Below are 116,613 nucleotides of genomic sequence, written 5' to 3'. Positions count from 1 at the left end.
CTACCGCAACTACTGATTGGTTGAGGTTGGCAATGAGGTAAACGAGGCATAAAAATGTCTGCTAAAGGGAAGGGTTTATTGGCCATCCTCTCGGGGACGATGTCTAGGGTGGGACTGCGAAGAGTCAGCTGGACTCTGTTATTGTACTGACGGACCAAATTGATTAGAACCCGGAAATGAGTTTAGAAGGGAACTGAAGGAAAGAGGGAAATCCGCGGCACTTTCTTTGCCCTCAAACAAGGTCATTTCCTGGATAGGATCGATAATTTCCTGTTTACTCAACGAAGTCAGCGTGTACCCTGGCTTTCTGGAATACATATGATAATTGAATTCTTATGAGCCTTTGCTGCCATTTAAGTGGGACCAAATTTAAGACTTCCCATTAATTACCTGAAAGAATGAGACAGGAAAGGAAAAACATGGGTTTAACCTTGACTCTAGAAAAGGATAGAGAAACAGACTCTAAGAGAGAAAGCTAAGGATGGACGTGGGATTACAGTATCCAAGCAGGTGGGTTCCTAAGGCAATCATTCATAAAATAATGAAGAGAGTGGGTGGAGATGTAGAGAATTGAAACGATTTGTCTAAAGGAAGAGCATTCAACTATACAGAAACCTTGGGTAGGGAATATATTTTGTTCATCATTGTATCCCTCATACCTGGTGGTGTCGGATACGTGGTCCAAGATCTGAACCAAACAAAATGAAAAGACGTTTTAGAGCATAATGGACAAATTCTAAAGATGCCAGACCTTTAGAATATGTTTTTTTTTACAGTATCTATATCAAAATAGGGGCGTCTGGGTGACTCAGTCCCTTGAGTCTGCATTTGGCTCCTTGAGCCTGCGTTTGGCTCACGACATGATCCCGAGTCCTGGAATGGAGCCTCATCGGGTACTTCCTGCTCAGGGGGGAGCCTGCTTCTCCCTCTCCCTTTGCCCCATCCCTAACCCTCTCTCTCACAATATAAGTAAATAAATCTCTCTCTCAAATAAATATTTTAAAAAATATATCTATACACATATTTTAAAAATAAATTATCTATGTCAATTTTATAATCCTGAAAAAATGTTTCACACTTACCACCTGGGTTAATCCAGCCATAAAATGAAAGGTAGATCTTTCATTTTTCATTCCCAAACCTACCATTTTCCTCTTAACACCCTGGGGCCTTTAAAATTTGCAAGCAGATTGCCCCTTAACCTACATTCCTAGAAAAAAATTGAAAAGATAGATGGAATTAGTAAAAACAAAAATGACCTCTACATCCAATGAATGGAAAATAAGTTGTTTAACCTACAATCTGAGAGTCAAGGGTAGGAAGAACTTACTGAGAGTATTGAGATAACCAGAAATTATGGAATCGCTTGCTTTCCAGCAAGATTATAACAAGATTTCACCCATGCTTTAACATGGTCTAAAAAGGCTCTGAAATTGAGGAAACAGTGCAAAAACTTCCCAAGAGTGTTATAACTATCCCACTGCAGGCAGGACACTGCACAGCCTGTCGGTCAAGATTCAAGTACCTTCTATTTATCCAGACTGCGTCCCTCTTTATAATTTTCTAGAATCTTCTAGGTCAGATAGTTTATGAGAGAGTGTATCATACTGGTTCGTCAGTATGAGAGAGTGTATCATACTGGTTCGTCAGTATAATTTGGACAGCAGTTTGAAATAAGGGGAAGAGCCGGGGGCAGTTCTACTGCAATAATAAAAGTACCATAGGAAAGTTATTTCTAAGCTACAGATAATTTTAGCATAGTAAGGTATACATTGCTTATACGCAAGTAGGTAAGGGAGATACTAAGAAAATTTTCAAAAACGGTATTTATCATTTTTTTCCTGGTAATATTATATGAATATGTGAAGCCATGCAAAATGATTTTGGGGTCAATAATTCATACAGGGAGAGCACTGCACCTTTCCTTTTGATGATATCCAATAAATCAGAGTGGAAATTGTCTCTAAGGAGAAATAGAACCTACCACTAAGTCTAAGGAAGAAAAAAACTGGCATTATTCCTAAACAAAGATCCAAGCCCTCTAGCATGTAAAGATAAACCAGTGGCATCTTGATTGGTAAGAACATAAGACATTGAGTCAGAAAGAATCTTAGGCCCTAGGAAAATCTTCAACTTCCTCCAGCCTAACAGCTGCCCCACCTCCCCAAACCTCTGCTCTGTGAAACACAGTAATCTTTTTTTCTTTCCTCTGGAGGCCCAGCAACAGCTAGAAGGCCTCTAAAGACCAAGGATGAAAGCACCAATTTATGCTGCACTTGGAATTTATGGAAAGAAGAGGAAAAGGGAAGGCAGGGGTTTGGAGGGGCTGGTAGAAGTAGAGAAGGGACAAAGTACTATTGCTCAGTTGTGATCTGGTTGTCTACAGGAAGCAGAAACCACTTTATTTTAAGCAGAAAAGGCCTTAATACAGGGACATGGGTACTTACAAACTTGTTGGAAGGACTTAGGAGGATATCTGCTATATCCCAGATATGGCTTCAAAAACAAGACTACTAAATTCACCCACCAGGGGAAGCTGCAGAAAGGGGAGGAATCAAGACTGTTCCTCTAACTGTTGAGTGGGAGAACATGGTGCCTTCCCTAAGATCCAGGCATCAGGAAGCTACCGTTGCTAACACTGACTGTCTCAGCAGCTTTCAGTGGCCATGAAGCTTGTACACGGTTGCTGGAACACTACAGAAACCCCACCCCACCCCACCCCCAAATCCCATGACCATGCCAGCCAGCAGCAACTACCAAAGTAGCCAGGAGATGGTCCCTGCCTCACTTTGACTTTTCAAGTCTCTTGGATGTGCAAATTTTTCATAGATAAAACTCACAACTAGAATCCTAGCTGCAAGAAAATCTAGGAAATTGAGGTTTTGGTTTTTCAGCCTCTGTAAGTAGAGGAAAGTATATAAAAAGGAGGGAGGGGGACCTGGGTGGCTCAGTGGGTTAAGTGGCTGCCTTTGGCTTGGGTCATGACCCCTGGGGTCCTGGAATCAAGTGTTGTGTCAGGTTCCCTGTTCAGAGGGGAGCCTGCTTCTCCCTCCACATCTGCCCTTCCCTCACTTCGTGCTCTTCATCCCACCCCAGGACTCATTCTGTGGAGCAGACTCTTAATCACAGAGTTGTGAGTTCAAGCCCCACACTGGGTATAGAGATTACTTAAAAATAAAGTCTTTATTTTTATTTGTTCAAAGATTTTATTTATTTATTTGACACAGAGAGAGCGCTAGTGAAAGAGGGAACACAAGCAGGGAGAGTGGGAGAGGGAGAAGCAGGCTTCCCACTGATGAGCAGGGAGCTCAATCCCAGAACTCTAGTCATGACCTGAGCCAAAGCCAGACGCTTAACCGACTGAGACACCCAGGCGCCTTGGAATTTAACATTTTTAACACCAAAAAGATGGGAAGATTATACTCTCATAATTTAAGAATTGGATACATATCACTTCAAAAAAAAAAAATACTGCCTTGTTTTTTCCCTTCCAAGGAAACACTTTATTCCAGCATGACATCGTTATGAATCTATTGATGTAGTGTAAGGTGACCGCCGTAGCAGGAAAGAAAGTCAGCTTCTTTTTTTTTTTTTAATTTTTTATTTTTTATAAACATATATTTTTATCCCCAGGGGTACAGGTCTGTGAATCACCAGGTTTACACACTTCACAGCACTCACCAAAGCACATACCCTCCCCAATGTTCATAATCCCACCCCCTTCTCCCAACCCCCCTCCCCCCAGCAACCCTCAGTTTGTTTTGTGAGATTAAGAGTCACTTATGGTTTGTCTTTTTTTTTTTTTTTTAAGATTCTATTTATTTGACAGAGAAAGATCACAAGTAGGCAGAGAGGCAGGCAGAGAGAGAGAGAGGGAAGCAGGCTCCCCGCCGAGTGGAGAGCCCGATGCAGTACTCGATCCCAGGACCCTGAGATCATGACCCAAGCCGAAGGCAGTGGCCCAACCCACTGAGCCACCCAGGTGCCCCAAAACTCAGCTTCTTGTTCAGTCTGTTTCAGACTTGCCAAATAGCCCTGGACAGGTCATTTTACCACTGGGCCTTCATTTACTGCTTCATTTAATTTATTAAAATTAGTATTCCAAAAAACTATTAACATTTAAGAAAAGAGAATAGAAGCTTTGGAAGAAACAGTTTCTAAAAGGAACATAGACTAGAAAAAGAAAACCTGTTATTCAAAAACTTAAAAAGGCATTTTTAAAAAGGCATTCTCTTACAATTCTAAAAGTCTATTATTCATTTTTTTTTCTGGACTCCTAATAACCTCTCGACCTGGACTTTGGCTTGTAGAGTCTACTTATGTCAAATAATCCCCTTCAGTGGCCCAGATTTAATAAAGTACAGATTTTTTTTTATGTCACTCTTTTTGTTCAAGAGCATTCCATGGCAACCAATTGTCAATAAAACATAATCCAGACTATTCAGTTTGGCATTCAAGGCCCTTCTGAAGCTTATCCTAATCCCTACCTGATCTGCAATTCCCTGCCCTTCAAAAACCAACTGGTATCACCTGATAGGGAGCCTTTATTTGTTACCATTTTCCCCCCATTTTATTTCAACAAATATTGAGCTTATTGAGCATCTTCTATGTGCCAGACTCTGTTAGAAACTTCAGGTTCAAAGATGAATCGGGGGCACCTCGGTGGTTCAGTCAATTAAGCATTCAACTCTTTTTAAATTTTTTTTAAGATTTTATTTATTTGACAGAGTGAGAGAACACAGGCGGGGGAGCCTTCGAGGGGGAGGGAGAAGCAGCAAGGTCCCTGCCACGCAGGGAACCAGAGGCAGGGCTCTATCCCAAGATCCTGGAATCATGACCTGAATGGAAGGCAGACGCTTAAGGACTGAGCCACCCGGTGCCCTAACATTCGCCTCTTGACTTTGGCTCAGGTCATGATCTCAGGGTCATGAAATCAAGCCCTGGTGGGGCTCCAAGCTCAATGGGGAATTTGCTTGAGGATTCTCTTTCTCCTCCCTCTGCTCCTTCCCACTTCTCAAGAAACAAAACAAAATAAGGGCAGGGAAGCCTGGGTGGTTCAGTCAGTTGAGCATCTGCCTTGGGCTCAGGTCATGATCCCAGGGTCCTGGTATAGAGCCCCACATTGGGCTCTCAGCTCCGTGGGAAGCCTACTTCTCCCTCTCTCCACTATTTCTACTTGTGTTCCCTCTCTCACTGTATCTCTCTCTGTCAAATAAATAAAATCTTTTTAAAAAAATAAAAGAAAGTAAGAAGAGGAAGAAACAAAATAAAAAATGGAAACAAAGATGAATCAGGCTCAGCCCCAGTTAGAGTGACTACCCATCCCAGGTTGACCATGGCTATCCTGGGGAAACCCCTTAGTCCTGGGATAACTGAGACAGTTGATCACCCTAGCGCCTATTCACAAGAAATTATAGGATCTTAAGATCCCTCTAACTCAGGTGCCTGGGTGGCTCAGTGGATTAAAGCCTCTGCCTTCGACTCAGGTCATGATCTCAGGGTACTGGGATAGAGCCCCACATCACACTCTCTGGTCAGTGGGGAGCCTGCTTCCCCTTCTCTCTCTGCCTGCCTCTCCGTCAAATAAATAAAATCTTAGGGGCACCTGGGTGGCTCAGTGGGTTAAAAACCTCTGCCTTCAGCTGGGTCATGATCTCAGGGTACTGGGATCAAACCCTTCATAGGGCTCTCTGCTCAGCCGGGAGCCTGCTTCCTCCTCCCTCTCTGCCTGCTTCTCTGCCTACTTGTGATCTCTGTCTGTCAAATAAATAAATACAATCTTTTTTTAAAATAAATAAATAAATAAAATCTAAAAAAAAAAAAAAAATCCCTCTAACCCAGAAACTCTGCCTAGATGCATATACTTTTCTCCAACTTTCTTCCAAAGTATTTTAATAGGATTTCCCTAACAATTAGCACATAATCAAAGACTATTCCCAGCAATGACTTGCTTATACCACTGCCAAGATTATGAAATACTGGAAGGCAGACACATCTTTCCAGGACTCCACAGTGCCTACTAGAGCCTTATAATGATCATAAAAGCGATGCAGGTTGAATTGAGCAGAGAAGTTGGACAAATTAATATGTCAGGCTTTTTTTTTTTCTTTAAGATTATTTGTAAGAGAGAGAGAGTGAGAGCGAGCACAGGCAGACAGAGTGGAAGGCAGAGTCAGAGGGAGAAGCAGGCTCCCTGTGGAGCAAGGAGCCCGATGTGGGACTCGATCCCAGGACGCTGGGATCATGACCTGAGCTGAAGGCAGCTCCTTAACCAACTGAGCCACCCAGGCGTCCCTGTCAGGCTTTTTTGTTCTGAAAACTTTTTAAGGTAAAACATACCAGGAAAATGTTTTATTGGATATTGGGGTTTTTTTCTTTTTGTTAAAGATTTTATTTATTTATTTGACAGACAGCAAGAGAGAGGGCACACAAGCAGGGGTAGTGGGAGAGGGAGAAGCAGGCTTCCTGCTGAGCGGGAAGCCCCATTCGGTTCTCCATCCCAGGACTCTGGGATCATAACCTGAAGGGAAGGCAGATGCTGAATGGCCACCCAGGCGCCCTTGGATGGTTATTTTTATAAAGTTAACAGCACCCAGACCAAGTGACTAACAGACCCCAAAAGCCGTGCTGTCCTTTCTAGTCACAATCCCCTGAAAGGTAACCACAGTCTGGACTTATGACACCATATGCGAGTTTTGACCTTTATATAAATAGAATCTTTTAATATATTCTCTCTCTCTCTCTCTTTTTTAAAGAGTTTATTTGACAGACAAAGATCACAAGTAGGCAGAGAGTGGGGGGGGAAGCAGGCTCTCCGCTGAGAGTGGGGGGCTCCATCACAGGACCCCAGGGTCATGACCCAAGCCGAAGGCAGAGGCCTCAACCCACCGAGCCACCAGGCACCCCAACATATTCTCTTTTGCACCCCGGTTTCTTTCACTAAACTTTATGAGATTTATCCATATCGTTGCCATAATACATCACCATAATACATTTGCTCTAATTGCTGTATCCTATGTCGTTGGGTGAATATACTCACCGCGTATTTATCCATTCTTCTCTCAATGGACATTTGGATTATTTCCAGTTTTGGAGCTATTATGAATACTGCAGAGATGGACATTCTAGTATCCATGTTTTGGTGAGCATGTATATGAATTTCTGTTGAAATCCGTTGGAATGAAATTGTTGGGTCACAGGGTAGGCCTATGTTCTGTTTCAATAAATATCGCTAGTTTCCCCCAATTGCACCAATTGATTGCACCAATTTATCAATGTATATCCCCAATTAACAGTGTATGAGAGTTCTGGGTACCCCATATCCCCTCCCACGTTTTGTATTCCTTCTTCCTTTCCTTTTCCTCCTTCATTTTAACCATTCTGGGGGGCGTGCAGTGGAATCTCATGTAGTTTTAATTTGGAGTTTCCTGAAGACCAATTCAACTGCATACCTTCTCGTGTGTTTATTGTTCACTGGGACAATCTCTTTGGAGAAGTTCAGTGTAGAGCCTCAAAACAAACAACAACAATAACAAAAACCATCCCTAGTGCCTCGCCGCTTTATTAAAGGCCAAGCCATCTGGTGAGGCTCCAAATAATTCCAAGTTCGGTTTGGGGAAAAGCAGTCTCCCCCAAACACTTTTGTGTTCTCCTGGGCCCTCCCCTCTCCTGGAGAGCACCTACAGGGCAGCAGGGGACGACTTCTATTGGAAACTGGAAAGAGTCCTTTCTGGGAGGTGGAAAGAAAGACAGTTGGGCTTTTCATCAGAAAATAGCCACCGAGGCCAGAAGAACTACCAGGAATTGTTGCCCCCCTCCCTCCTCGCCCCCTCCGCCTCCTCGGCACCCACTCCGGCCCGCCCCGCGGGGCTATCTGGGGGCACCTTCGCGCGGGCGAGGGGGCGGTGAGGGGGACGGGTATCTCTTAAAGCAGAAATGTTAACACCCTCCTAACGGCGACTTTAAGGATGGTGGGGCCCAGCACAGTTTCCCCGTAAAGGGTTCCCAGCCGCCTCGGTCTGAAGACGCCGGATGGGTCGTGCGCCGGCCGCCGGTGCTGGTCCGTTTGGTGCGAAGGTGAGAAGGAGGGTCGCGGAGGCCGCGGTGGCGGGGACTCGCGAGCGGGATCCCCGGCGCAGCCCGCGGGTGGGAGGGCGCGTCCTCCTTCCGCAGGGAGCCGGATAAACGGGTCACGTTTTACTACCGCATCAACGGATCCGTCAGAAAAGAATCCTTGACATTTGGCAGCAGCGCGGGGGGCCTAACGGCTGCTCAGCGAGTCCGGCGGAAGCGCAGTGGCGCCGTCACTGCCAGTCCCGGGCGCAGCGGCCTGGGACCAGCGGAAAAGCCTGGGGGGCCCCCGGAGATGCGCGGTTGAGCGGAGCCGCAGGGCCCAACTGGAGTTGCAGGGCCCGGGTGGTGGGCGCGCTGCGCTGTCCCAGTGGCCGGCAGGTGGGAGGACCAGCCCGCGAGCGGGGTTCGGGTAAAAGTGGGTGGTGACCCAGAATTGGGTTGCGCCGAGGAAGGATGGGTCCCGCGGCTCTGGAGAAGCCAGCACGTAGCCTCTGAGTCTTGGAGAGAATATTGGTTATTTCCTGAGCACCTGTTGTGTCTCAGCCCCTGCTTGAAATGCTGGGGGTTGCACTGTGTACCAGGTAGACAATGGCCCTGCCCTTTGGGAGCTTATATTCTAGCGAAGAGACAGACAAGAAAATCACATAGATACACAAAATGCCAGACGGCGATAAATCTTATGGAGATAATACACAATAAAAGATGGGAAGGGGACTGGTGTATTAACCTGGGCGAGGGAGAAGGGATGGTATATTAAAGCCGGGGTCGGGGGGTGGGGGGTGGTGAAGGGAAAGGGGATGAGGTGAGTCTGAGAAGTCCTTTCTGAGGAGGTGTCTTTTGACCCCGAGACCTGAAGGAAGTGAGGAAGGGTCGAAGAATGGTCCAGGCCATGGAACTTGAAAGATGTCTACCAGGAGTTTAACTGCTACTCAGATGGGATTGGTTTTGTAGGTTTTTGCAAGATGAAAACTGGAATTTTCTTAGAAAATTATGTGGGGCGCCTGGGTGGCTCAGTGGGTTAAAGCCTCTGCTTTCGGCTCAGGTCATGATCCCAGGGTCCTGGGATCAAGCCCCACATCGGGTTCTCTGCTCAGCAGGGAGCCTGCTTCCTCCTCTTCTCTGTCTGCCTCTCTGCCTACTTGTGATCTCTGTCTGTCAAATAAATAAATAAATCTTAAAAAAAAAAAAAAGAAAATTTTGGATCATCCATTCATTAAGTGAAGCGTAAGAGAAGGGGAATAAGGCCCTTCAACAAGGCCCAACAATTTTATTGTTGTTAATTTTATCCCAGTTTAATACATAGATTAAATTTAGGATTTCCATTTGTTTTCAAGAATTTATCTGAATTAACTCCATAAATAGCCAAATAGCATCTCCCTTTTTAAGAAAAGTATATTTACTCAAGTTTAAAGAGTTATGGGCTGTTGTTGTTGTTATTGTTGTTTCTAGTTTTGTCCCCTCCCCCCATCCCCCACCCCTCCCTCCCAAATGAAGATGACATAGAAGACAAGAAGCAGTAGACAGGAAAGGAGAGAGAGGAGACTGGGGTGAGAAGTTTGAAGAGAGAAATGGAAAGAAGTATCAAGGAGGCTGTGGAATAGTCAGAGGAATGGTCTGTCCGAATTCTCTGCCTCCTCCTGAGAAACTCAGAAATTAATAGTTGTTCCTTGAACATACAACATCCCAGCCAATCCCCACAACCATGCATCCACTTCAGGAGAAGAGGGAACAGACTCAGGACTTGATAACTGATTAAGCAGAATCATGATTTCTGACTCCACTTTCAGCTCACTTTAGGCCACAGGTAGCTTATTTCCAAGATTTTAAATTTTATGTGGCAAAATAAGCCACATTAAGTCCCAGAATTTTGTAACAGCAAGATTTTCTAACCCCCTGCTTATTTCGCTAATGGGGAAACCACTAGTTGATGACAGAGCAAGGACTCAAAATACAGAGGTTCCATTTTCACCATATCCAGCTCTGTCCCTCTTCTCGCCCCAGACCCCTTAACTTGATAAAATTCTTCCCACTGGCTACTGAACAAGTGGAAGGAGCTTTGATGAAGACCCCATAGAATTGAGTTAATCTAAGACATCATTAGATTTCTGTGAAGGTTTCACATCCTTCCACAAGTATTTCTTGGTGTCCCCAATGGTGGGCTAAGTCATATGTAAGCTCTCAAGGAGTTCAAGTAGATAGAACGAATAAATAACTAGCCAATTACAATTTACAGGAAGCAGTACCTTGAAAAGGAGTTGGAGGGAGAGTGAATTCTTAAAACAGAGACATGGAGAGCAACAAACAGGATGTGAGTATTAAGAATTTATGTCAGATTAGTATCAAACTGTTTTGTTGTGGCTGTGTTAATTGTAATATCTTTCATGTTCCTGACCTTTTGTTGGCTTAATCATGTATGACATTCATAAGTGGTGGTGGGAGAGACTATTACAGTCAATAGACTTGGTACATTTCTACATTCTCTCTTTTTAAATTAAATAGTATTTGCCCCTTGTGGTGTTTGTGCTGTAATATCAAGAGTAATAAGAATGTTCAGCATTGTAATTGCAAACAAGTCTTGGTAAAATTATGACATAACTGGTTTTGGGGGAACATTCTGGAAAAGAAGCATGGCTGTGTAGGTGTGAAGAGTAATACAGAGGAATATATGAATGCATGATAGTAAGAACTCTTATTATAGAGCAGGCTCTAGAGTGTAACTGAGTCTCTATTACTTGTGAAGCCTTGTGATAAGAATCTCCGGAAAGGTGTTAAAACTTTGGAATGAGGTGGGGTGGGGTAGACATCATGGGGTGGCTAAAATCACATATTGCTCCAAGTCAGTGGTTTACCATGTGTGATCACATCTAGAAAGACTTTAAATAAGGCTGTTTCTGGAGTTTCATTGGTATCTTGAATGGCTGGCATCTCAGACTCCCTGATTTTTTCCTGAACTTTTTAATAGTCCTACTAAGGAAAGAAAAGCTGGGAGAGCAATTGCTTTTCCTTAGCATGTCTTCCTAAAGATGTACATTTTGGAAAAATTTAAAAGTCAACACATTTTAAAAGATGATACATTTATATGACAGTGGTTAAGACTCTTTTGGAAAGACGTTAGAGGAAGCACTCTAAGAGCAAGATATGAAATTCAGATATTCAAGTGATTATTTTTTAAAAATGTATTCACTTCTCTGCCAATTGAGAGCAAAGCCACTGTGCCCTTGCCATCCCAGACCTCTATCTAGTCCCTGCTGCTGCATATATATTTAATAATTAGACTAGACCCTTCACTTTGTTTTCCATTCAAAAATCACAGAATTGTCTACCTCTGTTATTTGTGGGCTTCTAATTGTGCCTTATCAATATTAAGATATCATATATCGTTGTTGTTTTATTTTAAAAGAAGTCCATATCTATGATACATCTTGATAATACAGAAACTAAAGGACAAAGTCTTCTGAATCGTGGTGGTAATTAAGGATAAATAAACATTGAAGATGGTTGTTGCTGTTGTTACCAACATTAAAAAGTTATTCTACTTTTGACAAGGTCATTTTGACATAGCCAGATGCAAATGACTGTGAAAGTTTGTTCTATTTCATATCTATTAGCCACACTATAATTAGCTCTTTGCATGACATTTCTCTTTGCCAGTTATTGTAACAATTAAATTGGATTGTATATTCTAAGCATTTTGCAACCTATTTGGCTATGTAGGGAAAAATCCAGTGATGTTTCCTACAGTGACTCTTTCCTTTGGGTCTCGTTTACAACTCACACAAAACACTTCAGTTCTGGTCACCAAATTTTGGAGGTTTTTCCTCACACCAAGCAATTTAATTGTCTTGCAATTTAATTCAATTCGGACACCATCTACCTAGAAATAGTATCAGATTCCACAGGTTAGGGGCCCAGTCCTACTAGACTGACCCTCCCTCCAGCACTCACACAACTCAGACACCAGTTGCAAGCCCTGGTTCTACCTGCACTCCTGATCAGCTGGCTGTAGATCAGAGGTTCCAGCAACTCCCTCTTTGGGTTTGCTGGAGTGGCTCCCAGAACTCAGGAACACTTACCTGTATTTACCAGTTTATTATATGATAAAGGGTACAGATGAAGTCAGATGAAAAGACACATATGGGAAGTCTGGGGAGCTTCCCAAGTGCAGGAACTTCTATCCTCCTGGACTTGGGGTGAGGCACCCTCCCGTGTGCACATGTTCACCAGCCTAAAAGCTCTCTGAAACCCTACGACTGGGATTTTATGGAGTTTCCTCAGATCGGTGGGATCAATTATTAACTCCCTTTTTAGCCCCTCACCCTGTGCTGGAGGATAAGGGGGTAGGGCTGAAAATTCCAACGTTCTAACCATGGGTTGGTCTTCCCAGTGACCAGCACCCATCCAGGAGTCCTCTCATTAATGTAATGAGTCACCTCATTAGAACGAAAGATGCTCCTAGTGCCCTCATCACTTAGGAATTTATAAGGGTCTTAGGATCTCTGTGTCAGGGATGGGGTCAAAGACAAATATTAGAACAAGAGTTGCTCCTAGTGTTTTTGTCACTTAGGAAATCACAAGCATTTTAGGAGCTTTGTGCCAGAAGCTAGGCATATAGAAAATATTAAATAATTGGAAACTTCCAATTATTTACATGCATTGATTTGTGAGGCAGATGTTATTATCTGAATTCAAGGTTTAAGATCTTGAGATAAATTTTCAAGGTCACACAACTACAGCATGCTAGAGCTGGCCTGTGGTCAATGTCTTTATAGTGAAGCCCTCTTTCTTTTCTTTTGTTTAACATTGTTCTTTTAGTAGACAGATGAAGAGGTTCAGAATTCAAAAACAATTGGGAGAAAGCAATCACGGGTAAATAAGATAACCTACATTATTATTCACCTATTAGGTTCAAGAGGAGATCAGGAAGGAATATAGAGTTAGAAAACTAAATCTAAGGGCACCTGGGTGGCTCAGTCGGTTGAGCATCTGTCTTAGGCTCAGGTCATGATCCCAGGGTCTTGGGAATCGAACAGCATCGGAATTCTCTGCTCAGTGGGGAGCCTGCTTCTCCCTCTGTCTGCTGCTCCCCTTATTTATGCTATCACTCTCTGACAAATAAACAAATAAAATCTTAAAAAAAAAAAAAAAAAAAAAAAAGAGGGACACCTGGGTGGCTCAGTGGGTTGGACCTCTCTGCCTTTGGCTCAAGTCATGATCTCAGGGTCCTGGGGTCAAGCCCTGCATCGGGCTCTCTGCTCAGCAGGGAGCCTGCTTCTCCCTCTCTCTGCTTGCCTCTCTGCCTACTTGTGATCTCTATCTGTCAAATAAATAAATAAAATCTTAAAAAATAAAATAAAAAGGAAAGAAAAAGAAAAAGAAATCCAAAGACATCCAGACATCCTTGTCCTCTAGTCCTCTGTAACTCCTTAGCTTGCTCTGTTAGGGAATCTCATAGAGGTACAATGACACATAAACATCACTTACACAAATTATAATGGGAATCAGATATATAGTTCTTTTATTCAAGCATTGCTCCCCTAATAAAATAATTTATGGAGTTAACAGTAGGATTATTTTTCTAAAAAATGGGATAGTTCTCTATGATTCATTTTTCATTCAAATATATATTAAGATTTTTTATAAAGATTTTATTTATTTATTTGACAGAGAGAGATCACAAGTAGATGGAGAGGCAGGCAGAGAGAGAGAGATAGAGGGAAGCAGGCTCCCTGCCGAGCAGAGAGCCCGATGCGGGACTTGATCCCAGGACCCTGAGATCATGACCTGAGCCGAAGGCAGTGGCTTAACCCACTGAGCCACCCATGCGCCCCATATATTAAGATTTTGTTTATTTGTCAGAGAGAGCACAAGCAGGGTGAGCTGTAGGCAGAGCAGGCAAAGGGAGAAGCAGACTCCTAGCTGATCAGGGAGCCCAATGCGGGACTTGATTCCAGGACCCAGGGATCATGACCTGAGCCAAAGGCAGACACTTAACCACCCAGGCGTCCCCAAATATTTCAAATAGTACCTGTAGTAGGTACTCTTGGTGCAAAGGACTACCCTCATATAGCTTATATTCTCCGAAAGGAAGTGATACATTCAAATGAAGAAAAATAAAGCAAGGTAAAGGCATAAATGTTGGGATAGGAAAGTAGGGTTACATAAATAATGTAGTCAGAGAAGGCCTATCCAGCATGAATTTGAGCAAGAACATTTGTGACAATAAGGAACCAGCCATGAGAAGATCTGAAGAAAGTGCTTCAGAGGGAAGAATAGATGTAGAGGTGCTAGAGTAGAAAGGCTTAGCAGATTAGAGCAGAGAGTCCACAAAGTTTTCTATAAAGACCCAGATAGTGTTTTAGGCTTTGTAGGTTCTGTGTCTCTGTTAACAATTTTCAACTCTGCTGTCATATGTTGAAGCAGCTACAAACATGTAAACAAATGGGCATGGGTGTGTTATAATGAAACTTTATTTATAAACACAGGAAGAGGCTTGACATCAAAAGTATAAACCATAAAGAAAAAAAAAAGATAAATTGGGCCTCACCAAAATTAAAAGCTTTTGCACTGTAAAGACCCAGTGAAGATGGTGAAGAGACAGGCTACAGAGGAAATATTTACAAACCACATATTGACAAAAAGCCCTCTCAAAACTCAGCAGTAACTGTAGTCAAAACAGTGTGGTATTATCATAAGGTTAGACATACAGATCAATAAAATAGAATTTATAGTCCTGAAATAAACTCTCAGATGCCTGTGTTCAACTTTCAAAAAGGTGCCAGGACCATTCAGTGAGGGAAAAAATAGTCTTTTCAACAAATTGTGCAAGGACAACTGGATAGCCCACAAGCAAAGGAGTGACATTAGACCCTTACCTCACAAACAAAAATTAACTCAAAATGGATCACAGACTTAAAACCATAAATTTTTTTTTTAAAGATTTTATTTATTTATTTGACAGACAGAGATCCAAGTAGGCAGAGAGGCAGGCAGAGAGAGAGAGAGGGGAGGAAGCAGGCTCCCTGCCGAGCAGAGAGCCCGACACGGGGCTAGATCCCAGGACCCTGGGATCATGACCTGAGCCGAAGGCAGAGGCTTTAACCCACTGAGCCACCCAAGCACCCCAAACCATAAAATTTTTTTAAAAGATTTATTTATTTGAAAGAGAGAGATAGAGGTGGGGGAAGGAGGAGATGAAGAGGGAGAGAGATTTCCTCAAGCAAATTCCCAGCTGAAGGCAGATCAAGAGTGACACCTGGACCTGAGCCAAAATCAAGAGTTGGCTGCTCAATGGACTGAGCCACCCAGGCGCCCAAACCAACATTTTTAGAAGGAAACATATATGTAAACCTTTGTGATCTTGCATTATGCAATGGTTTCTTGGATGAGATACCAAAATCATGAATAACAAAGGAAAAAATAGATATATCAGACATAATCAGGGTTAAACACTTGTGCTTCAAAGACACCATCAAGAGAGTGAAAAGACAACCCACAGAATGGGAGATAATATTTGCAAATCATGTGTATGGTAAAGGGACTTATATCTAGATTATATAAAGACTAATTATAATTCCATAATAAAAAGACAAATAAACCAATTAAAAAGTGATCAATGATCTGTGTGGACATTTCTCAGAAGATAAACAAATGACTAATAAGCACATGAAAAGTTGCTCAATATCATTAGCCCTTCAGGAGATGCAAATCACAACCATAGCGAGATGGTATTTGACGCTCACCAGTTGTCTATAATTGAAAATACAGACACTGAAAAGTGTTGGCAAGGCTATGAAGAAGTTGAACCCCTTTATACATTGCTGGTAGGAATATAAAATGAGAAAACTGCTTCGGAAAATAGGCTAGCAGTTCCTGAAAACATTAAACATAGGGGCACCTGGGTGGCTCAGTGGGTTAAAGCCTCTGCTTTCGGCTCAGGTCATGATCCCGAGGTCCTGGGATCAAGGCCTGCATCGGGCTCCCAGCTCAGTGGGGAGCCTGCTTCCATCTTTCTCTCTGCCTGCCTCTCTGCCTACTTGTGATCTCTTTCTCTCAATCTGTCAAATAAGTAAATAAATAATCTTAAAAAAAATTTAAACATAGAATTACCATATTGGCCCAACAATGCCGCTCCTAGATTTATACCCAAGAGAAATGAAAACATATGCTTAAACAAAAACTTACACTTGAGTGCTTATAGTAGCATTATGCATGATAATGGAAACAACCCATATGTCCATCAACTGATGGCCAGATAAATAAAATGTGTTAAAACCATAAAATGGAATATTATTTAACAGTAAAAGGAGACAGAGTGCTGATAACGTGCTACAGTATGGATGAATCTTGAAAACATTGTACCGAGTTCATGAAGCCAGTGACCAAAGTCCACATATTATATAATTCCATTTATACGAAATGTCCAGAATAGGCAAATCTATGAAGGCAGAAAGCAGATTAGTGGTTGCCTAGGGCTTGGAATTTGGGGGAAATTGGAGAGTGACTGCAAATAGGTATGGAGTTTCTTTTTGGGTGATGAAGATGTTCCAAAATTGATTGTGGTGGTGGTTGCACAATTCTGCAAATATCCTAGAAACCACTGAATTATACACTTTGATGGTGAATTGTATAGTTTGTGACTTTTATCTCAATAAAACTATTATTTAAAAAACCTCAACACTTTTTTAAAGAATGAGCAAAAGGGGGACCTGGCTGGCTCAGTTGATAGAGCATATAACTCTCGATCTCGGGGTTGTGAGTTTGAGCCCAATGTTGGGCACATAAGAGATTACTTAAAAAAAAAAAAAAAAGACAAATTATTGCTTGGATGTGTCTCAAGGGAATTTTACTGAGTGAAAGGAGACAATTTCAAAAGATGACTTATTATATGATCTTATTATGGACTGAATGTTTGTATCCCCCCCCAAATTCATTATATTTTAGAAATCTAATCCCCAGTGTGATGGTACTTGGATGTGGGGCATATGTGAGGCTCTTGGGTTATTAGAGTGGAGCCCTCAAGACTGGGATTAATACCTTTATAAGGAGAGGCCAGAGAGATATTTTGTGTGTTCTCTCTCTGCCATGTGAGGATATGAGGAGAAGGCTGCTGTCTAGAAACCACGAAGAAGACCTTCACCAGAGCCCTGCCATGCTGGCACCCTAATCTCGGACTTTCAGCCTTCAGAACTGAGAAATAAACTGTTTAAGGCACCCAGTCTATGGTACTCTGTTAGAGCAGCCCAAACTAAAATAGGTCCCATTTATATAACATTTTTTAAATGATAAAAATATAGAGATGGAGGAGAGACTAATGGTTGCTACTGATTGGCATCAGGAGAGAGCTAACTGGCTATAGGGTAAATAGATAAATTAACATCAGTTCCCTGGTGATATTGAACAGTGTTATGCAGGATATTGCCTACAGGGGAAACTGAATAAAGAGTATATTTAGTATATTTAATACACAGAGACCTGTGTATTATTTCTTACAACTAGATGTGAATCTATAATTACCTCAAAAAGGCAATAAAACAGGGGACTCCTGGGTGGCTCAGTCGTTAGGTGTCTGCCTTCAGCTCAGGCCATGATCCCAGGGTCCTGGTGTCAACCCTGCATGGGGCTCCCTGCTCAGCGGGAAGCCTGCTTCTCCCTCTCCCACTCTCCCTGCTTGTGTTCCCTCTCTTGCTTTGTCTCTCTCTATCAAATAAATAAATAAAATAAAATTTAAAAAGGCAATAAAACAAACAAACTACAAAAAACAACAACAAAAAAAAACAGATGATAGGCTACATTTGGCCCAAAGACCATTACAAGAACAGCAAGGGAGGTGGGTAGCACATCAAGAAGAATAAGAAATGAGATTGGGGAGGCAGGGCTGAATCACCTAGGGCCTGGCAGACCATGATGAGATGTTTAATTTTTTTTTTAATTTGATATCATGCCATTGGAAGGGTTTTGAACAGGGGAGAAATAAGAGTAGATTTATGTTTTTAAGAGGTCACTAAACCTGTCGGTTGGAGAATAAACTATGGGGGCAAGTATAGAAGCAGGTAGGTCAGTAATTAGCATATTGGTAGAGATCATGTTGGGTTGGGTAAAAGTAGTAATAATAGGTAAGAAAAGTAGGGGTAGGAAAAGCAGTCAGTTCAGCAGGCAGGACCTGCTAATGAATCGGGCAGAGGGTGTGAATGTAGTACAGAACTTAATAGTAGTTCCTTTTTTTTTTTTAAAGCTTAAGCAGTTGAGGTAGGAAAATTGGAGGAAGCACAAGTTAGGGGAGGAACGGACAGGAGCCTGGAGCACTCCTGGGTTTGAGATTTCCATGTAGCCCTCCTTGTAGAGACATCCAGTTTTGTAGCTTAAGAGACCGGGTCCAAACTGGAGACTGAGATTCAATATAAATTGTGTTTAAAGCCATGGGTCTAAGGGTGCCTGGATGGCTCAGTGGGTTAGAGCCTCTGCCTTCGGCTCAGGTCATGATCCCAGGGTCCTGGGATCGAGCCCCATGTCGGGCTCTCTGCTCAGCAGGGAGCCTGCTTCCTCCTCTCTCTCACCTGCGTCTTTTGTCTACTTGTGATCTCTCTGTGTCAAATAAATAAATAAAATCCTAAAAAAAAAAAAAAAAAAAAAAAAAAGCCAGGGGTCTAGAGGTGACAAGCCAGGGTATGACTATATGTGGAAAAGGGTTTTAAGGATTAAACACTGGAGACAATCCAATGTTTAAAAATGGTGAACGGGGTGCCTAGGTGGCTCAGTGGGTTAAAGCCTCTGCCTTCAGCTCAGGTCATGATCTCAGGGTCCTGGGATCGAGCCCCACATTGGGCTCTCTGCTCAGTGGGGATCCTGCTTCCCCTTCTCTCTCTGCCTGCCTCTCTGTCTACTTGCAGTCTCTCTGTCAAATAAATAAATAAAATGTTTAAAAAAAAAAAAGGAATGGTGAGAAAAGGCAGGAACTGGAAACCAAGACAGACTGATGTATCAAAAGCCAAGGGAGGAAATTTATTTGAGTGATTAATTTTGTCAGAGATTTTTGAGTGGTTGGGTGGGAAAGATAGAGAATTGGCCGTTGGATTTGGTAAGATGGAGTTTGTTGATGACCTTGACAGAGTAGTTCAGATACAGCAGAGGGACAAAAGCCTACTGGAGCAGGTTTAATAAAGAGTGGTTTAAGGAATGGGAAGAATTTTACTTTATTTATTTATTTTTTTTTAATATTTTATTTATTTATTTGACAGACAGGAATCACAAGTAGGCAGAGAGGCAGGCAGAGAGAGAGAGGAAGGGAAGCAGGCTCCCTGCTGAGCAGAGAGCCCGACATGGGGCTCGATCCCAGGACTCTGGGATCATGACCCGAGCCGAAGGCAGAGGCTTTAACCCGCTGAGCCACCCAGGCGCCCCAAGAATTTTACTTTAAAGGGAGCCCAGATATGGGGTGCTCCTCTTGAGAGGGACTTATTTCCTTCCTAAAGAGAGAGAATAATTATTTCCTTTCTATAAAGGAATATATGTGTTATAAGAATTTTTTATGGATGGGGTATCTGGGTGGCTCAGTTATTAAATGTCTGCTGTCAGCTCAGGTCATGATCCCAAGGTCCTGGGATCAAGCCCTGCATTGGGCTTCTTGCTCAGGGAGGCCTGCTTCTCCCTCTCTCAATCCCTCTGCTTGTGCTCCCTCTCTCTCTATCTCTTTATCAAATACCTAAATAAAATCTTAAAAAAAAAAAAAGAATTTTTTATGGCAAAAAATATATATATTTAGAATTAGCCAGCTGGACTCAGTTTAGATGATCCCAGTTTCTTTGGTAACATCCAAAGCATCCTAGTCAGGAGTCAGTTGAACATGGACCTTCTCTCCATCAGGCCTAATGTTGACTTTGACTATGTCAATGTCACAGAGCTTCCTCATACCCGTTTGGTCTGGTGCTTGTAGACTTTGACATCCACAGTGACTGGAAGAATGTTGTGGTCTTCCTTCTTCATGGCTGAGTCACTGGTCAGGGGAAATTGATGAAGACATAATGTTCAAGCTTGTCTCTCCTGGGGGTGCTCTTCTGAGGATGTTTGGGCTGCCTATGGAGCCGTAATGCGTGGACACCTTTTAGCACTGCTTTTTTGGCCTTTAAATCCTTTGTTTTTCACTTTGGGAGGATCAGCGGCTTTCTTCTTCATTTTCAGCATCATCTTTATTAAAAAGGCAAGAATTTTTTAAATGAACATCTTACACCCATCTCCCTGCTTAAGAATTAGAGTCTTATAGATAGTGTTATGATTCCCCTCTAGCTTCTCACCATACCTGAAGTCTCCACTTTTCTGAATTTTGTCTTTATCTATAAGGGAAAGCCTTGTTATGGGGCGCCTGTATGGCTCAGTGGGTTAAACATTTGCCTTCAGCTCAAGTCATGGTCAGGGTCCTGGAATCAAGCCCTGCGTTATCGGGCTCCCTGCTTAGTGGGGAGTATGCTTCTCTGACCCTTTCAGAAAGGGTCTCCCTCTGACCTTTCCCCCTGTTTGTGCTCTCGCTTATATGCTCTCTCTCTCTCTCTCTCAAATGAATAAATAAAAAAATCTTTAAAAAGAATTCTTGAGTAAGACAAGAAGGAAAGAGATCCAGTTTTCTAGTGGAGAGGCTGGCCTTACCAGATGGGAGCAAGAGCTACATCACCCATTTTAACAGGAGGGAAGCTGAGTGTGTGGATACTGACATCGTCAAAGTAGGAGATTTGGTAGTGAAGTAACATAATGAGGAAATTCTCTTATCTAGGTTTATAATGAAATTAGAAATGAGATTATCAATTGAGAGTGAAAAAGGAAGAAGAGATCTTAGAAATTTCAAGAGCAAGGAAAAGGTATGAAATTGTTTTTTTGAAGAATAGAGAGTTAATTGATTTTGGAAAATAAAGCTTTGCAGAGCAGTGCTGAGAGCACTTGAGATTATCATCTAAATTTAGTGTGGGACCAGTTAGCAGGGTTGTGGATTTCTTTCCTCACCTAAGTTTGCTTAGTTAGAGCAAGCAAGCAGAGTTAAGTAGGGTTGAAATTAACCAAGGGTTGGGATTTTAGTGAGGAATACAACAGGAAGGGAGGAAGTGCCAGGGAGTTCCAAGTTTGTGCAGAAGAATGTGTAGAGAGTGATGACTGCAACAATTTAAGGCGGGTGATGTGGGAAGAAGAACCAGAAGAAGAGTGATGGGCAATGAAAACTTGATAGGGCTGCTGGCTTAGAGATCTCATGTCTTAAGAAACTGTTGCAGAGGAGGTGAGGGTCAGTGTGAGATGTGAGAAACAGGTTTTGGAAGGAATGTATTTATTATTAATGACCTGGACAGGGGGGTCACCATGGGAGTAAGCGACTGAGGTGGGCTGGAAAACAAGATGACTGGAAATGAGTGGACAAGGAGTTGAGAGGCCAGCACACTATTTCCATGGATGACAAAGTCACTAGGAATGATGATGGTAGGAGTGGTGTAAGCGAAGGAATGAATCAGGTCTTCAAATTTCCAGGGAAAGAGGGGAAGTAACCCAGGATTGTCAGCAGATGATTACAGTACCCTGATGGCATGTACCTCAAAGGATCTGAGGTTTTGAGAAATAGTTTGGAAGAGGCAAAGTGGAGCTCCGTAAAAATTACTAGGGAGATCCCAAATCAGTCGGTGGAACTCGAACGGGAGTGAGATACTCCTAATTCGGAAGCTCAGAAAAGAGATCATGGAAAAGTGGCATTTACTCTGGAGTTGGGAAGGTGAGAGAGTTTTGAGAGAAATTTTTGGAAAGATCCTTCCAGGCAGAGAAAATGTTGTGACGAAAGGAGAGGGGGTTCTCGCTGTCTGTTGCGCCCACGACTGGTGCTTCTGCGCCTCCGACGTCAGCCTGGTTGCTATGCTGTTACTAGCGTCCTGGGGTCGCCAGCGCTCTTTCACAGTAGGTCGCCAGGTGGCAGTGTAGATCCTCGAGACGCCCTCCCTAGTCCCGCGGCTCCTTGAGCCCCGGAAACGAAAATGGATCGCAGGTCTAGCGGAGGTGAGGCAAGCGACAAGTGACAAGTGACGTGGGGCCTGGTGTATTTAGTAAGGCTAAAGATGTCACGGTTCCTAACGATGAAGGGGCGAAGCTCTCAAGAGAAGAGAATAAACCTGAGAACATTTAGGCAAGAGATTAAGAAGAAGATGAAAGGAAGCTGTCTCAACATAAGGGTATGGTGCATGTGCTGCAGAAGTAAATGCCACCCTTTCTTACGCCTCACACAAACACGATGGATCGAAGTCCTGCATGTGAGACTTGAAGCCGTAACACTCCTGGAGGACAGCATAGGCAGTAATCTCTCTCACATCAGCCTTTGCCACATTTTCCTAGGCCAGGGAAACAAAAGCAAAAATAAACGATTGGGACTATATCAAAATAAAGAGATAGGCACAGAGAAGAAAATCATCCACAAAACAAGAAAGCAACCTACCGAATGGGAAAAGATATTTGCAAATGAAGATGTGTCTATATTATGAAATATTTGCAATAAAAAAGGATAAAATCTTGCCATTTGTGACAATGTGGAGGGAACTGGAGGGTATTATAGTAGGTGAAATAAGTCAGACAGGGAAGGGCAAATACTGAATGATTTCACTTGTTTATGGAATCTACCGCACAAATGAACACACACACAAACCAAAACCAAAACAAAACAGAAACGGACTCAGAAATGTAGAGAACACGCTTCTTCTTCTTTTTTTTTTTGCCAGAATGGAAGAAAATATGAGGATGGGCAGAATAGGTGAGGGAGAGTGGGAGATACAGGCTTCCAGGCATGGAATGAATAAGTCTGGGGATAGGGAATATACAGCATAGGGAATATAGCTGATGGTGTTCTAATAATATTGTATGGTGACAGATGGTAACCAGAGCTACTGTGAATGTAGCATGCCATACAGACTGTGGAATCACATGCTGTACACCTGAAACTAATGTTACATTGTGCTCCAAGTATACTTTTTTTTTAAGATTTTTTTTTTTAATTGATTATTTGACAGAGAAAGATCACAAGTAGGCAGAGAGGCAGGCCAGCGTGGGGGGAGGGCAGGCTCCCTGTGGAGCAGAAAGCCCATTGTGGGGCTCCATCCCAGGATCCTGAGACCATGACCCAAGCTGAAGGCAGAGGCTTAACCCACTGAGTCACCCAGGAGCCCCAAGTATACTTAAGAAGAAGTAAAGGCCAAAAGAAGGAACCGCAGAGAAAGGAAGAGACTTGCAGACCTGCGGTATTACAGTGGGAAGTGGGCACCAGAGCAATACTGAAAGGACAGAAGCAGTGATCTTCTTCATTTCTTCTTCTTTTTTATTTACTCACAATTTTGAAAAACTATATACCTCCTCACACATTTTTAAGTTAGCATCTAAAATAAAATTTTTAATGTCTAAATAGCTCACAGGGATTAATTTTCTGCACTCTGGTATGTGATGTATGTGCTTTGAGGGCCACTGCTAGACTTCCCGGTGCCTCTGCGCACATTTGGAAAAGATGTCCCCCAGGGAAAAAGCAGAATGAACAGGTTTTCCAGAGATGGTGCCCTTGTGCAAAGAAAAAGATGTCCCTCCTTTTGGCAGAAGAGCAGGGCCTGTCCGGTGGACTGCGACTGTTTCAGCTCCTGCCCTCCCTGGGAAGCTGCACAACCAGGTTTCAGCCTCCACTTCCCCCCCTCAACCGCACAGACATACCCATAGGCCTTGTACATTTTTGTGTCTGGAAACCTTTAGATAGAGACATAGTTCATTGAGTTTGTAGAAATAAAAACCAAATGGCAAACAAGTAAGCCCATTTACACTTTCTGTCAAAAAAAGTCTAAGGTTTTTTTATTTCAAGTAAAAATGTTAATGTATAGGGGTGCCTGGGTGGCCTAGTGGGTTAAGCCTCTGCCTTCAGCTCAGGTCATGATCTCAGGGTTTTGGTATCGAGCTCCACATCTGACTCTCTGCTTGGTGGGGAGCCTGCTTCCTCCTCTCTCCCTGCCTGCCTCTCTGCCTCCTTGTGATCTCTCTGTCAAATAAATAAATAAAATCTTTTTTAAAATGTTAATTTATATCCCTGTGTCAACCATCTTCCTTCTTAATTCTAAGACAGACAAAAGCTATGGAACTTTGTAGAGGGCTTCTTTACCAGTTGATGCTTCTAAAACTTTAGCACACTGGGGCACCTGGGTGGCTCAGTTGAGTGTCTGCCTTCGGCCTGGGTCATGATCCCAGTGTCCTGGGTCTGCTTCTCCCTCTCCCTGCTCTTCTCCACCCTGCTCATGTGCTCTCTCTCTCTCTCTCTCTCAAATAAATATATAAAATATATTTTTTTAAAAATCGTATTTATAGGGACGCCTGGGTGGCTCCGTTGGTTGGGCAGCTGCCTTCAGCTCAGGTCATAATCCCAGCATTCTGGGGCTCCTTGCTCAGCGGGGAGCCTGCTTCTCCCTCTGCCTCTGCCTGCCACTCTGTCTGCCTGTGCTTGCTCTCTCCCCCTCTCTCTCTCTGATAAATAAATAAAATCTTTAAAAAAAAATCGTATTTATAAATAAATAAAATCTTAGCAGCACATGTAAGAGGCACTTGTAAGTCTTGTTAATACAGATTTCTTGGTCCCACCCTGCAGGCATTCTGACTCTGCAGGCCCAGGGTGGAGCTGAAAATTTGCTTGTCTTCTGAGCTCCCAGGGGATGCTGATGTTGTCTCATTCACTGATGATCACACTTTGAGTAACACTGATTGAACTAAGGCATTGCCTGCTTTAATATTTCCCATCAATGCCATAATGAGTGCCATAGCTCTGTCCCTCAGGAGCTATGCACTCTCAGATTTTGCCTATCATACCACAGTAAAAATTTTTTAAAATTTTTTTAATATATTTTTTTAAAGATTTTATTTATTTATTTGACAGAGATCACAAGTAGGCAGAGGCAGGCAGAGAGAGAGGAGGAAGCAGGCTCCCTGCTGAGCAGAGAGCCCGATGCAGGGCTCAATCCCAGGACCCTGAGATCATGACCTGAGCAGAGTCTTTAACCCACTGAGCCACCCAGGTGCCCCGCCCACAGTAAATATTTAAGATGGGTTAGAGATATGTGTTTCTTTTGCAAAGGAGGATAAAGCAGTGAAAAGTGGGAAAGAAAAAAGAGCAAACCAGGCGCATTCTTAAGAAAAGCTATTTCATGAAAGTTGAAGATCTGGAAAATTATTTCATTACATGTGGGTTGGAGGAGAAAGAAGGGATGAGTAAGTGGAGCATAGAGGATGTTTTAGGCAGTGAAACTACTCTGTATGATACTGTAATGGTAGATACAAGTCATTATACGTCTGTCCGGACACATGGAAGGTACAACACCAAGAGTAAACCCTAATGTTAACTATGCATGTTGAGTGATAATGATATGCAACAAATGTAATGTTCTGGGGAGGGATGTTGACAATGGCTCTTCAAGCAAAACAAAACCCAGAAGCCCTGTCATCAGAAAATAGGAACTGCAACTGGCATGAAACTGCAATTGACATAACCGAGGAGGAGGTAAAGATGGGGTGTCCATTGTGGGGAGTGGGAGTTAAGGAGTTACCCCAGGAAGCGATGTAGTCATTTTGCCGTGCAAATAACAGTCTGATTTCCTAAGCTACATATGAAGAGAAATGCCTCTGAGGTATGACCGCCTATGGGATGGGCTATCTCCTGACCTCTGGTTCAAGGAATCCTCACTTCCAGTGCTTGGTGGGACTCAGTGCCAAGAGCTCAGAGCTTTGCTATTTCCAAAGAACTTTTGTATTTTTTACTCAGTCCTCCCATAATTCAATGTTAGCACTGATGCTGCAGAGCTAAACCTCAAAGCAGAACTCAGCCAAAGTATGGCGTTTGTAACACTTTACACTTATACTGTAAGTTCTTTCTAACAGCTGAACTGCGTAGTGTAAAAGTGATTGTGCTAATGGAAACTGTTGTATGCTTACACGGCAATATTTATGACCACCATCTCATAGCAGATTTCCTTTCATTTATTTATTTTTAAAGATTGTATTTATTTGAGAGAGAGACAGAGACACACACAAGCAGAGAGGAGAGGCAGAGGGAGAGGGAGAAGCAGGCTCCCTGCTCAATGTTAGGCATGATCCCAGGACCTGAGCCAAAAGCAGGTGCTTAAACAACTGAGCCACCCAGGCGCCCCTCAGATTTCCTTTTATAATTGTGCTTCACTTAATACTAAGTATTTTTCATGTTTCATTTCTGTAGATGGGACAGATGGATTGGGGGGGGGGCAGAAATGCACCAGAAGTATGCTGGGTGACTAGGACAATCTACACATGAATAATTGAAAATTATTAGTATCATATTCCTCAGCCTAAGGAGAGGCCAGAAGAACTTTTGTTTACTAGTATGTATTAGGTACTTTGCCACTTTATCTGATATAATCCTCCTGACAACCTATGAGATGGAACTTTAGCTACCTGGTTCAGGTTGCCAGATAAACTAGTTTTTGGTATCAGTATGTCTCAAACATTTCATGGGTGTATTAATAGTATGAAAAGTATTCATTGGGGGGTGCCTGGACGGCTCAGTGGATTAAAGTCTCTGCCTTCAGCTCAGGTCATGATCTTAGGGACCTGGAATTGAGCCCCGCATCGGGCTCTCTGTTCAGCAGGGAGCCTGCTTCCCTTCCTCTCTCTCTGCCTACTTGTGGTCTCTTTCTGTCAAATAAATAAATAAAATCTTTAAAAAAAAAATGTATTCATTAGGGCACCTGGGTAGCTCAGTTAGTTAAACAACTGCCTTCAGCTCAGATCATGATCCTGGAGTCCTGGGATCGAGTCCCTCATCAGACTTCCTGCTCAGCCAGGAGTCTGCTTCTCCCTCTGACCTCTCCCCTCTCATGCTCTCTCATTTTCTCTCTCTCTCTCTCTCTCTCTAATAAATAAATAAATAAAATTTTAAGTATTCATTATTCATTTGAAATTCAATTTTAATGGCATTGTTTGGTTTTTTTTTGCTAAACCTGTTTCTTTCATCCCTCCTGTTAAGAATGAATTGCTTTTCTTCAAAACATATTGCACTCCTTAAACAGATGGCCTAGGTAATACAGATATAGCTCAGAGATATTGCAGATTCAGTTCCAGACCAGCACAATAAAATATATCACAATAAAGCAAATCAAATGAATTTTATGGCTTCCCTGGGAGTATAGAAGTTATGTGTACACTTTACCATAGTCTACTACATGTATACTAGCATCACACTAAATTTAAGAATAACGTACATATCTTTTTTTTTTATATAAGGTTTTATTTATCTGTCAGACAGAACACAACACAAGCAGGGGGAGCAGCAGGCAGAGAGAGAAGCAGATTCCCCGCTGAGCAAGGAGCCTGATATGGAACTTGATCCCAGGACTCTGAGACCATGATCTGAGCCAAAGGCAGTTGCTTAACCCACTGAGTCACCCAGGTGTCCACAATGGACATATCTTAATATAAAAATGCTTTATTGCTTAAAAATGCTAACCATCCTCTGAGCTCTCAATGAGCTCTTTTTGCTGGTGGAGAGTCTCATCTTGATGTTCATGGCTGATGACTGATGAGGGTGGTGGTGGCAATTTCTTTCTATCTTTATTGCTTTCTTTTTCTTTCATAAGCTCTAGGATCAACATGGGGCTTGAACCCAAGGCCCCAGATCAAGAGTCACATGCTCTACCAACTCTGTCCCCATGGCAATCTCTTAAAAATAAGAAAACAGTGAAGTACCCCCCCCCACCCCTTGATTGACTCTTCCATTCACAAACTATTTCTCTGTAGTGTGTGATGCTGTTTGATAGCATTTCACTCACAGAAGAACTTCTTTCAAAATTGGAGTCAATCCTCTCAATTATCAGCTAAGATTATGTAATATTCTAAGTACTTTGTTGTCATTTCAACAGGAGTAGATTCCACCTCAAGAAACCACTTTCTTTGCTCATCCATAAGAAGCAAGTCCTCATCTGTTCAAGTTTGATCATGTGATTGGAGCAGTTCAGTCACATCTTCAGGTTCTGCTTGACTGTAGATCTCTTGATGTTTCCACCCTATCTGTGGTTCCTTCTCCACGGAGATTGTGAACTTCTCAAAGTCATCAGTGAGAGCTGGAATCCCCTTCTTCCAAACTCTGGTCCATGTTGATACTGTGACCTCGTCCCATGAATCACAAATGTTCTTTTTTTTTTTTTAAGACTTTGTTTTTTTGACAGAGATCGAGCACAAACAGGGGAGAGGCAGGCAGAGGGAGAAGGAAAAGCAAGCTCCCTGCTGAGTACAGAGCTGCACTGGATCCCGGGACCCTGGGATCACAACCTGAGCCGAAGGTAGACACTTAACCAACTGAGCCACCAAGGTGCCCCAAATTACAAATGTTCTTAATGACATCTAAAATGGTGATCCCTGGGGTGTCTGTGTGGCACAGTTGGTTAACTGTCTGCCTTCGGCTCAGGTGGTGATCCCAGGGTCCTGGGATCAAGCCCCGCACTGGGCTCTGTGTTCAGCAAGGGTCTGCTTAAGGATTCTCTCCCTCTCCTTTTGCCCCTCCCCCTGCTTGCACACGCTTATAGTCTCTCTTTCTCCCCCCCCAAAATAAATAAATAAATCTTAAATGGCAAATCCCTTCCAGAAGGTTTTTTATTTGCTTTGCCCAGATCCATCAGAAGAATCATTATCTGTATTAGCTATAGCTATTTTGGCCTCACAAAATGTATTTCTTTTTTTTTTTTTAAGATTTTATTTATTTATTTGACAGAGAGAAATCACAAGTAGATGGAGAGGCAGGCAGAGAGAGAGAGAGGGAAGTAGGCTCCCTGCTGAGCAAAGAGCCTGATGCGGGACTCGATCCCAGGACCCTGAGATCATGACCTGAGCCGAAGGCAGGCGCTAAACCCACTAAGCCACCCAGGCACCCCACAAAATGTATTTCTTAAATAATAAGACTTGAGGGGCAAATGGGTGGCTTAGCTGGCTAAGCGTGCAACTCTGGAATTTGGCTCAGTTTATGACCTCTGGGTCCTGGGATTAAGCCCCACATCAAGCTCTGTGCTCAGCAGGGAGTCTGCTTGAGCTTCTCTTTTGCTCTACCTCTAGCCCTTCCCCCCCCACACACACTTTCTCTCTAATAAATAAATATTTTAAAATAATAATAATAGTAAGACTTAAAGTAGACTTATTCTTTGATCCATGGCCTACACAATGGATGTTGTCTTAGGCATGAAAACAATGTGACTCTCAGTGGGCATCTCCATCAGAACTCTTGGGTGACCAAGTGCAGTGTCAGTGAGCAGTCATATTTGAAAGGAATCTTTTCTTCTAAGTAGTAGGTCTCAACAGTGGGCTTAACATACTCAGCAAACCAGATGCACTGTCATCCAGGCTTTGCTATTCTAAATTAGAGAGCACAGGCAGATTGTTGCTCTAAATTAGAGAGCACAGGCAGAGTAGACTTCGCATAACTCTTGAGGACCCTAGGATTTTCAAATGGTGAATGAGACTGGTTTCAGCTTATTCACCAGCTGCATTAGCCCCTAGAAAAGAGTCAGCCTGTCCTCTGAAACTTTGAAGCCAGGCACTGACTTCTCCTTTCCAGCCATGAAAGTCCTAGATGACACCTTCTTTCAATAGAAGGCTGTCTGCATATATTGAATATCTGTCACTGAGTGTGGCCACCTTCATTAATGATCTGAGCTAGATCTTCTGGAAACTTCTTGTAGCTTCTCCATCAGCATTTGCTGGTTCACCTTGTACTTTGTTGTTATGGAGATGGCTTCTTTCCTTGAAACCCATGAACCAATATCCATTAGCTTTAAACTTCTCTCCTGCTACTCCTTACCTCTCGCAGCCTTCCTAGAATTAAAGAGACTTAGGCCCTGGTCTATATTAGGCTGTGGCTCAAGGGAAATGTTGTAACTGGTTTGATTTTCTATTCAGATCACTAAAACTTTTTCTGTGTCAGCCATGAGGATTTTGCATTTCCTTATCATTACCATGTTCACTGGAATAACACTTTCCACTTTCTCCAAGAACTTTACCTTTGTATTTACAACTTGGTTAACTGATGCAAGAGGCCTATCTCAGCTTTCAACATTACTTGCTCACTAAGCTAAATCATTTCTAGCTTTGATTTAAAGTGAGAGACTTATAATTCTTCTTTCACTTTAACACTTAGAGACTGTCATAGGGTTTCATTCATTCATAATTTCAATATTGTTGTGTCTCAAGAAGTAGGGAGACCCAAGGGGAGGGAGAGAGGGGAATGGCCAACCAGTGGAGCAGTCAGGACACACACAACATTTATCCATTAAGTTCATCACCTCACATGGGCACATTCGGGAGCACCCCAAAACAATTACAACAGTAACAACAAAGATCACTGATCATAGATCGTCTTAACAAATATAATAATAGTGAAAAATTTTGAAATATTGTGAGAATCACCAAATGTGACAGAGACCAAGTGAGAAAATGCTGTTGGAAGAACATTGCTGGTAGACTTGCTCAACACAGGGTTGCCACAAACCTTAAATTTATACAAAATGCAAAAGCACAGGAAATTTATACAAATACAAATTGATACAAATTTATACAAAATGCAAAGCACAGGAAAGCAGAGTGCAATAAAACAAGGTATGCCTGTAATTTTGTCTCACTGGTGACTGGATCATAAGAAGAGCCAAAAGTTAGAGGCAAAAGGTTGCAATGTTTTGGATGAATTTTATAGGAATCTACTGAAGGAACTGTAGGAAATCCCAGAAATTTAACTCCTATTATTCCCAGATTTTTCTGAATCTCAAGTCCTCAATCCTAATTTCAGTGAAGAATGATTTATTTCTCTTTACCTATCAACCTTATGAATAGACATGTTGGTGAAATCTTACAATGACAATTGTAAAACTTTTAAACGGGAAGAGACTTTAGAGATTGTCTAATTTTTTGAGTTTCCAGAACCTGACTCTGACTCATAAGCAATGAGTCACCATTTCTCCAGGATTTTGCAAATGGAGATTCCCCTACCTACTGCCAGGGGGTGTCAGCGTACCTCATCTTTCCCCTTTTCCTGCCTAGGCCCCCTCCCACACACCTCTCCCTGTCTGAGTACCCAACATTCCAAATAGTTTTTGTCCTTAGGTTATGAAGTGTTATCTATGGCTCCAAAGTGGCGGTGATAAAAGCCAAGCAGGAGAAAGAAAGTGATATGGAACAATTGGAGATGAAAATAAACATGCCCCAGACATGGGGAAATTGAAAGTGTGGCGTGTCTGAGGAAGAATAGCTCTTTCCAACATGGGAGAGAGAGATAGGGAGAGGTCAATCTGCACAGGCTCCTTGTAGAGGATAAATGAGAGGTTATTCTTCCCAAACCAATAGAATTCAAGGTCATGAATGCTAAAGGGGAGTAAAAGCCAAGTTAGTCAGCACCTGATCTTCTAATGAATATGTAATCTTGCCTTTGTTCTAGAGAAACAAACTGAGATTAGCTGAAATTTTTTCTAAAAGACTTTCTTCTACGAGGAGGGCCACCAGCTCTCAGAAAGGCTCTTCTCCATGATCTGCTAGCACATATCTAGAACCTTACCAGTGGCTTTAAGTCATAAAAATATATGTCTATGGGTACACAGAGAATTGTCCCAAAGACTCAATATATAATAGTTGATCAGTAAATGTTGATTGAATGAATACCCCCAGGTCAGGTTCTTTTGTTGTTGTTGTTGTTGTTGTTATTTAAAATCTTGTTTATTTATCTGACAGAGAGGGAACACAAGCAGGGAGTGTGGGAGACAGAGAAGCAGGCTTCGCAGGGAGCCTGATGTGGGGCTCAATCCCTGGACCATAGGACCATGACCTGAGCTGAAAGCGGAGGCTTTAACCCACTGAGCCACCCAGGCGCCCCAAGTGGTTCTGTTATTTTCCTTGCTTTGTCACAACTATGCCTATATCTTATTTTGCCATCTGAAGTTTAAGAAAAACCAAATCAAACAAGAAATCATAAGACTTGCCTCTCAAGGAAATTTACTTGAAAACAAAGGTTTGCCTGAGGTTTGTGTTTTAAGCCCTTTCTATAGCTGGTGTTCTGAGCTCACCTGCCAGGATCTCAGTTCAAGTCATTGTCATCTGAAAAGCCCCTGAAGAGTTTTAGTAATCTTTGTCTGTAATCTTTCTAAATTTCATGCTCGTATTATTAATGTGCTAAACCTGCTAGCTCTCTGTGGTACTCAGAATAAAGTCCAAACTCCTTAACCTAGCTTATTAGGCCGTTTGTGATTATGATCCCTTCTTGCTTCCCAGCCTCTTCTCATCCCTTGGCCCTCTGCACTTCTATGCAGAAATTTTTTGCAGGATCACAAATATACCATACTCTGTCCTTCAAGCTCCTTCTCATATTGTACGCTCAACCCAGAACACTATTTTCTCTTCTCTCCTCCTTCCTATATTGGCGGGTCAACAAGCAGCAAGTCTTCAGGTCTTTCTCAACTTACCTTCTCAAAGAGGAAGCCATCCCGGACACTGCCACACCCTTCCTTCTGCCAGAATTTTTTATCTGTCCCCCAAGTCCCCTCTGCGAGACCAGAAGTCATGCACTGCTGGGGTGCGGGGAGAGGAGTCACATAAACTCCGATAGGCCTGGTAATCTGGGGGGTGCAGACAATCTGTGGAGTCTTCTGTGGGGTCACTATGGGAGTTTATGGGTCTCATATGTCTCCCTATGCTTCTGTCTCTCATAAGACTGCGAATTCTGCGGTGATGTGGCCCATTGCCATTCTGCCCCACATAACTGCTCCTTTATAATTCTAGGCCCTGTACTGAGTGCAGGGAGACAACGAAGGAAAACTAAAGAAATTAATGTGTGCATTCAACTTTAATACCTAACAAGGTCATGGATAGTTCTATGATAGAACTTTAAAAAAAAAAAAGAAAAGGTACTGTTATGTTAATTATGCTCCAGAGAGCATAATTAATTGTTTTTAAGTTTTGGAAAGAGCACAAGTGGAGGGACATTTGAGCTGGGCCTTAACGGTATGGCAATTGGCAGAAACATTAAATAACTATATTTCAAAGAGAGAAAATATAACACCAAGAGTACAGAGATGCGATGCCCGACTCTTGACTTTGACTCAGGACATGATCTCCGGGTCCTGGGATCGAGCCTCGCATGAGACTCCCCACTTGGCAGGAGTCTCTTCTACCTCTCCTTCCACCTCTCCCCCCCAAAATAAATAAATAAATAAACTTAAAAAAAAATAGTACAGAGGTAGTCTGTGTGACCAGATTAAGGAGTGAATTGGGAGGGTGGAAATCAAGGTCAGTTGTGTAAGGTTTTGAGTGCTTAGCACTTTCATCAATAAGAATTTTGCATTGCAGGCAACAATCATTGAAGAATTTTGAGCACAAGAGTGATATAATTAGATCAATGTTTAGAAATATTTTTCACTATATTTACTATAAAACAAAGCATACTTCTTTTTTTCCCCCCTTCTTCACTTATTCCAGAGAAATATATGTCGGATAAAGTGCTAAAAGTTCTTTATAATCCTACTCACTAGAATTAATCATTTAGTATAATGCTCCATATTTTTCCTGTGCACATGTATATGTGTGCAGTGTATTTATATATGACTCATTCATTTCATAACAATGAGATCATTCTAACCATACTTTGCCTTTTTTGAAGTAATAGTATCTTCTCTTTTTTTTTTTAAGATTTTCTTTGAGAGAGAGAGGACACTCCCACATGTACGAGCAGGCACTGAGGGGGCATGGAGGGGCGCCTGGGTGGCTCAGTGGGTTAAAGCCTCTGCCTTCAGCTTGGGTCATGATCCCAGCATCCTGGGATGGAGCCCTGCATCGGGCTCTGCTCAGCGGGGAGCCTGCTTCCTCCTCTCTCTCTGCCTCTCTGCCTACTTGTGATCGCTCTGTCAAATAAATAAATAAAATCTTTTAAAAAGGGGGGTGCGCGCCTGGGTGGCTCGGTGGGTTGAGCCGCTGCCTTCGGCTCAGGTCATGATCTCAGGGTCCTGGGATCAAGTCCCGCATCGGGCTCTCTGCTCAGCGGGGAGCCTGCTTCCCTCTCTCTCTCTCTGTCTGCCTCTCTGTCTACTTGTGATCTCTCTCTATCAAATAAATAAATAAAATCTTTTAAATAAATAAATAAATGAATAAATAAATAAAAAGGGGGGGCAGGGAGAAGCAGACACCGTCTGAGCAAGGAGCCAGACCTAGGGATGGATGTGGATCTCCACATGGGGCTCCATCCCAGGACCCTGAGATCATGACCTGAGCCGAAGGCAGAGGCTTAACCCACTGAGCCACCCAGGTGCCCATCTTTTTACTTTACATATTTATGTACTTCTTCTCTCTTTTTTTTTTTTATAGTGAATATATATTATTTTTAAAATACACAGTGAAGAGAGGCACATGACTGTCTCAGTCAGTGGAGCATGACGCTCTTGATCTCGGGGTTGTGAGTTCAAGCCCCACAATGGGCAAAGAGCTTACTTGAAAAAAAAGAGTAAAATAGACAGTGAATAAACATATACTCAGACAAGTTTTCAAGTCAATATATATAGTTATATTTTATTCTTTTTAAGAATGACATTGTATTTTATTGATAGCTATACCATTTATTCATTCTCCAGTTACGGAGAGCCCACTCTACAGCAGATATCAAGCTGGGGATTGAAGGAAGCAACAAGCACTTTATTATTTTTTTTTTAAGATTTTATTTATTTATTTGACAGAGAGAGATCACAAGTAGACAGAGAGGCAGGCAGAGAGAGAGAGGGAAGCAGGCTCCCTGCAGAGCAGAGAGCCTGATGCGGGACTCGATTCCAGGACCCTGGATCATGACCTGAGCTGAAGGCAGAGGCTTAACCCACTGAGCCACCCAGGTGCCCCAGCAATAAGCGCTTAAACAGAAATTAGCAGAGAAGGATCTTCTTTAGAAGATTGAGCAGGGAAGGCCTTTCTTAGTAGTGACAGTGAAGCTGGGACCTAAAAGAATATGATAACTTTGGAAGAAAAGAGCATTCTTGGCAGAGGGAACATATTTACAGGGCCCTAACCAAAAGAGCTTAGATATTTCCTGGGAAATTGAAAAAAATATCAATGTTGTAACTGCTAAGTCAGGGGGAGTAATAGTGCAAGGTGAGATAATAGGCAACATTTTTTAAAAAACAAATTTCCTTAGACATTGGTCTTGTGTCCAGACTTCCTTTAAGTCCATGCTACAGTGATCATCTTTGTACTTGAATCTGTATATACTGTGGCAGTATTTTATAGGATCTCTGCACAGCAGAAATCATGGATCAAAACGTATGAATATTCAAATTTTGGTAGATAGGGTTAAGCTGCTGTCTAAAAAAGTTTATAAATTTTACATTTATTCCGAGTGTCTATTTTCTAAAACTTGAGCCAGGCTTCAGTATTGTCAGTCGTCATAATTTTTACCAACCCCTACAGGGGACATAAAATAAACAAAAACAAAACCCTTTTCATTTTCATTTGTTTTGTTACTAAATTTGGATGTCTTTTTGTTTTGGCCATTACTGATTTTTCCCATTCAAAAGCTAGTTCCTGTGCCTATTATTGTCTTTTGTTGTTTCCTTCTTTTTATTGCTCTGAAAGATCTCTTTGTATATTACGAAAATCAAGCCTTTGTCGTTTAATTGCATGCTTCCTTGCCAACTTTTTTTAATTGGACGGTGTTTTATAACAATAGAAAGTGTTAACTTTATGTGGTCGCATTTGTAAGGTCTATCCTTTATAATTTGCATGTTACATGTTTTGCTTAGAACAGATTTGTGTTTTATTTTTTGTAAGATTTTATTTATTTATTTATTTGACAGACAGAGATCACAAGTAGGCAGAGAGAGAGGAAGAAGCAGGCTCCCTGCTGAGCAGGGAGCCCAATGCGGGGCTCGATCCCAGGACCCTGGGATCATGACCTGAGCTGAAGGCAGAGACTTTAACAAACTGAGCCACCCAGGCACCTCCAGATTTGTATTTTAAAAAGCAACTATAGGCGCACCTGGGCGGCTCAGTGTGTTAAGTGGCTGACTCATGATCTCAGGGTCATGGGATCAAGCCCTGAATCGGGTTCTGCACTTGGCTCAGTCTGCTTGTTCCTCTCCCTCTGCTCCTTGCCCTACCCCCCAAGCTTACTGGCTCTCAAATAAATAAATAGTAAAATATTTTTTAAAAGGCAACTATAGTGTTGTGAGGTTTATGATTATGCCTGGGGAAATTGAAGAAAATGAGACAAGTTAGTATTGACTGCAAATTAAGGCAGTGACTATGAGCATGAGGAATAGAGCTCACCTATGTAAAGTGTTCAAGGGTTTTCAGTACATTTGCAGAAATTTGCAACCATGAATCAGTTTTTATCACCCCAGAATTAGCCCCATGATCATTAGCAGTCTTTCTGCATTCCTCCTTAACCTCTCCCAGCCCTTGGCAACTGCTAAACTACTTTCTGTTCCTATGGGTTTGCCTATTATGGACATTTCATGAAGGGAATCATAAAATACATAACCTTTTGTGACTGGCCTCTTTTACTTAGCATGATGTTTCAAGGTTCATCCATATTGTAACATGTACTTCATTCCTTTCTATGAATAAATAATACTTAGTTATATGATGATTATATGGCATTTATTTACCCATTGATCACTAAATGAACATTTGGGTTTCTTCCATTTTTTAAAATTTTTAAAAATCTTTTAAAGATTTTTATTTACTTATTTGACAGACAGAGATCACAAGTAGGCAGAGACAGAGGGAAAAGCAGACTCCCCGCTGAGCAGAGAGTCCAATGCGGGGCTCCATCCCAGGACCCTGGGATCATGACCCAAGCCAAAGGCAGAGAGGCTTTAACCCACTGAGCCACCCAGGCGCCCCGGGTTTCTTCCATTTTTGACTATAATGAATAATGATGTTATGAACATTCTTATCCATTTTTTTTGAAGATTTTATTTATTTAACAAAGAAAGATCACAAGTAGGCAGAGAGAGGGGGAAGCAGGCTCCCCGTTGAGCAGAGAGCCCGAGGCAGAGCTCGATCCCAGGACCCTGATATCATGACCTGGCCGAAGGCAGAGGCTTAACCCACTGAGCCACCCAGGCACCCCTCTTATCCATGTGTTTATGTGGACATAGGTTTTCAAGTCCCTTACACATACATTGGAGTGAAATTGCCAGGTCATATAGTAACTCTGTATTTAACTATTTTCCAAAGCACCACACCATTTTACATACCCACCAGTACTTGTGAAGGTTCTCATTTATCCATATCCTTGGAACAACAATTGTTATTTTCTTTTTTATTATAGCTATTTTGGTGTTTGTAAATTGGAATCTCAGTATGAATTCAATTTGCATTTCCTCAAAGACTAAAGATGTTCTTTGCTTATTGGCCATTTGTGTATCTTCTTTGGAGACATGTATGTTCAAGTCCTTTGCCCATTTTTATTGGATTATCATTTTGTTAAGTTATAATTTTTTATTTCCTTTGGTGGGGCTCAAACTTACCACCCCAAGATCACAAGTCACATGCTCTACTGACTGAGCCAGCCAGGTGCCCCAAGTTGTAAATTCTGTTGTTTGTTTGTTTGTTTGTTTTTTAATTAGGCTCCATGCCCAACATGGGGCTTTGAACTCACAAACCTGAGCAGAGGTCAAGAGTCAGACACTCAACCAACTGAGCCACCCAGGTGCCCCCCAAGTTGTAAATTCTTATATATTCTAGATACATTCCTTATCAGATATATGAGTTATATTTTCTCAGACTACATGGGTTGTTCTTTTGCTTTCTTGATGGTATTCTTTGAAACACAAAAGTTTTATGTTGATGAAGTCCAATTTCTCTCATTTTTCTTTCGTTACTTGTACTTTTGATATTATATTGAAAGACCCGCGGATCCCCTTACCCAAGAATCCAACACTGCCACTGGATGCAATCAGCAAGAGGTTCTTTATTGTTACGCAGGCGCCTGCGGGTGGTCAGCGCGCGCCTGCGGGTGGTCAGCAGCTCCTGCTAGCTGAGCACACCCGGCTGGGGTGGTGCCGGGTTTTTATAAACAGGTACAAACAAGTTTTGGGTGGGGCGCAACTGATTGGTTGACAGTTAGAACTTTTGAAAAAGGCATACGTGGAGTTTGCTGATTGGCTCTAAGGACCCACGCGCGGGAAGAGAGAGGCGGGAAGGGGGAACAAGCTGATTGGTTCTGAGGGCCCGCGCGGGAGGAGAGAGGCGGGAAAGGGGAACAAGAAGGGGGAAGGTAGGAATGCCATCATGGCGTCTCTATTATTTCTATAAGCCAAGCGGTTACAGAAGGGCAAAAGAGCGATTAATAAGCAACTAATAACCTAATTAATAACCTGGTCTATACCTCAAAGCCAGCGGTTTACAGAAAAGCAAACAAGCGGTTAGTTATCCTATCTATCTTCTAGGGGAGGAGTCTTTCAATATCACAAAAAGCTTCATCTGACCCAGGTCAAGAAGGTCTACATTTAGATCTGTGAACGATTTTGAGTTAATTTTTATAGTATGAAGAAGAGGAAGAGGTCCAACTTCATTCTTATGTTCATGGATATCCAGTTATAAACAGTACTGTTTTCAAAATAAAATTTGATCTTTTCAATAACTAGTTCAATATTAAGGGACATTTTCTGAAAACAGTTTTGAAAGTACTCGATGGCTTAAAAATGAAGGAGATAGAAGCATCAGAAATTTTAGTTCAGGAACTAGATAATTATTAATGCCATTAACCCAAGTGGGGAAATCAGGGGAGAAAAAGCACAAGCAGATTTGGAAGATCAGTTTTGAGCATGTTGAGCTTGAGGTACTTATAGGATATCCAGGTGGAGATTCATAGCAGGCAATTATAAATTTGGTCTGAATTCAAAAGTGTGTTTGTTGAGTGACTCAGTGGGTTAAGCATCTACCTTTGGCTCAGGTCGTGATCCCGAAATCTCAGGATCAAGCAGACCAGCATGGGGCTCCCTGCACAGTGGGGAATCTGCTTATCCCTCTGACCCTCTATCTCAAATAAATAAATAAAATCTTAAAAAAGAATAGAGTGAAAACCCAATATTGAAGTCTCTTCTGTGAGAGAGGTTGAGAACATGAGAAGTTGTTCAAAGATGAACCTGATGTTTAAGAGTCATTGAGGAGGAAGAAGTAAGGGGTGGAAAGTAGAACTAAGAATTAGAAAAAGTTGAGGACTACCTAGAACTAACTTAGTGTGGGAACTAAGAGAAATTGGGGGGCTCACTAACAATTTAAATGATGAAAATAGGTTCCATTGGGCAATAGTTTTACAATTAGGTTATTCAATGTCTTTTGCAACCGGACCTTCAGTAGAGAGGCTGCAATGGAATGTGGGGAAGAGTGCTTGAACCTTCAAACAAAAACACTTTTTCTATGGAAATTATTGCTAAAGACTGTACCTGCCCTCTTGGTAGCCTCAAGGAAGGAGCACAAGAGGACAGAGTGCTTTTCATTTCCTCTAATTCTGTCTCTCCACTCCAACTTAATACAACTGAGATAAGCCTGGAATGTTGTAGCAAGACTTTCCAAAGACTAGGAGATAAAAGAAGAGAAAAAAAAAATACAAAAGTTACAATTAATAGATACTTGTCTTTCAGTGAAGTGGTTCACAGAAGACCTATCTTGCCAAGAAGCTCCTGGCCTAGCTCCATTTATCAGAGGCCAACCTTGTACTTCTTAGGAGAGTCTTCAAACACATCAAACTGAAAGTCTAAGGGAACAAGGTCTGGTTTCCTTATACATATGTGTAAGAGTTCTGGTTTCCTTTTTATGGACCTCCCTCTATTCTCCAGATGAAAGAATGTCTCCCTTTTCTGAGGGAAACCATACCTTCTCAGAAGCTTGTAGCCATAGGCATAGGTGATAGCCTTATTTCATAAAATAAATAAAATTCTAGTCGTACCAAAGATATTGCTAGTGGCAGGTCTGTAATTTCATATAGAGGTCTGAATTTCTGTGCAGACCATTAGCTATTCTGGAATATGTTGATGCTGAATAGGAAGGAAAGAAATAGAAGCAGGGAGTATAAATCGCTCTTTGGGAGAATTCAAAGGTGAAGAGTACCTTGACAGAATACTTCAGAGCAGTTGAGGTATGGGAAGAATGAGAGAATTTCAGGATGGAGATACTTTAGGATTTCATTGGCAGCAGGAAAGGATAAGCAGAAAGTGAGAGATGGGAATAATAGATGGAACAGTGTCCTGGACCATTGATAGGATAAGATATGGAAAATAAAAATTTCTAAAATCGGCAGGGTTTTAGAATGAATGGAATAAGGGTGAGGTGAGGGTAAGGAATGAAAATTAACAAAATCCGTTTTCTAAAAAAGCATGGGGTCTGGTGATCTGGGTAAATGAGGCAAACAGGGATGAGATTGGCGTCTGAAAAAGCTGGCAAAGGGTTGTTTCTCGGAAGTGTTTTCTCTGTACCTTAAAATCTTGAGCAAAATACTCCTGTAGAGAGAAGTCATTTCCTGTACTTAACCCTCTGCGCATAACTACTTGGTTGTCTGAATCTTTTTTCTGTCCCTCTATTATATTAATTTCATTTCTGCCACAGGGCCTGCCTGGAGATGTCCTCTTCAAATGCCAGTTTCCTGAGTCGCTTGCCCAGAGTTGTATCTCACCCACCTGGAAACCCCTCAGGATTGGTTTAGGCTTCTTTGATACTACTCCGAGGATGCTGAAAAGAGAAAGAGTGAATAGAACTATAGAGAGGATTGCTACTGTTGTAAATACATAGTCCTCGGGGCACTGAGTGGCTCAGTTGGTTAAGCATCCAACTCTTGATTTCGGCTCAGGTTGTGATATCATGGTCATGGGATGAAGCCCCACATCAGGTTCTGTGCTCTGTGCAGAGTCCACTTGAGATTCTGTCGCTCTCTCTCACTCCCCCATTGCTCGCATTCTGTCTTTCTCAAATAAATAAATAAAATCGTTAAAAAAAATTTTTTTTAAAGGGTTCCTGGGTGGCTCAGTCCGTTGGGCATCTGCCTTAGGCTCAGGTCATGGTCCTAGAGTCCCAGGATTGAGCCCTGCATTGGACTCCCTGCTCAGTGGGGAGCCTGCTGCTCCCCTTGCCCCTTACCCTACTCATGCTCTCTCTCTCTCTCACTCTTGCTCTTCCCTTCTCTCTCAAATAAATAAATAAGTAAAATCTTTTAAAATTTTTTAAAATAAATAATAAAATAGTAAAAAAATAAATTCGTAGTCATCTGTCTCACTGAGTTATAATGCTCAGCAATCTGTAATTATCTAGTCCAATTTCCTACCAAATGTAAGAAATTAATTCAGTTCATCTATATAATTATTTGATTATCCATTTATTCAACAAATAATGGGACGCCTGGGTGGCTCAGTTGGTTGAGCAGCTGCCTTCGGCTCAGGTCGTGATCCCGGCGTCCTGGGATCGAGTCCCGCATCGGGCTCCTTGCTCGGCGGGGAGCCTGCTTCTCCCTCTGCCTCTGCCTGCCATTCTGTCTGCCTGTGCTTGCTCTCTCCCCCCCTCTCTCTCTGATAAATAAATAAAATCTTTAAAAAAAAAACTGTTTAAACAAATATTAATTGAGCATCTAGTATGTATCTAGTTCCTTCTAGACATTAAGAGTATGGGTCAAATAATGTTGATAGACAAGGTCCCTGTTGAAATGGGGACAGACAATAAACAAAGAATTTCAGATAATGATAAGAGCTATGAGAAAAATTAAAACAGGGAGGTATGATAAATGATGGGTGGGTAGAAGGGCAACATAGCCTGCTGGAAGAAGGCCTCTCTGAATAGCAGGCTTTGAGCTCAGACCTGAATAACAAGAAGGAATCTGAGCATTTGAAGACATTTCCAGGCAGGCCCTGCAGCAGAAATGAAATTAATATAATAGAGGGAGAGAAAAAGACCTGATATGGCTGGAGCTTAGTGAATCTGGGGAATAGTGGTAGAAATAAAGCAGGAAAGAGGGAATCATAGGGGTCAGATATAGTTCTGATACCTTTGTGAAGAATGAATTATAGATTAAGAATGAGTCATTAAGACTGATTAAAAGACTCATTGCTAGAGTGCGCAGCTGGCTCAGTCAGTAAAGCATGTATGTGACTCGTGATCTCGGGATTGTGAGTTCGAACCCCATGTTGGGTGAAGAGATCACTTTAAAAAAGTAAATAAGGGGCGCCTGGGTGGCTCAGTGGGCTAAGCCTCTGCCTTCAGCTCAGGTCATGATCTCAGGGTCCTGGAATCGAGCTCTACATCAGGCTCTCTGCTCAGCAGGGAGCCTGTTTCCCCCTGCCTCTCTGCCTGCTTGTGATCTCTCTCTCAGTCTCAAACAAATAAATAAAATCTAGGGGCGCCTGGGTGGCTCAGTGGGTTAAAGCCTTCGCCTTTGGTTCAGATCATGTTCCCAGGGTCCTGGGATAGAGCCCCGCATTGGGCTCTCTGCTCCTCGGGGAGCCTGCTTCCTCCTTTCTCTCTGCCTGCCTCTGCCTACTTGTGATCTCTGTCAAATAATAAAGTCTTTAAAAAATAAAATCTAAAAAATAAATAAAAAAATAAAATCTTTATAAAAAGAGAGACTTATTGCAATAGATAAAGTGATAAATTATGATGGTTTTGACAAGGGTGAGGCAGTAGAGAGTGGAAGAAATCTGGGTATATTTTGGAGGTAAAGCTGACAATACTTGCTATTGTGTTAAATGTGGAAGGTACAGGAAAGAGAGAACCTCTGAAGAGCTGCTAGCATGTTGGCTTTTGCAAAAGGGTGAATAGTGATAATGTTTGCGAAGATGGAAAAGACCATATGTGAGATGCCTTTTACCCACTGAAGGAGAGAGAGCAGGCAGGCAATGGATTTGTGACTCTGGAAATCAGGTCAGCAGTGGAAAACTTATTACCTTACAAGGCAGCCCTTTATATTTTGGATAGCTTTAATTACTAGAAACTTCTTTCCATGACGTTGAGATTATTAAAAATGTAATAGAAGTGTGATGCCTACTTCCATTTGGGATTACTGAAAAATAGATATTTTGGGAAGCACAACAAATATTTGAAGAAAGTTATCGTGTTGTCCACCATCCTCTTATTCTCTAAGCTAAATAATCCTAGTTCCCTCAGCTGCTCTTGACTACCTTTTTTTTTTTTTAAGATTTTATTTATTTATTTGACACAGAGAGAAAGATCACAAGTAGGCAGAGCAGCAGGCAGAGAGGGAGGGGGAAGCAGGCTTACTGGTGAGCAGAGAGCCCGATGCGGGGCTCGACCCCAGGACCCTGAGATCATAACCTGAGCCGAAGGCAGAGGCTTAACCCTCTGAGCCACCCAGGCACCCTTGCTCTTCATTACCTTGTTTCAAGATATTTCAGCCTCCTAGTCATATTTTTTGGAGAGTAGGATGCCAAGGACTAAAGTGATATGGATAATATAGCCCAAACATAGGACTAATATCCTTCTGATTTGTTATTCGTTCAAAAATATGTTTGTTTACTTTTTTTTAAAAGATGTCATTATTAGAGAGAGACAGAAAGTGGGAATGGGGGGTGGTGGGCAGAAGGAGAGGGAAAAGCAGATGCCCCGCTGAGCAGGAAGCCCATAATGAAGCTATAAGATCATGACCTTAGCCGAAGGCAGATGCTTAACCCACTGAGCCACCCAGGTGCCCCTATGTTTGTTCACTTTTTATAATTTGTCAGTTTCCTTTCTTGATGTCATTAGTGTGTTAGGGCTCCCACATGTGACATTGGACAGCTCTTCTAATTGTCTTGCTGATTTAGAAATCAGATAACAAATTTATGCTCTGTAAGAATTTTTAACATTTTGTATTGTATGTTGGGAATATTTTATAGTAATTTAGAAAGAGAGGAAGAACATGGTTTCTGAGAGGGACCATCAGAGCTCTCCTATGAAGAAGGCTTTGCACTCTTGTGAAAAAAATCTTTTTTCCTTTGTAACTTACATTCAAAATAAGTTAGTTTGGGATGCCTGGGTGGCTCAGATGGTTAAGCATCTGCCTTGGGCTCAGGTCATGATCCCAGGGACCTGGGATCAAGTCCCCATCAGGCTTCTTGCTCAGCAGGGAGCCTGCTTCTCTCTCTCTCTCTCTCCTGCTTTGCACTGGCCCACACATGCTCTCTATCTCTCTGATAGATAGATAGATAGATAAAATCTTCTTTTTTTAAAAGATTTTATTTATTTATTTGACAGAGAGAGAGACAGCGACAGAGAGAACACAAGCAGTGGGAGAGAGAGAAGCAGGCTTCCCGCTGAGCAGGGAGCCTGATGAGGGGCTCCATCCCAGGACCCTGGGATCATGGTCATGAGCCGAAGGCAGATTGCTTAACAACTGAGCCACCCAGGTGCCATAAATAAAATCTTTAAAAACAAATACAAAAGAAGTCAGTTTCCCAAATAGTTGAGTTCCAGATAGGTGAGGTATTGCACTCTTTTACCCAAGGATTTCCTAAGGGAATGCTTCTCACTCAGCAGTGATGTTGCTCCCCAGGGACATTTGGCATTTTCTGCAGAAGTATTTGGTTGCTGTGACTGTGGCAAAGAGAAGGCTACTGGCATCTAGTGGGTGGAGAACATCTTACAAGACACGGGACTAGCCCCAGTAACAGAGAATTATCTGGCCCAGGGTAGTATCTAGGTTTTAAAACCCTGCTCTGTGGTATTTTGCTGCTTTTGAGGAGTGAGGGGGTCTAACCTTTTGAAAAAAAGCTAAGTGAAACCTTAGGTGAAAAGCTGACATGATGTAAACTTAATGAGTTAATTATGCATCCAATTAATCCCCCCTCTTTCCTTTTATTGCATGCCAACCATCTGTTAGTAATCTTTCCAGAATTTAATGGGAAATTAATGAACCACTGATTCTCACTTAGAAAAATTTTCATAGCTCCCAGGTTTTTTGTTTGTTTGTTTTGCTTTGCTTTTTGAGTTTACTTATTTGTCTTTTTAGTAATCTCTGCACTCAGTGTGGAGCTCAAACTCAGGACCGGAAGACCAAGAGTGGTATCCTCTTCCAAGTGATCTAGCCAGGCATCCCTACAATCTTTTGTCTCCCAATCTCCATAATTTTTAGAATATTTACAATTGTAATAAAAAAAATAACTAGTGTTCAATGATCAAATTTGGGCATTTTTATATGCTTTTTATCTGAAGGAAAATTACACTCTCCCCTTTCTCATTGCCCTTCCTGGCCTTTAGTTTCTCTTCCCCATATTTCATTTATTTTTTTCCAGTAGAAGGGTCACGTTTGAGGCACCGGGGTGGCTCAGTTGTTAAGCCTCTGCCTTTGGCTTGGGTCATGATGCCAGGGTCCTGGGATCGAGCCCTGCATCTGGCCTGCTTCTCCTTCTCCCACTCCCCCTGCTTGTGTTCCCTCTCTTACTGTGTCTTTCTCTGTCAAATAAATAAAATCTTTTTTTTTTTTTTAAAAAAAAAGGTCATATTTCTTGAAAAGGGGATAATCCTACTTTTCTTCCATCATCTTTTTTTTTTTTTTAAGATTTTATTTATTCATTTGACAGACAGAGATCACAAGTAGGCAGAGGCAGGCAGAGAGAGAGGAAGGGAAGCAGGCTCCCTGCTGAGCAGAGATCCCAATTCAGGGCTCCATCCCAGGACCTTGGGATCATAACCCGAGCCGAAGGCAGAGGCTTTAACCCACTGAGCCACCCAGGTGCCCCCCATCATCTCTTAATATTAGATAAATACGATACAACTTCAACTGAAGGCTTTGTTCTCCTTATCTTTCAGGGGCTCCAGTGAGGCATGCAGCTATTTTGGAATGTGGCTATCCTCATAAAACCCTCTAGTGTGTTACTAGTGAGACAGGCAGGGGCAGAAGTCCCTGTCCTGTCATTGTTTGCACTTAGAGGTAGAGGTGTGGGAGACAAAAGAATGCTGTTCACTGCACGTCCTCCACGGTGGGAACATGCTGGTCTTTTCCTGGGGCTGTTTCATTTCTTGGTATTGACTGCAGGTGTCAAGATCAAAGAGGAAATAATGAGACAGGAATAAAGAGCTTCATTCTCCGAGTACCTGAAAGGAGTGAGGGCAGATGGAAACTTAAAAGTAAAAGGGAAGAAATAAATTCCTTCCTCAGCCATTCCTGAAAAGAACAACCAGGTAGCTCTTTTCAGATGCTTCTGCGTTTTCAATACAACTGTGTTACCACTCAGGATCTGGTGGCAAAAATAATCCTTCCCCTATGTTTAGAGCTGGAAATTCACCCATTCATTGTTTCTTTCATTCAGATACTTGTTGAATGTGTCTATATATTCCAGGCACATAAATGAACCAGGAAAGCTTCTGAAAACCTGGAAATTTCAAATGTTTATTTGAAAGAGGAATGATGAGTGAATGCCTAGTTAATAGTTAAAGTATTTGTATAATTTATTACCTTTCTTCCTTGGGGTAATGAATCACTAAGCATTTATGTAGGTGATATATTTGTGGAATTCTTGAGATTGCAGAGAATAAAACAACTAGGTCCTTCTCCTTCAGCCTTAAGACCACCTTTTAGAGATACCTGGACGGCTTAATCAAGTAAGTGTCTTGTCTTTGGCTTAGGTCATGATCTCAGGATTCTGGGATTGAGTCCTACATCAGGCTCCTTGCTCAGCAGGGAGTTTGCTTCTCCCTCTCCCTCTGTCCATCTCCCCACTCATGCTCTCTCTCTCTTTCTCTGACAAGTAAATAAATAAAATCTTTTTAAAAAAATTATTTTTAAAGACCACCTTTTAGAATGAGCAGAGTGAAACAAGGCTGAATGACTTCACTAATCACTAGCTAGTGTGTAGCACAGCAGCCCAGGACCATAGTCTGAACTGCTACCTGGGTTTTCTAATTTTCAACCTTGTCTTTGTTCTAAAAATAGAAGTGAGAGAAGATGCTTTGCAGAAAGGCCTCTCCACCACCACCGCAACCAGGTTTGTTTCTATCCAGAAAGCCTTCTGACTGAAACAATAGACACGATCCTGAAATGAAACAAGAGTTTTGGGTTTAGGAGCAGGGTTGAGAGAATCAATGGAAAGAAGGAGATTAGAAAAAGCTCTGAACAAAGAGAGAACATATTTTAGTTGGGGCAAAGGATATAAGATGAAAGTGACATGTCTGGGATCCCTGGAGGACAAATAGTCCTATAAATAAAGGAAAAAATGCAGTAAGATTTGACTCCATTCCCCACCTAAGGGCATAGAGTCGAAGTAGCCTGTCTGGTATTCAAAGACCCCAGCAGCATAGCCTGAACCTGCTTTTCCAGCATTGTCTCTTAGTAGACTCCTCGAGGCACCCTGCTCTTCAGCTAAATTGGTCAAAGCCCTATTTCCCAACCTTCTGCCCAAGCTTCCTACAATCATACCATTGCCAAGGCCATTCCATTTTCCTGAAATGCCCTTCTGTAATCTCTGCCTCTCTCCTCTCTTCTCTCACTCATCTTCCAAGACCTATTCCAAATTCTAACTTCATGAAGTCTTTCTGGATTCTTTCCACATGAGCGGAATCTCTTAACACTTTGGCTTCCTTCAGAAATTTTTTATCTTGTTCCCTCCGTGGCCAGATTATAACCAACTTGAGGGGAGGGACTTGGGGTCTTCTGCATCATTCATTAGAGGGCTGTGTATTTTCATAGGCTCTCTGGATACATACTTATGTATATATCTTCATTTTTCTCAATGTTACCTTTTAGAAAACTCATAAAAATTTTTCTGTATTTAGAAAAACATTGTTTCTTATTTTTATTTTATTTTGTTTACTTATTTTTTTAAAGATTTTATTTATTTATTTGACAGAGAGGCAGGCAGAGAGAGAGGGAAGCAGGCTCCCTGCTGAGCAGAGAGCCCGCATCGGGACTCAGTCCCAGGATCCTGAGACCACAACCTAAGCCGAAGGCAGAGGCTTAATCCAGGCGCCCCTGTTTCTTATTTTTTATTAGCTGTTATCTTATCCAAAGATGAAGAGGTCCAAGTAAGAATGCAGCAAATATGTGAAAACAGAGGATGGAACTGAAAGAAGCCAAATTTCTGGCTAGGGTATGGAGACAAACCTAACTTTAGGAAAAGGGAGATACTGGAAAAGAGAATGGGATAGATAAAAGGAGCATTAAGACGGTGGCTTGTAGCCTGGGAGGTATGGGGAAAATAGAAGAGAAAGAAAGAGAAGGAGCTGTAGAAGTTCGGAGTTACAAATATTGAAAAGATGGAAAGAGGAATAATCAAGAGACCAGAGGTTTAGGTGTAAAGGAAAGATTTTAGCCTTTGGTTGTCTTTGGGAGGTGGCTCTCAGAAGTCCACAAACAAGAAAAGGAAGTGAAAAACCATACAGAAGGTTATCCTTTGTATAACCTCCCACTGATCCCTTCCTTGGAAATAAAAATGACTCAGGAAGGCATATGAGAGTAAACACTTCCATGAAACTGCTGCTATTCTCAGCAGGGTTCTGTGTGAAGTTGTTTTCACCAGAATCCTGTATGATCTGGTTCATCCTCTGACTGTGTCTCCCCTCCTGTGTCTCTACATATATTTCAGGTCCCTGGGTTTGCTTATGTCTCTTGCCTTAGAACAAACTATACTCTGGACCTCTTAACTGTGGGCAGTATGTTCCCATCCATTTCTATAAGTAAGTTGCTGATGGCATCTTTTTTTTTTTTTTTTTAAGATTTTAATTTATTTGACAGAGATCACAAGTAGGCAAAGAGGCAGGCAGAGAGAGGAGGAAGCAGGCTCCTTGCTGAGAGAGACTGATGAGGGGCTCGCAGGACCCTGGGATCATGACCTGAGCCGAAGGCAGAGGCTTTAACTCACTGAGCTGCCCAGGTGCCCCATCTTTTCTTTTTTTTTTTAGATTTTATTTATTTATTTGACACAGAGAGAGAGATCCCAAGTAGGCAGAGAGGCAGGCGGGGCGGGCAGTGGGGGCGGTGCACCAGTGCAGGGCTGGATCCTAGGACCCTGAGATCATGACCTGAGCCAAACGCAGAGGCGCAACCACTGAGCCACCCAGGTGCCCCTTTTGATGGCATTTTATTGCCATCAACTTGACTGACTATATCACTCCACTGTATCAAGTCTCATCTGTGTCTGTGTCTTTTTCTTTTGTCTTAGTCTTGTATTCTTGTCTCTGCCCTCTCTCCCATTCTGCTTCTGTCATAGTTTTTCTTACCAGCTGGCTTACTATGATTTCATCTCCATAGCAACCCCTCCCTAGGGAAGAATGAGGGGAGAGGGAAGGAAGAGAGAGCCTAGAATAGATGGACACTGAGAGACCGGATTGGGGTTGGGATAACCTTCTGTCCTGGAACAGAGTAGAAACAAACTATGTGGGTGAATTCCTGCGAAGTCACACAAAGTCTAAGAGAACAAAAATTTGGGGGCCCGAACCCAGCCCCTTCTAGCATACTCACTCAGAAATTCTTTTCTATTTATGCTTAGCTGTTGTCTCTTTATCCCTACCCTGTGATCCAAATTAACTAGTCTGTCTTTCTCTGTTTCTTGCCTTCATAATTCTTATACATGTATAGTTTCTGATAATGTTAAACTTGAAAAGGGATTTTCTTGAAGATTCATGAATATTCACATTAGAACCATAGGTTTTTATATATTTCTTATTTTATTTTTATTTTGTAAAGATTTTACTGAGGAGCACCTGTGTCTTTCAGTCAGTTAAGCATCTGCCTTTGGTTTCGGTCATGATCTGAGGGTCATGGGATCCATCCCCGTATTAAGTTCCTGCTCAGCAGTGATCTTGCTTCTCCCTCTCCCTCTGCCACTCCCCCTGCTTGTGCTCTCTTATTCTTTCTCTGTCAAATAAATAAAATCTTAAAAAAAAAAAAAAAAGATAAAATGTATTTATCTGAGAAAGAGAGCAGAAGCAGGGGGTAGTGGTAGAGAGAGAAGCAGACTTCCCACTGAGCAGGGAGCCCAATACCGACTCAATCCCAGGATCTTGGGATCATGACCTGAGCCACCCAGGCACCCACAAGGTCTCTCTTTAAATGTGCTTTAGTTTTTCACTAGGATTCATTATAGACATTAAGTGATCATTAAGTGATAATGAAGAACACTTGGAATGGCCTCAGAAAAGGATAAGAAAAGCGGGGGTGGGGAGGAGGAATGCCTGGGTAGTTGAGTTGGTTAAGCATCTGCCCTGGGCTCAAGTCATGATCCCAAGGTCCTAGGATTAAGTCCGGCATAGGGTTCCCTGCTCAGCGGGATCCTGCTTCTCCCTTCCCCTCTTCCCCTATCCCTTATCCTCTGCTCAAGTGCACACGTGCCGTCTCTCAAATAAATAAAATCTTTTTTTTAAAAAGGATAAAAAAAAATTAATGATACTGTGCACTCTCATGTAGGACCAGAATGTTAGATATGAGATTTAATAAGCAAGAAAGAAAGGTTTTACAGGGGTGCTTGTGTAGCTTGGTCGGTTAAGCATCCTACTGGTGATTTCAGCTCAGGTCTTGGTCTTTTGGTCTCGGGATCCAGGGATTGAGCCCCATGTCCAGCTCCACACTCATTGGGGAGTCTGATTGAGATTCTTTCTCTCGCCATCTTCCTCTGACCTTCTCCACTCTGTCTGCCTCTCAAGTGGATAAATGGATCTTTAAGAAAAACAAAAACTTTTTTTTTTTTTTTTTAAGATTTTATTTATTTAGTTGAGAGGGAGTGAGAGAGCACAAGCGGGGCGGGGGGCAGGGAGGCAGAGGGAGAAGGAGAAGCGGGCTTCCCATTGAACAGGGAACCTGACGTGGAACTGGATCCCAGGACCCTGAGATCATGACCCGAGCCGAAGGCAGATGCCCAACCACCTGAGCCACCCAGGCGCCCCAAAAACAACAACAACAAAACTTTAAAGAAAGAAGGTTTTACAAACAATGGGATTTGTTTTACTGAGGAATGTGAGATAGTGGAATCATTCTGCCCAGAGATCTTTAAAACCCAGGTAGGTATCTGTATATCTTTAAAGGAAAGATCGGTTCTTCTCTAGCTTTTAAGCTCCCTTTTCCCACAACTTCCCTTGACCTTAACCCAGAGAGCTTGTTAAACACAAATTCCTGAGCCCTACCCTTAGAGACTGAGATAGTCCTACGGTTGGGAGGAGGGGGTGGAAGGTAAGAATCTGTATTTCTTTTCTTTTCTTTTTTTTTTCAAAGATTTTATTTATTTATTTGACAGGCAGAGATCACAAGCAGGCAGAGATGCAGGTGGGGGGGGTGGGGGGGAGTAGGCTTCCTGCTGAGCAGAAAGCCCGACGTGGGGCTCCATCCCAGGACCTCGGGACCAGAACCTGAGCGAAGGCAGAGACTTTAACCCACTGAGCCACCCAAGCACCCCTGAATCTGTATTTCTAAGAGGCTCCCTGGAGATGCTGCTGCTGATCCTGTGGACCACATTTCAGTAGTCCTAGTCTAGACGATTTCCAAAGTCAAGGAATACAGTTGACATACAAAACACATAAATATGTGGGTATTGCATTACTTTTAGATTAAAAATATCTTTTCTTTGGGAATGGAAGAGGACAAATGAGCTGACTCAAACAGGTTTTGTGTTTTCCTTTGCAAGCTGCGATACCCACTTGACAACTTTCTTTATCCTATAGAGTTACCAACCATCCCCATGTGCCCGGGTGCTTTCGGAGCTAAAACTGGGATAGTCCAGGGCAGAGTGGGCATTTGGGTGACCTCTCCATTCACATGAGGCCAGTGAAATAAGAGGAATAGAAAAAGAAAAATGAATTTGACTAGGAATCAGAAACTATGGTGTCTAGTCCTAAATCATAATGTGTTAATTTTATGACTTTAAATGGGACATTTAAATTGTTCACATTTGGGGTGCCTGGGTGGCTCAGTGGATTAAGCCACTGCCTTCAGCTCTGGTCATGATCCCAGGGTCCTGGGATCGAGTCCTGCATCGGGCTCTCTGTTCAGCGGGGCGCCTGCTTCCCCCTCTCCCCGCCCCCCCCGACTCTCTGCCTACTGGTCATCTTTCTCTCTCTGTCAAATAAATAAAATCTTAAAAAAAAAAAAATGTTCACATTTCAGTTTCTGTACCTGTAAAATGAAGATGGTATTACCTATTCCACCTCATAAAAATGTTTTGATGATCAATTGAAGCAATGTTCATAAAATTTTTCAATAAAATACCATACTCATATTAAGACACAGATGTAGCTCACTTTTTTTAAGGATTTACTAATTTTTTTATTTGATAGAGAGGACACAGGCAGGGGGAATGGGAGAAGCAGACTCCCTGCTGAGCAGAGAGCCCGATGTGGGGCTCCATCCCTAGGACCCTGGGATCATGACCTGCGCTGAAGGCAGACGCTTAATGACTGAGCCACGCAGGCACCCCATCACTTGTTTTTATTTAGAATTGATTACTTATTGACAAAAAATAGCAACCCAGCAATCCTGTTCCTAAGTATATAAGCAAGAGAAAAGAATTCATACATATGGCAAATGCCAAGAATGTTTATGATAGCTCAAAACTAGAAACAGTAATGTGTTTGTCAAAAGAAGAATGGATAAATATTGGCATATCCACAAATGGAATACTACACAGCAATAGCAAGGAATGAACTACTGATACATACTATATAAAACAGACTATGTTGAGTGAAAAAAAATCCTAGCACAAAAGAGTACATACTATATGACTCCCTTTATATAGAGAGCAAGCACCTCAAAATTCATAGATGATGATAGAAGTATTGTGGTTACCTCTGGGAAGGGAAGCTATATACTGGAATAGACATGAGGAAACTTCCTGGGGGGGTAGAAGTGTTCTAGAAGCTATATCTTGATCTGGGTAGTGATTATATAGGTGAATATAGACGTAGGTCTTCACCTTCGTGCATTTTTACCTGCTTTATTATATAGCAAAAAGAAAAAAAGGCATAAAGAAAGAACTTACCCTAAATCCCAAGCCCACTAGAAGACACATTCCTTTTGTTGAAATGTTTCTAACAACATATCAAACCGGCTTGGTTTTGTGACTTGAACATCTCATATGTAGATCTAGAGGTCATCCCCTCGTTCTGCTGTCTTGGTTTCTAGACTTGAGTAATTTGTGACAGTAAAGGGAAGTGGAAACCCTGTGTCACTGGTAAGGAAGGGGACCAGGTTTACATCAGCATTGCGACAAGTCTTTGTTTTTATTTGTTCTTTTTCTTATTTTTTATCTTGGTGCTCATAAGCCTACTTTTTTTAGATTGATTTTTCACCCCCCATACATTATATCCTTTGGGGGGATGGCCTTCTCATTTTCTTTATGTCTTGTTAGTGACCTACTTTGCCATCATTTCTAATATGAGTCATTAAACTCAGTTGTCAGTGCTCATATTTTCTTTTATGAGTCCATTCCTGGGATTCACTTCTGGTCCCCCTGCCAAGAAGCCTTCCGGTCTTTGCAAACAGCGCTGTATTTCCAAACAGTGCCTGGGATATTCCCACTACCTCTAGGGCATGCCCCCTTCTCACCCCTTGGGGTTCTCCCCAATGTTGTAGGTTCTCACCCTGCTTTCTACTCAGCAACGATTATGTGTCTGTTGTGTTGCATTCACCCTCAGCCTTCCTTGGGTAAAAAAGAAAACCAAGGAAAAGAGAAATGTCTTTTTCAGGAAGGTTTAGTCAGGTGACCAAGATGTCAGGGGGTCTAAAAAGGAGAGATTATCAGAAATATATACAGTTGGATTGAATGTGCTACCTACCCCTTTTAAACTGTGCTGTGCTAGTTTCTTATTTATTTCTGCAACATCAGTGTTTGTTTCATAGAAGATACTTAATAAATATAAATACAAATACAAATATAAATATAAGGTGCCACTGAAGAAGGACGGGGTAACTGCAGCCAAGGATCAGGGTGTCCTGAGAACTTTCTGAGATGAACATCTACAAGGCTTCAGTGTTTGCCTGGGTGTGTGGCTCTGTCAGAAGTCATGATCATGCACCTAAAATGTATGCGTTGTATCTATCTTATACACGAAATTGACTTTTAAAAACAGAATCAAGGTGCCGCAGGGGCATAAAGAAGATTTTTGTCAAGATCCAGGGCAAGGTGACATGTGAAATGTGGATGTGCAAAGAAAAAGAGAAGAGGGAGGGGATAAGAGGTGAGAAAATAACAGAAGAAAAAAGGAAAGACCAGACCTGACGGGAGAGCACACAGGCATGGTTGTCGGAGCAAAATGGAGAAGTAGGGGGCTTGCAGACTGACGCGAATGAGCGATGCTAAAAGTGATGTTTGGGGATTAGTTGTGCAGAACAAAAACATCTGCCCTTGAGGTAAAACCTTTGTATAGCCTTTTGCATCTCTCTAAAGGTGCCTCTGGTTCCTGGAAATTTTAACTTTCTCTGGCCAATGGGGTGGCGGTTCCTGCAAGCCTCTCGGTCGCGGAGCGGAAGGGCGGGCGAGCGGGGTGGCTGGGTGGCCGGCTCAGAGCTCAGCGTCACCTTCCCGTCACAGCCTTCCCGTCACCGCTGGGACGTGCCGGGTGGCACGGCGGCGCCCGTGTCGCGCAGGCATCCTGTCCCCCCTCCCCTCACTGGGAATCCCGGTGGAGGGGCAGAGCCCCACAGAGTACCCCGCACGCTTTTTCTCCGTGCCTGCTCCTGGGCCAGTTTTGGCCCCGAGGGTCTGCGCTGAAAAGAACAAAAGTGGGAAGGGGAATGGAGAGCTTCGGAGAAAAAACTGAGCAGAGTGCAAGGCTGGGGAAAGAGGGGACGGGCAAACTGGGTAGCAGAATGTGTGAGAAGGAGGGAGACAGCGCAGTTAGGGAAAAGGTGGACTGAACTGGCAGAGAAGAGACAGAAAAGCAACGATTTTGAATTATCAGGATGCAGAGCAACGTGAGGCAAGGTTGGGAATGGAGAAGCAGTAAGGATGGAGGCATCAAAGAGGAGAATGAACTTGTGTAGGGAAATGGAGGAAAAGCTTGTTCCAGGTGTAGGGGCCAAGGGCAGGCTGCCCCCAAAGGTGCCCCTTTGGGATACTGATCAATTTAAATAAAAGTTAGGGTGTTTTTTTTTAAGATTTTATTTATTCACTTGAGACAGAGGGATGGGGGGAGAGGGAGAAGCAGACTCCCTACTGAAATGGGAGCCCAATGTGGGGTTCCATCCTAGGACCCCAGGATCATGACCTGAGCAAAAGGCAGTCTCTTAGCCATCTGAGCCACCCAGATGCCCCTAAATAAAAGTTACTTAGGAGGGGCACCTGGGTGTCCCAGTTGGTTAAGCCTCTACAACGGGGTTTCCAGGATCTCAGGATTCTGGGATAGAGTGTCCCCACCCCCCCATAGGACCCCGCTCAGTGGGGAGTCTGCTTTTCTGCCCTTCCCCCTGCTCCTGTCCATGTGCACATGTGTTCTCTCTCTGAAATAAATCTTTTTTAAAAGTTACTTAAGGGGTGCCTGGGTGGCTCAGTGGGTTAAAGCCTCTGCTTTCGGCTCAGGTCATGATCCCAGGGTCCTGGGATAGAGCCTCGAGCCTCGAGCCTGGCATTGGGCTCTCTGCTCAGCAGGGAGCCTGCTTCCTCCTCTCTCTCTGCCTGCCTCTAGGCCTACTTGTGATCTCTGTCTGTCAAATAAATTAAAAAAAAAAAAAAGTTACTTAAGAGACAGCCTGTGCAATAGGAACACCCAGACATTCCTCTGACCCCTGCGAGCAAAAAATAAATCTCCCCTGTGAAAGGTAGCCTCCCTGTACCAGGAGGTGAGGAGACATCCTTATCACCAGAGATAGGAAATGTAAAGCCCACAAGGCTGTAGAAATAACCTTTGTTACTTTGTACTAGTTTACCACCCAAGCCCAAATTCTGCTTAAAATTCCTAACTGATTGAAGCTCCCAAAGTTAAGTTTTCTTTGTATTGACAATTCCTCAGACGTATTGTCTCTGTCTAAACAGGATAAAAGCTCCCTACCTTGGTTATTTCTTTAATTCTCAACTTCATTATTGGGCCTCTTTCTGCACATAATAAAACTTTGGGATTTGTTTTGTCCTGTTAATCTATTTTTTTTTGTTGTTTTTTTTAAGGATTTCATTTATTTATTTGACAGAGAGAGAGATCACAAGTAGGCAGAGAGGTAGGCGGAGGGAGAGGGGGAAGCAGGCTGGACCCCGAGACCATGACCTGAGCCAATAGGCTTAATCCACTGGACCCAGGCACCCCTGTTAATCTGTCTTGTGTAAAATTTTTTTAAAATCTCTATCTATTTGTCAAAGAGAGAGTGCACAAGCAAGGGGAGCAGCAGGCTGAGCAGGGAGCTGTTTTAGGGACTTGATCCCAGGACCCTGGGATCATGACCTGAGCTGAAGGCTGGTGCTTAACTGACTGAGCCACCCAGGTTGCCCCATACCTACTTCATGTAAATTTAATTCTTAGTCCAGCTGAAAGACCTTGAAAGATACAGGAAGAGGGGCGCCTTCGGCTCAGGTCAGGATCTCAGGGTCCTGGGATCTAGCCCCACAAAGGCTCTCTGCTTAGCAGGGAGCCTGCTTCCCCCTCTCTCTCTGCCTGCCTCTCTGCCTACTTGTGATCTCTCTCTGTCAAATAAATAAGTAAAATCTTAAAAAAAAAAAAAAAGAAAGAAAGAAAGATACAGGAAGAATCTTTCCTACCATTCACAGGCAAATGTGTTTGCACACTGCTCACCATGGCCCAAGAGAGTGCCTGAGAGGAGAACTAGTAGCAACCAGTAAAGGGGGAAAAGTCTAAATGAAGAACTCCCCTTTTCTTTCCTCGGTTCCCTTACTGATGAGGTGTAAATTCCCCTGTTGGTGTGTATCTTTCTTTCTCTTCTTGTACTATGGAGAAAAATACACACCGTGTTTTAAAAATGAGGCAAATTATGTATCATGACATTCTATTTGTATAGTACTTTTAGTTATACAGTTGGTAGTATCCCTTCGCACCAGTTAATGTCAATTTTTACAACTTTGGGTAGATGTATTCAGCATATATGTGTCTTCAAAACTGTACCTGTCATATTGCAGAAAATTAATCATTAGAAAATTCAGTTATGTTCTTTAAACACACCAACTGTGCCACATTAAAATCATAATTTGCAGAGAAATAAATTAGAAGTCATTTATATTACAGAATTATGCAGGGCTTCAAAAATTAGTAGTTTTCCTTTTTTTTAAATAACAGGCTCCCATAATATATTTTGAAATATGACTCAGCGGGGCCCCTGGGGTGCTCACTTGGTTAGGTGTTTGCCTTCGGCTCGGGTCATGCGCCTGGGTTCCCAGATTGAGTCCTGCGTCCGGCTCCCAGCTCAGTGGGGAGCCGGCTTCTCCCTCTCCCTCTGCTGCTCGCAGCCCCTCTCTCCTCTTGTGCTCTCTCTTGCTCACTCTCTCAAATAAATAAATAAAATCCTTAAAAAAAAAAAAAATGACTCCGCATCTAGCAGTGACAGCAACCAGTAAGAGTAGGACCAACAAATTAATTATCTGTATTTAACAATGGCTTATATTTATCATGATTCATTCAGAGACCTAATTCCACTAAAGTGCTTATTTCTCTGCTATTCTCCACACCCCATTTCTCACCCCATTTCTCACTTCATTAGGTAAATTGGGCATGGGTGGTAACATTCTGGCTCCAGTTTCCATCCCCAGCTTTTGCCACTTGCACTTCACTGGAAAAATGGGAAATTCCCGGCAACAGTCTAACTCTCAACCTGGGGTCCTGGGATCAAGTCCTGCATTGGACTCCCTGCTCAACAGGGAGCCTGCTTCTCCTTCTGCCTGCTTCCCCGCTTGTGCTCTCTCGCTCTCTGACATATAATTACATACATACATTCAAACATACATAGATCAGTCTTTAACAAACATGCAATGTGTCTGCTACCTTTTGGGGTTCACAGAAAATGACCGTGGAGCTAAGAAAGACAGGAAGTCTGTACTTGCAGATTAGCCACCAACCCATCTTTCATTAGCCACTTCTCTTTTTTTTTTCTTTTTTTTAAGATTTTATTTATTTGACGGGGTGAGTGGGGAGGAGAGCGCAAGTGCTTACACAAGGAGGGGGAGCAGCAGCAGAGGGAGAGGGAGAAGCTTGAACTCACAACCCTGAGATCAAGAGTCGCAAGCTCCACTGACTGAGCCAGTCAGGCACCCCGGAATTTCATATAATTTTTACAAGTCACAAAATACTATTTCCTTACATTTGTTCTCAACCATTTAAAAATGTAAAAACTATTCTTACTTTATGGATGGTACAAAAACAGGCTCTTCAAATCCATTATTCCTGAAGTTAAGTGCACCTTTTTCCCCTTTGGTGTGTTTTGCTGGCAGAGACAATGCTGAGAGGAGCCAGAGCTTTCTATCCCTCACACAGCCTCCTTGCCTGCTCTCTTCATCTCCCCTCCACCTATGAGGATCTCCTCACCAAAGTCTGAAATAAGGGTCTTCACTGACGCAGTAGGGAAGAATGGCTCCCTTTCCCACAACTCGTGAATGGCCGCGTATCATCAGCCTCCACATTATTGCTCCACAACCATGCTTCCTGTTTATGACCAGTGGCTTAAGAAGGGAGCAAAAAAGAGCTCCATTTCCAGGAGGAAAGCGGTGGGGGTGGGGATGGGGAAACCCTGGCTATCCCAGATACTTTTTTCTAAACCGACATTGACTGTATCTTTCTTGGAATATACAGCAATATCACATAGACGTTCATTCGGACAACTAGTTCTGCCCCAACCTTTGTTCCTTAAGCAGATTACTTACAGGCTTCTCATGGGAAATTGGAACAGTAATATTAAATTTAAAGTACTGTTGTAGATCGTAAATGAGGTGACATGATAAAAACCTGGCACTTAACAAATACAGCTTCACTTGCTACAGAGAATATTTACTGGAGGGCACCTGGGTGGCTCATTTGTTAGGTGGCTGCCTTCTGCTCAGGTCATGATCCCAGGGTCATGGTATCGAGCCTGCTGGGCTCTCTGCTCAGCGGGGAGCCTGCTCCCCTCCCCACCGCACCGCACCCCTACTTGTGATCTCTCTGTCAAATAAAGAAATAAAATCTTAAAAAAAATGTATTTACTTGAGTTTCTCACATGCAATTGGAGGATCTCTGGCAAGTCTTTAGGTTCTTAAAAAGAATGAGGATCTAGAGTTACAAAAAAAAAAAAGATTGTATTTATTTACTTGGAAGAGTGCCTGCAAACACAGCTGCCTGGAAGCCACAGAGGGAAAAGCAGACTCCCTGCTGAGTGGGGAGCCCAGGAGCCTGGCTCAGTTGGGGGGGAGGGGCGCACTCAGACCCAGGACCCTGAGATCATAACCCCAGCTGAAGTCAGATGCTTAACCCACTCAGCCACCCAGGCACCCCGTGGATCTAGACTTTAACCCAAGACCTACAGTAATTTATCTCTGAGCATATACATTCAACTTTGAAATTAAGTAGGTATGTCTGCCTCTTTTTTCTTTTCTTTTTAGACAAACACTTATAAGACAATAAATACTGGGAACTGTTCTAAGTGCTTTATACATACTAACTGATTTAATTTAATCCTCATAACAAATCTTACAAAGTAGACTCTATTATTACCTTCATTTTAGATAGGAGGAAACAGAAACACAGTGAAGCTAAATTACTTTCCCAAGATCACACAGTGTAAGTGGCAAGCAGAGCTAGGATTCAAACCCAGGATGTCTGGCTCCAGAATCTGTGGTCTCAGCCTCACTTGCATTAAAATAATTTTTAGGGGCATCTGGTTGACTCAGTTGGTGGAGCATGGGACTCTTGATCTCAGGGTTGTGGGTTGAAGCCCCATGTTGGGTGTAGAGATTACTTAAGAATAACAAAAATTTTTTTAAGATTTTATTTATTTGACAGAGATCACAAGTAGGCAGAGTGGCAGGCAGAGAGGGAGAAGCAGGCTCCCCGCTGAGCAGACAGTCCAATGCTGGGCTCGATCCCAGGACCCTGAGATCATGACCTGAGCCGAAAGCAGAGGCTATAACCCACTGAGCCACCCAGGTGCCCCAGGATAAAATATTTTAAAAAGTAAGAAAGAAAATACTATTTTAAAGCATAGAAATAGGGGCGCCTGGGTGGCTCAGTGGGTTAAGCCGCTGCCTTCAGCTCGGGTCATGGTCTCAGGGTTCTGGGATCGAGTCCCGCATTGGGCTGTCTGCTCAGCAGGGAGCCTGCTTCCCTCTCTCTCTCTCTGCCTGTCTCTCCATCTACTTGTGATTTCTCTCTGTCAAATAAATAAATAAAATCTTAAAAAAAAAAAAAAGCATAGAAATAAAAAGTAAAACTATGTGCATAACCCTGATACACTTGAATTTAAGCTCCTCGCAAGGAGAAAATGGAGTTCTCCTATCACCTTCACCACAGTACCCCAATATCCAAAACTTAGCCTGGCAACACAGTAGATTTGTATGAATGAATAAATGAATTAGTCCAGACCAATATCCCACTGTAGATTTTCCAGGCCATTTGTCTTTCTTCTTCACTCTTACTGCCAGTGTGTTTATCTGTTGTTGCTTATTAATAGTATTAGGAGGGTGAGAGCCAGGGATTATCAAATTAAGGCCCAAAAGCCCTTAAAGGGCTGCAAGTCAAGAGTATGAGATTTAATGGACTGCCCCCTTTCCTTTAATTTTGTAAAAATGTGTAAACTTGTTTATTTCCAATTATCTTAAAATAGCCATCTACATGTAACTGGAATGAAATAGGATTAAAAAGCCCCCCTAGAGCCTGATATTTAGATTGCAGTTTTAATCAGAGTAACTCTTCCCACATTTGAACACGAACAGTATGGGATTACAGGGACAGACAATTAAAGTGTACATTCCTTCCACACATTTTTAAAAATAGGTACATATTCATTCAGTAAATCTGCATCCAATCATTCAAGAAGAACTCAGGGTTTTACACACCCATGAGATCGTACAAACTCATGTCAAACAGAGGAGAACCAGAGAGGAGAGGAAAAACAGGACAGTAAGGGAGATACAGATATTGCCTGCATCCCTGGGTAATATCAGCGTGAAAATAAATTCCGCGGGAGGAGGGGAGAAGAGAAGAGTACAAAAGAGACAGGGACCTCTCTTTAGTCAGCCTTGAGTGATGGAACTAGTCACCTAGATTTGGCAGACGGTCTGCAAAGCACGTCTGCAAGGGCTGACGTAGCTGCCTAAAAATGCAGGCAGGCGGGGCTTAACATACTGGGTAGCACAGAAGAGAGGAGATTCTTGGGTTTCTGGGCCCGCCTCATCCAAATATTACAGTGACTTCCTAATTCAATTTGAGGCTGAAAACAGGAAGGTCAGTGGCCTCAATTGTTTGTTTAAAATTAAAAAAAAAAAAAGAGAGAGAGATGTGTAAACTAGGGAAGCTGATTTTTCACTTTACAGAAAGATTACAGTGCACATGCAAATGAAGCCTGTACCAGAGACATCAAATGATTGCATGTACAGTGGCCAGAAGACTGTATAGCACATACTAGACACTAGATAGAATTTGTTGAGTGCACATATTATGGACAGTTTTGATAAGGAGACTATATGGCTCTGTTTAGCTCCAGAGAACTTTACCGGTGCTGCTGCACATCTCTTCCTTTTTGAGTTGCTAATGGCAAAAGCTAAAATATCACAGTGGCCGTTTGGATGAGTTAAGGCGAAGATTTCTTAGTCTCCTCCAACTTATTCTGTGATGAGGGTCAGCTGTACTTCTCACTAAAGTCCCCAAATAATAAGCAGCTCTGTGACTGCTTCTTCTTAACCTCCCTCCCGCTGGGAGGGTATTAGGCTCTGGTTTGAAAAGGGCTGGTTCTTTGTGATGCCACCTGGAGCTCAGACCCTTTCTAAGAGTGGGCGGAGAACGAGCTTGAAAGCAGACAATGCCTGCAGTTTCCCTACTGTAATTCCACTGGGGACCCAAGAGAGGTCAGATTCTCCCCCTGCACCTTTTCCTACCACACCCAAGGTTTGGCAGCTCCTTTGGCTGTTTTCTGGCTCTTGTGCTCCTTTCTGAGACGGTGATAAGAGCTTGGGGTCCCCCTGGCCCCTCAGAATAGTACACTGAAATACAACATTTGCATTCATTTTCAGGGCATTTGTGTGCTGCTGTCTAGTCTGTCTTCGAACTCCAGATTAATAAACACCAACCCACAGCTTCAACAGCCTTTTCTTAGAGAACTTGATGGATTTTTTTTTTTTTTCTGAGAACTTGGCTTGTTTTGGGCAGGAGGGTCACCAAAGTTGGGGAAGTGCCCTACTAAAAGAATGAAAACCTCTTAATTGTGACACATTGTATTGAACAGTAGTGGCAGTGAGCCTTCCATCATCCACAGATTGGCACTTGCTTACAGTTTTTGAAAGAGTGGATATGAGTCAGTTTGGTTATCGGTATTAAGTAGCTGTCTTCCTGTAAGTGAGCCAGGCAGGGGTATCCTGGTGATAGTGTCAGACTAATAGCCACAAAGAGAATTAAGGACATTTATGGTCTTAGAGCACTGCCAGAGTAAACTTGAGGAACTTAAAAAAAACTCTGTGCCTTTTGCAAGCAAGAGTCTATGGTCTCTATCAACAATGGATTAGAAGTTGACATTTAAGAAGATTGTTTATGATCCAGCAGTGACACTCCTTGTTATTTACCTAAATGAATTGAAAATTGACATCCACAGACACACCTGTGTGTGAATGTTCATCATGGCTTTATTGGAAATTGCCCAAACTTGGAAGCAACCAAGATGTCCTTCAGTAGGTAAATAGATAAGGAGATGGTACGTCCCATGGAATATTATACAGTGCTTTAAAAAAAACGAGCTATTAAAAAGAAAAGAAAAAGAAATGAGCTATCAAGCCACGAAAAGACACAGAGGAACTTTAAGTGCATATTACTAAGTGAAAGAAGTCAGTCTGAAAAGGCTGCAAACTATACAATTCCAACTGCAGGTATACTTTATTTTATTGCTCTTCACGAACACTGCATTTTTTTCTTTCTTTCTTTTTTTTTTTTTCAAATTGTAGCATTCCTGGGTCAGTCAAATCTACTGGCAGCCATTCGCTCATGTGGTGTCTCTGTGTCACATTTCAGTAATTCTCACAGTTTTTCAAACTTACTCATTGTTACAGGGATTGGTGATCAGTGATCTTTGCTGTTACTATTCTCTTCTTTTTCTTTTTATTACTCTCGTTATTTTAGAGAGAGAACACACAAGTGGGGGTGGGACCAGGCAGAGTGAGAGGGAGAAGCTTAAGCAGGCTCCACGCCTCCACACCCGGCACAGAGCCTGATGTGGGGCTTGATCTTGTGACCCTGAGATTATGACCTGAGCCGAAATGAAGAGCTGGACAGTTAGCCAGCTGAGGCACCCAGCTGCCCACTCCATTGATATTACTAATGTAATTGTTTTCAGGTGCCACAAACCACACCAGATGTGGTTTTTACCAGATGGCAAACTTGATAAATGTTGTGTGTGTTCTGATGGCTCTACCAGTCAGCCATTCACTCTGCTTGCCCTCTCTTCAGACATCTCTTTTCCAGGAGACCAACAACTTTGAAATTAGGCCAGTTAATAACTCTGCAATGGCCTCTAAATGTTCAAGTGAAAGGAAGAGTGGTATGTCCCTCATGTTAAACTGAAAGCTAGAAATGAATATGTTTAGTGAGGAAGGCATGTTGAAAACCAAGCTAGTCTGAAAGCCAGGTTTCTTGCATCAGACAGCTTAATTATGAGCACAAAGGAAAAGTTCTGGAAGGAAATGCAAGTATTATTCCAGTGAAAACGGAAATGATATGAATGTGAAACAGGACTCCTGGGGGGCTCAGATGGTTCAGTGTCTGTCTTCAGCTCAGGTCAGTGATCCCAGGGTCCTGGGATGGAGCCCCACATCTCTGGGTTTCCTGCTCAGCAGGGACTCTGCTTCTCCCTCTCCCACTCCCCTGCTTGTGCACTCGCTCAATTTCTCTCCCAAATGAATCAATAAAATCTTTAAAAAAGAAAAAGAGGAGAGAAAGAAAGTGAAACAGCCTTATTACTGATAGGGAAAAAGTTTCATTGATCTGGATAAAAGATAAACCAGGTACAACATTCCCTTGAGCCAAAGCCTAATCCAGAACAAGACCACAACTCTTCTTAATTCTATGGAGACTGAGAGGCAAGAAGGCTGCAGAAGAAATGTTTAAAGTTAATGGATGTTGGTTCACAGGGTTCAAGGAAAGAAGCCATCTCCATAACAACAAAGTGCAATGTGAACCAGCAAGTGTTGATGGAGAAGCTACAAGAAGTTTCCAGATCTAGCTCAGATCATTAATGAAGGTGGCCATACTCAATGACAGATATTCAATATATGCAGACAGCCTTCTACTGAAGAAGATGTCATCTAGGACTTTCATAGCTGGAAAGGAGAAGTCAGTGCCTGGCTTTAAAGTTTCAGAGGACAGGCGACTCTTTTCTAGGGGCTAATGCAGCTAGTGAATAAGCTGAAGCCAGTGTTCATTCACCATTTGAAAATCGTAGGGCCCTCAAGAGTTATGCTAAGTCTACTCTGCCTGTGCTCTCTAATTTAGAATAGCAAAGCCTGAAAGGCAGTGCATCTGTTTACAACATGGTTTACTGAGTATGTTAAGCCCACTGTTGAGACCTACTGCTTAGAAGAAAAGATTCCTTTCAAATATGACTGCTCATTGACACTGCACCTGGTCACCCAAGAGTTCTGATGGAAATGCCCATTGAGATTCACATTGTTTTCATGCCTGCTAATAATACACCATCCATTCTGTAGCCTCTGGCTTGAAGAATAAGTCTACTTCAAGCTTTATTATTTAAGAAATACATTTCATGCAGCTATAGCTAACATAGATAGTGATTTGTCTGATGAGTCTGGGCAAAAAACCTTCTGGAAGGGATTCACCATTTTAGATGCCATTAAGAACATTTGTGATTCATGGGAAGAGGTCACAGTATCAACATGAACCAGAGTTTGGAAGAAGGGGATTCCAGCTCTCACTGATGACTTTTGAGAAGTTCACGATCTCCGTGGAAAAGGAACCACAGATAGGGTGGAAACATCAAGAGATCTACAGTCAAGCAGAACCTGAGGATGTGACTGAACTGCTCCAATCACATGATCAAACTTGAACAGATGAGGACTTGCTTTTTACGGATGAGCAAAGAAAGTGGTTTCTTGAGGTGGAATCTACTCCTGTTGAAATGACAACAAAGGACTTAGAATATTACATAATCTTAGCTGATAATTGAGAGGATTGACTCCAATTTTGAAAGAAGTTCTTCTGTGAGTGAAATGCTATCAAACAGCATTACACACTAGAGAGCAATTGTTTGTATATGGAAGAGTCAATCAAGGGGTGTGGGGGACTTCACTGTTTTTTAATTTTTAAGAGATTGCCATAGGGACAGAGTTGGTAGAGCATGCGACTCTTGATCTGGGGCCTTGGGTTCAAGCCCCATGTTGTGCCTAGAGTTTATGAAAGAAAGAGAAAGCCAAGAAAGCAATAAAGATAGAAAGAAAGAAATTGCCACAACCACCCCAGTCTTTAGCAACCACCACCCTCATCAGTCATCAGCCATGAACATCAAGGCAACACCCCCCACCAGCAAAAAGATTACCACTCACCGAAAGCTCAGACAATGGTTAGCATTTCTTTTTTTTAAGATTTATTTATTTGACAGACAGAGATCACAAGTAGGCAGAGAGGCAGGCAGAGAGAGAAAGAGGAGGAAGCAGGCTCCCTGCTGAGCAGAGAGCCTGATGTGGGGCTCAATCCCAGGACCCTGGGATCATGACCTGAGCTGAAGGCAGAGGCTTTAACCCACTGAGCCACCCAGGTGCCCCTGGTTAGCATTTTTAAGCAATATTTTTAAAATTAAGGGATGTACATTTTTTTGATACAGTGTTATTGTACAATTAAAGATTTATTTATTTTAAAACTTTTTTTTTTTTAAGATTTTATTTATTTATTTGACAGACAGAGATCACAAGTAGGCAGAGAGGCAGGCTGAAAGAGAGAGAGGAAGAAGCAGGCTCCCTGCCGAGCAGAGAGCCCGATGTGTGGGACTCGATCCCAGGACCCTGGGATCATGACCCGAGCCGAAGGCAGAGGCTTAACCCACTGAGCCACCCAGGCGCCCCAAGATTTATTTATTTTAGAAAGAGAGTGCAAGTGGGAGGAAGTGCAGTGAGGGAGAAAGAGGGAGAGGGAAAGAATCTCAAGTAGACTCCATGCTGAGCATGGAGCTGGACAGGGGACTTGATCCCAGGACTCTGAAATCATGACCTGAGCCAAAATCAAGAGTCTAACGCTTAATGGACTGAGCCACACAGGCGCCCCTATTGAACATTTAATAGATTATAGTATAGTGTACACATAACTTTATGTGTACTAGGAAACCAGAAAGATTCATTTGAGTTGATTTATTATGATATTTGCTTTATTGCAGTGGTCTGGAACCAAACCTGCAATATCACCGAAGTATGCCTATGTACACGGCATTCTGCAAAAGTCAAAACTAAGGAAACGATAAAAACGCTGGTTGCCAGGGGTTGGGGTGTCGAGGGGTGGATAGATGAATAGGCAGAGCACAGAGGTTTTTAAACAGGACAGTGAAATTATTCATGACGATCCTGTAATGATAAATATATGTCATTATACGTTTGCCCAAACCCATAAAATTTACAAGCCCACGAGTGAACCCTAATGTAAAGTGTGGACTTTGAATGACTCTGATATGTCAGTATAGGTTTTATCAGTTGTACAAATATACTACACTCATGCAAAATGTTAATAATAGGAAAGCTGCAGTGGTATATGGGAACTCTATGTACTTTTTTTTTCTCTCAAAGTATTTATTTATTTATTTGAGAGACAGAGACAGAGAGCATGGGCAGCAGGGAGGTGGGAGGGGCAGAGGGAGAAGCAGGCTCCCCACTGAGCTGGGAGCCCAATGCAGGGCTCAATCCCAGGACCACGGGATCGTGACCCGAACTGAAGGCAGACACTTAACTGGCTGAGCCACCACACATCACTGTAGATTCTTTCTTCTCTGTTTATCTGTAAATTTAAAATTGTTCTCCCTAAAATAAAGTCTATTAATAATAACATTAATAATAAAACCCTATAACACTGGTTTGTATGTTTCTCTCTATCCCCTTCCGTGGGAACTTAAAGACAAAAACCATATCTTGCCTGGGTGGTTCAGTCAGTTAGGCATCTGCCTTTGGCTCAGCTTGTGATCCTGGGGTTCTGGGATCAAGCCCTGCATTGGGCTCCTTGCTCAGCGGGGAGCCTGCTTCTCCCTCTGCCTGTGGCTCCCCCTTCATGTGCACTCTCTCTCTCTTTGACAAATAAATAAAATCTTTTTTTTTTTTTAATATTTTATTTATTTATTTGTCAGAGAGAGAGGGAGAGAGAGCGAGCACAGGCGGACAGAATGGCAGACAGAGGCAGAGGGAGAAGCAGGCTCCCTGCCAAGCAAGGAGCCCGATGTGGGACTCGATCCCAGGACGCTGGGATCATGACCTGAGCCGAAGGCAGCGGCTTAACCCACTGAGCCACCCAGGCGTCCCGACAAATAAATAAAATCTTAAAAAAAAAAACAAACACACAACATCTCAGACGTAACATGTCTAAAACAAACATGTCTTGGGTGCCTGGGTGGCTCATTGGTTAGGCTGCTGTCTTCGGCTCAGGTCGTGATCTTAGGGTCCTGGGATCGAGTCCCACATTGGGCTCTCTGCTCGGCGGGGAGCCTGCTTCCTCCTCTCTCTCTCTGCCTGCCTCTCTGCCGACTTGTAATCTCTGTCTGTCAAATAAAGAAATAAAATCTTTAAAAATAAAAAAAAATAAATAATAAAATAAATAAAATAAAACAAACATGTCTTGATTTGACTCCTCAAACATGCTCCCCTCTCTGCCTTCCTAAATGAATAAATGGCAACCCCAGTTCTCCAATTGATCGGGCCCAAACCCTGAAGATCATTTTTTAACTTTTTTTTTTCTTCTCTCATACCCAGCATGTAGACTATCAGGTAACCCTGTTGGTTCTAGCTTTTTTATTTTTATTTTTTTTTAAGATTTTTATTTATTTATTTGTTTGAAGGAGTGAGAGAGAGAGAGGAATAGAGAGTGCATGAGTGGAGTCGGGTCAGAGACGAGCAGACTCCCCACCGAGCACAGAGCCCACTGCTGGGCTCTGACACCAGGCTCGATTCCAGGACCCTGAGATCATGACCTGAGCCAAAGCCATATGCTTAACCAACTGAGCCACCGAGGTACCCTCTTGTTAGCCCTATCTTGAAAATATCTTTCAATTCCAACAAGTTACTGCTTCCACTACTACTACTACTGCTACTGCTACCACCACCCTCTTTCAAGTCCTACCAACTTCAAGTCCTTATCATTTCTCACTGGCCCAGTAGCATCCTAATGGGTTTCCACTCTTGTTCTCTGCCAGCATCTTCTCTATTCAACAGCAAATACCTTTTTGAAAACATAAATACATTCGTCCTAAGGCAGAATTTCTCTCCAGATATGAACCTGTGAAATCAAAAAAGTTATGTGCTTCCAAAATACAATAGTGGGACAGGCATAAGACAGATACCCTCTTTCCAAAAGGGAGAAATTGGAAAGAAGAAAGGGATGATGAGTACCAAACAAGTCTAAAATGTAGCAAAGTAAATCCCATTAGTTTTTTCTCACTTTCTTATTGTGGTTTATAGCACATAACATAAGATTTACTATCTTAACCATTTTTTAAAATATTTTATTTATTTATTTGAAAGAGAGAGCACAAGAAGGGAGAGGGCCAGAGGGAGAAGCAGACTCCCTGCTGAGCAGGGAGCCTGACGCAGGAAAACAAAATGAAGGAAGACTTAAGTCCACTAGGATTCTCCGGGTTGGGACAATAGATCTATTAACATTACCTATCTTTCAATAAAAGGTAAGATTGTTACTGAAGTTGATTCAGAGATTAGCAGGGTTGCTACTCCCATCACAGGCCCAGAGCACAAGGGCCCTCACGGTCAGGCCTTCTCCTCCTCAGTTTCAGTGGGCCAGACTGGCCCCCACAACTGAAGGGACAACACTGTCACACCTCAGTGGGGCTCAAGGGCAGAGCGGTGAGCCACTGAGGGTTATCTTGAGACTTAAATCTAATGAAACATAGATTTGACACCAAAACACAGGCAACAAAAGCAAAAACAGACAAATGAGACTACATTAAACTTACAAACTTTTGTTCATCAAAGGATATAATCAACAATGTGAAAAGACAGCTTATGAAATGGAAGAAATCATGTATCTGATAAGGGGTTAATATTCAGAATATATTAAGAGCTCAACAACAGAATAACTCAACCTGATTAAAAATGGGAAAAGGATGGGGCGCCTGGGTGGCTCAGTGGGTTAAAGCCTCTGCCTTCGGCTCGGGACGTGATCCCAGGATCCTGGGATCAAGCCTGGCATGGGGCTCTCTGCTCAGCAGGGAGCCTGCTTCCTCCTCTCTCTCTCTGCCTGCCTCTCTGCCTACTTATGATCTCTCTCTGTCAAATAAATAAATAAACAAAATCTTTAAAAAAAAATGGGCAAAGGATTTGAACAGAAATTTCTCCAAATATGATACACATGGACAACATCTGAGCATATGATCCCCAACATCATTGATCATTAATACATTCAAATCAAAACTAGAAGGGAGATTTCTGGATCATAGGGTAGTTCTATTTTTACTTTTTTGAAGAACTACCATACTGTTCTCCATGACAATTGCACTCCTTAACAGTACCACCAACAGTATATAAGAGTATCAATGTCTTCATATCCTCTCCAACATTTGTTATTTTCTCTTGTTGCTTTTGATAGTGGCCATTATAATGGGTGTGAAGAGATTTCTCACTGTAGCTTTGATGTGAATATCTTAATGATCAGTGATGTTGCCAGGCCTAAATTTAGAGTTTATTGGGCTTTTTCTTTTTTTTTCCCTTCCTTCCTTCCTTTCTCTCTCTCTTTCTTCTTTCTCTCTCTCTGTTTCTTCTTTCTTTCCTTCCTTCCTTCCGTCTTTCCCTCCTTTCTTTCTTCCTTTTTTCGCATTATCTCATTTCTCCCAGTAATTCCATGAACTGAGTGGCCTCCAACTAAATATTGAAGTTGAGACATAGAAAAGTTAAGTGACCTATCCAAATGTCTCAATTCTAGTTCCTGTTCCAGAGCCGGGACTCAGATTCTGTTCTTTTGATTTCCAATCCTCTGCTTAGGCAATTACACTAGACTGTAATTATTCTCTCTCTCCTACCCCTTCTTCCTAGTGTTAATAGGAGGAAGTAGGCAATGTAATGAAGCCACGTCTCTGCTGGGTGTTGAGAAGGGTGTATAATGAGTGAGAAAGATGTTTATGCCCCACCCAAGGCAGCTGTAATCAGTGAGGGGAGGTGTCGGAGAAGGAGCTCTAGCATTCAGAGTAGATGATCATTTCAGGGAAGCACTGAGATGCTCTGTAATAAGAGAGTGTCACTTGTTCTCTAATCCTGAAAGACCAGTTAGGAAAACACTAGGCAGTGTCAATAAATATAAACCCAGATTTTTTTTTCTGTGTTGCTTATCTTTCAGAATTAGGTTGGCATATGGGGGAGGGGAGAGTATGGGGCTAGTTGTGGGCAGCTATTGTATAAGGTAGTGGTATTTTCTCGTTTGAATTGTGTCATAGATACTCACTTCCTTCTCTTAGTAACCTGGTTCTTTTTTCTTCAGATCTTCCTTTTTTCAACTATAGTGACCTACTTATCTATCTAGATACTGGTTTTTTTTTGTTTTTTTGTTTTTTTTTTAAGATTTTATTTATTTATTTGACAGACAGAGGTCACAGGCACAGAGGCAGGCAGAGAGAGAGGAGGAAGCAGGCTCTCTTCCTGCTGAGCCAAGAGCCGAAGCGGGGCTGGATCCCAGGACTCTGGGATGGAGACCTGAGCCAAAGGCAGAGGCTTTTAACCCACTGAGCCACCCAGGCACCCCTCTAGATACTGTTTTGAGCATACTCTATCAATATTATTATTGATTATTAATAATTAGTATAATATACATGATGTCTTGGCATGGTAAAATCAACTTAATCTCTGCTGAGTATTAAAAAATACTTGATTCAAAAAAATAATAGGGCGCCTGGGTGGCTCAGTGGGTTAAGCCGCTGTCTTTGGCTCAGGTCGTGATCTCAGGGTCCTGGGATAGAGTCCCGCATCCAGCTCTCTGCTCAGCGGGGAGCCTGCTTCCTCCTCTCTCTCTCTGCCTGCCTCTCTGCCTACTTGTGATCTCTCTCTGGCAAATAAATAAATAAAATCTTTAAAAATAATAATAATAATAATAATAATAATAATTACTTGGTATTGCCAAGTGAACTTAAAAGCGTGAAGTGAGGGACGCCTGGGTGGCTCAGTTGGTTAAGCTGCTGCCTTTGGCTCCAGTCATGGTCCTGGGGTCCTGGGATCGAATCCCGCATCGGGCTCCTTGTTCGGCAGGGAGCCTGCTTCTCTCGCAGCCTCTGCCTGCCTCTCTGCCTGCTTGTGTGTACTCTCTCTGTCTCTGGCAAATAAATAAAATCTTAAAAAAAAAAAAAAAGAAAGCGTGAAGTGAAGTTTTTAAGGAAATGAGTACCAAATAAAAGTTTATATTCAAACAAGTTTAGAGGTATGGTGTTTACTGTTCTTTTCATAGGACATTCTTATCAACTGATTAATTGATCAATAGAAATTAATAATTTGATGGGTGCCTTGGTGGCTTCTCCTTTGAGCTTCTGCCTCTTGGTTTCAGTTCAGGTCATGATTTCAGGGTGGTGAGATCAAGTCCTGAGTCAGGCTCCACGCCGGGATGCCGCCTGCTTAAGCCTCTTTATCCCATCCCACTCAACCCACTGCCCCACCAGGATCTCTCTAAAATGAATAAATAAATGGTTCCTTTTTTTTTTTTCATCTTGAAAAGAGAAATTAATCACTTGATTTCATTAAAGAGGTAACAAGGGACAAGCCTAGTTGACTGATTAGACAGGGCTTAAAGGCAAGTTGTGCTACTGAAACTGAAAAGAGGTTATAATATTTTAATTGGCATTCTGGTTTACCAATAAGAGTGAAGCGTTTATGTCCAGTCAATATATTCTCTCCCATAGAAAACTGTCTGGCTCCAAAATGAAACTATTTAACCCCCCCCCAATACTTATCAAATATCTACTGTACCAAAGTATTGACATAGTGATGGAAATGATGTTGGAGGAAAAGACACAGAAATGAAATGAACGCAGCCTCTGCTTTTTTAAGATAAGATTGAATAGGAAATTGGTCTTTTTCTTTTTTTAGATTTATTTGTTTTAGAACAGTTTGGGTTGTTTTAATTTTCATTTTTTCTTATGACCTTTAATGTGGAGGATCTTTTCTTTTTGTTTTTTGTTTTTTTTTTAAAGATTTTTTATTTATTTGACACACAGAGAGAGAAATCACAGGTAGGCAGAGAGGCAGGCAGAGAGAGAGGAAGAAGCAGGCTCCCCGCTGAGCAGAGAGCCCGATGCGGGACTCGATCCCAGGACCTTGAGATCATGACCTGAGCCGAAGGCAGAGGATTAACCCACTGAGCCACCCAGGCACCCTGGAGGATCTTTTCATATGCTTATTTGCCATTTGTATATCTTGTGGGGCAATGTTTCTCCCCTGAGGTCCTTGGCCTATTTTTTTAGTCAGGTTACTCTTTTCTTTTATTGTTGAATTTTAACTGCTCTTTCTATATTTTGGATAATAGCCCTTTATTAGATGTGTCTTTTGCAAATATTTTATTCCAGCCTGTGGTTTGTCGTCTTATTCTCTTGAAAATGTCTTTTCCAGAGCAGAAATTTTAATTTTAATAAAGTCCAACTTACCAAATATTGTTTTCATGGGTGGTGCCTTTGGAGTTCTAACTAAAGAAGGCATTGCCATACCCAAGGTCATCTAAGTTTTTCTTCAATGTTATCTTCTGGGAGTTATTATCTTTGGTTTCATATTTAGATCTATGATCCATTTTGAGTTCATTTTTGTGAAAGGTATAAGATCCGTTATTGGATTCTTTTTCTTTCTTTCTTTCTTTTTTCTTTTTTTGTCTGCATGCAGACATCATGTTGTCCCAGCACCATTTGTTGAGAAGGAGATTATCTCTGCTCCACGGTGTTGCCTTTGTTTCTTTGTAAAAAAGCAGTCAACTGTATTCATGTGGGTCTTGATTCTGTTCCATTGATCTATTTGTCTATTGTTTTCATAATACCACAATGTTTTGATTACTGAGACTTTATGGTAAGTCTCAAAGTCAGGTAGGTAATACCAGTTCTACAAATGTGTTGTTGTCCTCCAATATTGTGTTGGCTATTCTGGGTCTTATGTCACTTCATATAAACTTTAGAATCAGTATTTTATATCCACAAAGTAACTTACTGGGACATTGATTCGGATTGCATTGAATCTATATTTCAAGTTGGGAAGACTAACATCTTGACAATATTGAGTCTTCCTATCCATAAGTATAGACTAATTCTCCATTTATTTACTTCTATCTAAATTAGTTCATCAGAATTCTTATTTATTTATTTATTTATTTATTTTTAAGATTTGACAGACAGAGATCACAAGTAGGCAGAGAGGCAGGCAGAGAGAGAGGGAAAGAGAAGCAGGCTTCCCGCTGAGTGGAGAGCCGGATGTGGGGCTTGATCCCAGGACCCTGGAATCTTGACCTGATCCGAAGGCAGAGGCTTAACCCACTGAGCCACCCAGGCGCCCCAGCTCTTGTACATATTTTGTTAGATTTATATCTAAATATTTCACTTTACGGATGTTAATATAAGTGGTATTGTGTTTTTAATGTCAAGTTCTACCTTTTTTCCTGGTATATAGAACTATGATTTACTTTTATATATTAACCTTGATCTTGCAACCTTGCCATAATAATTTATTACTTTCAGGAATTCTGTAATTTAATTTAATTTAATTCTGGATTTTATTTTTATAGACAATCCTGTCATGTTCAAACAGTTTTATTTCTTCCTAATCTGTATACCTTTTATTTCCTTTTCCTGTCTTATTACATTAGCTAGTACTTTTTTTTTTTTAAGATTTCATTTATTTATTTCACAGAGAGAGAGATCACAAGTAGACAGAGAGGCAGGCAGAGAGAGGGAGGGGAAACAGGCTCCCCTCTAAGCAGGGAGCCCAATGTGGGGCTCGATCCCAGGACCCTGAGACCATGACCTGAGCTGAAGGCAGAGGCTTAACCCACTGAGCCACCCAGGCACCCACATTAGCTAGCACTTTTATCTAATGTCAAAAAGAAGTAGTGAGAGAGAACATTTCTACCTTGTACCTGATCTTAGTTTGAAAATTTTGGCTTTTTCACTATTTCAGTATGTTGTTAGTTACAGGTTTGCTTTTTTATCAAGGAAGTTCCTTTATATTCCTGGTTTACTGAGAGTTTTTAATTATGAAAAAGTGTTGGATTTTGTCAAATTTTACATTTATTGACACAACTGTGTGAGGTTTTTTTTTAACTTGCTAATATGATGGATTACATTTATTGATTTTCAAATATTAAACAGGCCTTGCATACCTGTAATAAATCCCAATTGGTGATGATGTATAATAATTATTTTTATTTATTGTTGTATTATATTTACTAATATGTTCTTAAGGTCTTTTGCATCTATGTTCATGAGAGATATTGGTCTATAGTTGTAATGTCTGTCTGGTTTTGGTATTAGGGTAATGTACTTACAGAGTGAGTTAAGAGGGAATTAGTCATCCTAATGGTAGATAATGTTAAATATTAACCATCAAATGAGTATTTTTGTTTAAGAAATAGAGACCACTGGGGTGCCTGGGTGGGTAGGTTGGTTGAGCATCCGAGTCTTGGCTTCTGCTTGAGTAGTGATCTCAGAGTGGTGAGGTGGAACCCTCCAGTTGGGCTCTGTGCTCAGCAAGGAGTCTGCTTATCCCTCCCCTTCCCCCCACCACCTCTCCCCCCGACTTGTGTACTCTCTCTCCCCCTAGGATGGATTAATAAATAAATGTTTTTAAAGATGGTTTTTATTTATTTGCCAGAGAGAGAGAGCGTGCACAATCAGGGGAAGCGGCAGGCACAGGGAGAAGCAGTTTCCACTGAGCAAGCAGTCTGCGGCAGGATATAATCCCAGGACTGTGGGATCATTGACCTGAGCCAAAGGAAGATGCTTAACCAACTGAGCCACCCAGGTGTCCCAATAAATTTTTTTTTAAATGTTTAAAGAAGGGGAGAAAAAAAAAGAAATACAGACTAGTGGGGCACCTGAGTAGCTCAGTTAATTAAGCCTCTACTCTTTTTTTCTTTAACTTTTTTTTTTTAAGATTTTATTTATTTATTTGACAGACAGAGATCACAAGTAGGCAGAGAGAGAGGGAGGAAGCAGGCTCTCTGCTGAGCAGAGAGCCCAACGCGGGGCTCGATCCCAGGACCCCAGGATCATGACCGGAGCCGAAGGCAGAGGCTTAACCCACTGAGCCACCCAGGCACCCCAAGCCTCTACTCTTGATACCAGCTCAGGTCTTGACCTCAGGGTTGTGAGTTCAAGCTCCATATTGGGCTCCATGCTTGGCATGGAGCCTACTTAAAAAAAGCAAAGAAATGAAATGAAATACATGCCACTATTCTTTTCTTTGTTAACACGTTCTTTTTAGAGGAGTGCCTGGGTGGCTCAGTAAGGGTCAGACTCTTGATTTTGGCTCAGGTCATAATCTCAGGATTCTGAGATCAATCCCTGTGTTGGGCTCCATGCTAGACAGAGAACCTGCTTAAGATTCTCTCTCCCTCTTCCCTGTACCCCCCATTTAAAAAAAAAAATCTTTTTAGAGACAGACAGGATATAAATACAATTAAAACTATGTTCAAGGGAGGGTGCCTGGGTGGCTCAGTGGGTTAAGCCTCTGCCTTCAGCTCAGGTTGTGATCTCAGGGTCCTGGGATTGAGTCCCACATTGAACTCTCTGCTTGGCGGGGAGCCTGCTTCCTCCTCTCTCTTTCTCTCTCTCTGCCTGCATCTCTGCCTACTTGTGATCTCTGCCTGTCAAATAAATAAATAAAATCTTTGAAAAAAACAAAAACAAAAACTATATTCAAGGGGCATCTGGGTGGCTCAGTCGTTAGGTGTCTGCCTTTGGCTGGGGTCATGATCCCAGAATCCTGGGATCGAGCCCCACATCAGGCTGCCTGCTCAGCAGGGAGCCTGCTTCTCCCTCTCCCACTCCCCCTGCTTGTGTTCCCTCTCTCGCTGTATCTCTCTCTATCAAATAAATAAATAAAATCTTAAAAACAAAACAAAACAAAAAAACTATGTTCATGGGTGTCTGGCAGATTCAGTCAGTAGAGGTTGTGACTCGATCTTGAGGTTTTGAGTTTGAGCCCCACGTTGGTTATAGAGATTACTTAAAAATGAAATCTTAAAAAAAAAAAGTACTATGTTCAGTTCTATATGAATCCTGATATTGGTCACCATTCATTTTTTCACTTCTTCAACGAACATTTGTTCATTAACTTACAGTGTATCAGATATTCAGAATATTGAAACAAATAAGGCATAGTCACTGTTTTTAGGAAGCTCACAGTGTATTTGGGGAAATAAATTTTTTTTGTTTTTTGGTTTTTTTAAAGATTTTATTTATTTATTTGTCACAGAGAGAGAAGCCAGAGCAAGCACAGGCAGACAGAGTGGCAGGCAGAGGCAGAGGGAGAAGCAGGCTCCCCACCAAGCAAGGAGCCCGATGTGGGACTCGATCCCAGGATGCTGGGATCATGACCTGAGCCGAAGGCAGCCGCTTAACCAACTGAGCCACCCAGGTGTCCCTGGGGGAATAAATTTGTAAACTAGTAATAGCAAAGCATTTTTTAAGTAATACAATAACATGGCATGGTAATAGATTTGTCTATGCTAAGCACATTTCAAAAGTGTCCACTTGGAAACTGACAACAGACCCAAACATAAACTTCAATATTCTAACAGATAAGATAGTGACCATTTCAAGATGCCTATTTAGATTAGGAGTATAGGGCTCTCTGTTCATTGGGGAGCCTGCTTCTCCCTCTCCTCCCCACTTTTGCTGTCACTATCTCAGATGCCTCTCTGAAATAAATAAAATCTTTAAAAAAAGAATAGATTAGGAGTATAGCATATAACCTTAAAGGGTAAGAATAACAAGTCCTATACAGTATGTGCTTACAAATTAACTGATGATAGCCTAGACTAGTACTAGAGGTGTTCTGTTTTGTTCTGTTTTAATGTCAAACTGAAGGCTTCGCTGATGATTAGCAGAGCTTCAGAGATGAGTGGTGCCAATGAAACAGACACAAGGCTGATTGTACATTTCTTTAAATTGGCTGTATGTTTTACTGATGACAAATAAAACTTCAGAAATGCTAGTATACTTGTAATCTTTGAATACATTAAGGACTGGTTCTTGGGAAATAAAGCAAATTGTATCACCTTCATCAAGTTATCAAGCCACATCCATGTATATCCCTAAAAGAAGTTTATTTTTTAACGGTTTATTCTCTAAATTTTTTCAGACATCTGTGAATCACTACCTTTATTAACAAATCATTTCTATAATCATATTGTACAATTTACTAATTAGGAAGGCGCCTGGTTGGCTCAGTCAATGGAACACAAAATTCTTGATCTCAAGGTTGTCAGTTTGAGCCCCATGTTGGGTGTAGAGATTCCTTAAAAAAAAAAAAGAAGAAGAAGAAGAAGCAACACCTGGGTGGCTCATTCGGTTAAGTGTCTGCCTTGGGCTCGGGTGGTGATCCCAGGGTCCTATTATCAAGTCCCATATGGGGCTCCTTGCTCAGTGGGGAGCCTGCTTCTCCCTCTGCGTGCTGCTTCCCCTGCTTGTGTTCTCTCTCTGACAAATAAATAAACAAAATATTAAAAAAGCAAACAAAAAAAAACTTTAAAAAATTACTAATCAGGTTCTAGATTGTTTAGATATTCAACAGCCCTAAGGATAGACTTTGGACATGTTTTATTCAGCTAATTTATCAAACATTTTTTTTGTTCACCTATTTGTTGGGCACTGTGGACATAATAAAATGTCTGTCCTCAGAGTACTCACAATTTAGAAAAGTAAGCAAATATGTTAACAAATAATTGCTATGGGATATAGTAAGTCCTATAATATAGATATATTTGGGATAGGTTGTTGCCCAAAGGAAACCCTATCATCTTAGGTTTGTCTGGGAATGTTTCACAAAGGGGAGAAGATAACTGGTTATTGTACGTATGACTAGGAGTTAGTTGGGAAGGATATTCAAGATGAAAAAGTACAAAAGAGTGAGTCTTTTTTCTTTTTGATAAGCTTTTATTTATTTATTTGACAGATCACAAGTAGGCAGAGAGGCAGGCCAGAGAGGGGGAAGCAGGCTTCCTGTTGATCAGAGAGTGAGATGCCTGGCTTGATTCCAGCACCCTGAGATCATGACCTGAGCCGAAGGCAGAGGCTTAACCCATTGAGCCACCCAGGCGCCCCAAGAGTGAGTCTCTAATGATATGGTATGATGGGCTGACTTGTGTTCCCCCAAAACTCGTATGGTAGGCATAATCCCCAGTACCTCAGAATGTGATTGTATTAGGAGACACGCCTTTAAAGAAGTGATTAAGTTAAAATGAGGCCTTTAGATGGGCCTAATCCAATCCTACTGATGTCCCTATAAGAACAGGAAATGTAGATGTTCAAGTCACCAGGGATGCAGGCACACAGAGAAAAAGACCATGTACAAATCAAGGAGAAAACCCTGATGAGAGACCAAACCTGCCAACACCTTGATCTTGGACCCCAGACTCCAGAACTGTTAAGAAAATAAGTTTCTGTTGTTTAAGCCATCCGGTCTGTGGTGTTTTGTTATGGCAGTCTGGTGTGTGTTTTTTCACACCACCAAGCAATTCCTCAGTTCTCAGCCATGATAACAGAATACCCTCCCATTTCAACCCAATTCTATCTACCATGAGATAGCATCAGGTGTCACAGGGTAAGGGCCCAGCCCCCAAGACTGTCTCCCTCTCCCTCCACTTAAGATGCTAGTGGCAAGTCCAGGTTATCAACTACTGGAGATCAGAGGTTCCAACAACCCCCTCTTGGATTTCATTAATTTGCTAGAGCAAAACAGAACTCAACAGGACTGAAAGAACTCTAAGAAACATTTCCTCACATTTATGAGTTTATTATAAAGGCTGTAATAAAGGATACAGATGAAGAGGTATATAGGGCTGTTGGAGCACTGTGTTTGAACACTGACAGTTGGTTCAGTTTGGCTTGGGTAAAGGAGAGATATACCTAAAATGTGACTAGTGTGACTGAGGAGTTTACTTATTAACTGCATCCCATTTTAATTCATTGAGTTTATATTTAAAAATTGAAGCAGTGTTGGGGCACCTGGCTGGCTCAGTCGTTAGAGCACACAACTCTTGATCTTGTGGTGTTAAGTGTGAGTCCCATGTTGGGCATAGAGATAACATAAAAAAGAAGGAAGGAAGGAAGGAAGGAAGGAAGGAAGAAAGAAAGGAAGGAAGGAAGGAAGGAGGAAAGAAAGAAAGAAAGAAGGAAGAGAGAAGGAAGGAGAGAGAGGGGAGAAGGAAGGGGAGGGAAAGAAGGAGGAACAGAGGAAAGGAAAGAAAGAAAGAAAAGGAAGGAAGAAAAGAAAGAAAAAGTCAGGAAAGAGAAAGAAAGAAAATGACAGAAACAAAAAAAAATTGAAGAGTGTAAAAAAATTAGAAGTACCATAAAGTGTTTTTGTTAAACACAATTCATTGTTTTGATCAGACAATCATTTAATCATTTCACCTTAATTGTTGAAAATTTAGTGTCCCAATTAAGGTGTGCTGTAAGTATAAAAAAGACTGAATTTTTAAGATCTAGTACCAAAAAAAAGAGAGAGATAGAAATATCTCATTAATAATTTCTTTATTATCTATAGGTTAAAATTACAATATTTGGTATATATTAGGTTAGATAAAATACAATATTGAAATACACTATTTCTTTTCACTCTTTTTAAATGTGACTACTGGAAAATTTTAAATTTTTTATATAGTTCACATTGTTTCTGTTGGACAGTACTGATCCAGACTTTATTCTGTAACACTGAAGACATTTGAATAGGAGAATGATATGATAATGATTTTGATTTAGTGCAATTCATCTAGCACTGGTACAGGATAGATTGATTTTTGAAGGAAACTGGAGGAGGAGAGATCCCCTTAGAAAGTGGTAAGGGTCTGAGAGCTTGGATTAGGTGCTTCAGGGTCAACTGGAGTGACAAATGGCTTCCCAGTGTAGACAGGAAAATCAACATTTCTCAAATTTTTTCTTTCTTTACCCTGTTGTTTTCACATTCAAAATGAATTTTGACTACACTTAGCCTATTAGAGGAAGATTAGTAAATAACATGCAAAAAAAGTTGTTCTTTAGGGGGAAATTACAAATGTAAGTTGTAAGCAAAGAATAGAATTAACTCTGGCAATCTTTAGGCATTAGCTCCCCCCCACACAACCCCCACTCCCCCACTCCCCACCCCCTTGAAATGCCAGTATGCTATTCTATGAAAGAGGTGGCTTTCTCTGTCTTTAACTCTCTGTGTTTAAAGTCCTGGATTCCTTGACTTAAGGATTTTTTTTTATTTGTTTTCCTCCTCGATTATCACAGTAGCAGATATCCTCCCGCAGAGCAGCAAGAAGCTAGGATTCAGATGTATGGTCTGCTGATACCTGTGTTTGGACCTAAGAGATTTCAAAGCATTTTCATTCATTACTTTTCTTCTTAGCAGACCTACATTAAACTATTAGGTGGGAATTTCATAACGTTTCTTCCCAGTCTATTCCATTTTTAAATGTTTCACCACATTTCTTACGTTGTTTTCAGTAAAGAAGGAAGAACACCTCACAGGAATCAAATGATCCCAAGATACATTTTAGGACATTTACCTTGCTGGCCTGAACCTAGCATAATTACCAGATTAATCGCCAGAGCTGTAACTCCTGACTGATTGGAGCTGGGATTCTAAGTGCATCGAAGACCCCAATCAAACAGCCGATCTCCCCAAAACATCAACACACAGTTGCATTGTTATCTGTTGCCCAGGAGGAGGATTGCTTAACTGGGGCGTCTCTGGGGCTAAGCTGGTTTCTGGTCAGCAGTTTCTTAGATTCCCTCTTACTCAAGAAGCATTTATCTTAATACATTCAGCACGCTTTTAGATGGTTGAGATTCCGTTGAATTCCAGTTGAAACTTTTAAAAGTACATATATTGCTAGAAGAATGCTCTCTGTCCCTATTAACTTGCTTTATTTTCTTAAAGGTAATTTTCTAAGACTGAGTTAGCCAGACAAAATATATTTCAGATCTGTCTCCCTTTCACCCTCACTGCTTTTCACCAAGAAGAAAATATTGTACAGAATTCACACATCTAAAACTTAACCTTCAGTATTGTCTTTCTCCGTAGCAGTTTTACACAAATTAATTTGGGACACATAAATTCTGTGCCTTCACAATTCCATGTATTCTTTTGTTAACCATTGGGCAAATAATTACTGGGGCAAACACAGTGCTCTGGAATTACCTTGGAGCCTGCTTTGAGCAAATGGGAGGAGGGAACACAGACCGACTTTGTACTTTTACCCATGCAGTTTGCTTTTGCGAAACATTATTTAAGACTAATTATACAAAGCTTAGGAAGAGGGAGGAAAAAAAGATAAATGATTTAGAGCCAAGAATGACACTGTGACACGAATAATAAATAAAAGCCAAGATAAGAAAAAAGTAGAAAAGACCAGAGGAAAACAGAGCATAATCGTCCTCTTACTCTAAGCTGCAAGGTTCAGCCGTGAGCCTCTTGGGTCTACTGAGTACTTACATGGGACTAGTCCAACTGAGAAACTGAATTGTTGATTTTTATTAATTTAATATTGGAGCGATTTAAAATATTTTCCCATTAAACACAGCTTTGTTGTTTTGATAGAAGCTGTATTTAATTGTAGAAAACTTAAGAGTCTAAAATGGAGATGTGTTATAAACATGAAATATACACTGAATTTCAAAGACATAGTTGGGGGGTAGTAAACTACCTTAGTAATAATTGTTATACTGATATCATACTAAAATGATATTATTTGGGTTATAGTGGGTCAAATAAAATAGTTACTTAAATAAACCTCTTGTTTCTTTTAAAATTTTTAATGTGACTACTAGCAAATTTTATATTACATAAATAGCTTGGATTATATTTCTACTGGACCTCACTGCCATACAGGATATTCTTTGTCCTTTGGCTGCTAAATTCAGTTGCTGTGGTAACTTAAGGGGCCTCTAGGCTCAGTGTTTCCTGGAAGGACAGGAATGAGGCGGGGGAGGGGAGGTGTGACCTCCGGGAAGGTTTTCTTGGATGTCACGTTTCACTTATACTTGGTTCTCTCAGCTTACAATTTAGAATTTTTTTTTTTTTAGCGAGAGAGAGAAAACATAATCTGGTTTGTTTCAGGTCCTGTAGCATCAGTTTGAATTCTAGGCCCTCAACCAAAACCTAAACACCAGTTTACCAACTAGGAAAATTGGGTCCAATTACTGTGCTCTGTCCTTGGTCACCCTCTTCCACATAGTGAGGTTGTTGCTAGGCTACAAATTAACCGGCATTAGGAAATTGACCATTGATATTCCCACGCCCCACCCCTCCCAAGAGCCTTCATTCCCCATCCTACCCCCCCACCCCGCCCCTCCACGCCCCTCCTTCAAAGCCTTGATACTATCTCTCACCCAAATCTTTAATCAGAACTAAATTGTTTTCTTTATTTACTCACACCCTGGGCCTCCTCCCTCTCTCCTTTCATTATCCTTCATTTTCCTCTGTTCACATTTTCCCTATTTTTTCTACTCATCTTGCTCAATTTTCTTGTATGACTGAGTAATCAAATACTTATCTCACACTTCTTTCAAGAAATTCGCAGTCCGTAATCAACAGGCTATTGATTATTCTCTCTAGTTGTGTAAAAATCAGGTGGGCTTGTCCCTTTTTTATTTTGTTAAATAGAAGTGAGTTAGAGGATTTCTGTCGCCTTAGTGCCTGAGGTCCTTGGTCATGCTGTTTCAAAGATGAAGACCCGTGGGTAGCAAAGCAAGAGAAAGAGCATATAAAGCTCTGGGGAGGGGGACGCCTGGGGTGGGTTGTCCCTGGACTTTCAAAATTTAGGGGGTTTTGTGAGCTCTTTTGTGGAATTATCTTAAACAATCAGGGTGTGCTGAGTCCTGCGGATTAGGGCTTTGGTTATGTATCTGTCTACCTCTTAGGTTAATGTCTCTATGCTATTGGTCTTTTTGCATACGTCTGGGGGCTTATGTCTTCGCCACCCCTTTCCTGTTTTAGAGACCAGTGCTTTGTGATTAATTGTCTTATTTTAGGATGTTTTGCACATTGGGAGATGGAGAGGAGAAGTGAGATGGGGAAAATCGGAGGGGGAGATGAAGCATGAGAAACTGGACTATGAGACACAAACTGAGTGAATGAGCCTGGTGGTGGGTATTATGGAGGGCAGGAGGGCACGTATTGTGTGGAGCACTGGGTGTGGTGCATAAACAATGAATTTTGGAACACTGGAAATAAATAAAATAAAATGGAAAAAAAAAAGAGTAAGTTAAAAAAATGAAGAAGTCATCTCTGCAAATGCTGCAAAGCAAAATAGTGTACTCCTGTCCAAGCTGCAGAATAAGATGTCACTTCATTTGAACTGCCCTGACTCTGTATTTTCTTGTTGGGGACCCTGACCCTGACTACCTAGCTGTCCAACTAACTCCTTACAGAATACGAAGGGAGGGACGCCTGGGTGGCTCAGTTGGTTAAGCAGCTGCCTTCAGCTCAGGTCATGATCCCAGCGTCCTGGGATCGAGTCCCGCATCGGGCTCCTTGCTCGGCAGGGAGCCTGCTTCTCCCTCTGCCTCTGCCTGCCATTCTGTCTGCCTGTGCTTGCTCTCGTCCTCTCTCTCTCTGATAAATAAATAAAAAATCTAAAAAAAAAAAAAATACGAAGGGAAATACTATAAATTCCTTAAAAGCTAGGACCTGGGGCGCCTGGGTGGCTCAGTGGGTTAAAGCCTCTGCCTTCAGCTCAGGTCATGATCTCAGGGTCCTGGGATCGAGCCCCGCATCAGGCTCTCTGCTTAGTGGGGAGCCTGCTTCCTCCTCTCTCTCTGCCTGCCTCTCTGCCTACTTGTGATCTGTCTGTCAAATAAATAAATAAAATCTTTAAAAAAAATAAATGAATGAATGAATAAATAAATAAATAAATAAAAAGCTAGGACCCTTTTTGTCCTACATACTGACGAACCCTCAAGCTTTTGGAGAGTACCTGACGTGCAGTGTGCACACAACAAGCACCTGTGTCGCTGAATGTGGTCATCGTTGCATCTCTAGATGCTAGAAACCTGAGGCTAGAGGTACAACATCTCAGAATGGGAAGGATTTATAGTAAGCGGTAGGGTAAATGCCATCTTAAGGAGTTTGAATGGTATCCCATAAGCAGTTGATTCTCTTGTTCCTTCAACCCAGGAGAGGTGGTCTGGCTCCCGGATACTCAGGTTTTCTTCCTCCCTGAGAGATTGTGCTAATCAGAAGACAAAGAGAGCCAAAACCTAGCCCAGTTCTTCCCTTGCTAGCTTTTCTTCTCCAGGCTGCTCTTTCTTCCCCTTTAAGATGGCAGACCGAGCCTATAATCAAAAAGGAGCTGATAAATTCAAAGCATGGTGAATCTATCTGCTTACACTCCAAACAACCTGAACTCTCAGACAGTAGCCCCCAGTCAACTTTATCTTGTATAAGTAGCATTTTGTTTCATCTCTTTAGATTGACTTTATTCCCAGCAGATGTGAGAGCAAAAATTGAAGTGAATTTGCCCTCCCTTCAGGCTTTTCTGGTAGCATTTTGTCTTTGAAACTAAGAGATTATCGCTATTAGAAGAGGGAAGGAGGACGAGTCTTAAAAAAAAAACAAACCAAAAAACCCTGGCACGGGGCGGGTGTCGGCTGTGGTTTTAAAACCGGGTGGGGAGGGAGGGAGCCCTTGCCTAGGGCGGGGGCAGAGTTTGAGGTCACAAAATTCCGCTAGGTCACGGGGTCTGTAGCGGGGGTGGAGAGAAGGGGGGCTTGTCTTCTTTGCAGGCTCCACCCTTTGCGGAGATTATAAATCCGTCCCTGGCCCGCTGTAACGGTGAGAGTAAGGGTGGGATCGCGCATCGCTGTGAGGCTGAGAGGAGAGCTTGCTGCCGGGGGCATTCTGGAGGTTTTATTGATTGGAAGACGGATCTCTGGGGTCCCGCTCCTAGATCTTTGTTGAAGATTGGAAAAGAATTAAATTAAGGCCATGGGGACCCAGAAGGTAAGATTAATATAATTACCAGTTATCTTTGCTTGTGTTCGGGGGTAAACTCAGAAAAGCCGGCTTTAACGGAGATGGCTGTGCTCTGTTTTATTACGAGTCATGTAGCCATCTAGCCATCTTCAGGCCTTTTCATTTTTTCTCCAGCCTGTGATGCTGTGGTTCTGTCTGTTCTCTTTGGATGTCACAGCGTCTAAAGGACTTAATCCCAGTCCCACTGACCTTCCTGTGGCAGGGAGAGTCACCTGGAGAAGTTGTGTGTTTCTCAGGGGTTTTGTTGCTTTGGCTTGGTTTTAGCATAATCACATGATATTAAGGATGTGGGGGTGAGATGGTTGAGTGTTCCAGGATGCTTGGCTGTGTTGATTACAAGTGTGGGTCTCAGTGAGGCAGCAGGAAGATTGCTCTGGAAGCCTTAAACTTGAAAGGACCTGGGATTCGTTTGAGGGCTTGGGTCAAGTGTCCAGCCATCTATTTTGTTGTTTAGTCCACGGATACTAAGGAGGGAGAATTCTAGTTGTCCTTATTGGTGTTGTGATTGTGAGTGCACAGCACATTAATGTGTTATTGTGTGTTACGTATGTAGTATATGTGCTGGGAGAAAAATCACTGTCGCCAAGGTGAGCTTATTTGAAAATAAGGGGAGATAAGAAAAGGGGTGGAGAAAAAGGTCCTCAAGAATAGTAAGTGATGGGCGCCTGGGTGGCTCAGTGGGTTAAGCCGCTGCCTTCAGCTCAGGTCATGATCTCAGGGTCCTGGGATCGAGTCCCGCATCGGGCTCTCTGCTCAGCAGGGAGCCTGCTTCCTCCTCTCTCTCTCTGCCTGCCTCTGATCTCTCTCTGTCAAATAAATAAATAAAATCTTTAAAAAAAAAAATTAAAAAAAAAAAGAATAGTAAGTGATGAAGCAAAGCAGAAAGGAAGAGGTCAGTATTGATGAGAAATGGATTAAGCAGAAAGAACTGTGTGCGTGCGAGGGCGTCTTGGGTACTTAATGCCTGGCTGTCTGGGGTGCAAGGTCAACTTGAGGAACTGAAACTTCTGGCTGGCCACTCTGTCTAACATAAAGAGGGGGTGGTTAAGTAAGGAAGGATTTGGTGGGGGGGATGCAGCAGAAGATGTACTCAGCCATAAAAATCGAGTTGGAAATCTAAGATAAACACATGATTGAATTACTCCCAGCAAGGTGAGAGAGGACTCCCCCTCCCCAGCCCTACTCTGGTCGGTTAGTTTGGGAGTGAGCTTGTGCTCTCCCCCTACTGGGTGGGGGTAGTAGTACTAAACGAAGTGAACAGGAAGAATTTCAAATGGGATCAGGATACCGCAGGTAGATTTTGTCGATTCCACTATCCAGAGCGAAAAGAACAGCCCAGTGGCAAAAGGTACCACCACCACTCCGGGCTTCAGTGGGATCTTGGGTCCAGAAGCAGACAGCACTGGATGTAGCTGTTTCCGAAAGAATCCCATTTCTAGGAATCCCAAGGCTCGCTCTCTTCCTGCAGTTCTAAGCTTGTTTTTATATGGAGTGGGTCTTTTTTAATAGTTTGAAACCTGTTAACCCAGTTCCTCTTAACTTCCCAGTTTTTCTTGCCACTTTTCCCGAGTTTTTGTGGTTGTCTATATCTCCGGAGAAGTTCTCAAGTATAACCTGTGCTTTTGTGTTCCCCCATTCATTACCTAAATTTCGTTAAGTTTTTGCTCTTTCCATACCACTCCTAGGCCAAGTGCTCCTAATCGATCTCCTGAATTACTCAGAGACAGTCATCAGCGGAGAGCTTTAAGGACTGTTTCTTCCCTTTCTCCCCCCACCCCAGGTCACCGCGCCTCTGATCTTTGCCATCTCCATTGCTACAATAGGCTCTTTCCAGTTCGGCTACAACACTGGAGTCATCAATGCTCCTGAGATGGTGAGTGCCAAGCGACTAGAGTTAGACTTTGCAATAGGGAAATTATTCCTTTAAGTAGTAGGGTTTTGAGAATGAAGAATTTCAGACAAACTTGGTATCTAGCTTGGTGAAGGCTGAAGAGGCAAAATAAATACTGGTGGGGAAGTATAACTGAATCCTTAGTCAAAGGAAAAAGCGCAGTTGCTCCCCATACCCTTGACTGGAATCCATTCCTCCTCTCACCCTGTCTTGATAAACTTCCTTTATTATCCCTCAGGGCTTAGTTACAGGAGGGTGGGAGGGTCTTAGGGGAGGACTGGGGTAGTCGCTGAACATCGTGCTGCTCCCTACTGGGATTTTCAGGACAAATCAAAATTGTTTTCAGAGCTACCGTGAACAAATGTCTGGATCTCTTCCATCCCCGCCCATTTACTTGATTCTCTACCAGTGATTGTAATGCTGGTTTTTAGGGAGGGGGAAATGCCCAGTATTTGCTCCTTCTCATTCAGCCGTAACAACCTATCTGTCCAATCATTTTAATTGGCAGATCATAAAGGACTTCATCAATTACACCTTGGAGGAGAAGTTGGAAGACCCTCCCACTGAGGTGTTACTCACTTCCCTCTGGTCCTTGTCTGTGGCCATCTTTTCCGTTGGTGGTATGATTGGCTCCTTCTCCGTTGGACTCTTTGTTAACCGCTTTGGCAGGTACTGACCAGAAACTGGGTAAGGAAGGGGGCTCTTCCGGTTGCATTGAGAACAGTTATTGAGAATTAGGATGGGGAGGTGATGATGCATTTGAATGCGAGCATCCCAGATTCCCATGGAGGCAAATAAAGGATAGGCCTGCTGGCACTGAGTAGGACTGCTTGCAGCTCTGCTGCCCATCAAGAGATTAGCCTTTGCAATCCAGCTGAAGCTAATTCAGTACTCTCTAATAAAGTACACTGTGAATTTCCCAGAAACCTACTTGATTTAAAAGATCAGAAGTTGTTTGCTTTTCTTAGAAAATTTGGGATTTCATGCAGGTGTTTACAAAGCAGGATTGGGAGGAAACATTTTATAATCCTTGGCCTGTGGCAGATGTGGATAATGGCCAAATAACTGACATTTTTTTCCCCCAAAAAGAAAATTGAATCTCCTCATTCTCTGCTGACTTAGTAAAATGTCTTAGCGGAACACTTTCAATAATGATTGGTGAAGAAACCATTTCATTTGCTAATTAGACGTTCCTGGAAACATAGAATTCAATGTCTAAAAAAGCTTAAAGCAGTCCATTTTATTTGATAACACTTGGGGTTTGTTGTGTTTGTATTTTTGAGGCCACCATGTGATTACTAAAGGCATTGAAATTTTAATGTGGCTCTCCCATAACTCAGTGATATTTTCCTATCATTATTAGCAAAAGAACCTAATAAAGGAAGTAAGGAAACTGGGAAAGGAATGCAGAGAAAGGTAAAAGTGAGGATGAGGGATAAAACTTTTCTCTTAACAGTAGGTTCTCTCCTTTGGCCGCACATTTAGGATCTCCCAGGGAGCTTTTAAAAGTACCAGTGTTTGAGAACTCCCGGGTAATTCCAACAGGCCACCCAAGGGCAGAATCCCTGAAGTCTCTTCAAGCATCTGCAATAATTTTCAGCGTTAAGCTCTTACTTCTGACTTTCTCTAGTTGTTTCAGTGGTTTGACCTCCCACACCTAACACAGATGCAGTAATTTATTATTTTATACTGGCTATCAGTACTTACTGTAAATGGCCTCACCATAGACTAGCCGAGAACCAGAGAGCTGAAGCGGTCTGCTTTCTGTGCATGGACAAACTTGTCGAAAGTCTGTCTCTATTAGTGTGTTGATGGCACCTAAGCAGCTATTTTGTTAGCAGCTAACAAAATCGAGTAAGAAGCATAACAAGAGCACACTGGTCCAGAAATTGCACGAGTGTGTTTGTGGACCAGCTGCATCAGAATTGCCCAGGGCAGTGTTTCTCAGACCTTTGCCAGACTCAACACCTGGATGACTTCTGGGAACAAGGTTGCTGGGCTCAGTTCCAAAGTCAGACCTAATGATGTAGTAAATTGAGGTGGGGTGGGACAGTTTTAATTTCTTGCAGATTCCTAGCTGATGCAGTTAGTTTGTGGGCAACTTTGAGAACTACTGGCCTTTGTGCTTGCTAGAATCCTGGCTGCCACTGGGGATTAAAACAATCTGAAACAAGTTCTCTAGGTGAGTTTTTCTGTGGACCAAGGTGTAAGAACCATTGATCTTATCTCAACTAGAATGTTTGATAACAGACTGGAGGAGGGTAGAGAGATGAGGAAAGAGAAGATCCCGCTGGGCCTATTTTGCTGACTTCTCTTGTCTTCTCTGGTTAACCTTTCAGGCGCAATTCAATGCTGATTGTCAACCTCCTGGCCGTTGCTGGTGGCTGCCTTATGGGGTTCTGCAAAATTGCCAAGTCGGTTGAAATGCTGATCCTGGGCCGGTTAGTTATTGGCCTCTTCTGTGGACTCTGCACAGGTTTTGTGCCCATGTACATTGGTGAGGTCTCTCCGACTGCCCTTCGGGGGGCTTTCGGTACTCTCAACCAGCTGGGCATTGTCATCGGAATCCTGGTGGCTCAGGTACTCCAGAACTCCTACTTAATACGTGTTAGTTTCTTGGCTCATAAAATGAGTTAACATAGATAAAGCTCTCAGGAATCTCTGGCATATGTAAGTTTCAGGTGTTCCTATTACTGTAACTCACAGATAGCTAAAGAAGCAGGCAGCATAGAGAAAGAAGAAACAGAATTTATCTTTTCCTTTGGTAAGAGAATGGATGATTTTCTGAAATTTTTTAAAGTTTATCTTTTTTAAGATTCAGTTTTTGAGAGGGGGAGAGCGAGCATGACCGCTCACAAGAGCCGGGGAGGAAGACTAGAGGTGGAGGGAGAAGCACACTTAACCCACTCGAATGCAGGACTCGATCCCATGACCCTGGGATCATGACCTGAACCAACTAGCAGATAACGTAACTTGACTGAGCCACCCAGGCGCCCTGAATTATTAAGTATCATCTGTATCTGTTTTCTAGATCTTTGGTCTGAAAGTCATCATGGGGACGGAAGAACTTTGGCCCCTGCTTTTGGGCTTCACCATCATTCCAGCTGTCCTGCAAAGTGCAGCCCTTCCGTTTTGCCCCGAGAGTCCTAGATTTCTGCTCATCAACAGAAGGGAAGAGGAGAGTGCTAAGGAGAGTGAGTATCCTTCACAGCTTTGCTGTAGGAATTTTGGGGTTGTGGTTTTATTTTAGGATGAGGGTCTTGGATCTGTGTTTTGTCCACTCCTTTTCCTTGCTCCTCTGGACCCAAGTGGAGACTTTCCTGATTGCTCTGGAGTCAGAAACTTTGTACCCCTTAAAGAGTGAAGTGAGAAGGAGGTTAGGGTTAGGGCACAGATGCTAATAGATGAGCCATTATCTGGGGCTCATTCCAGTGTGACTTCTTCCCAGCTGAGTTACTGGGGAAATGAAGTCGAGATGGCACCTTATCTTTATCCTTTGTCTGTCTGACCAGTCCTCCAACGATTGTGGGGCACCCAGGACGTGAGTCAGGACATCCAGGAGATGAAAGATGAGAGCGCGAGGATGGCACAAGAGAAGCAACCCACGGTGTTAGAGCTTTTCCGATCGCGCAGCTACCAGCAGCCCATCATGATTTCCATCATGCTCCAGCTGTCCCAGCAGCTATCTGGAATCAATGCTGTGAGTAGCTGCTCTGTCCCTGGCTGTCCCACACATGCTTCCACTTGCTGGAGGGGCCAAGCGAGGGTGGCTGCTCATCTCCTTACTACCTACAGAGTCCCCACAATTCTTACATACAGCAGCCATTTACAAAAATGTTGGTTATCCAGGTTTTGACTTGTTTTATTTTTTCCTTTTTTTTTTTTATAAGTTTATTTACATAATCTCTATACCCACCCTGGGGCTAGAACTCAGGGCCCCGAGATCAAGAGTCATATGCCTTACCGAGGGTACTAGTCAGGCGCCCCTGTTTTTATTTCTTTAAAATTTTATCTGCAGTACATGTTTTCCATGTGGGGAAATAAGAAAATAAATAATAAAACAAAAAATTCATCACCTTTAGTCTTGGAACTTGTCGTTAATACTCTTAATTCTCTTTCAAACTTTGTTGAAATATTTACCTACTTTTAATTAATCCTCTTTTCCGACCATTTATTCTTTATTTCTAGTTGTCTTTTACTCTGATCAATCCTGTTTGATGTCATCAATGATAAGGCAGGCCATGCAACTGGAGCAGCTGTAAGAATATACACTCTGTGGCTTTTCTCCAGGACTTTACAGTCTTAAAAAAAAATCACTCTAAAGCCCTGGGGAAGAAGTAGGAAATAAATACAAAAGATCTGGGGGCACACTAGGAACTGAGAGCTGACCTTACTATTCTCTCTGAATATAGTGACTCAGTTCAAAGTGGGGAGCAAAATGGAAGCTAGTATTTGGCAGGTATCTTGAATTCTGCAGATAACTAACGACCTTCTATTAGAACTAGAAGGTTCTAATAGTGGTAAGAGGATACTCCCATACCTTCTATCTATTCATTCGCAGATAGTTTTTGGATATGAAGCACAGCCTTGTTCTGATTCTGCCCAGAGGGTTTCTCATCACGTAATTCTTGAATCAATACCATTAGATCATTCTGTAGCAAAGCATTTTGCAAAACACACTTACTTGATACTCAAAATAGCAAGTTGGTCCTTGGCCTTTTTTCTCCCTCACATACAAGAAGATTACTTGTATTTGAAATAGCAGTGCTTTTCATGAAGGATTAGAGGCGGTTACATCAGAAACTAGGAGAAAAAGTAGTTTTAAAAAAAACCTCTGAGATGATTTGATGGATCCCAGTTTCAAAGTTTGTCATTTTTAAAAATCACTATGATCAGGGCGCCTGGGTGGCTCAGTGGGTTAAGCCTCTGACATTGGCTCAGGTCATGATTTCAGGGTCCTGGAATGGAGCCCTGCTTCTGGCTCTCGGCTCAACGGGGAGCCTGCTTCCCCCCCTCTCTGCCTGCTTATTTGCCTACTTATGATCTCTTCTCTCTGTCAAATAAATAAAATCTTAATAAAAAATAAATAAAGGGGGACGCCTGGGTGGCTCGGTTGGGAGGCTGCCTTCGGCTCAGGTCATGATCCCAGCATCCTGGGATCGAGTCCCTCCTTGCTCGGCAGGGAGCCTGCTTCTCCCTCTGCCTCTGCCTGCCTCTCTGTCTGCCTTTGCTCATTCGCTCTCTCTCCCTCTATCCCTGACAAATAAATAAATAATTAAATAAATCTAAATAAATAAATAAAGGGACTCCTGGGTGGCTCAGTTGGTTGGACGACTGCCTTCGGCTCAGGTCATGATCCCGGAGTCCCGGGATCGAGTCCCGCATCGGGTTCCCAGCTCCACGGGGAGTCTGCTTCTCTCTCTAACCTTCTCCTTACTCATGTTCTCTCCCACTGACTGTCAAATAAATAAATATAATCTTTTTTAAAATAAATAAATAAAATAAATAAAAATAAAAATCACTGTGGGGGTGCCTGGCTGACTCACTCGATACAGTGTGTGACTCTTGATATCGGGGCATTGGGTGTAGGGGTTACTTTAAAAATCTTATTTTTTTAAGATTTTAATTTTGATTTTTTTTCATTTGACACAACACGAATAGGGAGTATTCCCTCTTTTACTGTGTTTTTGTCAAGTAAATAAATCTTTAAAAAAACAATTAAACAGTTTCTATCCAAGGTTGTAGGTGTTTGAAGAGTTCTTGAGAAGGTAAGTCCCAGTGTAAACACATATATTCATCACAAAGTCTGATGACAATACGGGTATAAGGGGCAAACACTCCAGATGAAAGTAAACTCCTGACCCAAACCTGAAGGACTGAACCTTAGCCGATCTAGATCTGTTCCCGTGTTCCCTGGAGGTCTGAGTTCAGTATTTGGACATCTCAAATTTTAACTATGGTAGCTGTAGTAACCCTACATTTCAGCAGGCTGACCAGCAAATAATAAACAGTATAAACTGTAGCTTACTTAATACTAAGTAAATGTTAAATTAAAATGATAGTTGGTGTCATTTCTTCAAACACTTGGAAAGGACCTACGGTTAGGGGTCAGCTGAGGTTCTGTTCCTATTTTCACGAGCAGGCTGAGGTTACTCCCAGTTGCTTCGCTGTCAGAATAGGTATCTGTTCAAGGGTTAGAGGAATTGTCTGTTGAAGAAGCTAAATTGAGGAATTTGCTGCTGGCTGGCTTTGTTGGAAGATCATGCTACTTTGGTCTTGGGGTCTTGAGTTCCAATGCCATGTTGGGTGTAGAGGTTATTTAAAAAAAAAAAACAAAACAAAAAAGCCTTTAAAGCAAACCAAAAAAGCTTAACCAATAGTTGTTAAGGAGGAGACTTCAGTGAGCAGGAGGAGTAAACATTGAAGAAGAAAATGGAAACAAGTAGCTAGAATTGAGAACCAAGAAGAGAAGAGAGATAAGATATAGAAGACGATTTCTTTGTAGAAAAGACACTGAGTGAACCAAAAAGCCCAGAAAGGACTCCTTAACCTCCTGGGACTTGGGAGTTTATTTTTCTGAGGATTTTCTTAACTGCTGTGCACAGCTGTGGTTTCACAGTTTTATCTTTTGTTTTCTATCAGGTCTTCTATTATTCAACAGGAATCTTTGAGGACGCAGGTGTTAAGGAGCCCATCTATGCCACCATTGGCGCGGGTGTAGTTAATACCATCTTCACCGTTGTCTCTGTAAGTTGGTTGGTGTGAAAGTTTGGGGGTGGGGGAGGAGCGTTCTTACGATACATGTTCAAAGCTGGGTTTCTTGTCTTGCCATCTCCCTCCTCCCTACCATCATTTAAACAATAAACCTTTGTGTTACTTCGTTCTTCTCTGGGGAAGAAGAGCTGTTGAATGATGGGTATAAAAGTCTACTCACTTCAAGCAAATAAGAAGTAGGTGAGAAAGAGGGAGGTATTAAAGGGATTCTGTAGGATGCTTTAAACTCAGAACTAAAACGGGAAGTGTGGGGTTGCCTTCATGGCTCCGTTGGTTAAGTGACTGCCTTTGGCTCAGGTCATGATCCCGGAGTCCTGGGATCGAGTTCCGCATGGGGTGCGTAACTCAGCAGGGAACCTGCTTCTCCCTCTCTTCCTTTCTGGTCTCATGCTGTTTCTCTCCCTCTCTCTTTCTCAAATAAATAAATAAAATCTTAAGTAAATAAACAGGGAAGTATGACTATAACAAATATCCTGCTATTGGTAAGGCAGATTCAGGTAGTTGGTAACAGTGTTTTCCTGAAAGGGAAAGCAGAAATTTTACGTTCTGTTCTTCTCTTAGCTGTTTCTGGTGGAAAGGGCAGGGAGGAGGACTCTGCATATGATTGGCCTCGGAGGGATGGCTGTTTGTTCCATCTTTATGACCATCTCCTTGTTGTTGAAGGTGAGTACTCTTTGAGTGAAGGAGAGGGAGGGGATGGGAAGAGAAGGTTATAGATGACTCTGACAACGGGGAGGAAGGGGAGGTCGGAGATCCATAAAGTCACGTGTTTTACAAAAAGTGAATCATCAGAGATGGGTAGTGAAACTGCTACGATTCTGTATATACATTCTACATAACACAGGCTTGTAATTTAATTCTTCATGTAATGTTGAGGTAATTTTTCCCATTTTACGGGTGATGAGATGATCTTAGTGCAGAATAAGACATGTGAGCACAAGGCTAGGATTCAGAAACCCAGCCTTTTGAGCCTTAAGTCAAATAACTCCATTGTACCCCAGGACAGAGGGAGCTTTTCATTATCAGTCAGTCCTCATCTCTGGGAGGCTAGATCCTATCCAGGCTGAGCTGTCTTTACTACTAACTTTCTTTGTTCCTTCCTCATTTAGGATGACTATAATTGGATGAGCTTTGTTTGTATCGGGGCTATCTTGGTCTTTGTGGCCTTCTTTGAAATTGGCCCGGGCCCCATTCCCTGGTTTATCGTGGCCGAACTCTTCAGCCAAGGACCCCGCCCAGCTGCAATGGCAGTGGCTGGTTGTTCCAACTGGACCTCCAACTTTCTCGTTGGGCTACTCTTCCCTTCAGCTGCAGTAAGTAAATTACAAACAAACTCAACCAAGCCCATCTCGAAATCAGCTCACTAAAGCCAACACATTTAAAATCTGGCAACTGATGCCACAGAGGATTAGATCCTGAATGTTTCGTGTTTTGGTGTTTTGTTTTGTTTTATTTGTCAGAGTAACAGGCAGAGGGAGGAGCAGGCTCCCTGTGGGACTCGATCCCAGGACTGGGGGATCATAACCTGAACTGAAGGCAGACGCTTAACCAACTGAGCCACCCAGGTGTCCCTAGATTTTATTTAGAGAGTGAGATTGTGGGAAGGGGAGGAGCAGAGGAAGAGGGAGAGAATGAATCTCAAGCAGACACTGCACACTAATAAGCTTTGTGCCTGACCTGGGGCTTGATTTCCTGACCCTGAGATCAGGACCTGAGCAAATAATAGAGTTGGGACACTCAACCAACTAAACCACCCAGGCGCCCCAGATGAGTGTTTTAAGCCAGATTTTCTTCTCATTTTCAAGAGCATATAGAAAAAGAAGGAATGGGGGCACCTGGGTGGCAGGAGGGAAAACTGGAAAACTGGGGACCTCTGTGTTTTAAAGTGAACTCTACCCCCCCATCATGGGGCTCAAATTCAAGACATGGAAATCAAGTCACATGTTCTACTGACTGAGCCAGCCAGGTGCCCCCAAACCAGACACTTTTATTTATTTTAATTTAAAAAATCTCTACACCCGGCTTGGGGCTCGAACTCAATATGAGCCCAAGATCCAGTCGCGCACTCCACGAACTGAGGCAGTCGGGTGTCCCAGTACTGGGAAATTTAAAAAGACCACTGGTCTGGGGTGATTACAGGAATAGTTCTGTCTAGATACAGTGATCATGATCAGTCTCAAAGGATTCCAGAACAACACTTAAATACACAGTTTGAATTAGCTGGCATTAATGACTTTATGACCTTACAGACTCATTAATAATCATAGGATATTAATGAATGAGATCCTATTACAAAAATGACCTGGAGCTGATTCCTTAAATAAATGTACTTGCAGTGGACATCTAGAGTACATTTCCTGTATTTGTGAGTCTTTCAGAAACCAGATTTTTTTTTTTTTTTAATTTTTTTTTTGAAACCCGGATTTTTAAAATAATCAGAAGTCCTAGGGCCCCTGGGTGGGGCTCAAGTCAGTTAAGCATCTGCCTTCAATTCAGGCCATGATCCCAGAGCTGGGATCTAACCCTATATCAGGCTCCTTGGTCAGTGGGGAGCCGCCGCCTCTTCCTACCTGCTGTTCTCCCCTGCCTGTGCAGACACTCTGTTTCTCTCTCTTCTCTTTCTGACAAATAAAACATTTTTTTAAAAATGTCCTGGAATACTCAATAGGTATTTGGGAGCAGATCGGGATCTTTAATGAATGGGAAAAGGAATGACACAGGATTAGAGATACAGTAAGTGAGAAGTGGCATTTAAAGACACAAAGAAGACTCCATGTTCTTGTTAAATGCAGAAGGCTTGTGCCTTGAAGCCTCCTAGAAATGGATGGGAAGGAGAGGTTGGGCAATGACCAGAATTTACACTGACACTCTTTTTTCGGTATCTTTTCACTAGTTCTATCTAGGAGCCTATGTTTTTATCATCTTCACTGGCTTCCTCATTATCTTCTTGGTCTTCACCTTCTTCAAAGTCCCTGAGACCCGTGGCAGGACTTTTGAGGAAATCACACGAGCCTTCGAAGGGCAGGCACGGGAGGCTAACAGAGCTGAGAAGGGCCCCATCGTGGAGATGAACAGCATCCAGCCCGTGAAGGAGACTGCCACCGTCTAAGCCATGCCTCCTTCCCGCCTCCCTCCCAACACAGAAAAGCCACCTCTCCCCCAGATGAGGGAGAGACCGCATCAGGTTGTAACCCAGGACTGTTTCTGAATGCTGCTACTTGATTCCTTTCTCTTCCCACACACTCCATGAGCACTCAGAGGAACCCAGTGCTGGAGCTAGTATCTTCAGTGGCTTTTGAAACATTTCATTTCTTGGACATTCTCTTCTGTTGAGGAGAGACCAAGTGAACCTACCTTCATTTCAGGAGGAACTGGCCGCTTGCCATATGACAACATTGCCAGCTCTTCCTCCCTTGGGTTCTAATAGGGCCTCGCGAGGGCCAGTAGGGGAGTAAGAGTGAGGTGCAGTTTCCCTGACCCCAGACTTTCAGGAAGCAGATGTACATGAGTGTGGAGGGCAGAAAGGGATTAAATAAGAGCACCTTCCTTGCTTCCATACAGCTCTGCAGAGCAAATTAACTTGAGTTTATTTATTTAATCTTCTGGTTTTATTGCATAAATATTTATTTTTTTAAGTGTAAAATAATTTTACCAAATAATGAAAACATAAGGAAATAGAGGATAGAGGGAGGCGCTTGAGGAGAGGTTATAGGGTAGAAGATGTGATGCTGGCGAGAGAGGTCGAGGTGCAATAAGGGCAGATTCAGGGAGAAGCATAACGTGTTCTCAGAGGGTACGTGATGGGGTGTGTGAAGTCTGCACGTTGCCTCTTAACCTTCAGGTGGAAACTCTAAAGTTTAATTTCTCAGAAAAGTCATGTGCCTGTATTAAGAAGCTAGTGGTTACCTTTTGAACTTCTTTCTTTGTTTAAAATTATATGTAGTATTACTTGAAACCTAGGGTTATTATTAAGATGGGCATTATAGCTAATGGTGGTGGGTGGGTTCTAACTTTTCTTGGAGTCCAGAGAAGGGAAGGTTATTTCTAGAAATCTTTCTCTCTTCACTGGACAAAACTACTTCCCCTTGTTGCAGACTGATGGGGGTGGGGGGTGTTTTAAGTATTCCTAACACCCGCCTGGTAGGAGAACCTTCCAAATGAAAAGCCCAAAATAGTGGATCTTGGTGGAGGTTCTGTATTTCTCCATTTTGTTCTTTAGGAGGTTTTAGTTGTTGATTTTTAATTATATTTAAGCCATAGCTTTAAAAGAATTCAGAGGAGAATGTTCATAAACTAACTTGGAACTTGTAACCTCAGCTCTGGGAGAGGATTTTTCCTGAACAATAATTACCTAGTTGAAGTATATTGCTTTAGGGTCGTCGCATGCTTATTCTGTTACCATATTTGCATAGTGTGACGGCAAGTGCCCGCAGGGGACCATACATTTGGGGTAGTATGAGTAAATGTGCAGCGTAGCCCACACTTGAGAGAGTATGAATGTATGTGCACTGTCACTTTGCTCTGGGTGGGAGTAGATGACTGGTAACTTGTGTCCTCTGTTCCTACAGCCCCCCTTTGAATAAAAGGTGTTCAAACTCATCTCCATATACATATATATATTATATATAAATAACACTGCCTTTGCTGGGTAGAATTTGTATCTACAGTTTTCTTCCAGACTTCAGAGTTCAGGCTCATCTGGCTAATTTTCCTTGTCGGGCAGTTGGGGGAGAACTCCTTAAATGTTGAGATGGAGGGTGGAGGAGGACTCTGCCTCCCTCTCTACCCAGACAGTGGCAGTAGGAAAGGAAAGTGTGCGATCAGAACATATGACCTCTTGGAGGGGAGTGGGAGGAGAGAGGGAGCCTTTCTTTTAAGGGGGAAAGAAAGTGAAGACTTCTAACTGTGGAGCATTTTAGAGTCAGACAAGGTGGAGGGAGGGATGTACGCTTGCCACAGGTCATGGACACCTCTACAAATCATCTCGTTCCCCAGTATTTTTATAAATGGAGATTGGGCCCCATGACACCTTACTCTGTCTTCCCTCTTTCATATGTTGCTTGATCACCCTTCTCTCCTTGGTGCTTAAAATATTTCAGACCCTTTAGCCAAACCCTTGCCTTCGACAGTATTTTAGTCACCAGTTCTCACTGTTACCCCTGGTCACAGCCTATGGAAAAGAAACTCACAGAGCTTATATGGAATGGGGCGTGGTTGACCAGGTGACTTTAACCGCCCCTCTGCTTCTGAATACTCAAAAAACAGTGGGTTGGCAGTAACGCTGTGTGGAAGTTTTCTCATTTCTCGGTGACGGGATTGTGAATATTTCCAAATGGATTTTCTATTATTAATGTTACTGTGGTTCTTTGTTTTGAAATAAAAACTCTGAATGTACATATGACATCACATGCTTTTTTTATTCTGCTTTGGTTTCAATAAAATCAGCTTTAGTTTACATTTCTTAACTTCCATTTATTTATTTATAAAGATTTTGTTTATTTATTTGACAGATCACAAGTAGGCAGAGAGGCAGGCAGAGAGCCGGATGCGGGGCTCGATCCCAGGACCCTGGGATCATGACCTGAGCCAAAGGCAGAGGCTTTAATCCACTGAGCCACCCATGTGCCCCTTAACTTTAGACAAGAAAACACACCCACTTGCACTTACTAACACCTTCATGCCTTCATTTATGGACTGACATTCTGACATTCCCTTCCCTACATTCCCTATCCTTACTAAAGTTACCTGAATGGCTACTTTTTTACTTCTGTTTGGCCCAGGCATGAGCTCTGTCAAGCCTTCCTACTGGCAACGGTAATCATGACACTGGTATTCTGTTAGGAGGAAGGAGAATGAAACCCTGAATGTCCTGAAAGAGCTTGGGGATTGCACCATATTCTCCATAATTGTGGGACTATCAGGTCCCTTTTTCCATTTTTGTGCGCTCTCAATCCATTTTCCAATAACCAGAGTAACCAAAAAGATTGTGTCACTCCTCTGCTTAAAGCCTGATTACATCTTGTCACAAAGTGGCATCCAGACTCCCTTACTATGAATTTGGTGAATTTGGTGACCATACGTCCTAGCTGACTCCTGATACCCTGGAGTAATACTTAGAGTATATACTGCTTTCATTCATTATCAAAACCCCCCTAAAAATATCTTAGGGTTACTCTACCTAAAACGTTTCCTTAACTTCATCTCTTGTTTCTCTGCTTACAGAAGTCTAGCCCCGCTGAGCCTTCTAATTCTCAAATACTTCAAGTTCATTTTTAGTAGGTGCTTTGCACTTGTACCCCTGTGCTTAGAATAGTCTGCCTCAGGGCCGCCTAAGTGGTTCAGTGGGTTAAGACTCTGCCTTTGGCTCGGTTCATGATCTCAGGGTCTTGGGATTGAGTCCTATATTGGGCTCTCTGCTCAGCGGGGAACCTGCTTCCCCCACCCCCTTCTCTCTCTCTGCCTGCCTCTGCCTACTTGTGATCTGTGTCAGATAAAATCTTTTAAAAATATATATATATATTCTGCCTCAGAATTTTGTATGGCTCAGTCTGTCTGGTGATTTAGGTCTTAGTAAACAACCTCTGTAGAATATAAGCTCAAAAGCAAGTAACTTGTCTGTCTCGTTCCTGCCTGGAACACTGCTGGACATCAACTGATAAGTGTTATCGAACAGGTTGGCTCCTATCAGAAGACAAACTACACAATGGTTTAATCAGAGAAAGTGGAATATAAAGAATGTCAAGCTGGGCCACCTGGCTGGCTTAGTCAGAAGAGCTTGTGGCTCTTGATCTCACGGTTGTGAGTTTAAGCCCCACATTGGATGTAGAGATTACTTAAAAAAAAGTCAAGGTGTAATAAGTAAAAAATAGCAGGGGTACCTGGCTGGCTCTGTCAGTGGAGCAAGCGACTCTTGATCTTGGGGTTGTGATTTCAAGCCCTACATTGGGCATGGAGCCTACTTTAAAAAATTTTTTTTAATTAAAAAAAAAAAAGGAAAATAATAGGAGAACTAAATATGGTATTCTAGAGCTGAGGAAGAGTATCCAGGGAGAGACACCCTTGGAAGATGGGCCACCTCCCCAAAGCTGAGGCTCAGTTCTTTTTTTCTTTTTTTCCCAAGATTTTATTTGAGAGAGGGAAAGATAGGGTATGATGGGGGGGCAGGAAGCAGCAGGAAAGGGAGAGGAAGGCTCCCCCTGAGCAGGGAGCCCAAAGCAGGGTTCAATCCAAGGACCCCAGGATCATGACCCCAGCCAAAGGCAGGCGCTTTACCGACTGAGCCACCCCAGGCGCCCCTAAGGCTCAGATCTTCTTTGAAAATGCAGTTGGGGCGCCTGGGTGGCTCAGTGGGTTAAAGCCTCTGCCTTTGGCTCAGGTCATAATCTCAGGGTATGGGGATGCCCCCGCATCAGGCTCTCTGCTCAGTGGGGAGCCTGCTTCTCCTCTCTGTGCCTGCCTCTCTGCCTACTTGTGATCTGTCAAATAACTAAATAAAATCTTAAAAAAGAAAAAGAAAATGCAGAGTTGGTCTACTGGATAGAGAAATTTGCTGGATTGCACAGGCCAGAGCTAGTGTGGCCTGAGAAGCAGGGAGACAACTGCAGGTGAGCCACAGCTGGTGGCCAGACATGTTGAGTGTACAGAGGGGGTCAGGGCACCAATGGGGGCAGGGGGGCGGTCCTTGGAGCCTTGTGGGAAATGATTGCCAGACATGGGCTGGGGCTGTGAGGTGACTGATGGAGCTTGTATTCTGGGTGCATGACTGGGGCAGGGTGCCACCAAACGTTTTGTCATCTATGGTATGGCCACTGGAAAAAGTAGGAAAAGCCCCATTCTTCCTAGAGTATCCTAACAGCACCATCTACTGAGAAAACTTCACTGTGCTTAACACTCTCAAGAGGAAATGATCTAAAGGCCTTCCATCCATTACCGAAAGGATGAATTTGGAGCGGAGAGGCAAAAAATCAGTAACTAGCAGAATAAATGTTGGATGGCTGGCTGAAGTGGTCCTGGGCTGAGAGAATGACTCTTTCCACACCTCCCAGTCTACCTGTGCTTTTGATAAAATTCAAGCTAAAACGTACCACCCTTTTTTTTCTTTCTTTTTTAGCCTATTGGTCAAGGTTCCAACTGGATGGCTGCAGGGGAAGTTGGGCTGGTGGCCGCAGCCCAGGGTTGAGAAAGGGAGATGGGGAGAGGCAGGCGTGCCCCTGGGCCTGGAGCCTGGCGCTGTGAGATGCTGGGGAGTGGCCACAGGTGAGCCACTCCCCTCACCAGACCACAGGTGAGCCCCAGTCCTCCAGCTATGGCTCCACCTTCCCGGGGCTTCCCTATGCCATCCTATCACCGGGGAGAACTACTTGAGTGTCGATTCCCAAAGTGACCCCAACGAATCACCTAGTGTCAAATCTGTGTCCTGGATCCGGGCCCTGGTCGCGCCGAGCGCCGACCTTGCCTCGAGTCGCCGCGGGGCTCGCTCTGGGACCGCTGCCGGAAGCCGGCTTCTAGAGCGCGCAGGTTTCCGGCTCGAGTCTCTCCAGCCCCGGGCGTGGCCCTGCGGCGGGCATCGCCCACTTCTTCCTCCGCCCTCTCCCCGCCCTACCCCGCGGCGCCGCAGCAGGCCCGCCTGGCGCCAGGGAAGCCGCAGACCCTGCGGGAAGCGGGGCTTCAGCCGCCTCTTCACTGCGCAGGCGTGAACGGCCGCAAACCTCTACTCAGTATCCCGTTTGGTTCAAGATCCTTGAAACCATTTCTGGTTCTAGTCTAGGTCGTATCCCAGAAAACCTTCCAAAGCAGGTATTTCTTACCTGTCTTATTATGAAGTGAATTTAACTACCCTTCCTAGATTGCTCTAGGCTTAGTGACTTAATTGATAAGGCTGAATCACGTGAGTTACATTAGATTTCAGAAATTAAATCCAAATCTCATTTTTTTTTTAAATGAGGAAATTGAGAGCAATGAATGAATTGGCAAAAGTACCTCTGTCTCTTGATTAAATGCTCAGGGGCGGGAATAAAGGTAAGTAGCCAATAAGGTATAAGGGTGCCAGTTTCTACATATATTTACCTAAATATTATAAAAGTGTTTAATTTTTTTAAGGTTTTATTTATTTATTTGAGAGAGAGCGCATAGGCGGGGAGAGGGACGTAGGGAGAAGGACAAGCAGGCTCTTCCCTGGTGGGGGGTGTTCTGGAGCGGAGGGATAGGGCTGGGTCCAGGGCTGCCTGCCTCTCCATCTGCGCGCGCTCTCTCTCTCTGACAAATTAAAAAAAAAAAAAAAAAAAGAAAGAAACTCTTTAAATATATATATGTATATATTTTTTATATATACACATGCATAAATATGTACATATATACGTATGTATACATATATAAATATTTATAAATATAAATGAATTTATAAATAGAAATTATTATTTATAAATATATGTTTATATACGTGTGTGTATGTATATATATACATATATATATACATATATATATATATATAGCAAAACTGAAAAATTACCAAATCAACCATAACGGAGAAATCAACCTATCAATTTCAATTAACCATAGGCTAAGCAGATTAAAAACTTGCAATAGTCGAATTCTTTCCCATGGACTCTCCTCCTCTGTATATGAAAGAAATTAACATTTCGTTTGCCATTTATTTTGCAGTTTTTTTCCCCTACAGAATTAAAAAAAATTTTTTTTAAGATTTTATCTGTGAGATCACAAGTAGGCAGAGAGGCAGGTAGAGAGACGGGGAAGCAGGCTCCCCGAGTTAGGAAGAGCCTGATGTGGGTCTCTATCCCAGGACCCTGGGATCATGACCTGAGCCGAAGGCAGAGGCTTTTAATCCACTGAGCCACCCAGATGCCCCTTAAAAATTTTTATTAATCAAATTTAACAATCTTTTCTTTTATAACTTTGTGTATTAATTCCTTCTTAAAAAAACGTTTTCATTCCACTGAGCCACCCAGGTGCCCCTTAAAAATTTTTATTAATCAAATTTAACAATCTTTTCTTTTATAACTTTGTGTATTAATTCCTTCTTAAAAAAACGTTTTCATCCCAGTATAAGTATTAAATATTAAACATTAATGTTTCTTCTAGTAATTTTATAGCTTTCATTTATGTTCAAATTCTTGATTTCTATGGGATTTATTTGTGGGTATGCTGTGAAATAAGGATTCATCTTTGTGTTTTTTTCCTCAATACCTAGACTCAAAAATCCATCTTTTCTTCTTTGATTTAAAATACCAACTTTGCTGTACATTAAATTTTCATATGTACTTGGGGCTATTTGAGGCCATCTTTTTCCCATTGATCTGTTTTTCTGTAGAACCAAATTGTTTACATATTTCAAAAATATCTGCTGGGCTAGTCCCTCCTCACTTTCCTTTTTTGGAATTTTCCAGATTAATTTTTTCAATTTCCAAAAAGAAACCTGTCCTAATATTTTCATTGGGATGACATTGAATAGAAATTCATTCGAGAAGCACTAACATTTTTATGATATTAAGTGTTCCGATCTGTATATTCCTCAAAAGAGTTTTGGGTTTTGCTTTTTTATTAAGATTTTTTTTTTTTTCTTAAGATTTTATGTATTTGAGAGAAAGAGTGTGAGCAAGGGAAGGGGTGGCCGGGGAGAGAGAATCTGAAGCAGATTCTACATGGAGCAAGGAGTGTGGAGCCCCACTTGGAGCTCCATCCCAGGACTCTTGAGATAATGACCTAAGCAGAAATTAGGAGCTGGCTGCTTAACTGACTGAGCCACCCAGGCAGCCCCCTCAGAAGAGTTTTATAGTTTTATTCATAGAACTTCTCAAATAAGATACTTAGAAGATATTTTATATCATTTTATTTTATAGGTGCTTATTGCAAATAGCAACTTTAGTATTGAAAAATAGGTTTAATAGAACCTAGAAAATAGGGGCTCCTGGGTGGCTCAGTGGGTTAAAGCCTCTGCCTTCGGCTCAGGTCATGATCCCAGGGTCCTGGGATCAAGCCCCGCATCGGTCTCTCTACGCATTGGGGAGCCTGCTTCCTCCTCTCTATCTCTCTGCCTGCCTCTCTGCCTACTTGTGATCTCTGTCTCGCAAGTAAAAAAATAAAATCTCTTAAAAAAATAAAATAAAGGGGCACCTGGGTAGCTCAGTGGGTTAAGCCTCTGCCTTCAGCTCAGGTCATGATCCCAGGTTCCTGGGATCGAGCCCCGCATCAGGCTCTCTGCTTGGCAGGGAGCCTGTTTCCTCCTCCTCTCTCTCTCTGCCTGCCTCTCTGCCTACTTGTGATCTCTGTCTGTCAAATAAATAAATAAAATCTTTTAAAAAATAAATAAATAAAATTTTAAAAAGTACTATTTTGGTCTACTAGTGCATCCAATCAATGTGGGTGGAAGGGTGGATTTGTATGCCTTCTGTTTTACAACGCTAAATAGGGGAAGCATTTCCCAGTCAGGCACAATATTTATTCCTATAAATATATTAAGGTAAAGGAGACACACCATTTCACATAAAGCCTCTTCAAACATACTGATTTCTATCCAGATTTTCACCTTAATCTCATCCCTTGAATTCTTACATCCTCCCAAGTGAACTGTAGCCCCCATTAGGACTTCACCAGCAGATTATAGAACCACAGAGCCTGGGGCTACTGTGTCAAGGATCCTACAAATGTCATTTCTTCACCCAATGACTATTTTACCTACTCATGTGCATACGGCTCTTGGTTCCCAACTGGGGTCAGGCCAAATAACTTAGGCCCTCTCATCATTTATTTTGATTAATTGCAAGAACATCACCCCAGGTAACTAGAGGTCAAGTTTCTTGAATTCTTCCAAACTAGGACAAATAAAGCAGGTTTTTTAGGGCCCCTCAATTTTGAAGGACCAATAGTAGTCTCATATATTGTTCTTACAGTCCAGATCCTTCCAGTAATATGCCAGTTTTCTGTAGAAAAAGACCATAGAAACAAATTAGAAAGAAAACACTGTAATTTATGAGAATTATAATGTAGAAAGTAAGCAAAATGCTCACAAGACACGATCAAAGTACCAGCACCCCAGGCTTTAAAATGAAAATTGTAGGGTCTCCTTTTATATGTTAATATACCAAAGACCCACTCCCAGGATTTGCTGGGGCTAAGTAGAGAAGGAAGGGCTTCATGACACCTGTATGGAAGATTCAACTTTTGACACTTAGCAGGTAAGGAACAGGTGGACTGGACTATAAATTAGCAATCTCCAAGAAGGTTACTGAAAAGGCATGCTGATAACGGACACGTGAAAGAGATACTGATTAAGTATCTTTGAAAACAAAAAGATAACACTGTTTAGAATAACAAAAAGAATATAATACTTAATTTCTCTAAATGTGCTATGATGTTTGTCCAAGGGAGTTAAACATTTACCATCTTTTCTATTAATTGAATGCTTATCTTAATAGGTGACTTGGTTATTTTTTATTAGGGAAAGGCTGATTTCCTCCTTATATTCTAGTTAAGACAAGGGCTGAGAATTGCCATTGTGTTTAGCAATATGGAGATAAGTGATTTTTTAATTTTATTTATTTATTTGACAGAGATCACAAGTAGGCAGAGAGGCAGGCAGAGAGAGAGGGGGAAGCAGGCTCCCTGCCGAGCAGAGAGCCCGATGCGGGGCTTGATCCCAGGGCCCTGGAATCATGACCGGAGCTGAAGGCAGAGGAGCCTTCAGGCACTGAGCCACCCAGGCACCCCCAAGATAAGAGAGTATTAAAGAATAATAGAGGGGCACCTGGATGGCTCAGTCGGTTGAGTGGCTGGTTGCCTTTGGTTTGGTCATGATACCTGGGTCTTGGGATCCAGCCCTGCATCCGGCTTCCTGCTCAGCAGGGAGTCTGCTTCTCTCTTGCTCCCTCCCTCTGCCCCGCACCACTGCTTCTCTCTCTCTCTCAAATAAATAAATAAAATCTTTAAAAGAAAAAGAATAACAGGATGATAAATGATTTTTAAGAAACAACAAAATAAATCAATATATCAGGAAGGCCTGGGGCACCTGGGTTGCTCAGTGGGTTAAAGCCTCTGCCTTTGGCTCAGGTTGTGATCTCAGGGTCCTGGGATCAAGCCCTGAGTCCAGCTCTCTGCTCAGCAGGGAGTCTGCTTTTCCCTCTCTCTCTGCCTGCCTCTCTGCCTACCTGTGATCTCTGTCAAATAATTAAAAATAAAATAAAATAAAATATCAGGAAGGCCTAATGCCTTAGTCTTGGATCAAAAATTATTTAAGAATACATAAAATAAAAATGGACAGAACTAAAGAGAGAAATAAACAAATAAAAAATATTGGAGGGGCACCTAGCTGGCTCAGTCCATGGGGCATGTGACTCTTGATCTCAGGGTGGTGAATTCGAGCCCCATGTTGGGTGTGGAGCCTAATTCAAGAAAGAAAAGAAAAAACATATATAGGGTGCCTGGGTGGCTCAGTAGCTTAAGCCTCTTACCTTCAGCTCAGGTCATGGTCTCCAGGTACTGGGATCGAGCCCTGCATCGGGCTTTCTGCTCAGCCAGGAGCCTGCTTCTCCCTCTGCCTGCCACTCCCCCTGCTTGTGCTCTCTCTCCCTCTCTCTGACATAAATAAAATATTTTAAAATTTTATTATTTATATATTTGAGAGAGAGAAATAAGATAGTGAGAAGAGCACATGAGTGGGGAAGAGAGGGTGAAGCAGGCTCCTGCTGAGCAGGGAGGCTGGTGTGGGCTCATCCCAGGACCCTGGGATCAGGACCGGAGCCGAAGGCAGACACTTAAATGACTGAGCCACCCAGGTGCCCCCAAACTGGCTTATTTTTCTTTATTTTTTTGGAAAATGCCAGTGGCATAAGGAAAGACACAGTGCAGAGCCACTGATGGGAGTTAATAATCATCTCTCTCTTATCCTGATGAAGACTGCAGAGTGTAGAGTCTGAACAGATAAAAAAGAACCCTTGGCACTCCTGGGTGTCTCAGTCCCTTAAGCACCTGCCTTCAACTCAGGTCATGGTCCCAGGGTTGTGGGATTGAGTCCCACATCAGGCTCCTTGCTCAGTGGGGAGCCTGCTTGTATTCTTGCTCTCTCTCTGGCAAATAAAATCTTAAAAAAAAAAAAAAAAAAAGAACCCTTTTTCTTGACGTAATAAATAATAAGAATTGATCAAAGAACCAGTGGAAATTAGCTTATTTGTGCTTAAGGGTTCCTTGGGCAGCACCCAAAAGACCAGCAAAACCTACACAGTTTGGGGAATGTTAAGTATGACGGTAGGATTAAGTGGCTGAGGAAGGGTTTGAGATTTAGGAAATGAGATCTGGCATGTAGAGAAGGCTGAGAATCAAGGAAGATCTAAGGTTGCAAAAAGGACAGGAACTGTGTGGCTAATCTGGTTTAATGTGCACTTACCATATTGTTTGTTCACTTCAACCGTGGGAAACAATTGGAATGTATGTAACACAGGAAGCACATTAATTAGAGGTAAGTCAGGGGGCCTCCGAGGTTCAGTGGGTACAGCATGTGACTCTTGATCTCGCGGTTCTGAGTTCACCCTGCATTGGTAGCGGAGAGGACTTAAAAAAAAATCTCTAGGGGTGCCTGGGTGGCTTAGTGGGTTAAAACCTCTGCCTTCAGCTCAGGTCATGATCCCAGGGTCCTGGGATCAAGCCCCACATCGGGCTCTCTGCTCAGCGGGAAGCCTGCATCCTCCTCTGTCTGGCTGCCTCTGTGATCTCTGTCAAATAAATAAAATCTTTTAAAAGAAATCTTAAAAAAAAATTATAGATCAATTAGTAACCAGTAAGACAGATTAGATTTAGGTACAGAGTACGGGTGCAGAGAGCCCAGAAAGAAATGGAAAGAGGCACCTAATACTCTTATTTAGCTTAACCCTGAATACTCTTACACAGCTCTAACTATGAACTTAACATGGCCACCCATCATTGAGCTCCCAATCCAGCCCCCCAAGTACTCTGCTCAGGTAGTGAAAATAAGTTCCATAGCTGTTCATCAAGCTAAGGAGAGCTACGAGAGCTGGCTGCCGTGTTTGCGAAAGAGGAAGCCCGTGGGACTGTATCCAGGTATCTTCCTTCAGCAGAAGCCTGGCCCACCAATATCAAGTTCTCATCCTCCGCCCTTGCCCCGAGTCATGCACCAGAGACCTGTCCTGGGAACATCACTTGCACCAGTCCTGAGCGCGTGTATTGCATATGCCCATACCCCGTGCCCTGAGAATTTGAGGAGATGAATTGAAGACCAATCTAGCATCTTCATTTGATCCGCGAGCTTCTCTGATGCCTTGCAGACTCCTGCACGGGGAGGTAGCGCTACCGCTGTATTCCAGTCCTTTCTTACTTTAACCTTTCAAAATCCCTGAGAACGCTTTCTTCTTAGGAGCACAGAGTGGTCCATCAACCACCCAGAAACTAGGACTCTTTTAAGGAGAGCCCCGGCCACCAGCTGCTGCTGTTGCTTTTCAGTGGGGTTTCACTTCAACCCCACACAGAGGCGCCTATTCAAATGCCTACCTTCCAGCATCCTTAATCGAACTAACTTCCTGCACCTTAAGCTTTTGTCTGCCCCAACTGGCTTCTTTATTTAACAAATTCCCTTTATCTCTCGCTTGAGGCGAAGCTCACTGGGCCCCAGGAGGCAAGCAATATTTACTAAAGTTCCTCCCCCACTTTCCTGCCCCTGTCTGGCGGGTGTCTGCCTTTACCTTCAGGTTTGCTGTCCTGGCCTGTTTATTTTCCTGTAGACACGAAGTTTTCTGAATAGGATTATTCAGAACAGAATGAAGCATGTCCTTTACGGGGAGAACCAGGTGCTTGAAATTCAGTAAGCAAGGCTTCTAATCCTCCCACTCGAGAGCTTTGAAGCCAGACTGTGAAATTCAGGAGAGCCAGGCAGATCGACCCAAGGGTGCTTTTCCCTTTCAGGTAGAAACTGAGAGGGAAATGCAAGCCGAACATGAAGAAAACGTAAGTTTTAAAAACTAAAACATGGTAAAGCAAATAAAATAGGACACTGGAAGTAACAACCATGTCTTTTTGGAAGATGGGGAGAGCAAGATTTTCCAAAAGAAAAGGAAGTGAAAAGGTGGAGGGGGTGGCAGGTGAATTTATAAGTAATTTCACCTTTGTGCCTTATCTCTATTTTGCTAGTATATATTCTGGGTGAGTCTGTGACCAAAAGGATAAATTCAACGGCTTTAAATTGAGTTTGCAACCTCTCCTAATTCTTCTTGGCAACTTCTTCAAGCTTTTATGTGGCTTACTTATGAAGACAGTGAATTTTTTTTTTTTTTTTGCTTTTATTAACTTTATTCTCAAACAGCAATCTTCTACCTTCCTAGGTATTTATTATATAATACATATATGTATGTTATACATATTTCTGTTTATATTGTTATATATATTTTATATGTTATATATGTTTATATATATATTTTTTAAAGAACTGGATTTTTAATTTTATTTATTTATTTTTTTCCTTTTTAATCAGAGAGAGAGTGAGCACAAGCAGGGGGGAGAGGCAGGCAGAGGGAGAAGCAGACTCCTTGCTGAGCAAGGAGCCCCATGCCGGACTCCATTCCAGGACCCTGGCATCATGACCTGAGCCAAAGGCAGCTGCTTAACCGGTTGAGCCATCCAGGTATCCCTATATATAGTTATATATATTTTTGTTTTTTACATATATATGTATATATTTTACATATATATAAAATATGTATTTATTTTATATATATAACAAATATAATATGTTAATAGCAACATAGTTTATAGTGGCAAATAACCAAAAGGGAAGCAATTTTAAATAAGTTGTAGTGCATCTGTAATAGGTAATATTATACAACAGTTGAGCCAGATCTTAATTTACTCACGTGGAAAAATCTCTATGATACATTCTTTGAAAACAAAAGAACAGGGCACCTGGGTGTCTAAGTCATTGAGCGTCTGCCTTCCACTCGGGTCATGGTCATCAGGTCCTGGAGTTCCCCGCTTAGTGGGAAGCCTGCTTCTCCGTCTCCCATTCCCCCTGTTTGTGTTCCCTCTCTGTCAAAAAATAGATTTTTAAAAACTGTTAAAAGAATTAAAAAAAAAAAAAACATAAACAACAACAAAAAAACACCTGGTTGGCTCAGTTGGTTAGCATGCTATTCTTGATCTCCGGGTCAGTGAGTTTGAGCCCCACTTTGGGTATAAAGATTACTAAACAAACAAAAAAACCCATAAAACAAAAAACAAAACCCACTCGTGCTTCTGTGTTCACATGCATCATCCATTTGATCTTATTTATTTATTTATTGTAAGTAAGCTCTCTGCTCCACCTGGAACTTGAACTCACAAACCTGGAGATCAGGAGTCACTCGATCTCCTGACTGAGCCAGCTGGGCACCCCCTCGATGACATACGAGTGTTTTTTTTTTTTCCCCTGATATATTCTTAAGTAGAAAAAGCAGGTTGCAGAACAAAATGCATGATGGAATTCCGTATTTGGATAGGAAAATTGTGTTATAATTCTGTTGTGTGTCATGTATACACATGGAAATGTATGCAAAGATAATTTGAAAGTTAACAATGATGTTAAAAAAGTTAACTTTAGGGGTGCCTGGGTGGCTCAGTGGGTTAAAGCCTCTGCCTTCAGCTCAGGTCATGGTCCTGGGGTCCTGGGGTCCTGGGGTCCTGGGGTCCTGGGATCAAGCCCCGCATCACATGGAATTGGGCTCTCTGCTCAGCAGGGAGCCTGCTTCCCCTCCCCTCTCTGCCCGCCTTTCTTCCTACTTGTGATCTGTCAAACAAATAAAATCTTAAAAAAAAAAAAAAAGTTAACTTAAAAAAAAAATTAACTTTAGGGGCGCCTGGGTGGCTCAGTGGGTTAAAGCCTCTGCCTTCAGCTCAAGTCATGATCCCAGGGTCCTGGAATCTGATCCCCCTTCAGACTCCCTGCTTAGCCCAGAGCCCGCTTCTCCCTTTCCTCTCCACTTGTGCTCTCTCTCGGTATCTCTGTCTGTCTCTCAAATAAGTAAATTTTTAAAAAAATTTTTAAGTTAACTTTAGGGGTACCTGGGTGGCTCAGATGGTTAATAAGCCTCTGTCTTCGTCTCAGGTCCTGATCCTTGGGTCATGGAAGCCTGCTTCTGCCTCTCCCACTCCCCCTGCCCGTGTTCCTGCTCTCTCTCTCTCTCTCTCTCTCTCTGTCAAATAAATAAATAAATAAAATCTTTTAAAAATTAAAAAAAAAAGTTAATTTTTTGTAATAATCTTGTTTTAATATTGTTTGAGTAGGGTTTTTTGGTTTTGTTTTGTTTTGTTTTTTAAGGGAATGACAAAGTCACACCGAGATCTTAGGAAGAGTCCCCAAAACTAATCTTTCCCTTAGTTCGACTACCTCAACTTCACTTGATAGAGAATATTCAAGAAAGAAACGATCTCAACCTTGGCTGATACATTTAGGAAAATAAATCCTTTTTTTTTTTTTTTTTAAGATTTAAAAACATTTTTTAAAAAATATTTTTGACAGAGAGAGCCACAGTGGGAGAGGGAACACAAGCTGGGGGAGTGGGAGAGGGAGAAGCAGGAAGTCCGATACAGAGCTGGATCCCAGAACCCTGAGATCATGACCTGAGCCAAGGCAGAGGCTAAACCCACTGAGCCACCCAGGTGCCCCAAACCCTTTTTAAAAACATAATTATCAGGGTGCCTGCCTGGCTTCATTGGAAGAGCATGTGACTCTTGATCTTGGGGTTGTGAGTTCTGGCCTCATGTTGGGTATAGAGATGCCCTAAATAAATACATAAATAAATTTTTTAAAAAGTAATTATCAATATTTAAGATTCTTCCAAATAGATATATACCTCTAAATTCTGACTTGCAAAGAGGTTGAAGATATAATGCTAAGTGGAAAAGATACACAACAAACTTCTAGAGGAGAATGTATGGTATCCGTAAAAATTCACATAAAACCAACCACGTTATACATTTCTCTATAGCTTAAGTTTGTTCTTTTTTATTTTTAAGTCTTTTTTTTTTTTAAGATTCTATATATTTGATAGAGCACGAGAGCACATGCAAGGGGGGACAAGTGAGGAGAGAGAGGGGAAAAGCAGGCTCCCCGCTAAGCAGGGAGCCCGATGTGGGGCTCGATCCCAGGACCCCGGGATCATGACCTGAGCCAAAGGCAGGCACCCAACCATCTGAGCCACCCAGGCGCCCCTTAAATTTGTTCTTAATAGCAAGCTTTAATTTTGCAATCTAAAAAGTCCAGGAATCTTCTTTCTGCCTGCGGGCTCTGTCCCTGTGCTTTCATAAAAACACCCTTTTTGGCGGGGGAGGGAGGAAGAGGACCAATCTTTTATTAATTTATTTCCCTTTTATTTATTTATTTAACATGGAGTGAGTGAGCAAAAGACACACAGAGCAAGCACAAGCAGGGAGAATGGCAGGCTAGGGAGAAGCGGGCTTCTGACTGAGCAAGAAGCCCAGTGTGGGGCTCCATGCCAGGACCCTGTGATCATGACCTTAGCCGAAGGCAGCTGCTTAACCGACTGAGCCACCCAGGTGTCCCAACTTATTATATCTTTCTTTTTAAAAGATTTTATTGACTTATTTGACAGAGATACAACGAGAGAGAGAATAGAAACAGCGAGAGTGTGAAAGGGAGAAGCAGTCTCCTCCCTGAGTAGGGAGCCTTACATGGGGCTTGATCCCAGGACCCTGGGATCATAACCTGAGCGAAAGGCAGCCACTTAATGACTAAGCCACCCAGGCACCCCCAACTTATTATATCTTTTAAAGATTTTATCTATTTATTTGAAAGAGAGCACAAGTAAGGGGGAGGGGAGAGACAGAGTGAGAGGGAGAAGCAGGCTCCCCACCTAGCAGAAAGCCCGATGGGGGGCTAAATCCCAGGACACTGAGATCGTTACCAGAGTGCCAGACAGATGTCTAATTCACAGAGCCACCCAGGCACCCAAGAGGTCCTATCTTTTGAAAAGATAAATGCAGACTCTCTCTGGTTCCCTGATGATCCTGGGTTTCTCTGTCTTCTGCCTTTGGGTTTTGTCTTTACCCTAACATTCACCTGTTGGGAAGAAGAGTGGGTGAACAGTATTTCCAGAATTCCTTATCTCCAAAAGAGAAGGTGGAACACCAGAAATCATCTTTCTCCTTTTTTCTTCTTTCAATCTTTATTTTTCCCTTCTAGTATCTTTTTTAAATTTTTATATATTTATTTTTAAAGATTTTATTTATTTATTTGACAGACAGAGATCACAAGTAGACAGAGAGGCAGGCAGAGAGAGGAGGAAGGGAAAACAGGCTCCCTGCTGAGCAGAGAGCCCGATGTGGGGCTCGATCTCAGGACCCCGAGATCATGACCTGAGCCGAAGGCAGAGGCTTAACCCACTGAGCCACTCAAGCGCCTCTCTAGTATTTTTTAAATAGGTATTAGGGGTGCCTGGGTGCCTGTCGGTTAAGCGTCTGTCTTTGGCTCAGGTTATGATTTTGGAGTCCCAGGACCGAGTCCCCGGAGTCCGCTTCTCCCTCTCTCTCTGACCCTCCCCTAGCTTGTTCTCTCTTGCTTACTCTCTCAAATAAATAAAATCTTAAAAAAGAAAAAAAAAAGTGTTCTTTTTACTGCTCTAAATCTTTATAAAGATTTTATTTATTCATTTGGCAGACAGAGATCACAAGTAGGCAGAGAGGCGGGCAGAGAGAGAGGAGGAAGCAGGCTCCCTGCCAAGCAGAGAGACTGATGTGGGGCTCGATCCCAGGATCCTGGGATCATGACCTGAGCTAAAGGCAGAGGCTTTAACCCACTGAGCCACCCAGGCGCCCCAACTGCTCTAAATCTTTAATTCTTAGCCATTTCCTTGCCTATTCCCAATGTCTTATAGCTGAGCTTAATCCAAAGCAAAACAAGCAGCAGTCAAGGGTGTTAAAACATCACTTAAACAGGGAAGGTTCAGTACTGGAGAGCTAACTTTGAAGTTTCCTTAAGACTATCACTTTATAATCACTATTTTCCCATTTCTAGGGTCTGGGTCACCATTTAGTATTTCCTCAGATGTACTGGCAATTCACTACATTCAAAGAATTTTGTAAAAATGTGATGTATTATTTTCTTTTTTAATTTTTTAAAGTAATCGCTATTTCTGACGTGGGGTCTGGACTCCGGGCTCTTGAGATCAAGAGTCAGGGCTCTACCAGCTGAGCAAGCCAGGATCCCAGTGTCACAGTATTTAAGAAAAAAAATTTAAGAGAAAAAAAGTGGCAGAACAGTGAGATGCTATGAAATGTCATACTCAAGGGGTGTCTGCGTGGCTCAGTGGATTAAAGCCTCTGCCTTAGGCTCAAGTCATGATCCCAGGGTCTTGGGATCCAGATCTGGCTCTCTATTAAGCAGGGAGCCCCTGCTTCCTCCTTTCCCTCTGCCTACTTGTGATCTGTCTGCCCAATAAATAAAATCTTAAAAAAAAAAAAGTCATATTCAAATCTGGCTGAATTATAAAACTAAAATGTGGGGATTGAGAAGTGATTTCATGTACTATTTTAATTGGTGGATCAGTGCTCTTTTTGTTTTTTAAAGATTTATTTACGGGGCGCCTGGGTGGTTCAGTGGGTTAAAGCCTCTGCCTTCGGCTCAGGTCATGATCCCAGATCATGTGATCAGTGCTGTTATTATTATCTTCGCCATTCATAATATAGTACTTGGCACAAAACTCAAATAACAGCTGAAGATTTTGTGTTGTCCTCAGGTCTTGGCAGAAATTATCCCGGATTTCTTCTGTGAAATGTCTAGATAGTTTGGATAAGGTTTCACAACATTGGACAATTGGGGGAAACCATGGGGAAAGGACCAGGAAAACCACCTGGTTAGTTTATCTCTCTGCTGCTTTGGGAAATAATGTTCCTGTGGAGCTGGAAGGCCACTGAGGAAGGTGGACTGACTCAACCAGACCAATTTAGGGGTAAGCCAGAATGGGAAAAAAAGATAGTATACTATTAGTATCATTCATAGAGGTTTGCCTAGCCTATCCTAAGTTGAGAACATAACGTACCTGGACAAAAATGTCTATTACAGTATTTGCCTCAGAACTTATAGATTATTCTTTGCAACAATCTATGTTAACATTGATTTATACTTTAAAACATTGTGTTTTGTAGTTGGCCTGTAAATTTAATAAGGTCTTTTTTATTTAATAAAAGCTGACATTTATGGGTCTTAAAAAATAAAAATCTTGGAACACCTGGGTGGCTCAGTGGATTAAGCCTCTGCCTTCGGCTCAGGTCATGATCCCAGGGTCCTGGGATGGAGCCCCACATGGGGCTCTCTGCTCAGAAAGGAGCCTGCTCTCCCCTCTCTCTGCCTACTTGTGATCTCTGTCAAATAAATAAAATCTTAAAAAA

General features: G+C 42.3%; 1 protein-coding gene across 4 annotated transcripts; it reads left to right on the top strand.

Annotated features, from left to right (window-relative positions):
- The first annotated feature begins 7,975 nt into the window (after nt 1–7,975).
- Nucleotides 7,976–99,619, top strand: SLC2A3 (solute carrier family 2 member 3). 4 transcript variants are annotated; one of them, XM_004766603.3, is made up of 11 exons: nt 7,976–8,076; nt 10,307–10,381; nt 87,334–87,426; nt 87,953–88,113; nt 89,784–90,024; nt 90,476–90,638; nt 90,957–91,144; nt 94,087–94,191; nt 94,780–94,881; nt 95,328–95,531; nt 97,112–99,619. In XM_004766603.3, the coding sequence occupies exons 2-11, from the start codon at nt 10,361–10,363 to the stop codon at nt 97,325–97,327; spliced, it is 1,494 nt and encodes a 497-aa protein (XP_004766660.1). In that variant the 5' UTR covers nt 7,976–8,076; nt 10,307–10,360; the 3' UTR covers nt 97,328–99,619. The 4 variants fall into 4 exon arrangements, with proteins under 4 accessions (XP_004766660.1, XP_004766659.1, XP_004766661.1 ...); XM_004766602.3 differs by lacking the exon at nt 7,976–8,076 and adding an exon at nt 8,275–8,451; XM_004766604.3 differs by lacking the exons at nt 7,976–8,076; nt 10,307–10,381 and adding an exon at nt 85,307–85,520.
- The last annotated feature ends 16,994 nt before the right edge of the window (nt 99,620–116,613 follow it).

This window comes from Mustela putorius, unplaced genomic scaffold, assembly GCF_011764305.1.
Source record: "Mustela putorius furo isolate JIRA1106 unplaced genomic scaffold, ASM1176430v1.1 tig00003988_pilon_pilon_pilon, whole genome shotgun sequence".
NCBI lineage: Eukaryota > Metazoa > Chordata > Mammalia > Carnivora > Mustelidae > Mustela > Mustela putorius.
Note: the sequence above shows the minus strand (reverse complement) of the source record. Positions and strands in the feature narration are given on the sequence as shown.

Bases quoted from the DNA above. Each gene is read 5' to 3' on its own strand.
- SLC2A3 (XM_004766603.3), top strand. From the start codon at position 10,361: ATGGAGAGCAACAAACAGGAT. The intron at 90,639-90,956 runs GTGAGTATCCTT...CTGTCTGACCAG, and splicing joins AGAGGAGAGTGCTAAGGAGA to TCCTCCAACGATTGTGGGGC. The intron at 94,192-94,779 runs GTAAGTTGGTTG...TTCTTCTCTTAG, and splicing joins CCATCTTCACCGTTGTCTCT to CTGTTTCTGGTGGAAAGGGC.